The sequence below is a fragment of the Salvelinus fontinalis genome, unplaced genomic scaffold (genome assembly GCF_029448725.1).
Source record: "Salvelinus fontinalis isolate EN_2023a unplaced genomic scaffold, ASM2944872v1 scaffold_0454, whole genome shotgun sequence".
NCBI classification, from domain to species: Eukaryota; Metazoa; Chordata; class Actinopteri; order Salmoniformes; family Salmonidae; genus Salvelinus; species Salvelinus fontinalis.
The window spans coordinates 22,674-154,150 of NW_026600663.1; the positions used below are offsets into that span (position 1 = coordinate 22,674).

Sequence of the window (131,477 nt, forward strand, 5' to 3'; positions counted from 1 at the left end):
TCTTGGGTAGTGGAATTACTTTGGCTTCCCTCCAGGCCTGAGCACAAAGACTTTCCTTCAGGCTCAGATTAAAAATATGACAAATAGGAGAGGCTATAGAGACAGCTACTGTCCTCAGTAGCTTTCATCTGTTGTCAATGCCAGGAGGTTTGTCATTATTGATCGATAACAATTTATCCACCTCTCCCACACTAACTTGACAAAATTCAATACTTGCAGTGCTTTTCTTTCATTTTTTTTCCCAAGTTCTTTTTCTATCATTCTTTCTATCATTGATCTTGGCTTCATAATAAAGTTTATTATTTTTGTTGAGTTTGGTCACATAATTTCTCAATTTGCAGTACAGATGTGCATCCAGACTTATTAGCCACTCCTTTTGCCCCATCTCTTTCAAACATACAGTTTTTAAACTCCTCATCAATCCATGGAGCACTAACATACCTAACGGTCAGTTTCTTAACAGGTACATGTTTATCAATAATTGGAAGAAGCAATTTCATATGGTAAAAACAGGTAAACACATTATCAGTCAACAATATCAGTTAACGGGAGCACTGTGTATGTTCTCTGATGAATTTTAAGTCAATGTGATGTGAAATATCAATATACACGCTAAGAGAAGTAATTTCTCTCTCCTGTGTGGATTCTCTAATGGCCTTTAAGTGACTGTTATGAGTAATATGTTTTCCCACAGCCTGGGCTTTTGTAAGCCTTCTCCTCTGTGTGCAGTCTCATGTGTTCTTTCAGGAGGAGTGGTAAGGCTTCTCCCCTTTGTGTATTATCTCATGTTGGTTCAGGTTGCTTTTCTGGTTAAAACTCCTTCCACAATGGGAGCTGTGTTAGGCTTCTCCCCTGTGTGTATTCTCTCGTGTTTCTTCAGATCACCTGACCGGTTGAAACACTTTCCACACTGGGAGCAGTGGTAAGGCTTCTCACCTGTGTGTATTCTCTCATGTTGTTTCACGGCCCCTAACTGGTTAAAACACTTGCCACACTGGGAGCACTGGTAAGTCTTCTCCCCTGTGTGTATTATCTCATGAACTTTCAGGTTCCTTAACTTGTTAAAACTCTTTCCACACTGGGAGCACTGGTAAGGCTTCTCCCCTGTTTGTATTCTCTCATGAGCTTTCATGTGTCCTTTCTGGTTAAAACTTTTTCCACACTGCGAGCAGTGAAAAGGCTTCTCCCCTGTGTGTATTCTCTCATGTTGTTTAAGCTCCCATAAGAGGTTACAACCCTTTCCACACTGGGAACAGTGGTATGGCTTCTCCCCTGTGTGTAATCGCTCATGTCGTTTCAGGGACCCTAACAGGTTAAAACTCTTTCCACACTGGATGCAGTGGTAAGGCTTCTCCCCTGTGTGTATTCTCTCGTGTTGGTTCAGGTTTCCTTTATGGCTAAAACTCTTTCCACACTCGGAGCAGTGGTAAGGCTTCTCCCCTGTGTGTATTCTCTCATGTTGTTTCAGCTCCCATAAGTGGTTACAAGCCTTTCCACAGTGGGAGCACTGGTGTCGTCTTGCTGGTTTGGACGTCCCTGGCTCTGGTTCCTCTGAGTCTGGTCTTTCTCCTGCCAAAGACAGTGTGTTTTTTAAAAAAGAGATCTGAATGAAACCTCCAAATGCTAAATAGGCCTTGCTACGAGATGATACTCATAGGACTTCATGTTACACAATATATGCATGTTTTGTTTGATTAAGTTCATATTTATATCAAAAAATCTGAGTTTACATTGGCGCGATAGATTCACTAGTTGCAAAAACATCAAGTGATTTTGCATAGCCACATCGTTTCAACAGAAATACTCATCATAAATGTAGATGATAATACAAGTTATACACATGGAATTACAGTTATACCTCTCCTTAATGCAACCACTGTGTCAGATTTTTTTTTTAAAGACGGAAAAATAAACCATGCAATAACCTGAGACGGAGCTCAGAACAATAGCCAAATTAGCCGCCATGTTGGACACAACAGAAACCAGAAAATACATGATAAATGTTTTCTTACCTTTGATGAATTCATCAGAATGCAGTCCTAAGAATCCCAGGTCCACAATAAATGCTTGATTTGTTCGATAATGTCCATTATTTATGTCCAATTAGCTACTTTGGGATTGTTTACCAAACGAAGTCACAAAGCGTGTCCACTACCGTCCACTATAACGTGACGAAATGTCCAAAAGTTCCGTTACAGTCAGTAGAAACATGTCAAACAATGTACTGAATCAATCTTTAGAATGTTGTTAACATATATCTTGAATAACGTTCCAACCGGAGAATTTCATCGACATCAGTTGACCGAAGGAACGGAGCTCCCTCTCACGTGAACGCACATCTTCAACGCGTGATCACCTCCTGGCAGTGGTCACTAATTCCTGTCTCCTTCGGCCCCCTTCACATTAAAGTCATCAGACAAAGTTCTATTGACTGTTGACATCTAGTGGAAGCCGTAGGAAGTGAAAACTCATCAATATCTCGCTGTGATTTCAATGGGACCTTGGTTGAAAATCTGTCAAAAAAATACAAACAGGAAGTGGAACTTCTCAGGTTTTTGCCTGCCATGTGAGTTCTGTTATACTCACAGACATAATTCAAACAGTTTTAGAAACTTCAGAGTGTTTTCTATCCAATACTAATAATAATATGCATATATTAGCAACTGGGACTGAGGAGCAGGCAGTTTAATATGGGCACCTCTGTGCACCTTTCATCCAAGCTCCTCAATACTGCCCCTTCAGCCATCAGAAGTTAAATAGTTTTTCCCCCTCGTCAATCTAAACTCAGCAACAAAAAAAAGAAACGTCCTCTCACTGTCAACTGCGTTTATTTTTAGCAAACTTAACATGTGTAAATATTTGTTGGAACATAACAAGATTCAACAGCAGACATAAACTGAACAAGTTCCACAGACATGTGACTAACTGAAATGGACTAATGTGTCCCTGACAAAGGGAGGGGGGGGGGGGGGGGGTGAGATCAAAATCAAAAGTAACAGTCAGCATCTGGTGTGGCCACCAGCTGCATTAAGTACTGCAGTGCATCTCCTCCTCATGGACTGCACCAGATTTGACAGTACTTGCTGTGAGATGTTACCCCACTCTTCCACCAAGGCACCTGTAAGTTCCCGGACATTTCTGGGGGGAATGGCACTAGCCCTCACCCTCCGATCCAACAGGTCCCAGACGTGCTCAATGGGATTGAGATCCGGGCTCTTCGCTGGCCATGGCAGAACACTGACATTTTGGTTTTGCAGGAAATCACCCACAGAACGAGCAGTATGGCTGGTGGCATTGTCATGCTGGAGGGTCATGTCAGGATGAGCCTGCAGGAAGGGTACCACATGAGGGAGGAGGATGTCTTCCCTGTAACACACAGCGTTGAGATTGCCTGCAATGACAACAAGCTCAGTCTGATGATGCTGTGACACACCGCCCCAGACCATGACTGCCCCTTCACCTCCAAATCGATCCGGCTCCAGAGTACAGGCCTCGATGTAATGCTCATTCCTTCCACGATAAACGCGAATCCGACGATCACCCCTGGAGACAAAACCGCGACATGTCAGTGAAGACCACTTTTTGCCAGTCCTGTCTGGTCCAGTGACGGTGGGTTTGTGCCCAGAGGCGACGTTGTTGCCGGTGATGTCTGGTGAGGACCTGCCTTTCAACAGGCCTACAAGCCCTCAGTCCAGCCTCTCTCAGCCTATTGCGGACAGTCTGAGCACCGATTGAGGGATTGTGTGTTCCTGGTGTAACTTGGGCAGTTGTTGCCATCCTGCACCTGTCCCGCAGGTGTGATGTTTGGATGTACCGATCCTGTAGGTGTTGTTACACGTGGTCTGCCACTGCGAGGATGATAAGCTGTCCGTCCTGTCTCCCTGTAGCGCCGTCTTAGGCGTCTCACAGTACGGACATTGCAATTTATTGCCCTGGCCACATCTGCAGTCCTCATGCCTCCTTGCAGCATGCCTAAGGCACGTTCACGCATATGAGCAGGGACCCTGGGCATCTTTCTTTTGGTGTTTTTCAGAGTCAGTAGAAAGGCCTCTTTCGAGTCCAAAGATATCATAACTGTGACCTTAATTACTTACCGTCTGTAAGCTGTTTGTGTCTTAACGACCGTTCCACAGGTGCATGTTCATTAATTGTTCATGGTTCATTGAACAAGCATGGGAAACAGTGTTTCAACCCTTTACAATGAAGATCTGTGACGTTATTTGGATTTTTTCAAATAATCTTTGATAAACAGGGTCCTGAAAAAGACCCGTAATTTTTTTTGCTGAGTTTATTTTGTATATGTTTTATGTTGAAAAGTGTTTTTTTCTCAGACATAAATGAACAACTCCAGGTGAAAGACAAAGGCCATAGCTGTAATAAAATAACAAATTAACTGGCAAAGCAGCAGAGCGAGCAATGTCATGAGTCACGTTTTGCAGCTGTTTCAGTACAGCACTACAGGGAGAGAGAGGGGGAGAGGGAAAAATCCACTGTACTAGTTTCAATGTATGGAATCACTAAGGAGTTTCTGGATTTTGGGTAAACTTCTCCTTTGAAGCATCAGACTCCATAGTAATTCATCATTAGATGCTACAGTCCTCCTTTAAGACTCCATCATGTTTCATCATTAGATGCTACAGTCCTCCTTTAATAACCTGTTTGGGATAGGGGGCAGCATTTTCACGTTCGGATGAAAAGCGTGCCCAGAGTAAACTTCCTGCTACTCAGGCCCAGAAGCTAATATATGCATATTATTAGATTTGGATAGAACACACTCTGAAGTTTCTAAAACTGTTTGAATGATGTCTGTGAGTATAACAAAACTCATATGACAGGCAAAAACCTGAGAAAAATCCAACCAGGAAGTGGGAAATCTGAGGTTTATAGTTTTTCAACTCATTGCCTATCAAATATACATTGTCTATGAGGTCATATTGCACTTCCTAAGGCTTCCACTATATGTCAATAGTCTTTAGAACTTTGGTTGAGGCTTCTGCTGTGAAGGAGGGGGGAATGAGAGCTGTTTCAACCAGAGGTCTGCCAGAGTGGCATGAGCTGATCAAGCACTTACAAGTGAGAGCGACCTGATTCCATTGCAACTCTAAAGACAAAGGAATTCTCCGGTTGGAACATTATTGAAGATTAATGTTAACAACATCCTAAAGATTGATTCTATACATCGTTTGACATGTTTCTACGAACTGTAATATAACTTTTTTGAATTTTTCGTCTGAACTGTCCCGCGCCTCGTGATTTTGGATTTGTTTACCAAACGCGCTAACAAAAGGAGGTATTTGGACATAAATGTTGGACTTTATCAAACAAAACAAACATTTATTGTGGAACTGGGATTCCTGGGAGTGCATTCTGATGAAGATCCTCAAAGGTAAGTGAATATTTTTAACGCTTTTAACGGGTATCTGCATGGCTTGTGTCTGAGCGCCGTACTCGGATTATTGCATGGTTTGCTTTTCCCGTAAAGCTTTTTTGAAATCTGACACAGCGGTTGCATTAACCTGCCTAGGACTGGGGTGCCGCTAGCGGCACTCCTCCCACATCCCACTGAAAAGGCAGAGCGCGAAATTCAAATTATTATTATTATTTTTTAAATATTAAACTTTCACACATTAACAAGTCCAATACAGCTAATGAAAGACACAGATCGTGTGAATCCAGCCAACATGTCCGATTTTTAAAATGTTTTACAGGGAAGACACAATATGTAAATATGTAAATCTATTAGCTAAACACCTTAGCATAAGACACCATCTTTTCTTTGTCCACCAACACCAGTAGCTATCACCAATTCGACTAAACTAAGATATTTATAGCCCCTAACCAAGAAAAAACCTCATCAGATGACAGTCTGATAACATATTTATGGTATAGGATAGGTTTTGTTAGAAAAATGTGCATATTTCAGGTAGATGTCATAGTTTACAATTGCACCCACCATCACAACGCGACTAGAATAAATACATAGAGCAACGTGTATTACCTAATTACTAATCATAAAACATTAAGTAAAAATACACAGCATACACTAATCGAAAGACACAGATCCTGTGAATACAGACAATATTTCAGATTTTCTAAGTGTCTTACAGCGAAAACACAATAAATCGTTATATTAGCATACCACATGTGCAAACATTACCAGAGCATTGATTCTAGCCAAAGAGAGCGATAACGTAAACATCGCCAAAATATATTAATTTTTTCACTAACCTTCTCAGAATTCTTCAGATGACACTCCTGTAACATCATATTACAACATACATATACAGTTTGTTCGAAAATGTGCATATTTAGCCACCAAAATCATGGTTAGACAATGACAAAAGTTGCCCAGCTGGTCAGACAATGTCGTGCGCCATATTAGACAGTGATCTAGTCGTATACATAAATACTCATAAACGTGACTAAGAAATATAGGGTGGACAGCGATTGATAGACAATTTAATTCTTAATACAATCGCCGATTTACATTTTTTAAATTATCCTTACTTTTCAATACAGTTTGCGCCAAGCGAAGCTACGTCTAACAAAATGGCGTCATAAGCGATTAACATTTTTCGACAGAAACACGATTTATCATAATAAATTGTTCCTACTTTGAGCTGTTCTTCCATCAGAATCTTGGGCAAAGAATCCTTTCTTGGGTCTAATCGTCTTTTGGTCGAAAGCTGTCCTCTTGCCATGTGGAAATGCCCATTGCGTTCGGCATGAACTGGAAACGTGCCCAGAGATTCACAGTGTCTCAGAAATAAATGTCCCAAAATCACACTAAACGGATATAAATTGCTATAAAACGGTTTAAATTAACTACCTTATGATGTTTTTAACTCCTATAACGAGTAAAAACATGACCGGAGAAATATTACTGGCTACACTAATGCTTGGAAAAAGAGCAGGTCGGTATCCACCGCGCGTCCGGCGCAGCTGGAAAAGAGTTCCTACCTACATGTTTTTTTGTTTTATAGTGGCTGTGATTGCGCAATCGACACCATTCAAAGCGTCATCACGTAAAGGCATCCAGGGGAAGACGTAAGCAGTGTCTGTATCCTCATAGCATTCACAGTGGCCTTTAAACTGACTCCAGATCAGGGGCCAAAATGTGTGAAATCTGACTCCATGTCAGGGAAATTGCTGTAGAATGAGTTCTGTTCCACTCAGAGACAAACTTTCAACGGCTATAGAAACTAGAGACTGTTTTCTATCCAATAATAATAATAATATGCATATTGTCCGAGCAAGAATTTAGTAGGAAGACGTTTAAAAATTACACGATTTCCAGAAATAGTGACAACAGCACCCCCTAGCCTAAAGAGGTTAAGGAGAAGTATATCTATAATTCTGTGCATAATACTTGTATCTTTTATCAACTTTTACATGTTTATTTTGAGTATTTCTGTAAATTGATGTGGCTCCTGGAAAATTCGCCGGATGTTTTCGAACATTACTGACCATAAAGCGCCAATGTAAACTGAGATTTTTGGATATAAATATGAACTTTATCGAACAAAACATACATGTATGTGTAACACGAAGTCCTATGAGTGTCATCTGATGAAGATCATCAAAGGTTAGTGATTAATTTTATCTCTATTTCTGCTTCTTGTGACTCCTCTCTTTGGCTGCAAAATAGCTGTGTGTGTTTTTGTGACTAGGCTCTGACCTAACATGGTGTGCTTTCACTGTAAAGCTTTTTTGAAATAGGACATAATGGGTAGATTAACAAGAAGTTAAGCTTTAATTTGGTGTATTGCACTTGTGAATCTATGAAAGTTACATATTTCAAAAATATATTTTTGAATTTTGCGCTCTGCCTTTTCAGCGGAATGTTATCTATAGAAGTTAAGACTCCATAATGTTTAGAATGTGTCTAAACAACATTATGTCCTCCATAATGTTTAGAGCGCTACTCTATCTATTCTACTCTTATCTTTTTGGTTTTAATAATATTTAATAATAATAATGTTATAATAGGTAATAACTAACTTTAATAACTAGGGTTAATACCTGCCTGACGCCCCAACAAAATCTTTATCTTTACCCCCCTCTAAAAATACCGCTACAGAATTAGCATAGTAGGCCATGTAACTTAAGGTCATCTGAAATATTTAGGACTAACTTATTCCTTGCCACCCATTCTGAAACTAACTGCAGCTCTTTGTTAAATGAGGACAGAGGGCGCAGTTGTCACTTTGGGGGAAAAACGTGCCCAATTTAAACGGCCGTGTACTCAATTCTTGCACGTACAATATGCATATTATTATTACTATTAGATATAAAACACTCTCTAGTTTCTAAAACCGTTTGAATTATATCTGTGAGTAAAAGAGAACTCATTTGGCACAAACTTCCTGACCAGGAAGTGGAAAGTCTGAAATCGATGCCCTCTTCTGGGTCCTGCCTATAAATGGGCATGATACCTATTAGTATACATGTACGTCTTACACCTTCCCCTGGATGTCAAGATGCAGTGAGAGAAGAAATGGAGTGTTTATCTTGGTCTGAGATGGAATACGTCCTCTTGGAATGACGTGTCACCCATTTTCTGTTTACAGGAAGGCGCGAAGTTGGACCTGGATTTGCCTTCTGAATAGCTGTCGTTATAGGCGACTACTATCTCCGGCTTTGATTTTATTTGATACATGTGACAATATCATCGTAAAGTATGTTTTTTCAATATAGTTTTATTCGATTTTTGAAATTTATTCGGGACGTTAGGCGTGTTGCGTCGTGTGCCTTTGTTCAGAAAGGAGAGCTTCGCGCCACTTGGCTCGTGCGCTTGCTAATTCAAGAGGGAAAATGGACGTTCTAAATCCAAACAACGATTGTTCTTGACAAAGGACACCTTGTACAACATTCTGATGGAAGATCAGCAAAAGTAGGACCCATTTTATGATGTTATTTCATATACCTGTCGAACTGTGTACTATTAGTTTTGCACCCAGGTTTTGGGCACTCGGTCGACATAACGTAAGCCTTATGTGGTAATGAAGTTATTTTTAGAATTCTAACACGGCGATTGCATTTAGAACTAGTGTACCTATCATTTCCTATACAACATGTATTTTTTAGTTATGTTTATGAATAGCTATTTGGTCAGAATATGTGTGTCAGAAAAAGTGTCATAAAAAAATCCGGACGTTGTGGGACAAAATAGCTACGTTAGCAGAATGTATAACCACTGATTTCAGCTCTAAATATGCAAATTTTCGAACAAAACATAAGTGTATGTATAACCTGATGTTTTAGGACTGTCATCTGATGAACCTTATCAAGGTTAGTCAAAAATTATATATCTTTTGCTGGTGTGTCACGATCGCTAACTTTTACTGCTGGGAAATGGCTTGTGTTTCTGGCTATTGTGGTAAGCTAATATAACGCTATATTGTGTTTTCGCTGTAAAACACTTAAGAAATCGGAAATATTGGCTGGAATCACAAGATGCCTGTCTTTCATTTGCTGTACACTATGTATTTTTCAGAAATGTTTTATGATGAGTATTTAGGTATTTGACGTTGGTGTCTGTAATTATTCTGGCTGCTTTCGGTGCAATTTCTGATTGTAGCTGCAATGTAAACTATGATTTATACCTGAAATATGCAACTTTTTCGAACAAAACATAGATTTATTGAATAACATGTTATAAGACTGTCCTCTGATGAAGTTGTTTGTTGGTTAGTTTGGTTGGTTCTTGGTTAGTTAGGTTGGTTTTGTGCATGCTACCTGTGCTGTGAAAAATGTCTGTCCTTTTTTGTATTTGGTGGTGAGCTAACATAAATATACGTGCTGTTTTCGCTGTAAAACATTTTAAAAATCGGACATGTTGGCTGGATTCACAAGATGTGTACCTTTCATTTGCTGTATTGGACTTGTTAATGTGTGAAAGTTAAATATTTCTAAAAAATATATTTTGAATTTCGCGCTCTGCCTTTTCAGTGGAATGTGGGAGGAGTTCCGCTGGATGAACGCCTGAGCAGTAAAGGTTAAGTGTTGCTGTCATTTCAGTTTCCGTGGTAGATGACATGTACAGTGTTGAGTCATCCGCATAGAGACACACTGGCTTTACTCAAATGTCATTAGCATGTTGTTGGTAAAGATTGAAAAAAGTAGGTGCCAAACAGCTGCCCTGTGGAATTCCTGATTCTACCTTGATTTTGTTGTACAGGCTTCCATTAAAGAACACTCTCTGTGTTCTGGTAGACAGGTAGCTCTGGGGCGGCAGGTAGCCTAGTGGTTAGAGCGTTAGGCCAGTAACCAAAACGTTTCTGGATCTTATCCCCGAGCTGACAAGGTAAAACTCTGTAGTTCTGCCCCTGAACAAGGCAGTCCTAGGCCGTCATTGAAAATAAGAATTTATTCTTAACCGACTTGCCTAGATAAATAAAGGTTCGTTTTTTTTTTTTTTTACTTTTTATCCACAATATAGCAGGGGGTGTAAAGCCATAAGTTTTTTTCAGCAGCAGACTATGATCGATAATGTCAAAAGCCGCACTGAAGTCTAACAAAACAGCCCCAACAATATTTTTATCATCATCAATTTCTCTCAACCAATCAGTCATTTGTAAGTGCTGTGCTTGTTGAATGTCCTTCCCTATAAGCTGAAAGTCTCAATTTGTTTACTGTAAAATAGCATTGTATCTGGCCAAACTATTTTTTCCCAAAAATGTAAGGGTTGGTAATAGGCTGATTGGTCGGCTATTTAAGCCAGTAAAGGGAGCTTTACTATTCTTGGTTAGTGGAATGACTTTAGCTTCCCTCCAGGCCTGAGGGCACACACTTTCTAGTAGGCTTACATTAAAGACAAGGCAAATAGGAGTGGCAATATCGGCCGCTATTATCCTCAATCATTTTCCATCCACGTTGTCAGACACCGGTGACATGTCATTGTTGATTTTTTTGCCCAAAATTTAATTGAAGATGCTCCAAAGATTTTTACTATCATTCTTCATGTCATTTATCTTTGTTTCATAGTGTAGTTTCTTCTTCTTTTTATTTAGTCACATGATTTATCAATTTGCAATATGTTTGCCAATCAGTTATACAGCCAGACCTATTTGCCATCTCTTTAGCCTCTTCATCATACCATTTTTTAATTCCTTATCAATCCACGTGGATTTAACAGTGTTTACAGTAATATTCTTAATGGGTGCATGCTTATTAGTAACTGGAATAAGCATTTTCAAATGTGTCAAGGGCAGCGTCTGGTTGCTCATCGTCACACCAAGGACCAACAAATATTATTTACATCAACAACATAGGAATCACTACAAAACATTGTATGACCTCTTATACACAACATTAGGCCCAGCCTTTGGAACTGTGGTTTTCCTAGACATGGCTACTATATTGTGAACACTACATCTGAAAGATCTGGAAACTGCTTTAAAATACATTTCTGCAGATTAGTAAAGATATGATCAAAACATGTTGATGATTTCATTCCTCTACTGTTTGTAACTACCCTGGTAGGTTGACTGATAACCTGAACCAGGTTGACAGCACTGGTTACAGTTTGAAGCTTTCTCTTGAGTGGGCAGCCTGATCACAGCTTTCCTCCAGTATTAGTTAATTAATTAACAGTGTCTGGAGTTTAGTTTGCCTGTTCTACAGTCTTGTAAAGATAGGGTGGTTGACTGGGACAGGCAAAGTAACATCCATAATGTTTTAAGGAAAAGTTTTTGTAAAACAAGCACCTTACATCAGATTATCTTGAAACGTTCTCTCTAAAGCTAACTTTCATCAAGGTTTTATATGGTCTATTGGTTTCTCTCTTTTCATTGGCAGAATCCTTTTTCAGTGTTATGATATTCATGACATCCATATCCACCAGTCTATCTTCCTGTCAACTAACAGAACTCTGCTGGTTGTCCTGGTAACAGATACCAGTGGGCAGATCTATTGTATTTGTTCAAGCTAAACTACAGCACTTACTTTGATGAGTCAAATCTGATCCTTTCTTCTCTTCTCCTCCTCTCATAGCTCCACTCAGCCCCGTTGTTTTCCTGCAGTCCACCAGCAGCACAGACAACCTCTTCATACCCAGCAGTAAGGTGCTACCGGGAGAGGCACGAAACGGGGACTCCGGGAGGGAGGAAGGGCTAGCGTTGTCCTGGTAACCATAAAGAGGGGACACAGACACATATCATTATGGATGCTGATGTCACTGTTGTCATGAAGTGCTTTACAGAAACCCAGCCCAGACCCCGATAGAGCAAGCTGTATGCTAGACCAGACCAAAATGTACCATCTGGTGTTCTGATCTGGAGAGATTCTTCTCTGCCTCGTCAGCATCAGGATGTTGTTGAGGCTCCCCAGAGGATCCACGATAGTCATGTCTCTCTCCTGTGTAAACGACAACATCAGACAGACAGTCAACTTATGATCTTCTACTACAATCACAGGGTCTTACAAGAGGCATGAATGTCTAAAAAGGGCCTAAAATGGGCACTTTCATCATGATTTTGTAAAATATTGTTTGTGTTGTAAATGTAAAAGGGTCGTTCCACTAAATGGAGGCTTTTTGCACCCCTTTGATATTTTAAGTAGAAATTATGCACCAATATTGAATTTTAAAAGCCTGTTATGCAAAGTGAAGATTACCACTTAAACATTTCCTACCTTACTGAACAACATGTTCAAGTGTAGAACTTCAGTAGAATGGCCCTTTAAAACCCCCACATTAGTTCAGGTTATAATTTGTGTAACTTTCCAACAGGAATATGTTCCAAAAACTTCGTAAATAACAAGGTTGCCAACAAACAGCGCATACAAAGTTGTATAGAGGCGGAATAAGACACCGGGAAGGGAGTGGGCTATTTCATTACGTGTTTCACTCACCACGTTAATCCACTCTGGTAGCCTACGGACAAACATTAAGAATAAGCTTCGTGGTGAGTTGATGCCTATTCGGCAGCGTGTTAGCTCGGTGAATTGAACATGCTACTTTGTTTGCGGCGTTTGTTGGCATCCTTGTACTTTACGAAGATTTTGGAACAGATTCCTGTTGGGACGTTCCACAAATTAGACCCCATTAGTTCAACAACTGCATCGTTTGTGACCCTGGTTTTAAGACAGTACTCACTGGTGGTAATCGGAAATTCCCTCTCCTCCTCTTTTATTGAGATAGCCTCCTCTTCCTCTTTTACTACAAAATGTTCTTCCTCTTCTTTCAATGTTATGGCATCTTCCTCCTTTTTTATTCTTAAAGTTACTACCTCCTCCTCTTCCACTCTGACAACCTCTTTCCCATCTTCCTCTTTCACTGTAATATCATCCTCTTCTGTCAATGTGATAGCCTCCTCTTCCTCCTTTATCATCCTGAAAGCTTCTCCCTCTCCTTTCATCAGAGCTTCTTTCTCCGTCGAGTTTAGTGAGCTCATGGTCCGGGCGATTATCCTAGTGCAGTATCAATTTAACACATTTGCTAATCTAAGACTCAAATTACGTTTAAATGAACGAGTAGATACGTAAACATAATTATGAGCCAGCTAGCAAACCACCACGTTGATTGAATCAGAAGCCTTTTGTCGCAGTTGAAGAAGCATCCTGTCCCGTCCACTAGAATACACGTCACGCAAGAAGCATCACCTGAAAGACTCATATCGCCATCAGCTGGCTGGAGTGGGTAACGCAGATTGGAGAAAAAACAACCAGATGTTATGTTTTCTCTTCCTTCTTACAGCCAATACTTTCCTCCAGGGCTGACCTGCCCATTAGGTAGGATTAGGTGACAGATTGACGAGGGTGGCATTTTACGAGCTAAATTGACCAAAGCTCATCGCTAACAACACATAATAACACCTCACATAATGTTGCCCTAAAACTATGACAATTTCTATCACCCAGTGGCATATGGGCTATTAAGGTGAGTGTAGGTGAGGCCACATGAAGCAGTGCCTGCTTTGTTTAAGGTAACATGGACAGATAGGACTCTACCTGTGTAGAGCACATGCCCCTTTTCCCTTCCAATCTCTAAAGTGTTCTTTTGGGTGGTGGTATAATTTGTATTCATTTTTTTGTCATTTTTATTCTGAACCCACTGCCTGCAAGTCATTGTTAAATTTGCCTAAATATCTTACAGGTAGACCCTCTTTCACTCTCTCTCATCATGTCACAAGCTGACAGGCTCCCAGAGGCAGGGTAATAAAAGGCCCCCAGCTCACTCAACTGCCCCTCCCCTCTCCAACAGCCATCAACCCAGAACATCCTGAAGACAGAACATCTAAAAGATCATCTGGGAATCCTTTCTTCCTCATGGAGCTTTTTGAAAGTGAGGTGAATATTCAATGTGATGTTTGTACGGTGGATTCAGAAAGTATTCAGACCCCTTTACTTTTTCCACATTTTGTTAAATTACAGCCTTATTTTAGAATGGATTTAAAAAATACATATTCAGCAATCTACACACAATACCCCATAATGAGAAAACAAAAACAGGTTTTATAAACATTTTGCGAATTTATTAAAGATAAAAAACAGAAATACCTTATTTACATAACAGTAAGTATACAGACCCTTTGCTATGAGACTGTCAGAGCAAAAATCAAGCCATGAGGTAGAAGGAATTGTCCGTATAGCTCCGAGACAGGATTGCGTCGAGGCACAGATCTTGGGAAGGGTACCAAAACACTTCTGCAGCATTGAAGGACCCCAAGAACACAGTGTGGTGAAGAAGGCGCAACAGAGCCTCTTCAACCTCAGGAGGCTAAAGAAAGTTGGCTTGTCACCTAAAACACTCACAAGTATTTACAGATGCACAATGAAAGCAATCCTGTGTCGGCGCTCTACGCACCATTCCTTCGACCTCGTGGCTTGGTTTTTGCTCTGACATGCACTGTGAACTATGGGACCTCATATAGACAGTTGTGTGCCTTTCCAAATCATGTCCAATCAATTGAATGTACCACAAGTTGTAGAAACATCTCAAGGATGATCAATAGAAACAGCATGCACCTGAGCGAGTCTCATATCAAAGGGTCTGAAAACTTATGTAAATAAAGTATTTCTTTTGATTTTCTACAATTTGCAAACATTTCTAAAAACCTGAATACTTTCCGAAGGCACTGTATGTATATAAAAACATGTTTTCCACTAACCCTACCATCCATCCCCTAATTAGAGTAAACTAATGCACAACAACTATTAGGCTTCTACGTCCAGCTTCTACATACTATGCACATTTTACACAATATATTTTACAATAGTTATATTTAGTTTGTTTTTAATCCTATTCTTCAGTTACCCTAAACCTCTCCCATCTATCTCTGAAGAACATCCAGTCCTGTCCTTCAGTTACCCTAAACCTCTCCCATCTATCTCTGAAGACCATCCAGTCCTATCCTTCAGTTACCCTAAACCTCTCCCATCTATCTCTGAAGACCATCCAGTCCTATCCTTCAGTTACCCTAAACCTCTCCCATCTATCTCTGAAGACCACCCTCTTTGATTTCTATTTGCCATATATTTTTAACTGTGCTGTTTCACAAAAGTTATTGACTTTTATAATCTCATCGTTGCTACAGATTGTAAATTAAAAATAAACATGTTTGCTAAAAGTATTATTATTTTATTAATCAATTGACTATGACTTTTCAAATCACTCAGTAGTGCTGTATGCAGAGTTAGCTCCAGGTAAATGTTGCCATTCCTTGACCTGCGACCAAAAACAAGCAACATATGGACAGTACCAAAACAAATGATCTAATGATTCTGTCTCTTCGCAGCTAAATCTGCAGGGGTTCGTTGTATCCCCATATATATTTTGTATAATAATTTCAATTGAAAAATTCTAGGTTTTGAATCTGGTGTCATTCACAATTTTCATGAACCAAGTTTGGTCTTTAAAGCAGGGCTGACAGACAAGATTCTGACTTTTCCCCCCTTCCACTTGTCTCTTCCATTTTTGTGGTAATGCTGCAATTAGTTGGTTGTAATTTTGGGTAGAGCAGAGATTTCCATATATTTTTATGAGCTGCATGTGTGACAACTCCACCAGTCCTATTGATGGTATAATTTACAAAGATTATACCTTTTTCATGTAATCAATTTTATTTATTTATTTTGATCAGTTACTATATTTGAGTTTAACCATTTTTTAAAATTATTTGTTTGGTCTTTTCTGGTGGATTAAACTGAAATTCCAACCAACTTTCTAAGGCTTGTTTTAAAAAATAATGATCTTTTGGAGATGATTTCATTTTCAAATAACTGAAAGTGAGAGGTTGTAATCTGAATAAAGAGAAAAAGGCCATTCTTGAACATCGGGTGAGACATTCTTACTAATCTGATAGAGAACCAGGTCGGAATAAAAGTATAACCTTTGTATGATTGAAGCTTTTAGTTAGAGATCTAATGCTTTAATGATTAATCATTTCTGCCCTCCGAATTCATATTCATTATATAAATAGTCCTATTTAATTTAGTCTTGCTTGCTGATATAAATACAATTGAATATTCTTTTCTCGTATAATTTAAAAGGGGACTGGGAGACAAGTCAGGATCAAGGCAAAGATGAACGGAGCAAAGTACAGAGAGATCCTTGATAAAATCCTGCTCAGGACCTCAGACTGGGACAAAGGTTCACCTTCCAACAGGACAATGACCCTAAGCACACAGCCAAGACATCGCAAAAGTGGCTTCGAGACAAGTCTCGGAACGTCCTTGAGTGGGCCAGACAGAGCTCGGATTTGAACCGGATCGAACATCACTGGAAAGAGCTCTGGTGCAGGTTTTCATCAAGGATCTCTCTGTACTTTTCTCCATTTATCTTTCCCTCGATCCCTGCCACTGAAAAACATCCCCACAGCATGATGCTGCCACCACCATGCTTCACCGTAGGGATGATGCCAGGTTTCTTCCAGATGTGACGCTTGGCATTCAGGCCAAAGAGTTCAATGTTGGTTTCATCAGACCAGAGAATCTTGTTTCTCATGGTATGAAAGTCCTTTAGGTGCCTTTTGGCAAACTCCAAGATGGCTTTCTTTTCTCTTTTACGGAGAAGTGGCTCCCGTCTGGCCACTCTACCACAAAGGCCTAATTGGTGGAGTGCTGCAGAGATGGTTGGTCTTCTGGAAGGTTCTCCCATTTCCACAGAGGAACTCTTGAGCTCTGTCAGAGTGACCATCGGGTTCTTGGTCACCTCTCTGACCAAGGCCCTTCTCCCCCTATTGCTCAGTTTGGCTGAGCCGCCAGCACTAGGAAGGGTGGTTCCAATCTTCTTCCATTTAAGAATGATGGAGGCCACTGTCTTCTTTGGGACTTTCAATGTGGCAGAAATGTTTTGGTCCATTTCCCCAGATCTGTGCCGTGACACAATCCTGTCTCGAAAGGAATATATCACATCAAATATAGGCTACTTAAAGTTCAAGTTAGATCACACATTCCGCCGATTGTTGTTGAAAAACGGTTCTTAAACGGAACAAAACGGGGATAAACATACCTGAATTTGTCCAATAGAAACTCTCGTTTGCAAGTGTTGGACTAATGACTACACCCTAGATCAGCTAGATAAATTCAAGAGTGTGCAAGGTGGTATTGAATATGTCACTGTCTATCACCTCAAATTTTTCTCTCGACCAGTGTGCACCTACGTTGTAAACTTTAATTCATAGGCTAGGTTGTAGAAACCTCATGATAGGTATAGGGGAATTGTTAGTATCAGTAGTAGCCTAAACCTATCGCTGTTACATTGAACAATGTTAATGGAATATGATTGGCAGTCATCTAATATGCTGTAATAGAAATAAGGCCATGCTCATGAAAAAACAAATCGTTCTGCCTCATCTTAAACGGCACTGTTAGGATGGTGGACCATCTTGCTACACATGGGAAACTGTTGAGCTGGAAAAACCCATCAACTTTGCAGTTCTTGACACAAACCGGTGCACCTGGCACCTACTACCATCCCCCGTTCAAAGACACTTAAATATGTTGTCTTCCCCATTCACCCTCTGAATGATACACATACACAATCCATGTCTCATTTGTCTCAAGGCTTAAAAATCCTTATTTAACCTGACTCCTCCCCTTCATCTACACTGATTGAAGTGGATTTAACTTGTGACATCAATAAGGGATCATATCATTCACCTGGATTCACCTAGTCAGTTTATGTCATGGAAGGAGCAGGTGTTCTTAATGTTTTGTAGACTCAGTGTAAAGCACTACAGATAATCAAGTGCTATTTAAATGTGACGCATTTGCTCTATTGTTTACAGCGGGGTTGGGAAATTCCAGTCCTCGAGGGCCTGATTAGTGTCACAGTTTTGCCCCAGCTAACACACCTGACTCCAATAATCAACAATTCATGATCTTCAGTTTAGAATGCAATTTGATTAATCAGCTGTGTTTGCTAGGGAGGGAGAAAAAGTGTGACAATAATCAGGCCCCGAGGACTGGAGTTGCCCACCCCTGGTTTACAGGATGATTTGTATCTTAAAGAGCGTAGCTTTAAGGGAATAGTACCGTCACATCTAAATAAAAATGAATGTAAAAAATGAACAGAGCAAATGTGTATTAAAACACTACCTAATCATATAAGTATTTATTCAACATTTACATATTCATATTGTAATGAAACAGTAGGGAGCAGGTCTCGAACCCTCGACCTTCTAACCCGAGGTCCGGCGCGCTATCGACTGTGCCGCAAAAGCATGCTCGTGCGGCAGGGTTAATTTCCGCGACTATAAACCCAGGGTCGCTATTATTATTACACTATTAAGCTTCTACGTCTGTATACAGGACGGTATTATTTGTAAGACGTAAGAGAAAATATATCATCTTATTGTTAAATTATTATGACGTTCTTTCCAATACAAAAGTGTAGTAACTATTGTTTCCAAACTGCGTTACCCACTCCAGTCAGCAGAAGGCGAGTTTTTCAGGTGATGCTTCTTGCGTGACGTATAATCTAGTGGACGGGACAGGAGGCTTCTTCAACAGCGACAAAAGGCTTCTGGTTTAACCACGCGGTGCTTTGCTAGCAAACCTAAAACTCTTTATACCATTCTTGTGTATATTACTCTTAGTGTTTCGAACATAATTCTGTTTACCTATCTACTGGTTCATTTATAAACGTAATTTGCTTGTTAAATTAGCAAATGTGTTACATTGATACCGCACTAGGCTAATTTCCCGGAGCATAAACGCACAAATCTAGACGGAGAAAGAAACTCTGGTGAAAGGAGGCAAGGAAGTTTGAAGAATGAAAAAGGAGAAACAAGAGGATGATATTACAGTGAAAGAGGAAGATGGGAAAGAGGTTGTCAAAGTGGAAAAAAAGGTAGAAGCTTTCAGAATCAAAAAGGAGGAAGATGCCGTAAAATTGAAAGAAGAGGATGAACCTTTTCGAGTAAAAGAGGAGGATATCGCAATAAAAGAGGAGACTGAAGTTCCGATTACCACCAGTGAGTACTGTCTTAAACAGGGACACAAACTATGCAGTAGTTGAACTCTGTTTTTTAAGGGGCATTCTACTGAATACCTGCACTTGAATATGTTGTTCAGTACTGTAGGAATTGTTTAAGGGGCAATCTGCCATTGGTACATATATTTTGTGCACTTCAAAATTGTATTTATTGAATTCTCTATGGTCTATATTAAAGTGCACTAATTCTAATATAACAGGCTTTTAAATATAATATACAGTGCATAATTTCTACATAAAATATCAAAGGGACGCAAAATGCATCCATTTTGTGGAACGGCCCTTTAACATTTGCATCACAATGGTGGGAAAAGTACGCAATTGTCATACTTGAGTAAAAGTACAGATACCTGAATAGAAAATTACTCAAGTAAAAATGAGTCACCTAGTAAAATACTTCCTGAGTAAAAGTCAAAAATATACTTTAGTATCAAAAGTAAAAGTATATAACTAATTTCAAATTCCTTATTAAGCAAACCAGATGGTGCCATTTAACATTTTTTTTTTTTTACATTTATGGATAGCCAGGGACACACTCCAACTCTCAGACAATCTACAATTGAAACGTGTGTTTAGTGAGTCCGCCAGATCAGAGGCAGTGATGATTACCAGGGATGTTCTCTTGATTAGTGAGTGAATTGGACCATTTTCCTGTCCAGCTAAGCCTTCAAAATGTAATGAGTACTTTTGGGTGTCTGGGAAAATGTATGGAGTAAAAAGTACATAATTTTCTTTAGGAATATAGTGAAGTAAAAGTCAAATTAGTCAAAAATAGTAAAGTACAGATTCCCTGAAAAACTTAAATCGTACTTTAAAGTATTTTTTACTTAGGTACTTTATACCACTGATCACAAAAAAAAGAAAAAGCATAATTTAAGTGGCTAATTTAGGCCCTTTTTAGACATATATTCAAGCCTCTTGTAACACTGTAATTGCAATAGATGGTCATAAGTTTACCGTCTGTTTGATGTTCTCATTCACACAGGAGAGAGACATGACTATCCTGGATCCTCTGGGGAGCATCAACAACATCCTGATATTGACGAGGAAGAGAAGAGTCTCTCCAGATCAGAACACCAGATGGTACAGCTTGGTTTGGTCTATTATACAGCTTGCTCTATCGGGGTCTGGGCTGGGTTTCTGTAAAGCACTTTATGACAACAGTGACATCAGCATCCATAATTATATGTGTCTGTCCCCTCTTTATGGTTACCAGGACAATGCTAGCCCTTCCACCCTTCCGGAGTCCCCATGTCGTGCCTCTCCCGGTTGTGCCTCACTGCTGGATATGAAGAGGTTGTCTGTGCAGCTGGTGGACTGCAGGAAAACAACGGGGCTGAGTGGAACTGTGAGAGGAGGAGAAGAGAAGAAAGGATCAGATTTGACACATCAAAGTAAGTGCTGTAGTTCAGTTTGAACAAATACAATAGATCTTCCCACTGGTATCTGTTACCAGGACAACCAGCAGAGTTCTGTTAGTTGACATGAAGATGGACTGGTATCTGTTACCAGGACAACCAGCAGAGTTCTGTTAGTTGACATGAAGATGGACTGGTATCTTTTACTAGTAGGGCCGTCACAGACTAATAAAAATCTTGTTTGACTTAGTCACCTGTTCTTTCCACCAATCAATTGGTGCACATTTTAAATGTGTATTTCTATATATACACTACCGTTGAAAAGTTTGGGGTCAATTAGAAATGTCCTTGTTTTTTAAAGAAAGGCACATTTTATGTCCAATAAAATAACATCAAATTGATCAGAAATACAGTGTAAACATTGTTAATGTTGTAAATGACTGTTGTAGCCGGAAATCGCAGATTGTTTTATGGAATATCTATATAGGCGTACAGAGGCCCATTATCAGCAACCATCACTCCTGTGTTCCAATGGCACTTTGTATTACCTAATACAAGTTTATAATTTTAAAAGGCTAATTGATCATTAGAAAACCCCTTTGCAATTATGTTAGCACAGCTGAAAACTGTTATGCTGATTTAAAGAAGCAATAAAACTGGCCTTCTTTAGACTAGTTGAGTGTCTGGAGCATCAGCATTTGTGGGTTTGATTACAGGCTCAAAATGGATCAATTAGCCTTTTAAAATGATAAACTTGGATTAGGTAACACAACGTGCCATTGGAACACAGGAGTGATGGTTGCTGATAATGGGCCTCTGTACGACTATGTAGATATTCCATAAAACAATCTGCGATTTCCAGCTACAACAGTCATTTACAACATTAACAATGTTTACACTGTATTTCTGATCAATTTGATGTTATTTTAAATGGACAGAAAAAGGCTATTCTTTCAAAAACAAGGACATTTCTAAGTGACCCCGAACTCTTGAATGGTATTGTATATCCTAACACCATCCATGTTGTAAACAGCATTCTGCATGAATTCTTACTCAACTTGCAACAAAACAATTTTATGAAATCTAATTTTGTTAGAAATCTAAAATTGTTTAACATGGTCAAGTTCGGTTTCTGTGCAATCTTCATACACTCTAGAAGGCAACCAAACTTGTTTCATCATTCTACATGATGTATTGGCTATACAACACCTGAATTAGCCCATGAAGGGTCTTGGTCCAATGACCACCTATCGTTTTGAAACCTAGCTAGATAGCCAATGAGCTGGGCTTTCCAGCAGTATGTGAATGCCGTTTGTAGGACAAACAGCCATCATGCTAGAGCTGTGCACAACAGAGTTCATTCTCTGGTGAAAGGAAACAGGACGCACTGTAGTTTACGTTTCACAGCAGTTCCTTCTCTTCTACAAACTTCTCAAATCTGAAAAAGTTAAACATGGCTACTAAGAGTGGAAAAGCTAAATCTCAGTCCAAGTATAAACATTTTGATGATATTATTGCAGAATTTGACCAGGAGAGTGACACAGAAGGAATGGATGAGGACTCTGTGAGTGACCACAGTTATGATTCCAGCGCGGAAGAAATGTTTTTGGAAGGAAAAGATCCACTTTTAGACCAGTAAGTAAAATAGGTTTTTGCTTCCCATGCTAATGCAGTTGTTTAAATGGTCGCATATTCATTTTGATCTTTTTTATTTATTTATATTTATTTATACACACAGTCGAAGTTTACATAAACTTAGGTTGGAGTCATTATAACTCGTTTTTCAACCACTCCACAAATTTCTTGTTAACCTCACTAGGGTATGTGGGACGGTAGCGTCCCACCTCGTCAACAGCCTGTGAAACTGCCAGGTGCCAAATTCAAAACAGAAATCCCATAATTTAAATTCCTCAAACATACAAGTATTTCACACTATTTTAAAGATACACCTGTTGTAAATCCAGCCAAAGTGTCCGATTTCAAAAAGCTTTTACGACGAAAGCACACAAAACGATTATGTTAGGTTAGAGCCAAGTCACAGAAAAATACAGCCATTTTTCCAGCCAAAGAGAGGAGTAACAAAAAGCAGAAATAGAGGTAAAATGAATCACTAACCTTTGATGATCTTCATCAGATGACACTCCTAGGACTTCATGTTACACAATACATGTATGTTTTGTTCGGTAAAGTTCATATTTATATAGAAAAATCTGAGTTTAGGCGGGACGCTACTGTCTCACTTGGCCAAAAGCAAGAGAAAATGCAGGGCGCCAAATTCAAATGAATTACTATAAAAATCAAACTTTTATTAAATCACATATGAAAGAGACCAAATTAAAGCTACACTGGTTGTGAATCCAGCCAACATGTCAGAATTCAAATAGGCTTTTCGGTGAAAGCAAACAATGCTATTATCTGAGGATAGCACCATAGTAAACAAAGAGAGAGAAGCATATTTCAACCCTGCAGGCACGACACAAAATGCAGAAATAAAAATGTAATTCATGCTTTAACTTTGACGAGCTTCTGTTGTTGGCACTCCAATATGTCCCATAAACATCACAAATTGTCATTTTTTTCGAATAATTCCGTCGATGTATATCCAAAATGTCCATTTATTTGGCGCATTTGATCCAGAAAAACACCGGTTCCAATTTGTGAAACGTGACTACAAAATATCTAAGGTTACCTGTAAACTTTGGCAAAAAATGTCAAACTACCTTTGTAATACTTATTTTGGTATTTTTTTACGTAAATAATCGATAAAATTGAAGATGGGATGATCTGTGTTAAATACAGGATTAAAACCAACTGTAGCTAGCTTTCTGGTCACGCGCTTCTAACAAACAGGACACTTCGAGTGACCCTCCTTCAAGATGGCCGTACTTCATTACACAAAGGAATAACCTCAACCAATTTCTAAAGACTTCCAGTGGAAGCGGTAGGAACTGCAAGAATGTCCCTTAGAAATCTGGTTTCCCAATGAAAATTCATTGAAAAGAGAGTGACCTCAAAAAGAAAATCTGAATGCTTTGTCCTCAGGGTTTCGCCTGCTAAATAAGTTCTGTTATACTCAGACATGTTTCAAACAGTTTTAGAAAATTCAGTGTTTTCTATCCAAATATATCATAATCATATATTATCTTCTGGGGATGAGTAGCTGGCAGTTTAATTTGGGCATGCTTTTCATCCAAAATTCCGAATGCTGCCCCCTACCCAAGAGAAGTTAACTGCCTTGTTCAGGGGCAGAATGACATATTTTTACCTTGTCAGCTCTGGGACTCGATCCACCAACCTTTGGGTTAGTGGCCCAACGCTCTAACCACTAGGTTACCTTACCTTATCGCCCCGAGGTTCCACATCATCAAGCAACATGATCTGTTTGGTGCTGTTCCATTCACTCCATTCCATTGTTATATAAATAGCCATTGGAGGCTGTTGAGGGGAGGGCTGCCCACAACAATGGCCGGAATGGAGTAGAATGGAACAGCACCAAACAGACCATGTTGCTTGATACCATTCCACTCACCTCACCCCGGCCACCACTATGAGCCGTTCTCCCCTGACCAGCCTTATTCACCATTGATAAACACACACTTCACCGGCATGATTATGTTCCCTCTACTCTATATAATAGACATCTGTTTATTTTACGTGTCGATACAGGGCTCATCTGTAGAAGTATTCTTACTGATTGTTTTTTCTTACACAGTGCCAGGGACTCGGATGAACAATGGGAACCCACAATGTCAAGGTGTCCATCCCCCACTAATTCAGACACTGAAGCTGGTTCATCCAGCCGGACCCCTGCTGTCTCCTGCTCCACACCTTCCCCCGCCCGGCCATCTAGAGGTGTGAAGAGGTCAGCCCAGAAGCGGAGGAGGGCCAGTGAACCAGCGACAACTACCACTGAGGCAGAGGACCGTTGGCACACTGTGCTAGAAGATGATGTGGAGCCACTTCCACCAACATTTAGACCGAAAAGGCAGCCAGGACCTCAGCTGGACAAGACTGTAAAGTACAGCCCCCTTCATCTTTTCCAGATGTTTTTCTCCTTGTCAGTTCTTGATTCGCTGGTTTCTAACACCAACAAGTATGGGGCTAAGACACAAGCAGATAAGAAAGAGGCATGGAAGCCCATTTCCATCCAAGACCTGTACTGTTACATCTCACTGGTTATTTACATGGGGTTTGTGAAGTGTAAAAACCTCAAGGACTACTGGAGAACGTCAACACTCTACCAACTGCCTTTCCCCTCCACTGTCATGCCTTCTAAAAAGTTTCTGACTATCTCGCAGGCGCTTCATATCAGTGACCCACAAGTTGACGACGACAATGACAAGAAGAGGCACAGCAAGCTTTGATAGGCTCTGCAAAATCAAACCTCTCTACCCCAGCATGGTTGAGGCTTGCAAGACCCATTTTCAGCCCAACCAGAACCTGTCCATAGATGAGAGGATGGTATCCTCAAAGGCTAGAATTGGCTACAAACAATATATGAGTAACAAGCCGACAAAATGGGGGTACAAACTGTTTGTTTTGGACGATTCTGTGTGTGCCTACACTTGGAATTTTTTTGTTTACGAGGGGAAATCCATCTCAGCCACCGGTAAGGGACTTAGTTATGATTCCGTTATGGAATTATTAGATTTTCAACTGCTGGGGACGGGCTACAAACTGTTTGTGGACAACTTCTACACAAGCCCTACCCTGTTCACAGACCTGAGGAAGCTGAATGTGTGGGCTTGTGGCACCATTCGTCCCAACAGAGTGGGTTTTCCCAAAACAAAAGTCAACGACATGCCTAAGCGGGCTGATAGGGGTACCGTGCGATGGATTCGTAAAGATGACCTGCTCTTTGTGAAGTGGATGGATACCAGAGAGGTGGTCATGTGCTCCAGTATCCACAAATCGTACAGTGGCGATCACGTAGTCAGGCGTGTGAAGGACGCTAATGGGGAACAGACCACTAAAAATGTTCCCATTCCTGCTGCTGTGAAGGATTACAACAAGAGCATGGGAGGTGTGGACCTGTCAGACGCTCTGATAGGCGACTACAATGTTCTCCACAAGACAACGAAATGGTACAGAACATTGTTCTATCATTTCATAGACATTGCTGTGGTGAATGCATTCGTCCTCCAGAAGGAAATGGCTAAGAGCTCTGGACAGACCTCCATGACACAGCTAGCCTTCAGAAAGCTGCTCATCCAGGAGCTTGCTGGCTATGGCACAAAGTCCACTGCAGCACTTTCTGCCCCCTCTACCTCTGTCCCTTCTGCTCCTGCCACCAGTGGTGTTCACATGCCCGAATTCATAACTGCAGGCATGAATGTGCCTCGGGGCAAAAAGGCCACAGCATGGAGGCGTCGTTGTGTTCTTTGTCGCATGAAGTCCCCCATCACCTGCACGACTTGTTCGGTTTGCCTCTGCTTTACAGCAGAAAGAGACTGCTTTGGGACTTGGCATCAGCAGCACGATATTGTGTAGAGGACTGAGGGTCTTCCAAATACTGTCATTCTAAAGTGTTCAAATTGTTTTATTTTTTATTTTTTAACTTTGTGTGGTTTGTGGTTGTTCAACAGTGACATTGGATCACTGTGGGCTGCTAACTTGGCCCTTAAATGTTTCACTTCTGTGTTTGGAGATATTGGATCAGCATTCTTGTCACATTTCCCGTTAGTACCTTTTATGTAGGGAAGCTAATGATCCATCATTTATGACATTCCTGGGAGTGTGTAGACTTGTATTTTTTATTAGCTTAGCATTTTTGTATCTTCTATGTAGTTATTTTCTTGAAAAAATCAATTTGGCCATTTGGGCAACTGGTGTGGGACACCTGGGTGACTTCATACTAAATGTCATTTAACTCGCTCATTCTTGACGTTATCAGTCTGACTTTGCACATGTACTGTTGCCCTGTTGTGGACAACAAATAACTGACCCCCAGCGTCCTATATCAATGTATGTCCTTTTGCATTTCAAAGATTATCAAATAAAAATTGTAAACATGTTTTTTTTTGTTTTTATCTTTTACCAGCTGTGTTATATTCTCCTACATTAATTTCACATCTCCACAAACTTCAGTGTTCCTTTCAAATAGTATAGAATATGCATAACCTTGCTTAAGGTCCTGAGCTACAGGCAGTTAGATTTGGGTAATTTTAGGTGGAAATTGAGATGAGGGGTCCAATCCGGAAGAGGTTTTAACCTGACCCAACCATTCTCCTCCCTCTCCTGCTGGCTTTCACTGATTGTGCCGTTACTCTCCTGAAGTTGCCGCATTGACCAATCATGTCAATGAGAAGCTATACAGAGCTGTCCGCATTGGTACAACATTTGGGAGGTGCTTGGCGGTGCAGTACGGAGCTCCATTTGGCCTCTGGAGGCTGAGACCAAATTTTTGGATAAAGCATAAATTGGATTTTAGTCTTTTTTTGTAGGGTTAGTTCAGAGGGTGCAAATACAATGCCTTCGGAAGTATTCAGGCCCCTTGACTTTTTCCACATTTTGTTACGTGACAGCCTTATTCTAAAATATATATTTTTAAAATAATCAATCTACAAAATACCCAATAATGACGAAGTAAAAACAGGTTAACATTAAAAATTAAAATATCACATTTACATAAGTATTCAGACCTTTTACTCAGTACTTTGTTGAAGCACCCTAGGCAGCGATTACAGCTTCGAGTCTTGGGTATGACCCTACAACCGCCTTTCTTAAAGTATGGGTCGCGACCCTGTTAATGGTGGGTCGCGATGTGTCAGTGTACATTTATAAATGTTCACAACACCACAAAAATTGCAAAAAAATTCAAACCTATTTTTGCTCTGTCATTATGGGGTATTGTGTGTGTAGGGGAAAAAACGATTTAATCAATTTTAGAATAAGGCTGTACGGTGAAAGGTCAAGGGGTCTGAATACTGTATGTGCCAAGTTAAAATATTCCCAAGAGACATGTTCTAAACTCTGCTTCTGGCTCCTCAGCAACTTTGCAGTGTTCTGTTATTTCTATTAGCCCAGAACGTTTGTTGTGTTATTACATACAGTGGAAATAACATTTGGATATCAGAGCGGCGGTAACTCACCAGCATTACGACCAGGAATACGACTTTCCAGAATGTGATCCTTTGTTCGTACCCCCCAGGGCTCGCCGCCGACGGCAGAGAAGAGGTATTCCGAGTGGACTTCTAGTCAGACTCAGGAGGCGGGCACACCATGTACAAAGAATAATAATGCAATTTAACCAGTGATGGATGGTGACGAAAATAATGACATCACCAGTAGTCATGTTAAAGTTGTCAATGTTTTATTGGTGAAGTTGATGTATTTGCATGTGGCTGTGCATTATATGATGCCTGAATAGGAAGCATAGTCTGATCGTAGTGTTTTTTTTAATAAATTCTTGATCAAAACCTTCTTTGGGGTTAATTCCAAATATCTACTTGCATTGCTTGGTAGTGTATTCGCATAGTATGATACATAAATAATAACATTTAAGTCAAATAAAACAAACAGTATTATCCTGAATTCAGACGTGAATCACATTTTTGTTATCACATCAAAACCTTTCAGAATGTACCTGTTTTCATTATAGAACGTTGGCTAGAAAGCTGCCGTTCTGTCTGAATCAGTAGCCTTGTGTCGAACGGTCCCGTCGACTAGATTATACGTCACGCAAGAAACAACTTGAAAGAATCATCTGCTGACTAGTTTGGGTGACGCAGTTTGGGAAAATGTTAATTACATTGTTTATTCTTGCTAACAACTTAATACAAAGTATTTTCTAAATAACCAGAGCTGTTTTTACTGCCCCACAGGAGGCATTTTGCCATCCTGTCATTGTAAATAAGAATTTGTTCCGAGGCTGCTGTTCATGCTGGGAATGTTGATTGAAGTATGGTCAACTAAGAAAACTATCATTTCTATAGTAGATTTTGATCACACAATATACATTGGACATACTCAGAAGTAAATACCACACCTTTTCATTCCATGTCATTTATTTCACTACTTTCACATGAAGTTATGCTACACTGCCTACAGGAAGTTATGCTACACTGCCTACAGGAAGTTATGCTACACTGCCTACAGGAAGTTATGCTACACTGCCTAAAAGGAAGTTATGCTACACTGCCTACAGGAAGTTATGCTACACTGCCTACAGGAAGTTATGCTACACTGCCTAAAAGGAAGTTCTGCTACACTGCCCACAGGAAGTTATGCTACACTTCCTTCAGGAAGTTATGCTACACTGCCTACAGGAAGTTATGCTACACCGCCTACAGGAAGTTCTGCTACACCGCCTACAGGAAGTTCTGCTACACCGCCCACAGGAAGTTATGCTACACTGCCTACAGCAAGTTATGCTACACTGCCCACAGGAAGTTATGCTACACTGCCTACAGGAAGTTCTGCTACACTGCCTACAGGAAGTTCTGCTACACTGCCCACAGGAAGTTCTGCTACACTGCCTACAGGAAGTTCTGCTACACTGCCTACAGGAAGTTATGCTACATTGCCTACAGGAAGTTATGCTACACTGCCTACAGAAAGTTCAGCTACACTGCCTACAGGAAGTTCAGCTACACTGCCTACAGGAAGTTCTGCTACACTGCCTACAGGAAGTTATGCTACACTGCCTACAGGACGTTATTCTACACTGCCTACAGGAAGTTCAGCTACACTGCCTACAGGAAGTTATGCTACACTGCCTACAGGAAGTTATGCTACACTGCCTACAGGAAGTTCTGTTACACTGCCTACAGGAAGTTCTGCTACACTGCCCACAGGAAGTTCTGCTACACTGCTTACAGGAAGTTCTGCTACACTGCCTACAGAAAGTTCAGCTACACTGCCTACAGGAAGTTCTGCTACACTGCCCACAGGAAGTTCTGCTACACTGCTTACAGGAAGTTCTGCTACACTGCCTACAGAAAGTTCAGCTACACTGCCTACAGGAAGTTCTGCTACACTGCCTACAGGAAGTTATGCTATCTTATATCTTCATTCCTACAGCCTTCAGTCAGATAGGAAGTAGCAGTGAAGTCCTATTACCAGTCAGGTAGGAAGTAGCAGTGAAGTCCTATTACCAGTCAGATAGGAAGTAGCAGTGAAGTCCTATTACCAGTCAGGTAGTAAGTAGCAGTGAAGTCCTATTACCAGTCAGATAGGAAGTAGCAGTGTCAACACTGCCAAGTGGCTGGGATGTCCTCCACTGAGTCCACAGTCCTCTGCACCATAAACACCATCTGTTGTCTGCACACCTCTGACCAGATCAAATCAAATGTTATTGGTCTCATACACATATTTCTCTGATGTCATCCCTGTTGTATCAAAACAGTGCTGTAATATCTAACAATACAAAACAATACATGCAAATCCCCACAATTTATTTCAAAGATGAAGAAATATAGAAATAGTAGAACGAGCAATGTCAGAGTCCGGAATATAATTATATATACAGTTAGTTTACAATGTATATGATGGTGTGTATAGATATTATGGACTGTATATGAATAGAAAAGGTGTGTACAGCAGTAATTATATAGGATGAGACTTGACTAGAATACAGGGTGGAGTACTGGGTGGTAGACGGCAGTGTAACAGTGACTAAAGTTCAGGGCAGGGTACTGGGCGGAGGCTGGCTAGAGGTGACTATTTATCAGTCTGATGACCTGGAGATAGACCACACATTAACCACACAATAAGCATGGTGGTGGCAGGATCATGTTATGGGTATGCTTGTCACCGGCAGGGACTGGGGAGTTTGTCAGGATCAAAATAAATATGAAAGGAGCAAAGCCCAGGTAAAAAGTTAAAACCCACCTCAGTCTTCTGAAACCCTGCCAGATTGTTTAATTTTTCTGAAGGACAATTACACATATGTTTACACTGCTGCCACCACCAGGCCTGGAGGGGTTTTATGTTTCTGCAATTACACAATTTTTTATGCAAAAAACACACCAGAATGGCGAGACTTGTTGAGTGTTCCTAAGTGGTCTGATCTCAGTCCTGACTTAAATGTACTGAAAAAACCCATCTGGTTTAAATATCGCTGTCCACCAATGAGCAGTTTTGACAAAAACTATGGATGTATTTTGGACAAAGTTGGTGGAATCTTAATGAAACTGTAATGGCTTCCACCAAGTATTAACTTGGACGGGGGACAGACTTATCCAATTATGATGTAAACTAAAAAATTGTTCAACATTTTCTACTAAATCTAATTTAATCCCTTTATAGATTTAATTTTAAGGAGCAAAACGTGTCAAAAAGTTAAAAGGCGTGTAGATGTTCTATAGTCACTGTTCAGCTTTAACTATGGAGTGACCCCATGAAATGGGACATCAGCCAACTCAGTGACAACCACAGAACACAACTATGTATAGTTTACACAAATATTAGCGTCTTAGCTTTTATTGCAGGACTTTGACTGTGGTACATCACCTCCATAGTCAACCTATTGTGAGAATTGAACATTCATTGGACTGTACAGACTTACTAGCTGTGTTAAGATGGAGCAGCTAGCTAACTGGCTACTGATCAACCTATTGTGTGTATTGAACATTCATATTGGACAGCCTTACCTATAGAGTAGCACCACCACCCATCAGACCATTCTCTTCTTGACGTCAAAGCTGCAGGGTATTGTATCTGTAGGTGTTTATGATTAATAATCCTATTTATTTAAAGCCACCCTAAGATGTCACCATAGTATTCCTTTAAAGCCCCTCTGTCAGATATAAATCTTCAGAGTGGGAAACCAACTGACATGGAAACAATGGAGCAAATGTATCACTATCAGAGTGTATTATGACATCAGATAGAACTACTCAGACATTCCAAATATCACTTGATTATCAGAGGGGTATTATGACATCAGATAGAACTACTCAGACATTCCAAATATCACTTGATTATCAGAGGTATATTATGACATCATATAGAACTACTCAGACATTCCAAATATCACTTGATTATCAGAGGGGTGTATTATGACATCAGATAGAACTACTCAGACATTCCAAATCAGGCTTCATCCATATCATGAAGGTGGACATTGATCCAACCATTTCAAAAGTAATGACTGGGCTGATGGAAACAGGATATGCCTGTACAATTTTATTAATGCAGATAGACAATTTGTTAGTTTGTTTGACATGGTGGGGTCTTTTTGTGTCAGTAAAAATGTATGAGCAAGAAATGGCGGTGGAAACTCATTTATCCACAAATATTTATATACTAAGCATCACATCTGTTTTAACTTGGAGTCACGTGATGATATGTTGTGTGGTCCTCCCTCTACGACTTGGGAAACCATGTAGTTTTTTAGGCTACAGATGAAATAAGTTATGAACTTCACAGGGTGGTGAAACTGCATGTGATGAGCTTGATGCTCGTTTCCAATACATTTTGATGGTCTTATTCTGGTGACATGATGATTGATGCTTGGTTGCCATTTGACAAATACAATAATATCGCTCTCATTCATAATAATTTCATCATATAGGTAGCCTACCAGCACTGTATATGTGAGCTGCAGGCTACAGAACACGGGACAAAAGCACGTTTCCTATTTCACACAAGTTTTTAAAACCATCAGTGGAGTTGAAAATGTGATGGAAACCAATTTAACTTGTATTTTTCATTCGGTACATCGGAATTTAACAGCAAACGTTATTCTTCTTGTGCACTACGTCATAACGCAAAGCCTTTTATCCACAATAAGTCTGTTTGATGCAAACATTTCTGATGGGAAAATGTGTATATTGTTTTATGCAGATTTGAGAATATTGACATGGAAATCTGGCACAAATTGCATGGAAACTTAGCTACTAAGGTGGATATTGATCCAACACCTGCTACTTATTCAAACCAGCCCACTGGGCAGACGTCAGTTCAACATCTAGTTTCTATTTACATTTCTTTGAGTCGTGAATTCAACATGAAATCAACACAAAATGTCACCTGTCATTGGATTTAGGTTGCCAGTTCGTGAAAAAAAAAAATACCTGATGTTCATGGCTTTTTACAAATCCAATCAGTTTCCCACATTGATCAAACATCATCACATGGATTTGTTTTGTTGAAATGACGTGGAAACAACGTTTATTCAACCAGTGGGAGAATTGTAAATGCCCCCAGGAAAGTAAAACGAAGAACTCTTCACTGAGACAATGATAAACAGCAATCTGTGGGAGAGTTGTGGTGGATATTATAAAATAAGGATCTGCTGGAGTCCAAGTCAAACCAATATTCTTTATTTCTGAGCTCAGAGAGAATAACAGAGTTACACAGCGCAGTGTAGACAGTTTGAATTCCTGAAGCATTGGGTGATGAGCACATATCTTTTTAGTTTCCTGTTCCTGGGAGGGACTTTATTCATACAAGGATGCAGGTGCAGCTGGTTTGAAATGCAGAATGATACTCCCAAGAACAGGAGATTATAATAGGTCAGTTTCACAAGGTTAGTCTGTGGTGGTTAATTTCTGTATTACCAAATGAGAGACAAACTTCACACACTAATCAGAGTTATACTTAACCTACATCTTTAATAATAAGATCTTTGCAATGACTTTCAACAATTCACTATGTCTAATGAACCGTTGAGAGTGGCAACACAATGGCTACTGAGATCTTTTATAGCAAAGATCCACCCCCTAGTCGACATAACAAACCACAGATACTAGGAACAGTTCACAAAGTGAGATTTTATAATGAGAAAGGAGTATCCCGTAGCCAGATAGCATTCGCTATAATTTATCATTCAGTTTGGTCCCTAAGACGAGGTTCTAATCTCGTTCCTGGTACTTCATAGCACAAAAACACAAACTCATCCAATGGCATAACTCAATTGTCAACTCTATATTCTCCCATCTCAAGTAAAACCCCTTATTGACCCCACTCCTGGACAAGCTCACTGAGGGGAGTGAGCCTCTAGGTCATACACTATCCCAGGATAAGTGCAACATCAGAGAGGACATACAATGCTTCCAGACACTGCCATACACCTCCCCCCAATGCCAAAGGAAAGACAAGCCTAACCTCTCCCCTCTCTGGGCCCCAGGTGACTGAGCCCCAGGTGAGGGAAGAAGTGCAACTGCCAACACCAGAGTCCGAAGGGATACATTCTAATAACAAGTATATCACATCAGCATATTATGCAGATAAGACATCTTAATTATCTATGTTACCCAACTAATTCTGATTCATCCACCACAAGTCACATACTCAGATATGTGGACACATACAATTAACATTTTGCATTACAGAGTCTGTGAACATTTTCATTTCATTAAATCATCAGTGGGCCAACATTGCAAATGTAAACAACGGAACAAATGCATCACATCCAAATATCACTTGATTATCTGCAGTGCTGGAGGAATGACACACAGATAAACACACACACAGTTTCAGAGTTTAAAAAAGGACCATTTAAAACAGAAGGAATCTGACCTACTCTATATTCAAACTCCATATTCAATTCATGTTTTCTAATAAAAACATACAAATATATGTTTTAGTATACTTTGTACAATTCAAGTTCATATGGTAAAAACAGGTAATCATTATCAGTCAACAATATAAGACAGCAAGTCCCCTGTGTGTATTCTCTCATGCCATTTCAGCTCCCCCGGCTGGTTGAAACTCATTCCACATTGGGAGCAACGGTAAGGCTTCTCCCTGTGTGTATTCTCTCATGTTTTTTCAGATCCCCTGACCGGCCGAAAAACTTTCCACACTGAGAGCAGTGGTAAGGCTTCTGCCCTGTGTGTATTCTCTCATGTTTTTTCAGGTTCCCTAAATCGTTAAAACTCGTTCCACACAAGGAGCAGTGGTAAGGCTTCTCCCCTGTGTGTATTCTCTCATGCCGTTTCAGATTCACCAGCTGGCTGAAACCTTTGAAACACTGGGAGCAGTGGTAAGGCTTCTCACCTGTGTGTATTCTCTCGTGTAATTTCAAATTCCCTAACTGTTTAAAACACTTGCCACACTGGGAGCAGTGGTAAGGCTTCTCCCCTGTGTGTATTCTCTCATGTTTTTTTAGATTCCCTGACCGGTTAAAACTCTTTCCACACTGCGAGCAGTGGTAAGAATTCTCCCCTGTGTGTATTCTCTCGTGTTCATTCAAATTCCCTAACTGTTTAAAACACTTGCCACACTGGGAGCAGTGGTAAGAATTCTCCCCTGTGTGTATTCTCTCGTGTTCTTTCAGATTCCCTAACTGTTTAAAACACTTGCCACACTGGGAGCAGTGGTACGGCTTCTCCCCTGTGTGTATTCTCTGGTGTTTTTTCAGGTTCCCTAAATCGCTAAAACTCTTTCCGCACTGGTAGCAGTGGTAAGGCTTCTCCCCTGTGTGTATTCTCTCATGTTTTTTCAGGTTCCCTAAATCGTTACAACTCTTTCCGCACTGGGAGCAGTGGTAAGGCTTCTCCCCTGTGTGTATTCTCTCATGCCGTTTCAGATGGGCCGGCTGGCCGAAACCCTTTCCACACTGGGAGCAGTGGTAAGGCTTCTCACCTGTGTGTATTCTCTCGTGTTCTTTCAGATTCCCTAACTGTTTAAACCACTTGCCACACTGGGAGCAGTGGTAAGGCTTCTCCCCTGTGTGTATTCTCTCGTGTTTTTTCAGCTCCCAAAGCTGGTTGAAACACTTTCCACACTGGGAGCAGTGGTAAGGCTTCTCACCTGTGTGTATTCTCTCGTGTTCTTTCAGGTTCCCTAACTGTTTAAAACACTTGCCACAGTGGGAACACTGGTGTCTTCTTGTTGGTTTGGACGTCCCTGGCTCTGGATCCTCTGAGTCTGGACTTTCTCCTGCTAAAGACAGTGTGTTTTTAAAAAAAGAGACCTGAATGAAACCTCCACATGATAAATAGGCCTTGCTACGAGGGTAAATCCTAATCAGATCGCTCAATAACCTAAGGCCAGTTTTAGCAATCTTGGTGTGATTTTAAAACAAATGTTGTGGAGTTTCCTGGTAATTACTGATAATGTTTACATTACTTTTTTATTCATTCTGTTTTACAAGTCAGAACACAAAAAACTAAACCGTTCTTGGACACTCAAGACACAGACGTCGCTTAATTCCAATCGAGCAGGTGGTTCTAAATATATAACTTTCATAGCTGTATGATACAGAATGCGAGCTACAGTTGTGGCCAAAAGTTTTGAGAATGACACAAATATTAATTTCCACAAAGTTTGCTGATTCAGTGTCTTCAGATATTTTTGTCAGATGTTACTATGAAATACTGAAGTATAATTACAAGCATTTCATAAGTGTCAAAGGCTTTTATTGGCAATGACATGAAGTTGATGCAAAGAGTCATTATTTGCAGTGTTGACCCTTCTTTTGCAATACCTCTGCAATCCACCCTGGTGTCAATTAACTTCTGGGCCACATCCTGTGATGGCAGCCCATTCTTGCATAATCAATGCTTGGAGTTTGTCAGAATTTGTGGGGTTTTGTTTGTCGAACTGCCTCTTGAGGATTGACCACAAGTTCTCAATGGGATTAAGGTCTGGGGAGATTCCTGGCCCTGGACCCAAAATATTGATGTTTTGTTCCCCAAGCCACTTATCACGTTTGCCTTATGGCAAGGTGCTCCTTCATGCTGGAAAAGGAATTGTTTGTCACCGAACTGTTTCTGGATGGTTGGGAGAAGTTGCTCTCGGAGGATGTGTTGGTACCATTCCTTATTCATGGCTGTGTTCTTAGGCAACATTGTGAGTGAGCCCACACCCTTGGCTGAAAAGCAACCCCACACATGGTCTCAGGATGCTTTACCGTTGGCAAGATACAGGACTGATGGAAGCGCTCACCTTGTCTTCTCCAGACAAGCTTTTTTCCAGATGCCCCAAACATTCGAAAATGGGATTCATCAGAGAAAATGACTTTACCCCAGTCCTCAGCAGTCCAATCCCTGTACCCTTTGCAGAATATCAGTTTGTGTGCAGATGCACTCACACCTGCCTGCTGCTATTCCTGAGCAAGCTCTGTACTGGTGGTGCCCCGATCCCGCAGCTGAATCAACTTTAGGAGACGGTCCTGGCGCTTGTTGGACTTTCTTGGGTGCCCTGAAGCCTTCTTCACAACAATTAAACCGCTCTGAAGCCTTCTTCACAACAATTAAACCGCTCTGAAGCCTTCTTCACAACAATTGAACCGCTCTCCTTGAAGTTATCGATGTTCCGATAAAAGGTTGATTTAGGTGCAATCTTACTGGCAGCAATATCCTTGCCTGTGAAGTCTTTTTTGTGCAAAGCAATGATGACGGCACGTGTTTCCTTGCAGGTAACCATGGGTGACAGAGGAAGAACAATGATTCCAAGCACCACCATCCTTTTGAAGCTTCCAGTTTTGGGGGGGATTCAGTTCATTTGCATGACAAAGAGGGACTTTGCAATTAATTACAATTCATCTGATCACTCTTCATAACATTCTGGAGTATATGCAAATTGCCATCATACAAACTGAGGCAGCAGACTGAAAATTCATATTTGTGTCATTCTCAAAACTTTTGGCCACAATTGTACACACTTCCTTAAAAACTTCTTATGGCTGCAGGGGGCGTATTGAGTAGCCAGATAATATGTGCCCATTTCAAACGGCGTCGTACTCAATTCTTGCTCGTACAATATGCATATTATTATTACAATTGGATAGAAAACACTCTCTAGTTTCTAAAAACGTTTGAATTATTTCTCTGAGTGAAACAGAAATCCTTCTGCAGCATTTTTCCTGACCAGGAAGTGAAATGTCAGAAATCTATGCTCTGTTCAACTGCATGCCTATACATGGGCGTGTGACGTAGGAGTCACAAACACTTCCTACGCCTTCCCCTGGTTGTCAAGATGCGGTGAGAGAAGAATTTTCGTGTCTATCTTGGTCAGAGGTGGAATAAAAGGTCTTTGTTTGACGTGACCGTCCATTTCCTGTTTCTGGAGCGCGCGAAAGAGGACATTGATATGGCTTCTGTTTAGCTGTCGTTATGAAAGACGAACATCTCCGTCTTAGATTTGATTTGATACATGTCACCATATCCTCGTAACGTATGTTTTTTCAATATAGTTTAATCAGATTATTGAAACTTTTTCGGGAGTTTTGCCGTGTTCCGTTTTCTAACTTTGTTGACGTTGGAGTAATCCGTGTCACTTGGCAAGTGCCCATGCTAAATGAAGAGGGATATTTGCCGTTCCAGATCAAAACAACAACTATTCTGGACAAAGGACACGGCGGAGGTAGCGGTCCTGCTGCTGGGTTGTTGCCCTCCTACGGCCTCCTCCACGTCTCCTGATGTACTGGCCTGTCTCCTGGTAGCGCCTCCATGCTCTGGACACTACGCTGACAGACACAACAAACCTTTTTGCCACAGTTCGCATTGATGTGCCATCCTGGATGAACTGCAATACCTGAGCCACTTGTGTGGGTTGTAGACTCTGTCTCATGCTACCACTAGAGTGAAAGCACCGCCAGCATTCAAAAGTGACCAAAACATCAGCCAGGAAGCATAGGAACTGAGAAGTGGTGTGTGGTCACCACCTGCAGAACCATTCCTTTTTTGGGGGTGTCTTACTAATTGCCTATAATTTCCACCTTTTGTCTATTTCATTTGCACAACAGCATGTGAAATTTATTGTCAATCAGTGTTGCTTCCTAAGTGGACAGTTTGATTTCACAGAAGTGTGATTGACTTGAAGTTACATTGTGTTGTTTAAGTGTTCCCTTTATTTTTTTGAGCAGTGTATTTGGGAAGATGTTCCTAAAACTGAGAGTAACTACAATAAACAAAAATATAAACGCAACATGTAAAGTGTTGGATGTTTCATGAGCTGAAAAAAAAGATTGCAGAATTTTTTACATCCCTGTTAGTTAACATTTATTCTTTGCCAAGATAATCCATCCACCTGACAGGTGTGGCATATCAAGCTGATTAAACAGCATGATCATTACACAAGTGCACCTTGTGCTGGGGAGAATAAAAGGCCACTAAAATGTGCAGTTCTGTCACACAACACAATGCCACAGATGTCTCAAGTTTTGAGGGAGCGTGCAATTGGCATGCTGACTGCAGGAATATCCACTGGAGCTGTTACCAGATAATTGAATGTTAAAATCTCTACCAGAAGCCGCCTCCAACGTCATTTTAGAGAATTTGGCAGTACATCCAACTGGCCTCACAACCACAGACCACATATAACGACGCCAGCCCAGGACCTCCACATTGTCTGAGACCAGCCACCAGAGTTGTATTTCTCTTTGAAATGAAGCCCTTTTGTGTTGAAAAACTAATTCTGATTGGCTGGGCCTGGCTCCGCAATGGGTGGGTGTATGCACTCCAGGGCTTACCAATGGCTGTGCCCCTGCCCAGTTATGTAAAGTCCATAGATCAGGGCCTCGTTTATTTATTTACAATCACTGACTCATATAAACTGTAAATTGTTGTTTATATTTTGGTTCAGTATACACACACACGTGCATTCGTTAAAAACTTCTCTAGGATAGGGGGCAGCAATTTCACGTTTGGATGAAAAGCATATCCAAATTAAACTGCCAGCTACTCATCTTCAGAAGATAAGATATGCATATTATTAGTATTATTGGATGGAAAACACTCTGAAGTTTCTAAAACTGTTTGAATGATGTCTGTGAGTATAACAGAACTCATATGGCAGGCGAAAACCTGAGAAAAATCCAACCAGGAAGTGGGAAATCTGAGGTTTGTAGTTTTCAACTCATTGCCTTTCGAATGTACAGTGTCTATGGGGTCATATTGCACTTCCTAAGGCTTCCACGAGATGTCAACAGTCTTAGAACATTGTTTGAGGCTTCTACTGTGAAGGAGGGGGGAATGAGAGCTGTTTCAACCAGAGGTCTGCCAGAGTGGCATGAGCTGGTCATGCGCCTACACGTGAGAGCGACCTGCGTTCCATTGCAATTCTTAAGACAAAGGAATTCGCTGGTTGGAACATTATTGAAGATTTATGTTAAAAACAGCCTAAAGATTGATTCTATACATCGTTTGACATGTTTCTACGAACTGTAACATACATTTTTGAACTTTTCATCGGAACTTTCGCCTGGACTTGCCCGCGCCTCGTGAGCTTGAAATTGTTTACCAAACGCGCTAACAAAAGGAGGTATTTGGACATAAATGTTGGACTTTATCGAACAAAACAAACATCTATTGTTGAACTGGGATTCCTGGGAGTGCATTCTGAAGATCATCAAAGGTAGGTGAATATTTAAAACGCTATTTCTGACTCAACAACATGGCGGGTATCTGCATGGCTTGTGTCTGAGCGCCGTACTCGGATTATTGCATGGTTTGCTTTTTCCGTAAAGCTTTTTTGAAATCTGACACAGCGGTTGCATTAAGGAAAAGTATATCTATAATTCTGTGCATAATACTTGTATCTTTTATCAACTTTTACATGTTTATTATGAGGATTTCTGTAAATTGATGTGCCTCAAAATTTGCCGGATGTTTTCGATGCTCAACATCACTGACCATAAAGCGCCAATGTAAACTGAGATTTTTGGATATAAATATGAACTTTATCGAACAAAACATACATGTATTGTGTAACATGAAGTCCTATAAGTGCCATTTTATGAAGATCATCAAAGGTTAGTGATAAATTTAATTTAATCTATATTTCTGCTTTTTGTGACTCCTCTCTTTGGCTGGAAAATGGCTGTGTGTGTTTTTGTGACTAGGCTCTGACCTAACATAATTATATGGTGTGCTTTCGCTGTAAAGCTTTTTTTGAAATCGGACACGATGGGTAGATTAACAAGAAGTTAAGCTTTAATTTGGTGTATTGCACTTGTGAATGCATCAAAGTTACATATTTCTAAAAAATATTTTTGAATTTAGCGCTCTGCCTTTTCAGCGGAATGTTGTCGAGGAGTTCCACTAGCCATAAGAAGTTTTAAGACTCCATAATGTTTCATCATTAGATGCTACAGTCCTCCTCCAAGACTCCATAATGTTTCATCATTAGATGCTACAGTCCTCCTTCAAGACTCCATAATGTTTCATCATTAGATGCTACAGTCCTCCTTCAAGACCCCATAATGTATAATCATTAGATGCTACAGTCCTCCTTCAAGACTCCATAATGTTTCATCATTAGATGCTACAGTCCTCCTTCAAGACTCCATAATGTTTCATCATTAGATGCTACAGTCCTCCTTTAAGACTCCATAATGTTTCATCATTAGATGCTACAGTCCTCCTTCAAGACTCCATAATGTTTCATCATTAGATGCTACAGGCTACAAATCAACAATGGGTGTCATGAATCTTTACCACTTGCTCTGTAATATGAGTAGTATTCGGATTTCATTCAAACATTTCTTACATTAATATTGAAAATATAAATGTTGATTTTTGTATATATTGTTGAATATAATATACTGTAAGGGTATATCAGTTCCAGGATCTCTGCTAGTGTTAAAGTTATGGGCCATTATATACAGAGAAATTGTGGCGAAATCCTGCACGACTACGCTAAACTTGCCACGGTTTTGAAAATAGAATTCAGTGGTTCTGCGACTCGCAAACACGACAGCTCGTTGGCTAACAATATCAGACAAGCTCAAAATGAACACCCACAGACCTACTATCACCTGCTTTTTTCAGCTTACTTTGGCATGCTCACTGAAACGGGAATGGAAGACCTATTACCATTCAAACAACTGTTTCTGTCAAACATCTACTTCATCAACTACTTGGGCCCTACTGCCCACATTGGGTTGCCAATCTCGACGCTCTGAGAGCTTGTAAGCACCGCTTTTGAAGCATTAAAAGCAAGCCGGGCTAAGAGCCCGGACACCTCGACTTTCGAGCTTAGGCGGGAACCATCACTCCAATTAGAAGGTGCAGCATTAGGGACAGGTGCGGTAAAAGATGACGATCAAAGGGGGTGGCAACCAAGTAACCACCACACTGACAACCACTGCAGTAGCAATAGCTATGATGAACGTCCCCAATCGAACAGGTCCCGTAGAGATCAACTTGGCCGATATGTCCCTGCGCCTAACCCTCACAAAGGGTCAGGACACAAGAGTAACAAGCGCAACAAAGTGTTCAACAATGATCTAAACCCTAAGCGAAATGATATAGAAACTCTGATAAGAGATGTACTGCATCGTAAGAAATTTGAGAAAGAGGACAACATAACTAGGCGTAAAATTGTTGGGAACCAAGTCAGCCGAAACTAACGCAATTCGAGAGGACGTCAACATTTCCAATACCCCCGCCCCCACTCCAATCCCTGTCCAGGGACCACTCGTTCTAGATAAGCAGCTTTGCAACAGATGATTCCTCTCACATTCCGATAGAGGACCCACTGGGTCACATAGGTGAGTTATCCGTCTTGGAAATCGACACAGATTACAAACCGCTCGGTACTCCCAACCCACTCCATTATGTTGGGGATATGATGAGAAAACCCAACTCGAACAGGCCATACCTTAGAACAGTCCTGGAGGACTGTTTGACCTGTCACGCTCTCATAGATTCGGGTTTGACAATTTCACTCATATCCGAAACCTTGCTGGATGAACTAAAAGGGGCAGTGGACCCAACAGACCGTTGGTTGAAAACGGAACGTTGCGACACGAAGCTTAGGGGTTTCACCGAAGTTACCTCGCCACTAACCAAGTGTCTCCTACTTAAACTCAACTTCGAAAGCGATTACCATCGACATCGAACGGATGCTTATTGGGATAGATTTAATTGACCGTTTGGTACCACTAATGGATTGGAAAACCAACCAAATCTGGTGACAAATATGTATGCCAACTCCGTTGACTTCCCCGCATTCTTCCAAGGCTACCTGTCATACATTGCGCAACGGCGTGGGTTCGACGTCAGCATCTGCCACAAACCCGGTGAACTTGGTCATGAGTTCGCCATTGGTGACAAATGACAAGGTGAGTTCAACTCGGAACTTAACCGAACATGAGGTTTTCCTGTGTGGCTTGGGTGATTCACCAGCAGACACATACCGACCTCCTCTGATAGGGGGCGTGTGCCTAAACGGCACTATGGTTGAGGATGCCAGACTGGCAACCTTGTCAGGAAAATCTGCAATCAGTTTGGAAATGATCAACGATGCTTGTGTAAATGTGATTTTCAGAGTATTTCTGTTATATGACCATATCCCCCGTGCATCCCGCGAATCCCCCGTGCATCCCGCAAAGGCGGAGGTGTTGCTAACATTTACGATATCAAATTTCAATTTACAAAAAAGAAAATGACGTTTTCGTCTTTTGAGCTTCTAGTCATGAAATCTATGCAGCCTACTCAATCACTTTTTATAGCTACTGTTTACAGGCCTCCTGGGCCATATACAGCATTCCTCTCTGAGTTCCCTGAATTCCTATCAGACCTTGTAGTCATAGCAGATCATATTCTAATTTTTGGTGATTTTAATATTCATGTGGAGAAGTCCACAGACCCACTCCAAAAGTCTTTCGGCGCCATCATCGACTCAGTGGGTTTTGTCCAACATGTCTCTGGACCTACTCACTGCCACAGTCATACTCTGGACCTAGTTTTGTCCCATGGAATAAATGTTGTAGATCTTAATGTTTTTCCACATAATCCTGGACTATCGGACCACCATTTTATTACGTTTGCAATCGCAACAAATAATCTGCTCAGACCCCAACCAAGGAGCATCAAAAGTCGTGCTATAAATTCTCAGACAACACAAAAATTCCTTGATGCCCTTCCAGACTCCTTCTGCCTACCCAAGAACGTCAGAGGACAAAAATCAGTTAACCACCTAACTGAGGAACTCAATTTAACCTTGCGCAATACCCTAGATGCAGTTGCACCCCTAAAAACGAAAAACATTTGTCATAAGAAACTAGCTCCCTGGTATACAGAAAATACCCGAGCTTTGAAGCAAGCTTCCAGAAAATTGGAACGGAAATGGCGCCACACCAAACTTTAAGTCTTCCGACTAGCTTGGAAAGACAGTACCGTGCAGTACCGAAGAGCCCTCACTGCTGCTCGATCATCCTACTTTTCCAACTTAATTGAGGAAAATAAGAACAATCCAAAATTTATTTTTGATACTGTTGCAAAGCTATCTAAAAAGCAGCATTCCCCAAGAGAGGATGGCTTTCACTTCAGCAGTAATAAATTCATGAACTTCTTTGAGGAAAAGATAATGACCATTAGAAAGCAAATTACGGACTCCTCTTTGAATCTGCGTATTCCTCCAGGGCTTAGCTGTCCTGGATCTGCACAGCTCTGCCAGGGCCTGGGATCGGGAGAGACACTTAAGTGTTTTAGTACTATATCTCTTGACACAATGATGAAAATAATCATGGCCTCTAAACCTTCAAGCTGCATACTGGATCCTATTTCTACTAAACTACTGAAAGAGCTGCTTCCTGTGCTTGGCCCTCCTATGTTGAACATAATAAACAGCTCTCTATCCACCGCATGTGTACCAAACTCACTAAAAGTGGCAGTAATAAAGCCTCTCTTGAAAAAGCCAAACCTTGACCCGGAAAATATAAAAAAACTATCGGCCTATATCGAATCTTCCATTCCTCTCAAAAGTTTTAGAAAAAGCTGTTGCGCAGCAACTCACTGCCTTCCTGAAGACAAACAATGTGTACGAAATGCTTCAGTCTGGTTTAGCACTGAGACTGCACTTGTGAAGGTGGTAAATTACCTTTTAATGGCGTTAGACCGAGGCTCTGCATCTGTCCTCGTGCTACTAGACCTTAGTGCTGCCTTTGACAACATCGATCACCACATTCTTTTGGAGAGACTGGAAACCCAAATTGGTCTACACGGACAAGTTCTGGCCTGGTTTAGATCTTACCTGTCGGAAAGATATCAGTTTGTCTCTGTGAATGGTTTGTCCTCTGACAAATCAACTGTACATTTCGGTGTTCCTCAAGGTTCCGTTTTAGGACCACTATTGTTTTCACTATATATTTTACCCCTTGGGGATGTTATTCGAAAACATAATGTTAACTTTCACTGCTATGCGGATGACACACAGCTGTACATTTCAATGAAACATGGTGAAGCCCCAAAATTGCCCTCGCTAGAAGCCTGTGTTTCAGACATAAGGAAGTGGATGGCTGAAAACTTTCTACTTTTAAACTCGGACAAAACAGAGATGCTTGTTCTAGGTCCCAAGAAACAAAGAGATCTTCTGTTAAATCTGACAATTAATCTTGATGGTTGTAAAGTCGTCTCAAATAAAACTGTGAAGGACCTCGGCGTTACTCTTGACCCTGATCTCTCTTTTCACGAACATATCAAGACTGTTTCAAGGACAGCTTTTTTCCATCTACGTAACATTGCAAAAATCAGACATTTTCTGTCCAAAAATGATGCAGAAAAATTAATCCATGCATTTGTTACTTCTAGGCTAGACTACTGCAATGCTCTACTTTCCGGCTACCCGGATAAAGCACCAAATAAACTCCAGATAGTGCTAAATACGGCTGCTAGAATCCTGACTAGAACCAAGAAATTTGATCATATTACTCCAGTGCTAGCTTCCCTACACTGGCTTCCTGTTAAGGCAAAGGCTGATTTCAAGGTTTTACTGTTAACCTATAAAGCGTTACATGGGCTTGCTCCTACCTATCTTTCCGAGTTGGTCCTGCCGTACATATCTATACGTACGCTATGGTCACAAGACGCAGGCCTCCTAATTGTCCCTAGAATTTCTAAGCAAACAGCAGGAGGCAGGGCTTTCTCCTATAGATCTCCATTTTTATGGAACGGTCTGCCTACCCATGTGAGAGACGCAGACTCGGTCTCAACCTTTAAGTCTTTACTGAAGACTTATCTCTTCAGTAGGTCATATGATTGAGTGTAATCTGGCCCAGGAGTGTGAAGGTGAACGGAAAGGCTCTGGAGCAACGAACCGCCCTTGCTGTCTCTGCCTGGCCGGTTCCCCTCTCTCCACTGGGATTCTCTGCCTCTAACCCTATTACAGGGGCTGAGTCACTGGCTTACTGGTGCTCTTTCATGCCGTCCCTAGGAGGGGTGCGTCACTTGAGTGGGTTGAGTTACTGACGTGATCTTCCTGTCTGGGTTGGCGCCCCCCCTTGGTTTGTGCTGTGGTGGAGATCTTTGTGGGCTATACTCGGCCTTGTCCCTGGGTTGTAAGTTGGTGGTTGAAGATATCCCTCTAGTGGTGCGGGGGCTGTGCTTTGGCAAAGTGGGTGGGGTTATATCCTTCCTGTTTGGCCCTGTCCGGGGGTATCATCGGATGGGGCCACAGTATCTCCTGACCCCTCCTGTCTCAGCCTCCAGTATTTATGCTGCAGTAGTTTATGTGTCCGGGGCTAGGGTCAGTTGGTTATACCTGGAGTACTTCTCCTGTCTTATCCAGTGTCCTGTGTGAATTTAAGTATGCTCTCTCTAATTCTCTCGTTCTCTCTTTCTTTCTCTCTCTCGGAGGACCTGAGCCCTAGGACCATACGTCAGGACTACTGGGCATGATGACTCCTTGCTGTCCCCAGTCCACCTGGCCTTGCTGTTATTCCAGTTTCAACTGTTCTGCCTTCGGTTATGGAACCGCCACCTGTCCCAGACCTGCTGTTTTCAAGTCTTAATGATCGGCTATGAAAAGCCAACTGACATTTATTCCTGATTATTATTTGACCATGCTTGTCACTTATGAACATTTTGAACATCTTGGCATAGTTCTGTTATAATCTCCACCCGGCACAGCCAGAAGAGGACTGGCCACCCCTCATAGCCTGGTTCCTCTCTAGGTTTCTTCCTAGGTTTTGGCCTTTCTAGGGAGTTTTTCCTAGCCACCGTGCTTCTTCACCTGCATTGCCTGCTGTTTGGGGTTTTAGGCTGGGTTTCTGTACAGCACTTTGAGATATTAGCTGATGTACTAAGGGCTATATAAAATAAACTTGATTTGATTTATATGATGTGGCTCTCTGCAATTTCTCTGGATATTTTGGAGGCATTTCTGAACATGGTGCCAATGTAAACTGAGATTTTTGGATATAAATATGCACATTATCGAACAAAACATACATGTATTGCGTAACATTATGTCCTATGAGTGTCATCTGATGAAGATCATCAGAGGTTAGTGATTAATTTTATCTCTATTTCTGCTTTTTGTGACTCCTATCTTTGGCTGGAAAAATGTCTGTGTTTTTTTGACTTGGTGGTGATCTAACATAATCATATGCTGTGCTTTCGCTGTAAAGCATTTTTGAAATCGGACACGATGGGTAGATTAATAAGATGTTTATCTTTCATTTGCTGTATTGGACTTGTTAATGTGTGAAAGTGACATATTTCAAAAAAAAAAATTGAATTACCCGCGCTGCCTTTTCAGCGGAATGTTGTCGAGGGGTTCTGCCAGCGGAACGCATGTCCTAGACAGGTTTAAGGGGTATTTGTGTGTAGATTGAATCAGGCTGTAACGTAACAAAATATGGAAAAGTCAAGGTGTCTGAATACTTTCCGGAGGCACTGTATGTAGCCATGTTATGAAGTACGAAAAGGCTTGTTCAGTCACATGTCATGAATTCACTATGACATCATATTTATATACATTTATATCAATACAAAGTGTTTTTTTCTCAAACATAAATAAACAATTCCAGGTGAAAACCAAAGGCCATAGCTGTAATACAATAACAAACTGGCAAAGCAGCAGAGTGAGGCCCGCATCCAGCAACGTCACAAGTCACGTTTTGCAGCTGTTTCAGTACAGCACTACAGGGAGAGAGAAAACTCCACTGGACTAGTTTCAATGTATGGAATCACTTCAGAGTTTCTGGATTTTGGGTAAACTTCTCCTTTAACCTCACTAGGGTAGGGGGCAGCATTCGGGATTTTGGATGAAAAGCGTGCCCAAAGTAATCTGCCTGCTACTCAGGCCCAGAAGCTAGGGTATGCAAATTAGTAGATTTGGATAGAAACCACTCCAAAGTTTCTAAAACTGTTAAAAAAATGTCTGTGAGTATAACAGAACTGAAATGGCAGGTGAGAACCTGAGGAAAATCCATCCAGGAAATGCTTTTATTTTGAAATGCCTGTTTTTCCATTGAAAGCCTATCCACCATACAAAGACTTATGACGCAGGTCACTATCTCTATTGCTTCCTCAACATGTGGCCAGTCTTTAGGCATCGTTTCAGGCTTTTACTCTGAAAAATGAGGGAGAAACAGCACGTTCAATGAGTGTACAGTGGAAATTTCCAGCCATGAGCCCAGCGCATGATCGGAAGGGCGCATTTCTTGTTTCTCCTCTTCTATTGACGAAGCTTTTGTCCGGTTGAAATATGATCGATTATTTATGACAAAAACAACAATGAGGCTGGATTATAAACACTGTTTGACATGTTTCTACGAAATTTTATGGTACTTTTCAGATTTTTTGACTGCTGTGACCGCGCTTTGTTCCAATGTATTACTGAACAAAACGCACCAAGAAAACTGAGGTTTTTGGACATAAAGAGTGACTTTATCGAACAAAACAAACATTTATTGTGTAACATGGAGTCTTCGGAGTGCAACCATATGAAGATCAAAGGTAAGTGATACATTTTAACGCTATTTCTGGCTTTTGTTACTCTTCTTCTTGGCTGCTAACTGTTTGTAATGATTTGTCTGCTGGGCGCTGTTCTCAGATAATCGCATGGTTTGCTTTCGACGGAAAGCCTTTTTGAAATCTGACACAGTGGTTGGATTAACAAGAAGTTTATCTTTAAGCTGGTGTATAACATTTGTGTCTTTCATGTATGTAGATTATGAGAATTTCTGTTTTGTTGAGTTTCAAGCTCTGAAATTTCACCGGATGTTGTTTGAGACAGTGTTTTACTGAACAAAACGCGCTAACAAACAGAGGTTTTTGGATATGAAGAGGGACTTGATCGAACAAAACAAACATTTATTGGGTAACTGGGAGTTTTGTGACTGTAATCATATGAAGATCATCAAAGGTAAGTGATTAATTTTAATCGCTATTTCTGACTTATGTTACTCGTCTACATGGCCGGTTACTGTTTGTTATGATTTGTCTGCTGGGCGCTGTTCTCAGATAATCGCATGGTTTGCTTTCGCCGTAAAGTCTTTTTTGAAATCTGACACCGTGGCTGGATGAACAAGAACTTAATCTTTAAACCGATGTATAACACTTGTATGTTTCATGAATTTTTATAATGAGTATTTCTGTTTTGGAATTTGGCGCTCTGTAATTTCACTGGATGTTGGCCAGGTGGGACGATAGCGTCCCACACCCCCTAGAGAGGTTTTAAAGCATCATTGAGAAATAATATATTGAAGTTGGAACATTTGTGACTAGACTAGAGATTAAGAATGTTGGGCCATTAACCAAGAAGTCGCTGGTTCGAATCCGAACGCCCGCAAGGTAGAAAAAAGCTGCCGTTCTACCCTTGAGCAAGGCAGTTAACCCCCAACAACTGCTTCCCGGGCGCCGATAACGTGGACGTCGATTAAGGCAGCCCCCGCACCACTCTGATTCAGAGGGGTTGGGTTCAATGCGGAAGACACATTTAGGGTGAATGGATTCAGTTGTGACTGACTAGATATCCCCTTTCCTTTCCCATCCCAGTCCTCCTTTAAGACTCCATAATGTTTCATCATTAGATGCTACAGTCCTCCTTTAACCTGTCTAGCCCCGGGGTTCCGCTAGCGGAACGTTTCACAAAAAAAATAAAAAATTGGTGAAATGACATATTTATACATATTTAGCTTCAATTAAATCAGAAGTGTTATACACCAAATCAAAGCTATACCTCTTGTTAATCTAGCCAATATGTCTGATTTCGAAAAGCTTCACTGCAAAAGCGATTATCGATCAGTAAACAACAGTAAACAACACAGGTGCAGTTACAGCAAAGTACATTAGTCACGAAAGTCAGAAATAGCAATAAAAATCATCAATTACCTTAGGTAATTTTCTTCTTTTGGCAATCCTAAAGGTCACGACGAAACAATCAAGTGGCGTTTTGTTCGATATAATCCATTTTTATAGCCTAACACGAAACATTTTGTGAACGGCTTGTGTGGAAAATTCAGCGTCCTTCAACTTTGGACGTAACATTCATTGTAATTCCTCACTCTAAAGGGACGTTTATCAAGTCAAGTTCGGTTTCATTACAATCCTCTGTTTGTTAGTAAAACAACCAAACTTCATGGTTCTTTTCCCGGGACATATTGACCGAAAAAAATTGATTTGAACACACCAAACAACGACCTCATTACGCGCAAATCAGGTGGCCTGTCCTTCGTTGATTGACTGTATTTCGGACCAATGACCACTGATCTTCTTGAAATCTAGTTGGATAGATAGCCAATGAACTGAGGTAAATGGGAACATGTAATGGTTCGACCCGGGAAGAATATCCTTTGTCCTAAACTCGTGCGTACACACAGCCATTCGCCATTGAAAATTCTACAAGAAACAGACACGCCGTTTACGCACCGCAACAGTTTATTTTAGAGCATGTTCAAGACATAATAATGGCAAATAAATCAGTCAAAGCAAAGACGAAGACAAAGTACACGGACTTAAACGATATAATTGAGGAAATTGATAGAGATAGTGAACACCATAATGAATCTAGTGAGTCTAATCAATCTTTTGATTCTGAATTTGAGGAGATGTTCCTCTACGGGGAAGACGCAGTTTTGGATCGGTGAGTAACGTTGTTTGAAATTAATAATATCAAATATAATTCATTTGAGTTGTTTGAGATATTTGTATTTTATTTGCCTTATATAAAAATATGACTAGGACATGAAATATAAAGTACACAAGTATATTGAAATGTAGAAAGTACATATTGCTCTACATTGTGGGTGTATGTCTGTGTGTCTGGACAACCTCACCATGGTCACAAATTGTGCTTCTATAATGTGTCTGTATAATTATTACCTAATTTTTTCCATGTATTTTATTTCTAAAATGAAATGGACAAAACCTCACCATGGTCACAAATTGTGCTTCTATAATATGTGTCTGTATAGTTATTACCTAATTGTTTCCATGTATTTTATATCTAAAATGAAATGGACAACCTCACCATAGGCACTATTTGTATATATAATATGTGTCTGTGTCTTTATTTCACAGTCCCAGCGATTCTGATTGGGAGCCAAGGTGCAAATCCCCCACTGAAGCTGGTCCATCCAGGAGGGGTCTGTTCTAGAGGAAGATGTGGCCCCACCATCTCCACTTTTCCGCCCAAAACGCCCAGTAGGCCCTCAATTGGACCTGACTTCCAAATACACCCCCATGCAACTTTTCCAGTTGTTTTTCACCTCGGCAGTTGTTGATACCCTGGTGATGAACACTAATAAATATGGGGCTAAGAAGCAGGAAGGCAAGACAGAGACATGGAAGGACATTTCCATTTCAGATCTGTTTTGCTACCTGCCTATGGTCATATACATGGGGCTGGTGAAGTTGAAGAACCTCAAACACTACTGGAAAACTGCACCACTCTATCAACTGCCTTTCCCCTCAACGGTCATGTCTAGGAAAAGGTTTCTGACAATTTCATGGGCGCTTCACATCAGTGACCCAGAAGTTGATAAGGACAACGAGACGAAACGAGGCACGGCAGGGTTTGATAAGCTCTGCAAGATCAAACCTCTCTACCACGATATCGTTGAGGCCTGCAAGAATCATTTTCAGCCCGCCCAGAACCTTTCCATAGATGAGAGAATGGTAGCCTCAAAGGCCAGAATTGGCCTAAAACAGTACATGCGCAACAAACCGACAAAATGGGGTTACAAGCTGTTTGTTTTGGCCGATTCTGCGTGTGCATACACGTGCAATTTTTTTGTTTATGAGGGGAAGAACACTTGTGCGAGCGGTAAGGGACTCAGTTATGACTCTGTGATGCAGTTATTAGATTTCCAGCTGCTGGGGAAGGGCTACAAACTATTTGTAGACAACTTCTACACAAGCCCTACCCTGTTCACAGACCTGAGGAAGCTGGAGATGTGGGCCTGTGGCACCATTCGGACCAACCGAGTGGGTTTTCCAAAAACCAGGGTGAACGACATGCCTAAGCGGGCTGAGCGGGGTACCATGAGATGGATCCGTGAAGATGGCCTGCTGTTTGTGAAGTGGATGGACACTCGAGAGGTAGTCATGTGTTCCACTATTCACAAGTCGTTCGGTGGGGATCACGTTGTTCGACGTTTGAAAGGTCCTACAGGCGCATGGACTGCCAGAAATGTCCCCATTCCAGATGCTGTGAGGGATTACAATAAGAGCATGGGGGGTGTAGACCTATCGGATGCGCTGATAGGCTACTATAATGTTCTTCACAAGACCATGAAATGGTACAAAACTTTGTTTTATCATTTTATTGACATTGCTGTGGTGAATTCCTTCATCCTCCAGAAGGAAATGGCCAAGAACTGTGGACAGCCCCCAATCTCACAGCTAGCCTTTAGGGAGCTGCTCATCCAGGAGCTTGCTAACTACAGCAAGAACACTGTAGCACCTTCTGTCCCCTCTACCTCTGTCCCTTCTGCTCCAACCAGCGGTACGCACATGCTGAAATTCATCATTGCAGGCAGGGATGTGCCTCAGGGAAAAAAAGGCTCAGTAGGGCGGCTTCGTTGTGCCCTGTGCCATAAGAAGTCCCCTGTCACCTGCAACACCTGTGCTGTGACCCTCTGTTTCACACCAGAGAGAGACTGCTATGGGATATGGCATCAGGAGCGCAACATTGTGTAGAGGACTGAGAGTCTTCACATGATTGAACATTTGAAGTGTAAATAGTTACCGTTGTTAATTTTTATTTATTTTTAATATTCTTTTTTTTTCTTGAATTTTTCAAATATATATATTTTGGGGTATGTTACAATAATTGTTTTGTATTTTGTATATAGTTATTTGTATCATTGTACCAATTCGGCCACTTGGGTACAATTGGGAAACTTGTGAGGGACACCTGGTTGACTTCATGCTCAATCGCATGTACCTTACTCATTCCTGAAGGTATCCATCTGAAACTTTGGTCAAATACTGTTGCCTACTTATGTTCGGATTTGAAATGATCCCCAGTATCATAACTGAATGTTTGGCCTTTCTTGTTGATTTTTAAAGATGCAACAACAGTAAAAGAACAAAAAACGTCTGTTGATTTCCTTGTATTTTCTTCTACCAGATCTATTGTGTTATATTCTCCTACATTCAATTCACATTTACACAAACTCCAGAATGTTTCCTTTCAAATGATACCAAGAATATGCATATCCTTCCTTCTAGGCCTGAGCTACAAGCAGTTAGATTAGGGTATGTTTTCAGGTGGAAATTGAGGAAAGGGGGGGCAGTCACAAACAGGTTAAGAGAGATCTTTGATGAAAACCTGCTCCAGAGCAGAACCTGCTGCTTGAACAGAGTTCTGAGTATAGGGTCTGAATACTTAAGTAAATGTAATATTTCAGTTTTGTATTTTTTGATAAATTAGCAAAATTATCAAACAAAAATGTTTTTGCTTTGTCAGTATGGGGTATTGTGTTTTTAGAAAAGGCTGTAATGTAACAAAATGTGGAAAAAGTCAAGGGGTCTGAATACTTTCAGGAGGCACTGTACTCTCCGATAGCAACGGCCAATAGCAGACCACTTCCTATTACAGGGACATAGTCGCTCCCGTCTTCCATGTGTGAAAGGTAACCTGGTGAATATCATAGAATCAGGGTTCTGTTAGGTAACCTGGTGAATATCATAGAATCAGGGTTCTGTTAGGTAACCTGGTGAATATCATAGAATCAGGGTTCTGTTAGGTAACCTGGTGAATATCATAGAATCAGGGTTCTGTTAGGTAACCTGGTGAATATCATAGAATCAGGGTTCTGTTAGGTAACCTGGTGAATATCATAGAATCAGGGTTCTGTTAGGTAACCTGGTGAATATCATAGAATCAGGGTTCTGTTAGGTAACCTGGTGAATATCATAGAATCAGGGTTCTGTTAGGTAACCTGGTGAATATCATAGAATCAGGGTTCTGTTAGGTAACCTGGTGAATATCATAGAATCAGGGTTCTGTTAGGTAACCTGGTGAATATCATAGAATCAGGGTTCTGTTAGGGAACCTTCAGTTCTATTTCAGTGACTCGTTAGTCTCTCACTTTGGGGATATAGTCAACTACCACAGAGCTCATATACTCTCTGATGCCAAGTCTAGACAGGATCATCCCTCAGAGGTCCCCACTCTACTCACCGTATGTGTAGTGATGTCCAGTCAGTAGAACCTCATGAAGGTACATCACCACAACATGCTGCATTACAGATCTCTTCAACAGAGATGCCTTTGAACAATGCCTATGTTGTAGCCATACCTCTGGTGGATTGAGCCATCAAGCCCTCCGGAGGTGTCAGACCCTTGCTACCATAGAACCTCATGAAGGTACGGGGGTGTAACTCATTATACGGATATAATGGCTAAAGTAAAGCGGTTTTAAACAATATAAATCTAATTTTTATTCTTTCCAGCGGCTCCAACAGCAGAAATGGCCTCAAGCAAAACATAAAAATCCCAGGATGGGACTAGCTGTTTGGGTTCTGGGCGTAGGTGACCCTTCATAAAACAACAGATCAGGGGGTGTTCCATTGTATAGTTGTTGCAGCCTAAATGGCAGCCAAATATACATTTATAGTTGAAAAGGTTTTCCTTCGTCAGAAGGCAGAGTAGCTCTGAAACAGAGCAACAAAGGGGCTGATTTGTTTCTGATCTCACCATCTGTTAAATACACTGCTATAGTAATTATTGTGCTATAGTGAGTGTGTGGCTCTAGAACTCTGAATATAGTTTATTCTCAAGGAGAGCGGTCACGTGTGTTGAGAAGCAGAGGATCACTGGTTTGAGCAGGGACAGTGGAGGAAACTAAACTGTTAGCAGCACACTGGTGTCAGTTACACATTTTATGAATAAAGTTAGTCATTTTCAAATGAACCATGTTCTTTAAGGTCAATATGTCGGAGTTCAGGCTTTACTTGACCTGTTAAAGTAGGAAATGAAATGAACTTTGTCCATTACAGAGACGGAGGTAAAGACAAAAAAGGAGCTTGTTTTAAAATATATATTGGCCATGTTTAACAAGTTGTGTAGATCAAATGTTAATGAAGCAATACAGACCACATTTAAGTGTCTGGAGTTTAGTTTGTGTGTTCTAGAGTCTTGAAAAGAAAGGGGGGGGGGGGGGGTTGACTGGGACAGGCAATGTAACATCCATCATGTTTTTAGGAAAAGGTTTAGTAAAACATGCACCTTACATCAGATCATCTTGAAACTTTCTCTCTAAATCTAAGTTTCATCAAGGTCATATATGGTCTATTGGTTTCTCTCTTTTCATTGGCAGAATCCTTTATCAGTGTTATGATATTCATAACATCCATATCCACCAGTCTATCTTCCTGTCAACTAACATAACTCTGCTGGTTGTCCTGGTAACAGATACCAGTCTATCTTCCTGTCAACTAACAGAACTCTGCTGGTTGTCCAGGTAACAGATACCAGTCTATCTTCCTGTCAACTAACAGAACTCTGCTGGTTGTCCTGGTAACAGATACCAGTGGGCAGATCTATTGTATTTGTTCAAACTAAACTACAGCACTTACTTTGATGAGTTAAACCTGATCCTTTCTTCTCTTCTCTTCCTCTCACAGTTCCACTCAGCCCCGTTGTTTTCCTGCAGTCCACCAGCAGCACAGACAACCTCTTCATACCCAACAGTGAGGCGCTACCGGGAGAGGCACGACATGGGGACCCTGGGAGGGTGGAAGGGCTAGCGTTGTCCTGGTAACCATAAAGAGGGGACACAGACACATATCATTATGGATGCTGATGCCACTGTTGTCATGAAGTGGTTTACAGAAACCCAGCCCAGACTCTGATAGAGCAAGCTGTATGTTAGACCAGACCAAGCTGTACCATCTGGTGGTCTGATCTGGAGAGACTCTTCTCTTCCTCGTCAGCATCAGGATGTTGTTGAGGCTCCCCAGAGGATCCACAATAGTCATGTCTCTCTCCTGTGTGAATGAGAACATCAAACAGATAGTGAACTTACGACCGTCTATTATAATCATAGGGTCTTACAAGAGGCATTAATATATCTAAACAGGGTCTAAAATGCAAATGTTAAAGGGTCGTTCCACCGAATGGGTCCCTTTTGCATACCTTTGATATTTTAAGTATAAATTATGCTCCAACATTGCATTTTAAAAGCCTGTTATACTAGATGAGATGCACTTTAATGTAGACCACATGGAGAATTTAATAAATCTAATTTAAAAGTCCCCAAAATATATGTACCAATGGCAGATTAAAACTAACAAAGGCAGATGGCCCCTTTAACAATTCCTACAGTACTGAACAACATATTCACGTGTAGAACTTCAGTAGAATGCCCCTTAAAATCCCCACATTAGATAAACTAACGGCATAGTGTGTGGCTCTGTTTTTAAGACAGTACTCACTGGTGTTAATCTGATATTCTGTCTCCTCCACTTTCACTCCCAAGACGTCTTCCTCCTCCACCTTTATTGAGATAGCATCGTCTTCCTCTCTGAAAGGTTCTTCCTCTGTTTCCTCTATAACATCATATTCTTCTTTCACGATAATGTTCAGCCTCCGAGCTTCTTTCTGCATACAGCAGACCTCTTCTTTAACGGGGGAGGAGTAGTTTAGTGAGCTCATGGTCTGGGATGTTAGAATTAGCGACTAGCCTAAAGCTAGGCTCAGTATCAATGTTTTAACAACTTTGAAAATTTAACAAGCAAATTAGGTTAAAGTTAACCAGTTGATACGTCAACTGAAATGTGTTTAAAACACTGAGATTAGCTAATGTACATTAACATGGTCTAAAGCGTCAATCTTTCAGTTTTATGTTGGCTAGCAAGCTACCGAGGTGGTTGAAAGAGTAGCCGCGTTGTTGTTCCTGAAGAAGCGTCCGGTCCAGTCCATTATACGTCACGCAAGAATCAACACCTGAAAGACGCATATCGCCATCTGCTGGCTGGAGTGGGTAACGCAGTTTGGTTACTACACTTTTGTATTGGAAAAAACGTCAGAATAATTTAACAATAAGCTGATATATAGTAAATGATGAATACATACTTCTATGAATAGGTAATGTTTTAATAAACATTTGCTCTGTTAATTTTTCACATTCGTTTTTATCTAGATGTGACGGTACTATTCCATTAAAGCTAAGGTACAAATTAAGGTACAAATCATCCTGTAAACCAGGGGTGGGCAACTCCAGTCCTCGGGGGCCTGATTGGTGTCACACTTTTTCTCCATCGCTAGCAAACACAGCTGATTAATCAAACTGCATCCTAAACTGAAGATTATGATTAGGTGATTATTGGAGTCTGGTGTTTTAGCTGGGGCTGGAAGCTATGATCCCTTATTGATCCCCAAGCGGCACACCCCCCCCCCCCACCCCCACTGAAAAGGCAGAGCCGCGAAATTCAAAAAAAATATTTTTTTTAAATATTTAACTTTCACACATTAAAGTCCAATACAGCTAATGAAAGACACAGATCTTGTGAATCCAGTCAACATGTCCTATTTTTAAAATGTTTTACAGGGAAGACACAATATGTAAAGATGTACATCTATTACCTAAAAACACATTAGCATAATCCACCATCTTTTATTTGTCCACCAACACCAGTAGCTATCACCAATTCGGCTAAACTAAGATATTTATAGCCCCTAACCAACAAAAAAACTCATCAGATGACAGTCTGATAACATATTTATGGTATGGGATAGGTTTTGTTAGAAAAAAGTGCATATTTCAGGTAGATGGCATAGGTTACAATTGCACCCACCGTCACAAATGGACTAGAATAATTACAATGAGCAACGTGTTTACCTAACTACTAATCATCAAACATTTCGTAAAAATACACAGCATACACTAATCGAAAGACACAGATCCTGTGAATACAGACAATATTTCAGATTTTCTAAGTGTCTTACAGCGAAAACACAATAAATCGTTATATTAGCATAGCACATAGCACATAGCAGCCCAGCATTGATTCTAGCCAAAGTGAGCGATAAAAGTCAACATCGCCAAAATATATTAATTTTTTCACTAACCTTCTCAGAATTCTTCCGATGACACTCCTGTAACATCATATTACACAATCCATATAGAGTTTGATCGAAAATGTTTATATTTAGCCACCAAAATCATGGTTAGACAATGTGAAATGTAGCTCAGCTGGTCAGAAAATGTCCTTGCGCCACTTAGACAGTGATCTACTCTTATACATAAATACTCATAAACGTGACTAAAAAATATAGGGTGGACAGGGATTGATAGACAATTTAATTCTTAATACAATTGCGGAATTACATTTTTTAAATTATCCTTACTTTTCAATACAGTTTGCGCCAAGCGAAGCTACGTCAAAAAACATGGCGTCCTAAGCCACTAACATTTTTCGACAGAAACACGATTTATCATAATAAAAATGTCCTACTTTGAGCTGTTCTTCCATCACTATCTTGGGCAAAGGATCCTTTCTTGGGAGTAATCGTCTTTTGGTGGAAAGCTGTCCTCTTGCCATGTGGAAATGCCAACTGCGTTCGGGATGAACTGAAAAGCGTGCCCAGCTATTCACATCGTTTCAAAAATAAATGTCCCAAAATCGCACTAAACGGATATAAATTGCTATAAAACGCTTTAAATTAACTACCTTATGATGTTTTTAACTCCTATAACGAGTAAAAGATGACCGGAGAAATATAACAGGCTAAACTAACGCTTGGAACAGGAGCGGGTCGGTGTCCTCCACGCGCGTTACGCACCAAGAAAAGACCTGCTAGCTACAGGGTTTTTTAATTTATAGTGCCTGTGAACGCGCAATCGACCCCATTGAAATCGTCATCACGTAAAGGCATCCAGGGGAAGACGTAAGCAGTGTCCGTATAGTCATAGCAATAACAGTGCCCTTTTAACTGACTCCAGAACAGTGGCCAACATTTCTGAAATCTGACTCCATGTCAGGGAAATTGCTGTAGAATGGGCTCTGTTCCACTTAGAGACAACATTTCAACTCCTATAGAAACTATAGACTGTTTTCTATCCAATAATAATAATAATATGCATATTGTACGATCAAGGATTTTGTGGGAAGCCGTTTAAAAAATTACACGATTAGCATAAATAGTCACAACAGCGCCCCCATCCTCAACAGGTTAAATCCCCTTCAATCAGTGTAGATGAAGGGGAGGAGACAGGTTAAATAAGGCATTTTAGGCCTTAAGACAAATGAGACATGGCTTGTGTATGTGTGCCATTCAGACGGTGAATGGGGGAAACAAAATATTTAAGTGTCTTTGAACGGGGGATGGTAGTAGGTCCCAGGCGCCGGTTTGTGTCAAGAACTGCAACGCTGCTGGGGTTTTCCAGCTCAACGGTTTCCCATGTGTACCAAGAATCATCCACCACCCAAACAGTGGTGTTTAAGATAAGGCAGAACGATTTGTTTTTTCATGAGCATGGCCTTAATTCTATTACAGCATATTAGATGACTGTCATTCATATTCCATTCACCCTGTTCAATGTAACAGCAATAGGTTTAGGCTACTACATGATACTAGAATTTTCCCTATACCCATCATGAGATTGCTACAACCTAGCCTATGAATGAAAGTTTAGAACGTAGGTGCACACAGGTCGAGATAGGTTTTTTAGGTGACAGACAGTCTTGAAGACATCACCAACTAATTATCATGGTCCAAACACACCGAGACAGTCGTGAAGAGGGCACGACAACAACTTTTCCACCTCAGGAGACTGAAAAGATTTGGCATGGGTCTCCAGATCCTCAGAAAGACCTACAGCTGCACCATCGAGAGCATCCTGACCGGTTGCATCACCGCCTGGTAAGGCAACTGCTCGGCATCTGACCGTAATGCACTACAGAGGGTAGTGAACATCACTGGGGCCAAGCTTCCTGCCATCTAGGACAATTATAAAGAAAGCCCAAAAAATTGTCAGATGCTCCAGTCACCCAAGTCATAGACTGTTTTCTCTGCTCCCGCACGTCAAGCGGTACCGGAGCACCAAGTCTAGAACCTAAAGGCTCCTTAACAGCTTCTACCCCCATAAGCCATAAGGCTGCTGAACAATTAATCAAATGGCCACCTGGACTATTTACATTGACCCTCCATTTGTTTTGTACACTGCTGCTACTTGCTGTTTATTATCTATGAAATGTCACTTCACCCCGACCTACATGTATAAATGACCTCGACTAACCTGTACCCCTGCACATTGACTCAGTACCAGTGCCCCCTGTATATAGGCTTGTTATTGTTATTTTATTGCGTTACTTTTTATAATTTTTTACTTTGGTCATTTGCTCATTTTCTTAACTCTTCCTGAACTGTACTGTTAGTTAAGGGCTTGTAAGCAATTCACTGTAAGGTCTACACTTGTTGTATTCGGCGCATTTGACAAATAAAGTTTGATTTTATTTGACAAATTCAGGTATGTTTATCCCGTTTTTTTCTGCTTAAGAAACGTTTGTCTCTAGAGAGTTGAAAACAGCAGGTTTGGGACAGGTAGCACGTCCTGTGAACAGGTCAGGGTTCCATAGCCGCAGGCAGAACAGTTGAAACTGGAACAGCAGCACGGCCAGGTGGACTGGGGACAGCAAGGAGTCATCATGCCAGGTAGTCCTGACGCATGGTCCTAGGGCTCAGGTCCTCAAGAGAGTGTCACGCCCTGGCCTTAGTTATCTTTGTTTTCTTTATTATTTTAGTTAGATCAGGGTGTGACATGGGGGATGTTTGTGTGTTTTTGTCTAGTCTAGGGTGTTTGTATTGTCTAGGGGGTTTTGTAGAGTTCATGGGGTTGTGTTCAGTGTAGGTGTTTATGTAAGTCTATGGTTGCCTGGATTGGTTCTAAATCAGAGACAGCTGTCTATCGTTGTCTCTGATTGGGAGCCATATTTAAGGCAGCCATAGGCATGGTCCTCTGGCAGTCTCTGTGGGGGTACCACAGGGTTCAATTCTCGGGCCGACTCTTTTCTCTGTGTACATCAATGATGTCGCTCTTGCTGCGGGCGATTCCCCGATCCACCTCTACGCAGACGACACCATTCTGTATACTTCTGGCTCTTCCTTGGACACTGTGCTATCTAACCTCCAAACGAGCTTCAATGCCATACAACACTCCTTCCGTGGCCTCCAACTGCTCCTAAACGCTAGTAAAACCAAATGCATGCTTTTCAACCGTTCGCTGCCTGCACCCGCACGCCCGACTAGCATCACCACCCTGGACGGTTCCGACCTAGAATATGTGGACATCTATAAGTACCTAGGTGTCTGGCTAGACTGCAAACTCTCCTTCCAGACTCATGTCAAACATCTCCAATCCAAAATCAAATCTAGAGTCGGCTTTTTATTCCGGAACAAAGCCTCCTTCACTCACGCCGCCAAACTTACCCTAGTAAAACTGACTATCCTACCGATCCTCGACTTCGGCGATGTCATCTACAAAATAGCTTCCAATACTCTACTCAGCAAACTGGATGCATTTTATCACAGTGCCATCCGTTTTGTTACTAAAGCACCTTATACGACCCACCACTGCGACCTGTATGTCCTAGTCGGCTGGCCCTCGCTACATGTTCGTCGTCAGACCCACTGGCTGAGGCTGAGACAGGAGGGGTCAGGAGACACTGTGGCCCCGTCCGATGATACCCCCGGACAGGGCCAAACAGGCAGGATATAACCCTACCCACTTTGCCAAAGCACAGCCCCCACACAACTAGAGTGATACCTTCAACCACCAACTTACCATCCTGAGACAAGGCCGAGTATAGCCCACAAAGATCTTCGCCATGGCACAACCCAATGGGGGGTGCCAACCCATGAATACGGCTGCACAGTATTGTCTCTTCTCGATGGCGGTTATGATATCGATTAGTACCTTGAGCGGGGTTGAGGTGCACCCATGACCAGCTCGGAAACCGCATTGCACAGCGGAGAAGGTTCATGCTGAAAGAGCTCTGATAGGTTGGAGGATGTCCTCCGGAAGTTGTCATAATTACTGTTTAAGTCTATGGAAGGGCTTGAGAACCATGAGCCTCCTAGGTTTTGTATTGAAGTCAATGTACCCAGAGGAGGATGCAAAATAGTATGTTTAATTCAATTATTTTTTTATTCAATTATTTGGTGATGTGATTATATTTAGTATGGTTTTATCCCAAAATTATTTTATTTTAATGTTTTACCAATTTATTTTTTTCTGAAACTCACTGAAAATCCCTTCCCACAATTATGTCATGTTGGCTCGATGTCCTTTGGGTGCAGTGGAGGCTCCTCAGAGGAGGAAGGAGAAGACCATCCTTCTTGAGGAGCCTTCACTGCACCCAAAGGACATCCAGCCAACATGACACAATTGTGGGAAGCATTGGAGTTAACATGTGCCAGCATCCCTGTGGAAGGCTTTGGACACTTTGAAGAGTTCATGCCCCGACAAATTGAGGCTCTTCTGAGGGAAAAGGAGGAGGTTCCTAGTCCATATTAGGACGTTTATTTCTCTCCAAATATTTGGTATGATCAGTGTATATATATATATATACACTATATATATATATATATATATATACTGCTCAAAAAAATAAAGGGAACACTTAAACAACACAATGTAACTCCAAGTCAATCACACTTCTGTGAATTCAAACTGTCCACTTAGGAAGCAACACTGATTGACAATAAATTTCACATGCTGTTGTGAAAAATGGAATAGACAAAAGGTGAAAATTATAGGCAATTAGCAAGACACCCCCAATAAAGGAGTGGTTCTGCAGGTGGTGACCACAGACCACTTCTCAGTTCCTATGCTTCCTGGCTGATGTTTTGGTCACTTTTGAATGCTGGTGGTGCTTTCACTCTAGTGGTAGCATGAGACGGAGTCGACAACCCACACAAGTGGCTCAGGTAGTGCAGCTCATCCAGGATGGCACATCAATGCGAGCTGTGGCAAGAAGGTTTGCTGTGTCTGTCAGCGTAGTGTCCAGAGCATGGAGGCGCTACCAGGAGACAGGCCAGTACATCAGGAGACGTGGAGGAGGCCGTAGGAGGGCAACAACCCAGCAGCAGGACCGCTACCTCCGCCTTTGTGCAAGGAGGAGCACTGCCAGAGCCCTGCAAAATGACCTCCAGCAGGCCACAAATGTGCATGTGTCTGCTCAAACGGTCAGAAACAGACTCCATGAGGGTGGTATGAGGGCAGACGTCCACAGGTGGAGGTTGTGCTTACAGCCCAACACCGTGCAGGACGTTTGGCATTTGCCAGAGAACACCAAGATTGGCAAATTCGCCGCTGGCTCCCTGTGCTCTTCACAGATGAAAGCAGGTTCACACGCACATGTGACAGACGTGACAGAGTCTGGAGACGCCGTGGAGAATGTTCTGCTGCCTGCAACATCCTCCAGTATGACCGGTTTGGCGGTGGGTCAGTCATGGTGTGGGGTGGCATTTCTTTGGGGGTCGCACAGCCCTCCATGTGCTCGCCAGAGGTAGCCTGACTGCCATTAGGTACCGAGATGAGATCCTCAGACCCCTTGTGAGACCATATGCTGGTGCGGTTGGCTCGGGGTTCCTCCTAATGCAAGACAATGCTAGACCTCATGTGGCTGGAGTGTGTCAGCAGTTCCTGCAAGAGGAAGGCATTGATGCTATGGACTGGCCCGCCCGTTCCCCAGACCTGAATCCAAATGAGCACATCTGGGACATCATGTCTCGCTCCATCCTCCAACGTCACGTTGTACCACAGACTGTCCAGGAGTTGGCGGATGCTTTAGTCCAGGTCTGGGAGGAGATCCCTCAGGAGACCATCCGCCACCTCATCAGGAGCATGCCCAGGCGTTGTAGGGAGGTCATACAGGCACATGGAGGCCACACACACTACTGAGCCTCATTTTGACTTGTTTTAAGGACATTACATCAAAGTTAGATCAGCCTGTAGTGTGGTTTTCCACTTTAATTTTGAGTGTGACTCCAAATCCAGACCTCCTTGGGTTGATAAATTTGATTTCCATTGATAACTTTTGTGTGATTTTGTTGTCAGCACATTCAACTATGTAAAGAAAAAAGTATTTAATAAGAATATTTCATTCATTCAGATCTAGGATGTGTTATTTTAGTGTTCCCTTTATTTTTTTGAGCAGTGTATATAAAGAAAATATTGCATGACCAAAAGCACAATTCTAGTTTTGTAAAAATGAGACGTACGAGCATATGTGTGTTCTATCTCATGAACTTTAAGTAGCCTGTATTTGATGTGATATGATTGTGTCACGGCATAGATCTGGGGAAGTGTACCAAACCATTTCTGCAGCATTGAAGGTCCCCATCATCTTAAAAGGAAGAAGTTTGAAATCCCCCAAAACCCTTCCTACTGCTGGCTGCCCAGCCAAACTGAACAATCAGGGGAGAATGGCCTTGGTCAGGGAGGTGACCAAGAACCCAATGGTCACTCTGACAGAGCTCCTCTGTGGAGATGGGAGAACCTTCCAGAAGGACAACCATCTCTGCATCACTCCACCAAGCAGGACTTTATGGTAGAGTTGCCAGACGGAAGCCACTCCTCAGTAAAAGGCACATGAAAGCCAGCTTGGAGTTTGCCAAAAGGCACCTAAAGGACTATCAGACCATGAGTAACAAAATTCTCTGGTCTGATGAATGCCAAGGGTCACGTCTGGAGGAAACCTGGCACCATTCCTACGGTGAAGCATTGGGTTGGCAGCATCATGCTGTGCTGATGTTTTTCAGCGGCATGGACTGGGAGACTCGTCAGGATCGAGGGAAAGATGAACGGAGCAAAATACAGAGAGATAAGTTTTGAAAACTTGCTCCAGAGCACTCAGGACCTCAGACTGGGGCAAAGGTTAACCTTCCAATAGGACAACGACCCTACGCACAAAGCCAAGACAATGCAGGAGTGGCTTTGGGAGATGTCTCTGAATGTCCTTGAGGGGCCCAGCCAGAGCCAAAACAGAACTCATTTTGCAGCAAACTTCCTGGCAGGAAGTGAGAAATCTGAAATCGGGCACTCTGTTCCAGGGTCAGTTTATTAATTTGCATGTAATCTATGGGTCGACATGCACTGCATACGCCTTCCCCTAGATGTCAGTAAGAAGTGAGAATTGGAATGGGGTGTCTAGGTAGATCTGAGGCCGTACAAAAGCTCTTGGAACCGGGTGTGCAATCTTTTCAACGTTCGTCATGACGCAAGACAGACCTCAGGATTGCATTCTGAAAAGCTCTCGTTATAGGCGTTAGATATATCCGGCTCTGTTTTTATTCGATATAGGTGTTAAAAACATCATAATGTAGTTAATTTAAACCGAGTTATATCAGTTTATATCAGTATATTGCGATTTTCTGTATTTTATTTGTGCTGCGTTATGGTGAGTTGGACACGTCTTCGCCACATGGCTAATGTTTGCTGCTAATTCCAAAGTTGAAGACGACAATCTACAACCGAGCAACGATTATTCTGGACAAAGGACAACTTGCAGAAGATTCTGATGGAAGCTCATCAAATAGTAAGAAACTATTTATGATGTTAATTCGTTGTTCTGTTGAAAAATGTTAAACAATTATTCCGCCATTAATTTCGGTGCGGTCTCGCTTTAACGCACGCTGTATGTCGTAGTAACGTTAATTTTAAAAATCTAACACAGCGGTTGCATTAAGAACTAATGTATCTTTCATTTGCTGTCCAACCTGTATTTTTTTGTCAAGTTTATGATTAGTTATTGATTAGATTAGGTGCCTCTCCCAAGATTTCTCCCGACATTTTGTTTGCATTTTGGCTACTATTCATTTTGAACAAACCATATATGTATTGTGTAATTTGATGTTATAGGACTGTCATCTGAAGAAGTTTGAGAAGGTTAGTGAAAAAATGTATGTCTTTTGCTGGTTTATTCGTTATCGCTACTGTTGGCTTGAATCAATGCTGTTGTGTGGTTGGCTATTGTAGTAAGCTAATATAATGCTGTATTGTGTTTTCGCTGTAAAACACTTAAAAAATCTGAAATATTGGCTGGATTCACAAGATCTTTGTCTTTCATTTGCTGTACACTGTGTATTTTTCATAAATGTTTTATGATGAGTATTTAGGTAATTCACGTTGCTCTCTGTAGTTATTTTAGTTGCTTTGGTGAGAGTTGTGATGGTGGCTGCAATGTAAAACTATGATTTATACCTGAAATATGCACATTTTTTGAACAAAACATATGCTATACAATAAATATGTTATCAGACTGTCATCTGATGAAGTTGTTTCTTGGTTAGTGACTATTTATATCTTTATTTGGTCGAATTTGTGATAGCTACCTATGCAGTAAAAAAATGGTGGGAAAAAAAAGTTGTGTCTTTTGCTATCGTGGTTAGCTAATAGAAATACATATTGTGTCTTCCCTGTAAAACATTTTAAAAATCAGAAATGATGGCTGGATTCACAAGATGTGTATCTTTCATCTGATGTCTTGGACTTGTGATTTCATGATATTTAGATGCTAGTATTTACTTGTGGCGCTATGCTAGGCTATGCTAGTCAGCTTTTTTACTGATGAGGGTGCTCCCGGATCCGGGATGAGTACCAAGTAAAATTAAGATACTGTTTGCCTCTATGCAGACGTAGAAGCTGAATAGGAATATACATTATCAATAAATAGTTGATTGTTCTTTTTTCACATCATACTAAGAATACTGAGCCACAACCTGTAAATGTGACCATACTATTTATTTCAAGCCACACTAAGATGTCACCATACTATTCCTTTAAAGCCCCTCTGTCAGATATAAATCATCAGAGTGGGAAACCAACTGACATGGAAACAATGGAGCAAATGTATCACTATCAGAGGGGTGTATTATGACATCAGATAGAACTACTCAGATATTCCAAATATCACTTGATTATCAGAGGAGTGTATTGTGACATCATATAGAACTCCTCAGACATTCCAAATATCACTTGATTATCAGAGGAGTGTATTGTGACATCATATAGAACTCCTCAGACATTCCAAATATCACTTGATTATCAGAGGGATGTATTATGACATCAAATAGAACTACTCAGACATTCCAAATATGCCCCACTAAGATGTCACCATACTATTCATTTACAGCCCCTCTGACAGATATAAATCATCAGAGTGGGAAACCAACTGACATGGTGTAACGGCAGCCTTGCCTCTCTTTACTAGATTAGGGGGTGTAACAGGGATCAGACCAACACGCAGCGTAGCCAGTGCTCAACATGTTTAATTAAACGAATAAACAGTGAACACTACAAATACAAAATAACAAAATGTGGCAAACCGATACAGTCCTAGCTGGTGCATAGAAAACACAAAGACAGGAAACAACCACCCACAAAATCCCAACACAAAACAAGCCACCTATATATGATTCTCAATCAGGGACAACGATTGACAGCTGCCTCTGATTGAGAACCATATTAGGCCGAACACAGAAACAGACAAACTAGACACACAACATAGAATGCCCAGCCAGCTCACATCCTGACCAACACTAGAACAAGCAAAACACATAAGCACTATGGTCAGGATGTGACACATGGAAACAATGGAGCAAATGTATCACTATCAGAGGGGTGTATTATGACATCATATAGAACTACTCAGACATTCTAAATATCACTTGATTATCAGAGGGGTGTATTATGACATCATATAGAACTACTCAGACATTCTAAATATCACTTGATTATCAGAGGAGTGTATTATGCCATCATATAGAACTACTCAGACATTCCAAATATCACTTGATTATCAGAGGGGTGTATTATGACATCATATAGAACTACTCAGACATTCCAAATCAGGCTTCATCCATATCATGAAGGTGGACATTGATCCAACCATTTCAAAAGTAATGACCGGGCTGACGGAAACAGGATATGCCTGTACAATTTTATTAATGCAGACAGACAATTTGTTAGTTCGTTTTACATGGTGGGGTCTTTTTGTGTCAGTAAAAATGTATGAATGAGAAATGGCGATGGAAACTCCTTTATGTGCAAATATTTATATAATAACCATCACATCTCAGTTAACTTGGAGTCACGCGATGATATGTTGTGTGGTCCTCCCTCTACGATTTGGGAACCCATGCAGTTTATTAGGCTACAGATTAAATAAGTTATGAACTTCACAGGGTGGTAAAACTGCATGTGATGAGCTTGATGCTCCTTTCCAATACATTTTGATGGTCTTCTTCTGGTGACATGATGATTGATGCTTGGTTTCCATTTGACAAATAAAATAATATCTCTCTCATCCATAATAATCTCATCATGTAGGTAGCCTACCAGCACTGTATCTGTGAGCTGCTGACTACCGTGCACGGGACAAGAGCACGTTTGCTATATAATACAACAGCTTTTTAAACCCTCAGTAGAGTTAAAAATGTGATGGAAACCCATTTAACTTGTATTTTTCATACGGTATATGCGATTTTAACAGCAAAAGTTTTTTTATTTGTCACGCAAAGCCTTATGTCTGCAATAAGTCTGTTTGAAAGAAACATTTCTGGTGGGAAAATGCATATATTGTTTTGTACATATTTGAGAATATTCACATGAAAATCTGTTGCAAATTGCACAGAAACTTAGCTACTAAGGTGGATATTGATCCAACACCTGCCACTTATTTAAACCAGCCCTTTGGGCACAGACGTCAGCTCAACATCTAGTTTCTATTTACATTTCTTTGAGTCGTGAATTCAACATGAAATCAACACAAAACGTCACCTGTCATTGGATTTAGCTTACAAGTTGGGTGAAAAATAAATAAAGATTCCTGATATTGACGGCTTTTTACAAATCTAATCAGTTTTCTGCATTGATCAAACATCACATGGATTTGTTTTGTTGAAATGACGTGGAAACAACATTTATTCAACCAGTGGGAGACTTGTAAATGACCCCAGGAAAGTAGAACGAGGAACTCTTCATTGAGACAATGATAAACAGCAATCCGTGGGAGAGTTGTGGTGGATATTATAAAATAAGGATCTGCTGGAGTCCAAGTCAAACCAAGATTCTTTATTTCTGAGCTCAGAGAGAATAACAGAGTTACACAGCGCAGTGTAGACAGTCTGAATTCCTGAAGCATTGGGTGATGAGCACATATCTTTATAGTTTCCTGTTCCTGGGAGGGACTTTATTCATTCAAGGACATAGGTGCAGCTGGTTTGCAACACAGGATGATACTCCCAGGAACAGTTTCACAAGGTTAGTCACATACGCAGATATGTGGACACATACAATTAAAATTTTGCATTACAGACTCTGTGAACATTTTCATTTCATTAAATCATCAGTGGACCAACAATGCAAATGTAAAAAACGGAACAAATGCATCACATCCAAATATCACTGTATTATCTGTAGTGCTGGAGGAATGACACCCAGATAAACACACACACAGTTTCAGAGTTTAAGAAATGACCATTTAAACACATGGAATCTGATCTACTCTATATTCAAACTGACATACTCCATATTCAATTCATGTTTTATTACAAAAACATATATTTGAGTATACTTTGAACCATTTCATTTAATATGGTACAAACAGGTAAACACATTATCAGTCAACAATATAAGACAATTGGAGCACTGTGTATGTTCTCTGATGAATTTTAAGTCAATGAGATGTGAAATATCAATATACACACTAGTAGAAGTAATTATTCTCTCCTGTGTGGATTCGCACATGATGTTTAAGTGACTGTGATGAGTAATATGTCTTCCCACAGTCTGAGCATTTGTAAGGCTTCTCCCCTGTGTGCAGTCTCATGTGTTCCTTCAGCTTCCCTGAATAGTTAAAACGCTTTCCACAGTGGGAACAATGGTAAGGCTTCTCCCCTGTGTGTATTCGCTCATGAGCTTTCAGGTTTCCTAAATGGGTAAAATGCTTTGAACACCGGGAGCAGTGGTAAGGCTTCTCCCCTGTGTGCAGTCTCTTGTGTTCTTTCAGGTTTCCTAAATGGGTAAAACGCTTTGCACACTGGGAGCAGTGGTAAGGCTTCTCCCCTGTGTGCACTCTCATGTGTTCTTTCAGGCTTCCTAATTGGATAAAACGCTTTGCACAATGTGAGCAGTGGTAAGGCTTCTCCCCTGTGTGTATTCGCTCATGAGCTTTCAGGCTTCCTGACTGGTTAAAACTCTTTCCACACTGGGAGCAGTGGTAAGGCCTCTCCCCTGTGTGCAGTCTCATGTGTTCTTTCAGGCTTCCTAATTGGGTAAAACTCTTTCCACACTGGGCGCAATGGCATGGCTTCTCCCCTGTGTGTATTCGCTCATGAGCTTTGAGGGTGTCTAACCGCTTAAAACTCTTTCCACACTGAGAGCAATGGTGTGGCTTCGTTCTTATGTGTACCCTCTCATGTCTTTTCAAGCTAACTAACTGGTTAAAACTCTTTCCACAATGGGAGCAGAGGTGTCGTCTTGCTGGTTCGGACGTCTTTGGTTCCTCCAAGGTTGGTTTTCCTCCTGCAAAAGACAGTGTTAATTTTAAGAGATGCCAGAATGAAATCTCCACATGATAAAACTGCCTTGCTGAGGTTTAATCCAAATCCCATCCCTCAATATCCTGATGCCAGTTTTCAAACATTTCATAATTTAAAACAAATGATGTAGAGATTCCTGGTAATAACTGATAATATGTTTACATTACTTATTATTCTTTCTGTTATATAAGTCAGACCACAAAACACTAAACAGTTCTAGAACACTGAAGACACAGACTGGATTCCAATCAGCAGGTGGTTCTAAATACACTGCTCAAAAAAATAAAGGGAACACTTAAACAACACAATGTAACTCCAAGTCAATCACACTTCTGTGAAATCAAACTGTCCACTTAGGAAGCAACACTGATTGACAATAAATTTCACATGCTGTTGTGCAAATGGAATAGACAAAAGGTGGAAATTATAGGCAATTAGCAAGACACCCCCGAAAACAGGAGTGATTCTGTAGGTGGTGACCACAGACCACTTCTCAGTTCCTATGCTTCCTGGCTGATGTTTTGGTTACTTTTGAATGCTGGTGGTGCTCTCACTCTAGTGGTAGCATGAGACGGAGTCTACAACCCACACAAGTGGCTCAGGTAGTGCAGTTCATCCAGGATGGCACATCAATGCGAACTGTGGCAAAAAGGTTTGCTGTGTCTGTCAGCGTAGTGTCCAGAGCATGCAGGCGCTACCAGGAGACAGGCCAGTACATCAGGAGACGTGGAGGAGGCCGTAGGAGGGCAACAACCCAGCAGCAGGACCGCTACCTCCGCCTTTGTGCAAGGAGGTGCACTGCCAGAGCCCTGCAAAATGACCTCCAGTAGGCCACAAATGTGCATGTGTCTGCTCAAACGGTCAGAAACAGACTCCATGAGAGTGGTATGAGGGCCTGACATCCACAGGTGGGGGTTGTGCTTACAGCCCAACACCGTGTAGGACGTTTGGCATTTGCCAGAGAACACCAAGAGTGGCAAATTCGCCACTGGCACCCTGTGCTCTTCACAGATGAAAGCAGGTTCACACTGAGCACATGAGCACATGTGACAGACGTGACAGAGTCTGGAGACACCGTGGAGAACGTTCTGCTGCCTGCAACATCCTCCAGCATGACCGGTTTGGCGGTGGGTCAGTCATGGTGTGGGGTGGCATTTCTTTGTGGGGCCGCACAGCCCTCCATGTGCTCGCCAGAGGTAGCCTGACTGCCATTAGGTACCGAGATGAGATCCTCAGACCCCTTGTGAGACCATATGCTGACACATGCACATTTGTGGCCTGCTGGAGGTCATTTTGCAGGGCTATGGCAGTGCACCTCCTTGCACAAAGGCGGAGGTAGCGGTCCTGCTGCTGGGTTGTTGCCCTCCTACGGCCTCCTCCACGTCTCCTGATGTACTGGCCTGTCTCCTGGTAGCGCCTCCATGCTCTGGACACTACGCTGACAGACACAGCAAACCTTTTTGCCACAGCTCGCATTGATGTGCCATCCTGGATGAACTGCACTACCTGAGCCACTTGTGTGGGTTGTAGACTCCGTCTCATGCTATCACTAGAGTGAAAGCACCGCCAGCATTCAAAAGTGACCAAATCATCAGCCAGGAAGCATAGGAACTGAGAAGTGGTCTGTGGTCACCACCTGCAGAACCATTCCTTTTTTGGGGGTGTCTTACTAATTGCCTATAATTTCCACCTTTTGTCTATTCCATTTGCACAACAGCATGTGAAATTTATTGTCAATCAGTGTTGCTTCCTAAGTGGACAGTTTGATTTCACAGAAGTGTGATTGACTTGGAGTTACATTGTGTTGTTTAAGTGTTCCCTTTGTTTTTTTGAGCAGTGTATATAACCTTCATAGCTGTATGATACAGAATGTGACCTATACACTTCCTTGAACCTAAATTAAGTAAATAAGTCATTTTGTGTGGAAGTTTCATTTTTACATTTGGAGCACATCAGGAACATCTCCCCGTTGTCGATAGGGTCGACACATTCCAAGATGGCGTAGCAGTCGGACGTGTGTTTTGTCTTGTCCCGTCCTGTCCCATGTAAATATTTTTATATATTGTTTTCATTTGGTATATATTGTAATCTCACTTTCCATTTACGGACTAAATTAACTTTCCTGCAACCCGCCTCACCCAATGTGGTACAGATCTGCTATTTTTATACTTTAGAACCGGAACCCCCATCAGAAGCTAGCCAGCTAACTAGCTACTAGCTAGTAGTCAGTTAGCCACTACTAGCGGTCTTCACCGTTAACTCGGACACCAGCCAGCTTCAGCTCGGTCAATACCTGCCAGTCTGCACAGCGCGATATCAACCCAGAGCTTATCGGACTGCTTTTTCTCTACCACATCTCCGGATTCCTACCGCAAGCTCTGAACCTTTACACATCGCAGCTAGCTAGCTGCAATCCGAGTAGCTACTCCTGGCAAACGTCTCTGTCCCGAAGCAAGCACCACTTAGACTTGAACTAGCCTCGAACTAGGCCCATCTCCCAGCTTGCAAAAGTGGTCCACCAGCTAATTCTTGGGCTACAATACCTCTTTTGCCAATTGGCCTGGACCCATTACTGCCGACACGGAGCCCCGCCGATCCATCACGACTGGTCTGCCGACGTAATCGCCCGACATCGCCGAAGACCCATCTGCTAGCCCCTGCCCGCTAGCTTTCTGAATCACCATGTCTCCAGCTCGCCTAGCGTAGTAGCGACTACCGAACGGCTCCCTGACACACCTATTGCTGCTCATTGGACCCTATGATCAGTCGGCTACACATGCCTCTCCCTAATGTCAATATGCCTTGTCTATTGCTGTTTAGGTTAGTTATTATTGTTTTATTTCACTGTAGAGCCCCCAGCCCCGCCCAACATGCCTTAGATAGCCCTTTTGTCCCACCCCCCACACATGCAGTGACCTCACCTGGGTTAACTGGTGCCTCTAGAGACAAAAGCTCTCTCATTATCACTCAATGCCTAGGTTTACCTCCACTGTACTCACATCCTACCATACCCTTGTCTGTACATTATGCCTTGAATCTATTCTACCGTGCCCAGAAATCTGCTCCTTTTACTCTCTGTTCTGAACGCACTAGATGACCAGTTCGTATAGCCTTTAGTCATACACTTATCCTACTCCTCCTCTGGTGATGTAGAGGCTAATCCAGGACCTGCAGCCCCACTCCCATTCCCCAGGCGCTCTCATTTGTTGACTTCTGTAACTGTAAAAGCCTTGGTTTCATGCATGTTAACATCAGAAGCCCCCCCCCTAAATTTGTTTTGTTCACTGCTTTAGCACACTCCGCCAACTGAGATGTCCTAGCCGTGTCTGAATCCTGGTTTAGGAAGGCCACCAAAAATCATGACATTTCCATCCCTAACTACAACATTTTCTGACAAGATAGAACTTCCAAAGGGGGCAGAGTTACAATCTACTGCCGAGTTCTGTCATACTATCCAGGTCTGTGCCAAAAACAATTAGAGCTTCTACTTTTAAAAATCCACAATTCAAATCAAAGTTTATTTGTCACGTGCGTCGAATACAACAGGTGTAGACCTTAGAGTGAAATGCTTACTTACAGGCTCTAACCAATAGTGCGAAAAAAAAGGTATGTGTGTGTAGGTAAGTAAAGAAAGAAAATAACAGTAAAAAGACATTTGAAAATAACAGTAGCAAGGCTATATACAGACACCGGTTAGTCAAGCTTATTGAGGTAGTATGTACATGTAGGTATGGTTAAAGTGACAGAAACAAGTCTATCACCGTTGCCGCTTGTTATAGATTCCCCTCAGCCCCCAGCTGTGCCCTGGACACCATATGTGAATTGATTTCCCCCCAATCTATCTTCAGAGTTCGTACAGTTAGGTGACCTAAACTATGATATGTTTAACACCCCGGCCGTCCTACAATCTAAGCTAGATGCCCTCAATCTCACATAAATTATCAAGGAACCTACCAGGTACAACCCTAAATCTGTAACCATGGGCACCCTCTTAGATATCATCCTGACTAACTTGCCCTCTAAATACACCTCTGCCGTCTTCAACCAGGATCTTAGCGATCACTGCCTCATTGCCTGCGTCCGTAATGGGTCCGCTGTCAAACGACCATCCCTCATCACTGTCAAACGCTCCCTAAAACAATTCAGCGAGCAGGCCTTTCTAATCGACCTGGCCCGGGTATCCTGGTAGGATATTGACCTCATCCCGTCAGTAGAGGATGTCTGGTTTCTCTTTAAAAGTAATTTCCTCACCATCCTAAATAAGCATGCCCCATTCCAAAAACGTAGAACTAAGAACAGATATAGCCCTTGGTTCACCCCAGACTTGACTGCCCTTGACCAGCACAAAAACATCCTGTGGCGTTCTGCATTAGCATCGAATAGCCAGCAATATGCAACTTTTCAGGGAAGTCAGGAACCAATATACACAGTGTCGTGGAAAATTGCAAGATTATGTTATAATGCTTGTATTGCGTTATAATGGTTGTTTTATTCGACAGAATAGAGTGTTCTGTTAACTATTGTGTGTTCCACTGAGGATGGGCCTCTATGAGATATAGCACTGACAGAGGAGATTTACGATGTCTTTGGGTGATAAAACCTAAAGAGCATTCCAGATAACATGAGGTAATGTTTTTGTGCTACCAGGAACGAGATTAGAACCTAATTTTAGAGACCAAACTGAACGATAATTTATAGCGAATGCTATCTGGCTATGTGCTACTCCTCTCTCTCTCAAGTAAAAGTCTTTCTTTGTGAACTTTTCATAAGATATGTGGTTCGTCATGGAAGTTGAGAGGGGTGTATCTTGGCTATAAAAGATCTTTGTACTTTTCTGTTGACACTTTCAATGGTTCATTAGAGATAGCGCATCATTGAAAGTAAAATGCTATTGCAAAGCTCTTAATATTAAAGATGTAGTTTAAGTATAACTCTAACTGATGTGTGAAGTTTGTAACACTCCTCATTATGGTAAACCAGAAAAATACCACCACAACACTCAGTTAGGAAAGCAAAGGCTAGCTTTTTCAAACAGAAATTTGCGCCCTGTAGCACTAATTCCAAAACGTTTTGGGACACTAAAGTCCATGGAGAATAAGAGCACCTCCTCCCAGCTGCCCCCTGCACTGAAGCTAGGAAACACTGTCACCACCGATAAATCTACAATAATCGATAATTTCAATAAGCATTTTTCTACGGCTGGCCATGCTTTCCACCTGGCTACCCCGGCCAAAAGCTCTGCACCACCTGCAGCAACTTGCCCAAGCACCCCCCCCCCCCACCCAAATCAAGACAGCTGATGTTCTGAAAGAGCGGCAAAATCTGGATCCCTACAAAACAGCTGGGCTAGACAATCTGGAACCTCTTTCCCAAAATTGTTGCAAACCCTAACTATTACTAACCTGTTCAACTTCTCTTTCGTATTGTCTGAGATCCCCAAAGATTGGAAAGCTGCCGCGGTCATCCCCCTCTTCAAAGGGGGAGACACTCTAGACCCAAACTGTTATAGACCTATTCCCATCCTGCCCTGCCTTTCTAAAATCTTTGAAAGCCAAGTTAACAAACAGATCACCGACGATTACGAATACCACTGTACCTTCTCCATTATGCAATCTGGTTTCCGAGCTGGTCATGGGTGCACCTCAGCCATGCTCAAGGTCCTAAACAATATCATAACCGCCATCGATAAAAAACAGTACTGTGCAGCCGTCTTCATAAACCTGGCCAAGGCTTTCGACTCTGTTAATCAACGCATTCTTATCGGCAGACTCAATAGATTTGGTTTCTCAAATGACTGCCTCGCCTGGTTCACCAACTTCTTCTCAGATAGAGTTCAGTGTGTCAAATCGGAGGGCCTGTTGTCCGGACCTCTGTCAGTCTCTATGGGGGTGACACAGGGTTCAATTTCTCTGTATATACAGTTGAAGTCGGAAGTTTACATACACCTTAGCCAAATACATTTAAACTCAGCTTTTCACAATTCCTGACATTTAATCCCAGTAAAAATTCCCTGTCTTAGGTCAGTTAGGATCACCACTTTATTTTAGGTGTGAAATGTCAGAATAATAGTAGAGAGAATGATTTATTTCAGCTTTTATTTCTTTCAACACATTCCCAGTGGATCAGAAGTTTACATACACTCAATTAGTATTTGGTAGGATTGGCTTTAAATTGTTTAACTTGGGTCAAAGTTTCGGGTAGCCTTCCACAAGCTTCCCACAATAAGTTAGGTGAATTTTGGCCCATTCCTTCCTGACAGGGCAAAAATTGTAATTGAGACAGGTTTGTAGGCCTCCTTGCTCGCACATGCTTATTCAGTTCTGCCAACAAATATTCTATGGGATTGAGGTCAGGGCTTTGTGATGGCCACTCCAATACCTTGACTTTGTTGTCCTTAAGCCATTTTACCACAAATTTGGAAGTATGCTAGGGGTCATTGTCCATTTGGAAGACCCACTTGCGACCAAGCATTAACTTCCTGACTGATGTCTTGAGATGTTGCTTCAATATATCCACATCATTTTCCTTCCTCATGAAGCCATCTATTTTGTGAAGTGCACCAGTCCCTCCTGCAGCAAAGCACCCCCACAACATGATGCTCCCACCCCCGTGTTTCATGGTTGGGATGGTGTTCTTCGACTTGCAAGCCTCTCCCTTTTTCCTCCAAACATAACGATGGCCATACAGTTCTATTTTTGTTTCATCAGACCAAAAGTACGATCTTTGTCCCCATGTGCAGTTGCAAACCGGAGTCTGGCTTTTTTATGGCAGTTTTGGAGCAGTGACTTCTTCCTTGCTGAGCGACCTTTCAGGTTATGTCGATATAGGACTCGTTTTACTGTGGATATAGATACTTTTGTACCTGTTTCCTACAGCATCTTCACAAGGTCCTTTGCTGTTGTTCTTGGATTGAATAGCACGTTTCGCACCAAAGTACCTTCATCTCTAGGAGACAGAACGCGTCTCCTTCCTGAGCGGTATGACGGCTGAGTCGTCTAATGGTGTTTATACTTGCGTACTATTGTTTATACAGATGAACGTAGTACCTTCAGGCATTTGGAAATTACTCCCAACGATGAACCAGACTTGTGGAGGTCTACAATTTGTTTTCTGAGGTCTTGGCTGATATCTTTTGATTTTCCCATGATGTCAAGCAAAGAGACACTGAGTTTGAAGGTAGGCCTTGAAATACATCCACAGGTACACCTCCAATTGACTCAGATGATGTCAATTAGCCTATCAGAAGCTTCTAAAGCCATAACATCATTTTCTGGAATTTTCCAAGCTGTTTAAAGGCACAGTCAACTTAGTGTATGTAAACTTCTGACCCACTGGAATTGTGATACCGTGAATTAAACGTGAAATAATCTGTCTGTAAACAATTGTTGGAACAACTACTTGTGTTATGCACAAAGTAGATATCCTAACCGACTTGCCAAAACTATAGTTTGTGAACAAGAAATTTGTGGAGCGGTTGAAAAATGAGTTTTAATGACTCCAACATAAGTGCAAGTAAACTTCCGACTTCAACTGTATCAATGATGTCGCTCTTGCTGCTGGGGATTCTCTGATTCACCTCTACGCAGACGACACCATTCTGTATACATCTGGCCCTTCTTTGGACACTGTTTTAACAAACCTCCAAACGAGCTTCAATGCCATACAACACTCCTTCCGTGGCCAGCTTTTAAATGCTAGTAAAACTAAATGCATGCTCTTCAACAGAATTTTGAATATTTTAGAATATGTGGACAATTATAAATACCTAGGTGTCTGGTTAGACTGTAAACTCTCCTTCCAGACTCACATTAAGCATATCCTATCCAAAATTAAATCTAAAATCAGCTTCCTATTTCGCAACAAAGCCTCCTTCACTCATGCTGCCAAACATACGCTCGTAAAACTGACTATCCTACCGATCCTTGACATCGGCGATGTAATTTACAAAATATCCTCCAACACTCTACTCAGAAAATTGGATGTAGTCTATCACAGTGCCATCCATTTTGTCACCAAAGCCCCATATACTACCCACCACTGCGACCTGTATGCTCGTTGGCTGGCCCTCTCTACATATTCGTCGCCAAACTCACTGGCTCCAGGTCATCTATAAGTCTTTGCTAGGTAAAGCCCCGCCTTATCTCAGCTCACTGGTCACCATAGCAACACCCACCAGTAGCACGCATTCCAGCAGGTATATTTCACTGGTAACCCCCAAAGCCAACACCTACTTTGGCCGCCTTTCCTTCCAGTTCTCTGCTGCCAATGACTGGAACAAATTGCAAAAATCACTGAAGCTGGAGACTTATATCTCCCTCTCTAACTTTAAGCATCAGTTGTCAGAGCAGCTTACCTGTACACAGCCCATCTGTAAATAGCACAACCAACTACCTCCTCCCCATATTGTTATTTAGATTTTTTTGCACCCCAGTATCTCGACTTGCACATCATCATCTGCACATCTATCACTCCAGTGTTAATGCTAAATTGCCTCTATGGCCTATTTATTTCCTTACCTCCCTAATCTCACTACATTTGCACACGCTGTACATAGACCTTTTCTTTTGTGTTGTTGACTGTACGTTTGTTTATGTGTAACTCTGTGTTGTTTTTGTAGCACTGCTTTGCTGTATCTTGGCAGGTCGCAGTTGGAAATGAGAACTTGGATAAATAAAGGTAGGAAAAAAAGGCATTTTTTATTTATTTAGACATTTTTTTTAACATTTTGACTATCATTAATGTCATGATATTTTGAGTAAAGTAAAAAAAGAATGAAATATTTTGGGTAGATGTTCCAAAGATATCAATATGTAAAGTGTTGGTCCCATGTTTCATGAGCTGAAATAAAACATCCCAAAATTTTTCCACACGCATGAAAGATTATTTACCTCAAATTTGTTTATATCCCTGTTAGTGAACATTTCTCCTTTGCCAAGATAATCCATTCACCTGACAGGTGTGGCATATCAAGAAGCTGATCAAACAGCATGATCATTACACAGGTGCACCTTGTGCTGGGGACAATAAAACGCCACTAAAATGTTCAGTTTTGTCACACAACACAATGCCACAGATGTCTCAAGTTTTGAGGGAGCGTGCAATTGGCATGCTAACTGCAGGAATATCCACCGGAGCTGTTACCAGAGAATGTAATGTTAATTTCTCTACCATAAGCCGCCTCCAACGTTGTTTTAGAGAATTTGGCAGTACATCCGACCGGTCTCACAACCGCAGACCATGTATAACAACGCCAGGCCAGGACTTCCACATCGTCTGAGCACCCGCCACCCAGAGCTATTTGACCAATTAGGAGAATGATGTGGTGCTGCAGCAGTTGACTTGGCATCCACAATCAACCGACCTCAACCCAATTGAGAAGGTTTGGGATGAGTTGGACCGCAGAGTGAAGCAAAAGTATCCAACATGTGCTTAGCATATGTGGGAACTCCTTCATAACTGGTTGTCCTGGTAACAGATACCAGAGGGCAGATCTATTTTATTTGTTCAAACTAAACTACAGCACTTACTTTGATGAGTCAAATCTGATCCTTTCTTCTCTCCTCCTCCTCTCACAGTTCCACTCAGCCCCGTTGTTTTCCTGCAGTCCACCAGCAGCACAGACAACCTCTTCATACCCAGCAGTAAGGCGCTACCAGAAGAGGCACAACACGGGAACTCCGGGAGGACGGAAGGGCTAGCGTTGTCCTGGTAACCCTAAAGAGGGGACACAGACCATTATGGATGCTGATGTCACTGTTGTCATAAAGTGCTTAACAGAAAACCAGCCCCGGATAGAGCAAGATGTATGCTAGACCAGACCAAGCTGTACCATCTGGTGTTCTGATCTGGAGAGACTCTTCTCTGCCTCGTCAGCATCAGGATGTTGTTGAGGCTCCCCAGAGGATCCACAATAGTCATGTCTCTCTCCTGTGTAAACGAGAACATCAAACAGATTGTAAACTTATGATCTTCTATTACAATCACAGAGTCTTACAAGAGGCATTAATATGTCTAAAAAGGGCCTAAAATGGCCACTTCCATCATGATTTTATTAAATATCTTTTTGTGATGCAAATGTAAAAGGGTCGTTCCACGAATTGGGTGAGTTTTGCATTCCTTTTAAGTATAAATTATGCACCAATATTGAATTTTAAAACCCCACATTAGTTCAACAATGGCAGAGTTTGTGCCCCTGTTTAAGACAGTACTCACTGGTGTTAATTTGATATTCTGTCTCCTCCTCTTTCACTCCCAAAATGACTTCCTCCTTCACCTTTATTGAGATAGCATCCTCTTCCTCTCTAAAAGGTTCTTCCTCTTTTTCCCCTATAACATCCTCCTCTTTCATTCTGAAAGTGTCTAGCTCCTCCTCTACCATTGTGACAGCCTCTATCCCCTCTTCCTCTTTCACTACAATATGTTCTTTCTCATATTTCACTGTAATACCCTCATCCTCTTCTTTCAGTGTGATATTCTCCTTTTTCTCCTTTTTCATTCTGAAAGCTTCTTCCTCCTCCTCTTCCACTGTGACAGCCTCCATCCCCTCTTCCTCTCCAAACGGAGACTTCTCTCCCTTCACTGTAACACCCTCTTCTTCTTCTTCTTTGACGACAATGTTCATTCCCAGAGCTTCTTTCTCAGTCCAGTAGACCTCCTCTTCTTTAGCAAGGGGCGAGTAGTTTAGTGAGCTCATGGTCCGGGATGTTAGCTAGCTAGTTAACATTAGCGACTAGCCTAGTGCTAGGCTCAGTATCAATCTTTAACAAGTTTGCAAATTGAACAACCAAATTAGCTTAAAGTTAACCAGTAGAAGCGTCAACAGAATTGTGTTTAAAACACTGAGATTAGCTAATGTACATAAACATGGTCTAAAGCGTCAATGTTTCGCATTTAAATTAGCTAGCAAGCTACCGAGGTGGTTGAAAAAGTAGCCGTGTTGTTGTTCCTGAAGAAGCGTCCCGTCCAGTCCATTATACGTCACGCATGAAGAGTCAGCTGAAAGACGCAAATCGCCATCTGCTGGCTGGAGTAGGTAACGCAGATTGGAAACAACAGTTACTACACTTTTTGTATTGGAAATAACGTCATAATAATTTAACAAAAAGCTGATATATTTTCTCTTCCATCTTACAAATAATACTTTCCTGTACACAGAAGTATAAGCTTAATATGAACATGTATATTGATTGAATTTATTTGACAGTTTGTAAAATACATACAATAAGGGAGCTCGTCCAGCTGGTGACGCCTCCACATACAATTTAAGAAAATCATGAAGGATAACACAATAATGCTTAACAGATATTTACATGGTGGTCCTTTTCAAAAGGTTAAGGGGAATACAACAAGGTTAGGCGGCGATTGTAATGACAACAGACAATGACAAACACAATTGTTGTTTGTTTCACAACATCCGATAATTAATACAATATCCTTTCCTAATAAACAACTATGGTACGTCTTCCTTGTCTCACATACCCTTAATATATAAACAATCAATCCCTAATATATATATATATATACACAAGACAATCACAATATAATAAACAACATACCCTTAATATTTAAACAATCAATCCCTAATATATATATATACAAGACAATCACAATATAATAAACAACTATGGTACATTTTCATTGTCTCACATACCCCCAATACATTTTGATTGGGCAAAATTACACAACTCAAATTTTTACACTATTAACTACTATCTTACACTACTTCTAACAAATTTGGCAAATACGGCTATTGGATCTTCCCAGACTCTTATCATCGGATGGACCCCAGGCACCAATCTGCAAGGCTTTGATTTTCCCAGACTCTTATCATCGGATGGACCCCAGCCATCAATCTGCAAGGCTTTGATCTTCCCAGACTCTTATCATTGGATGGACCCCAGCCATCAATCTGCAAGGCTTTGCTCTTTTGATCTGTGGAACCTTGCAAGTTGATTTGGAAACAATAAATTCATAAAGTATTTGCTTGTTAGTTTGGATGAAAATGTAATTGAAACCAGAGTGAAAATTATCTTGAAGTTATACATTAGAATGTATTTCCTGTTGGAGTTCACATTATAGGACCACTACTTATTCAGCAGTTATTCAGCACACTACTATGATACACAGCACTATGATTCCCTATGATATCCTTATGATACCCATCCTTATGATACCCTATGATACTATGATACACATCCCTATGATATCCTATGATACTATGATACCCATCCCTATGATACCCTATGATACTATGACACACATCCCTATGATTCCCTATGATACCCTATGATACTATGATACACATCCCTATGATATCCTGTGATACTATGATACACAGCCCTATGATTCCCTATGATACTATGACACACATCCCTATTGGCCAGTGGAGGCGGCGCCAGACATTATAGCACCAGTACTTAATTATCCCCAACATCATTCTGAGATAACGGTTTATTTACATAAACATACACGCAGTAGTGAAAACACTGGAAAGTCAATACCTAACACGAATTTCCCGAGTCTCTGCAGCCTCCCACCACGTATAGGGGTTGCACCTCTCCTATGTCCTACTGTTCAGCAGCCTAAAATCTGTCCTGTTTCCTACTGTTCAGTAGCCTACATCCTTATCTGTGTGTTTATCCTCATGTGTTCTCATGTTACCTAACTGATTAAAACGATTTTCACACTGGGAGGAGTGGTAAGGCTTCTCCCCTGTGTGTGTATTCTCTCATGTGTTTTCAAGTTCAAAAACTGGGTAAAACTCTTTCCACACTGGGAGCAGTGGTACAGCTTTTCTCCTGTGTGTATTCTCTCATGCCGATTCAGGTCCCCTAACTGGGTAAAACCCTTTCCACACTGGGAGCAGTGGTAAGGCTTCTCTCCTGTGTGTATTCTCTCATGCCGTTTCAGGACCCCTAACTGGGTAAAATCCTTTCCACACTGGGAGCAGTGGTACAGCTTTTCTCCTGTGTGTACTCTCTCATGTTGTTTCAGGTCCCCTAACTGGTTACAACCCTTACCACACTGGGAGCAGTGGTAAGGCTTGTCTCCTGTGTGTGATCTCTCATGTTTTTTAAGGTAGCTTTTCTGATTAAAACTCTTTCCACACTGGGAGCAGTGGTAAGGCTTCTCCCCTGTGTGTAATTGCTTGTGTGTTTTCAGATTACATAAGTGGATAAAACTCTTTCCACACTGGGAGCAGTGGTAAGGCTTCTCCCCTGTATGTATTATCTCATGTGTTTTCAGGTTACGTAAGTGGGTAAAACTCTTTCCACACTGGGAGCAGTGGTACAGCTTTTCTCCTGTGTGTATTCTCTCATGTCGTTTCAGGTCACCTAAGTGGTTACAACCCTTTCCACACTGGGAGCAATAGTACAGATTTTCTCCTGTGTGTATTCTCTCATGTCGTTTCAGGTCACCTAAGTGGTTACAGCCCTTTCCACACTGGGATCAATAGTACAGCTTTTCTCCTGTGTGTATTTTCTCATGTCGTTTCAGGTCACCTAACTGGTTACAACCCTTCCCACACTGGGAGCAGTGGTAAGGCTTTTCTCCTGTGTGTATTCTCTTGTGTTTTTTCAGGTAGCTTTTCTGGTTAAAACGTTTTCCACACTGGGAGCAGCAGTAAGGCTTCTCCCCTGTGTGTAATTGTTCATGTGTTTTCAGGTTATTTAAGTCAGTAAAATTCTTTCCACACTTGGAGCAATGGTAAGGCTTCTGCCCTGTGTGTATTCTCTCATGTGTTTTCAGGTTACGTAAGTGGGTAAAACTCCTTCCACACTGGGAGCAGCAGTACAGCTTTTCTCCCGTGTGTATTCTCTCATGTGTTTTCAGATTACACAAGTGGGTAAAACTCTTTCCACACTGGGAGCAGTGGTAAGGCTTCTCCTCTATGTGTATTCTCTCGTGTTTTTTCAGGTAGCTTTTCTGGTTAAAACCCTTTCCACACTGGGAGCAGTGGTAAGGCTTCTCCCCTGTGTGTATTCTCTCATGTTGGTTCAGGTGTCCTTTCTGGTTAAAACTCTTTCCACAGTGGGAACACTGGTGTCTTCTTGCTGGTTTGGACGTCCCTGGCTCTGGTTCTTCTGAGTCTGGTCTTTCTCCTGCTAAAGACAGAGTGTTCATTTAAATAGAGACCTGAATGAAACCTCCACATGATAAAACGGCCTTGCTACGAGGGTAAATCCTAATCAGATCCCTCAATAACCTGATGCCAGTTTTAACAGTCCTGGTGTGATTTTAAAACAAATGTTGTAGAGCTTCCTGGTAATTACTATTAATATGTTTACATTACTTATTTTATTCATTCTGTTTTACAAGTCAGAACACAAAAAACTAAACCGTTCTTGGACACTGAAGACACAGACGTCGCTGGATTCCAATTGAGCAGGTGGTTCTAAATATATAACTTTCATAGCTGTATGATACAGAATGCGACCTACACACTCCCTTAAAACGAAAAATAAGTAAATAAGAAATTGTGTGTGGAAGTCCAAAACTAGTTTTTACGTCGAAGGCACAAAGCACATCAGTAACATCTCCCCGTTGTTGAAAGGGTTCGACACATGATGTTTAAATGGACCAATTTCTTATTTATACTTTCACAGATTTTCAACATGTTGACTATCGTTGATGTCATATTTTGGGTAAAGTAAAAAATAAAGTGAAATATTTGGGGTAGATGTTCCTAAAACTGATAGTTACTATATATAGTAAGTCTATATACAGCCATATCATAGAGTTTGAAAAGGCTTGTTCATTCTCATGTGATGAATAACCTATGACATCATATGTTTCTAAAACTGATAGCAACTACACTGAACAAAAATATAAACGCAACATGTAAAGTGTTGGTCCCATGTTTCATGAGCTGAAAAAAAAGATAGCAGAATTTCCCCCCATACGTACAAAATGCTTATTTCTCTTGAATTGGGCACAAATTTTGCATCCCTGTTAGTGAACATTTCTCCTTTGCCAAAATAATCCATCCACCTGACAGGTGTGGCATATCAAGAAGCTGATTAAACAGCATTATCATTACACAGGTGCACCTTGTGCCGGGGACAATAAAAGGCCACTCTAAAATGTGCAGTTTTGTCACACAACAGGATGCCACAGATGTCTCAGAGGGAGCGGGCAATTGGCTGACTGCAGGAATGTCCACTGGAGCTGTTGCCAGGGAATTTAATGTACAGTACCAGTCAAAAGTTAGGAATCACCTACTCATTCAAGGGTTTTTCTTCATTTTTACTATTTTCTACATTGTGGAATAATAGTGAAGACATCAATACTATGAAAAACACATATGGAATCATGTTGTAACCAAAAAAAGTATTAAACAAATCTAAATATATATTAGATTCTTCAAAGTAGCCACCCTTTGCCTTGATGACAGCTTGGCATTCTCTCAACCAGCTTCACCTGGAATGCTTTTCCAACAGTCTTGTAGGAGTTCCCACATATGCTGAGCATCGGGTGATTGTGGAGGCCAGGTCATCTTATGCAGCACTCCATCACTCTCCTTCTTGGTCAAATAGCCCTTACACAGCCTGGAGGTGTGTTGGGTCATTGTCTTGTTGAAAAACAAATGATAGGCCCACTAAGCCCAAACCAGATGGGATGGTGTATCACTGCAGAATGCTGTGGTAGCCATGCTGGTTAAGTGTGCCTTGAATTCTAAATAAATCACAGACGGTGTCACCAACAAAGTACCCCCACTCCACCTTCTCCATGCTTCACGGTGGGAACCACACATGTGGAGATCATCCGTTCACCTACTCTGTGTCTCACAAAGACACGCCGGTTGGACCCGAAAATCTTAAATTTGGACTCATCAGACCAAAAGACAGATCTAATGTCCATTGCTTGTGTTTCTTGGCCCAAGCAAGTCTCTTCTTCTTATTGGTGTCCTTTAGTAGTTGTTTCTTTGCAGCAATTTGACAATGAAGGCCTGATTCACACAGTCTTCTCTGAACAGTTGATGTTGAGATGTGTCTCTTACTTGAACTCTGTGAAGCAGTTATTTGGGCTGCAATTTCTGAGGCTGGTAACTAATGAACTTATCCTCTGCAGCAGAGGTAACTAATGAACTTATCCTCTGCAGCAGAGGTAACTAATGAACTTATCCTCTGCAGCAGAGGTAACTAATGAACTTATCCTCTGCAGCAGAGGTAACTAATGAACTTATCCTCTGCAGCAGAGGTAACTAATGAACTTATCCTCTGCAGCAGAGGTAACTAATGAACTTATCCTCTGCAGCAGAGGTAACTAATGAACTTATCCTCTGCAGCAGAGGTAACTATTGAACTTATCCTCTGCAGCAGAGGTAACTAATGAACTTTTCCTCTGCAGCAGAGGTAACTAATGAACTTTTCCTCTGCAGCAGAGGTAACTAATGAACTTTTCCTCTGCAGCAGAGGTAACTAATGAACTTTTCCTCTGCAGCAGAGGTAACTAATCAACTTTTCCTCTGCAGCAGAGGTAACTAATGAACTTATCCTCTGCAGCAGAGGTAACTAATGAACTTATCCTCTGCAGCAGAGGTAACTAATTAACTTTTCCTTTGCAGCAGAGGTAACTCTGGGTCTTCCTTTCCTGTGGTGGTCCTCATGAGAGCCAGTTTCATCATAGCTCTTTTGCGACTGTACTTGAAGAAACATTTAAAAAAGTTCTTGAACTTTTCCGGATTGACTGACCCTCAAGTAATGATGGACTGTCTTTTCTCTTTGCTTAATTGAGCTGTTCTTGTCATAATATGGACTTGGTCTTTTACCAAATAGGGCTATCTTCTGTATACCACCCCTACCTTGTCACAACACAAATGATTGGCACAAATGCATTTAGAATCAAATAAATTCCACAAATGAACTTTTAAGAAGGCACACCTGTTAATTAAAATGCATTCTACGAGCCTACCTCATCAAGCTGGTTGAGAGAATTCCAAGAGTGTGCAAAGCTGTCATCGAAGCAAAGGGTGGCTAATTTGAAGAATCTCAAATATAAAACATATTGTTTTGTCGAACACTTTTTTGTTTACTACATGATTCCATATGTGTTATTTCATAGTTGATGTCTTCACTTTTATTCTACAATGTAGAACATAGTAAAAATAAAGAAAAACCCTGGAATGAGTAGGCGTGTCCAAACTTTTGACTGGTACTGTAAATTCCTTTACCATAAGCCGCCTCCAACGTCATTTTAGAGAATTTGGCAGTACGTCCAACCGGCTTCACAAATGCAGATCACGTGTAACCACGCCCGCCCAGGACCTCCACATCCGGCTTCTTCACCTGCGGGAGACTGAGACCAGCCACCTGGACCATGCGTAACCACACCCACCCAGGACCTTCACATCCGGCTTCTTCACCTGCGAGAGACTGAGACCAGCCACCTGGACCATGCGTAACCACACCCACCCAGGACCTCCACATCCGGCTTCTTCACCTGCGGGAGACTGAGACCAGCCACCTGGACAGCTGATGGAACCGAGTAGAACGTCTATCTGTAATAAAGCCATTTTGAGGGGGGAAACTAATTCTGATTGGCAGGCCTGGCTCCACAGTGGGTGGGCCTATGCCCAGTCATGTGAAGTCCGCAGATCAGGGCCTAATGAATGTATTGACATTCACTGACGTATATGAACTGTAGATCGTTGAAATTGTTGCGTTTATGTTTTGTTCAGTCTATATATAGCCATATTATACAGTATGAAGAGGCTTGTTCATTCACGTCATGAATTCACTATGACATCATATTTGTATATGTTTTATTAGACTTTTATTCTGTAATAGATCATGTGGGTTGAAAAGTGTTTTATGATGTAATAGATCATATGGGTTGAAAAGTGTTTTATGATGTAATAGATCATACGGGTTGAGTAGTGTTTTATGATGTAATAGATCATACGGGTTGAGTAGTGTTTTATGATGTAATAGATCATACGGGTTGAGTAGTGTTTTATGATGTAATAGATCATATGGGTTGAGTAGTGTTTTATGATGTAATAGATCATGTGGGTTGAGTAGTGTTTTATGATGTAATAGATCACGTGGGTTGAGTAGTGTTTTATGATGTAATAGATCATGCGGTTTGAGTAGTGTTTTATGATGTAATAGATCATGTGGGTTGAGTAGTGTTTTATGATGTAATAGATCATGTGGGTTGAGAAGTGTTTTATGATGTAATAGATCATGTGGGTTGAGTAGTGTTTTATGATGTAATAGATCATACGGGTTGAGTAATGTTTTATGATGTAATAGATCATGTGGGTTGAGTAATGTTTTATGATGTAATAGATCATGTGGGTTGAGAAGTGTTTTATGATGTAATAGATCATATGGGTTGAGTAGTGTTTTATGATGTAATAGATCATATGGGTTGAGTGGTGTTTTATGATGTAATAGATCGTATGGGTTGAAAAGTGTTTTATGATGTAATAGATCATATGGGTTTAGTGTTTTATGATGTAATAGATCATATGTGTTGAAAAGTGTTTTATGATGTAATAGATCATATGGGTTTAGTGTTTTATGATGTAATAGATCATATGTGTTGAAAAGTGTTTTATGATGTAATAGATCATATGGGTTGAGTAGTGTTTAATGATGTAATAGATCATATGGGTTGAGTAGTGTTTTATGATGAAATAGATCATATGGGTTGAAAAGTGTTTTATGATGTAATAGATCATATGGGTTTAGTGTTTTATGATGTAATAGATCATATGTGTTGAAAAGTGTTTTATGATGTAATAGATCATATAGGTTGAGTAGTGTTTTATGATGTAATAGATCATATAGGTTGAGGAGTGTTTTATGATGTAATAGATCATATGGGTTGAGTAGTGTTTTATGATGTAATAGACCATACGGGTTGAGTAGTGTTTTATGATGTAATAGATCATATGGGTTGAGTAGTGTTTTATGATGTAATAGATCATATGGGTTGAGTAGTGTTTTATGATGTAATAGACCATACGGGTTGAGTAGTGTTTTATGATGTAATAGATCATATGGGTTGAGTAGTGTTTTATGATGTAATAGATCACATGGGTTGAGTAGTGTTTTATGATGTAATAGATCATATGGGTTGAGGAGTGTTTTATGATGTAATAGATCATATGGGTTGAGTAGTGTTTTATGATGTAATAGACCATACGGGTTGAGTAGTGTTTTATGATGTAATAGATCATATGGGTTGAGTAGTGTTTTATGATGTAATAGATCATATGGGTTGAGTAGTGTTTTATGATGTAATAGATCACATGGGTTGAGTAGTGTTTTATGATGTAATAGATCATACGTGTTGAGTAGTGTTTTATGATGTAATAGATCATACGTGTTGAGTAGTGTTTTATGATGTAATAGATCATACGGGTTGAGTAGTGTTTTATGATGTAATAGATCATACGTGTTGAGTAGTGTTTTATGATGTAATAGATCATACGGGTTGAGTAGTGTTTTATGATGTAATAGATCATACGGGTTGAGTAATGTTTTATGATGTAATAGATCATACGGGTTGAGTAGTGTTTTATGATGTAATAGATCATATGGGTTGAGTAGTGTTTTATGATGTAATAGATCATACGGGTTGAGTAGTGTTTTATGAGGTAATAGATCATATGGGTTGAGTAGTGCTTTATGATGTAATAGATCATGTGGGTTCAGTAGTGTTTTATGATGTAATAGATCATATGGGTTGAGTAGTGTTTTATGATATAATAGATCATATGGGTTGAAAAGTGTTTTATGATGTAATAGATCATATGTGTTGAAAAGTGTTTTATGATGTAATAGATCATATGGGTTGAGTAGTGTTTAATGATGTAATAGATCATATGTGTTGAAAAGTGTTTTATGATATAATAGATCATATGGGTTGAGTAGTGTTTTATGATGTAATAGATCATATAGGTTGAGTAGTGTTTTATGATGTAATAGATCATATGGGTTGAGTAGTGTTGTATGATGTAATAGATCATATGGGTTGAAAAGTGTTTTATGATGTAATAGATCATATGGGTTGAGTAGTGTTTTATGATGTAATATATCATATGGGTTAAAGTGTTTTATGATGTAATAGATCATATGGGTTGAGTAGTGTTTTATAATGTAATAGATCATATTGGTTGAGTAGTGTTTTATAATGTAATAGATCATGTGGGTTCAGTAGTGTTTTATGATGTAATCGATTATAGGGGTTGAATAGTGTTTTATGATGTAATAGATCATGTGGGTTCAGTAGTGTTTTATGATGTAATAGATCATATGGGTTGAGTAGTGTTTTATGATGTAATAGATCATATGAAGAATGGCGCTGAAGGAGATGGCTGCCATTTTACGATCCCGTAACCAATTGTGCGATTGTGTATGCTTCTTCTCGTTATTTGTAACTTATTTTGTACATAATGTTTCTGCCACTGTGTCTTATGACTGAAAATAGCTTCTAGATATCAGGACAGCGATTACTCACCCCGTACTGGAGAAATACTTCATCTTCAATGAAGGATTTACTTCAGAAGCCGGACAAGGCCCTCATCCTCGTCATTCGCATGAGAAAGAAACGGAGGTATCAGGGACGAAGGTCCGGGTACCTTGTAAGGATCCGTCGCCAAGAGGGTAATCTACCTTTACCATCGGTCCTATTAGCCAACGTACAATCAATCGATAAAAGACGAAGTACGATTACGTATATATCCTACCAACGGGACATTAAAAACTGTTTCACCGAGTCATCATATCACAACCAGCTATTGTTGGGAGTCCCATAGGGCGACGCAGAATTGGCCCAGCGTCGTCTGATGCAGGCCGTCATTGTAAAATAGAACTTGTTCTTAACTGACTTTTTTATTTATTTTATTTTACCGTTATTTTACCAGGTAAGTTGACTGAGAACACGTTCTCATTTGCAGCAACGACCTGGGGAATAGTTACAGGGGAGAGGAGGGGGATGAATGAGCCAATTGTAAACTGGAGATTATTAGGTGACCATGATGGTTTGACTGACTTTTTTATTTATTTTATTTTATTTTACCGTTATTTTACCAGGTAAGTTGACTGAGAACACGTTCTCATTTGCAGCAACGACCTGGGGAATAGTTACAGGGGAGAGGAGGGGGATGAATGAGCCAATTGTAAACTGGAGATTATTAGGTGACCATGATGGTTTGAGGGCCAGATTGGGAATTTAGCCAGGACACCGGGGTTAACACCCCTACTCTTACGATAAGTGCCATGGGATCTTTAATGACCTCAGAGAGTCAGGACACCCGTTTAACGTCCCATCCGAAAGACGGCACCCTACACAGGGCAGTGTCCCCAATCACTGCCCTGGGGCATTGGGATATTTTTTAGACCAGAGGAAAGAGTGCCTCCTACTGGCCCTCCAACACCACTTCCAGCAGCATCTGGTCTCCCATCCAGGGACTGACCAGGACCAACCCTGCTTAGCTTCAGAAGCAAGCCAGCAGTGGTATGCAGGGTGGTATGCTGCTGGCATTGCCCAGTTATATAAAGGTTCAATATAACTATGGCCATAAGCAAACAGGAACACACTCAGAGGTGGGCTCCTAGTGGCTGGAGACTTTAATGCAGGGAAACTCAAATCTGTTTTACCTCATTTCTACCAGCATGTTAAATGCACAACCAGAGGAAAACTCTAGACCCCCTTTACTCCACACATAGACGCAAGTTTGCGGACGACACTACAGTGGTAGGCTTGATTACCAACAACGACGAAACGGCCTACAGGGAGGAGGTGAGGGCCCTCGGAGTGTGGTGTCAGGAAAATAACCTCACACTCAACGTCAACAAAACAAAGGAGATGATTGTGGACTTCAGGAAACAGCAGAGGGAGCACCCCCCTATCCACATCGACGGGACAGTAGTGGAGAGGGTAGTAAGTTTTAAGTTCCTCGGCGTACACTTCACGGACAAACTGAATTGGTCCACCTACACAGACAGCGTTGTGAAGAAGGCACAGCAGCGCCTCTTCAACCTCAGGAGGCTGAAGAAATTTGGCTTGTCACCAAAAGTACTCACAAACTTCTACAGATGCACAATCGAGAGCATTCTGTCGGGCTGTATCACCGCCTGGTACGGCAACTGCTTCGCCCACAACCGTAAGGCTCTCCAGAGGGTAGTGAGGTCTGCACAACGCATCCCCGGGACACCTACACCACCCGATGTCACAGGAAGGCCATAAAGATCATCAAGGACAACAACCACCCGAGCCACTGCCTGTTCACCCCGCTATCATCCAGAAGGCGAGGTCAGTACAGGTGCATCAAAGCAGGGACCGAGAGACTGAAAAACAGCTTCTATCTCAAGGCCATCAGACTGTTAAACAGCCACCACTAACATTTAGTGGCTGCTGCCAACATACTGACTCAACTCCAGCCACTTTAATAATGGGAATTGATGGAAATGTATGTAAAAATGTATCATTAGCCACGTTAAACAATGCCACTTAATATAATGTTTACATACCCTACATTACTCATCTCATATGTATATACTGTACTCTATACCATCTACTGCATCTTGCCTATGCCGTTATGTACCATCACTCATTCATATATCTTTATGCACATATTCTTTATCCCTTTACACTTGTGTGTATAAGGTAGTAGTTGTGGAATTGTTAGATTACTCGTTGGTTATTACTGCATTGTCGGAACTAGAAGCACAAGCATTTCGCTACACTCGCATTAACATCTGCTAACCATGTGTATGAGACAAATAACATTTGTTTTGATTTGATACAAAGCTTTCCCTCCATGTGGCAAATTTGACCATAATTCTATCCTGATTCCTGCTTAAAAGCAAAAACTAAAACAGGAAGCACCAGCGACTCGGTCACTAAGAAAGTGGTCAGATGAAGCAGAAGCTACAGGACTATTTTGCACAGACTGGAATATGTTCCGGGATTCTTCCGATGGCTTTGAGAAGTACACCACATCAGTCACTGGCTTCATCAATAAATGCATTGATGACGTCGTCCCCACAGTGACCGAACGTACATACTAGAGGTTGACCGATTAATCAGCATGGCCGATTAATTAGGGCAAACTTCAAGTTTTCATAACAATCAGTAATCGGCCTTTTTGGACGCTGACTATGGCCGATTACATTGCAATCCACGAGGAAACTGCGTGGCAGGCTGACTTCGTTACACAAGTGCAGCGTCAAAAGGACCTTGTGTTGCACAGAGCCAAGGTAAGTTGCTAGCTATCATTAAACTTATCTTATAAAAACAATCAATCTTCACATAATCACTAGTTAACTACACATGGTTAATGATATTACTAGGTTAACTAGCTTGTCCTGCGTTGCATATAATCAATGTTGTGCCTGTTAATTTATCATCAAATCACAGCCTACTTCAACTTCGCCAAATAGGTGATGATTAAAAAAAGTGCATTGCTGAAAAAAAGCACAATCTTTGCATAAATGTATCCAACTATAAACATCAACGCCTTTCTTAAAATCAATGCACAGAAGTAGATTTTTTTAAACCTGCATATTTAGTTAAGAAATTGATGTTAGCAGGCAATATTAACTAGGGAAATAGTGTCCCTTCTCTTGTGTTCAGTGCAAGCAGAGTCAGGGTATATGGAACAGTTAGGGCCACTGGGCTCGTTGTGAACTGGAAACTCATTTGACAGAATTTGACAGAGTTGAAGTCGGAAGTTTACATTAACTTAGGTTGGAGTCATTAAAACTTGTTTTCAACCACTCCACAAATTTCTTGTTCACAAACTATAGTTTTGGCAAGTCGGTTAGGATATCTACTTTGTGCATGACACAAGTCATTTTTCCAACAATTGCTTATAGACAGATTATTTCACTGTATCACAATTCCAGTGAGTCAGAAATGTACATACACTAAGTTGACTGTGCCTTTAAACAGCTTGGAAAATTCCAGAAAATTATGTCATGGCTTTAGAAGCTTATGATAGGCTAATTGACATAATTTTAGTCAATTGGAGGTGTTCCTGTGGATGTATTTCAAGGCTTACCTTCAAACGCAGTGCCCTCTTTGCTTGACATCATGAGAAAATCAAAAGAAATCAGCCAAGATCTCTGAAAAATAATTGTAGACCTCCACAAGTCTGGTTCATCCTTGGGAGCAATTTCCAAACGCCTGAAGGTACCACGTTCATCTGTACAAACAATAGTACGCAAGTATAAACACCATGGGTGTCACGAATCCCGCCGAAGATGGTGCCTCTTCCTGTTCGGGCGGCGCTCGGCGGTCGTCGTCACCGGCCTACTAGCTGCCATCGATTCCCTTCTTTTTGTTTCTGTTAGTTTGGGCTGATTGGGTGCACCTGTTTTGAGTTTAGTTTTGTGGGTAGGCTATTTAAGGGCAGTAGGCCCGTCGGCTTTTGTGCGGGCTTGTTTTCTGTTATTTGGTGTTGGTATTTAAGTGGAAGCTATTTTCCGGACAGTTTAGTCCTGTGTGTTTGGACTGGGATTTTCATGCGCCCGTTGTGTTGGGCATGACCGTTGTTACTGTCGACAGGAATAAAAAACCACGTCCTGAACTAACCTGCTCTCTGCGCTTGACTCCTCCACCCAGTACTCCTAGAAGCTCTGACAATGGGACCACGCAGCCGTCATATTGGCTCATTCATCCCCCTCTTCTCCCCTGTAACTATTCCCCAGGTTGTTGCAGTAAATGAGAATGTGTTCTCAATCAACATACCTGGTAAAATAAAAAATAAATAAATACAGCTACGGAAGGAGACGCGTTCTGACTCCTAGAGATGAACGTACTTTGGTGCGAAAAGTTCAAATCAATCCCAGAACAACAAAGGACCTTGTGAAGATGCTGGAGGAAACAGGTACAAAATTACCTATATCCACAGTCTTCCAAATGGACAATGACTCCAAGCATACTTCCAAAGTTGTGTCAAAATGGCTTAAGGACAACAAAGTCAAGGTATTGGATTGGCCATCACAAAGCCCTGACCTCAATCCTATAGAAAATGTGTGGCCAGAACTGAAAAAGCGTGTGTGAGCAAGGAGGCCTACAAATCTGACTCAGTTACACCAGCTCTGTCAGGAGGAATGGGCCATAATTCACCCAACTTATTGTGGGAAGCTTGTGGAAGGCTACCCGAAACGTAAACTTCTGACACACTGGGAATGTGATGAAAGAAATAAAAGCTGAAATATATCATTCTCTCTACTATTATTCTGACATTTCACATTCTTAAAATAAAGTGGTGATCCTAACTGACCTAAGACAGGGCATTTTAACAAGGATTAAATGTCAGAAATTGTGAAAAACTGAGTTTAAATGTATTTGGCTGAGGTGTATGTAAACTTCTGACTTCAACTGTAATCATGACATAACATTGAAGGTTGTGCAATGTAACAGCAATATTTAGACTTATGGATGCCACCCGTTTTATAAAATATGGAGCGGTTCCGTATTTCACTGAAAGAATAAACGTTTTGTTTTCCAAATTAAACTTTCTGGATTTTACCATAATAATGACCTAAGGCTTGTATTTCTGTGTGTTTATTATAATTAAGTCTATGATTTGATATTTGACAGAGCAGTCTGACTGAGCGGTGGTAGGCAGCAGCATGCTCGTAAGCATTCATTCAAACAGCACTTTCCTGCGATTGCCAGCAGCTCTTAGCAATGCTTGAAGCACAGCGCTGTTTATGACTTCAAGCCTATCAACTCCCGAGATTAGGCTGACAATACTAAAGTGCCTATAAGAACATCCAATAGTCAAAGGTATATGAAATACAAATGGTATAGAGAGAAATAGTCGACGCGTCATAATTCCTATAATAACTACAAACTCAAACTTCTTACCTGGGAATATTGAAGACTCACGTTAAAAGGAACCACCAGCTTTCATATGTTCTCATGTTCTGAGCAAGGAACTTAGACGTTAGCTTTTTTACTTGGCACGTACTGTACTTTTACTTTCTTAATCCAACGCTGTGCATTTGCAATATTTCTACCAAATTGAACATGTTTCATTATTTATTTGAGACTAAATAGATTTTATGTATGTATTATATTAAGTTCAAATAAAATTGTTCATTCAGTATTGTTGTAAATGTCATTATTACAAATATATATATAAAAATGTGCCGATTAATCGGTATTGGCTATTTTTGTTCCTCCAATAAATCCATTTCGGCGTTGAAAAATCATAATCGGTCGACCTCTAGTACATACCCCAACCAGAAGTTATGGATTACAGGCAATATCTCCACTGAGGTAAAGGGTAGAGTTGCCGCTTTCAAAGAGCGGGACTCTAATCCGGAAGCTTATAAGAAATCCCGCTACGCCCTCCGACGAACCATCAAACAGGCAAAGAGTCAAAACAGGACTATGATCGTATCGTACTACACCGGCTCCGAGGTTCGTCGGATATTTGCAGGGCAAACTATCACACACTATAAAGAGAAGCACAGCCGCGAGCTGCCCCGTGACACCTACCAGATGAGCTAAATTACTTGTATGCTCGCTTCGAGGCAAGTAACACTGAAGCATGCATGAGAGCATCAGCTGTTCCGGGTCAACATTCCCAAGGCCGCAGGGCCAGACGGATTACCCAGATGTGTACTCCGAGCATGCCCTGACCGAGTCTGTAATACCAACATAATTCAAGCAGACCACCATAGTCCCTGTGTCCAAGAACACTAAGGTAACCTACCTAAATTACTACCGACCCGTAGCACTCACGTCTGTAGCCATGAAGTGCTTTGAAAGGCTGGTCACGGCTCACATGAAAACACCATTATCCCAGTAACACTTAGACCCACTCCAATTTGCATACTAAATCCAAGATGGCGTAGCAGTCAGATGTCCATTGTCCTCGTCTTGTCCCGTGTATATATATTTTATATATTTTTCTTCGCATATCTTTTTATATATATATTATTTTCGTCTTAAAAACTCAACTTCAAAACACTCTCCTGCAACCCACCTCACCAAATGTGGTGCGGATCTGTTTTTTTTTTCTTCCTCAAAATTATTATTCACCTCGTATCCGAAATCTACAACAGAAGCTAACAAGCTAACCAGAAGTTAGCCAGCTCACAAGCTAACGTTAGTAGTTCAGCTAACCACAGCTAGCGCTCATCAGCTATCCTTTAGCTCGGAAAACTATTGCCAGTTTTGTACAACGCGACTCAGACCAGAGCATACCAGACCTATTTTCTCTCCATATCCCCGGATTTTTACCTCAAGCTCTGGACATTTACACCTGGATCTTGCAGCTAACTAGCTGCTATCCGAGTGACTATCGGCTAACATCAATTCCGGAGCAAACACCAATTATCCCGGACCTAGCCAGCTGAAGAGTTCCATCAGCCACTCCTGGGCTACAATCACCTATCCGGACCCGTTTTACTGCCGATGCGGAGCCCCACCGGGCCTTCACGACTGGGATACCGACGTTATCTGCCCGAGGGAGTATTTCAACCGGCCCCTCCATCGCGACGTAACCTGAACGTCCATATACTAACTGCGGCCCGCTAATCGTTAGCTGTCTTGAGCATATCGGCTGCTATCTGAACAGGTCTATCAAACAATCGTCTTAGGCCACTATAACTATTTTGACAATTGGATTGGTCCCCTCTACCACACGGAACCCCACTAATCTACCGACGGAATTGCACGGCGTGGCTAAAAACAGACCTCCATCTTCTCCTAGCTTGCTACCCATGACTAGCTGTCTGAATCACGAAGCTAGCACCAGTTAGCAAACACAATTCTACAACTCACAACCTCTCTTTCGCCACCGCCATCCAGCTTGGATTCTCTGTCGACACGACCACGTCTGGTCTGCAGACAAATACCCCATCCGCTGTGCCCTCAACCGGCCTCCGTCTGAGCAGACCCCCTCCGTCTGAGCAGACCACCCCCCCGGGCTACTAACTTTAAACGCCGCGGGCTAGCTTAGTGGAGGCCTCACTACTCCATCTACGGCTGCCCCCTGGACACTATGATCACTTGGCTACATAGCTTATGCCTGCTTGACTGTCCATTAATTCACGGTACTCCATTCTGTTTATTTGTGTTTTATCTGTCGGCTCTGTGCCTTAACTCAGGATCTGTGTGTAGTTAATCTGACCCTCTCTGCCCAGTCGTCGCCATTTTTACCTTCTGTTGCTGTGTTAGCTGACTAGCTGCTGTTATCTGACCTGCTGTTTTAGCTAGCTCTCCCAATCATGACCTGCAATCACTTTATGCCTTATTGTATGTCTCTCTCAAATATCAATATGCCTTGCATACTGTTGTTCAGGCTAGTTATCATTGTTTTGGTTTGCAATGGACCCCGTAGTTCCACTCTCCGTACCTCTGATACCTCCTTTGTCCCACCCCCCACACATGCGGTGACCTCACCCATTGAGACCAGCATGTCCAGAGATACAACCTCTTTTATCATCACCCAGTGCCTGGGCTTGCCTCCGCTGTACCCGTGCCCCACCATACCCTGGTCTGCACATTATGCCCAGAATCTATTCTACCACGCCCATAAATCTGCTCCTTTTATTCCTTGTCCCCAACGCTCTAGGCGACCAGTTTTGATAGCCTTTAGCCGCACCCTCATCCTACTGCTCCTCTGTTCCTCGGGTGATGTGGAGGTAAACCCAGGCCCTGTATGTCCCCAGTCACCCTCATTTGTTGACTTCTGTGATCGAAAAAGCCTTGGCCTCATGCATGTCAACATCAGAAGCCTCCTCCCTAAGTTTTGTCCTTGCCGTGTCTGAATCCTGGCTTAGGAAGGCCACCAAAAACTCTGAGATTTCCATACCCAACTATAACACTTTCCGTCAAGATAGAACTGCCAAAGGGGGAGGAGTTGCAATCTACTGCAGAGATAGCCTGCAAAGTTCTGTCATACTTTCCAAGTCTATGCCCAAACAGTTCGAACTTCTAATTTTAAAAATTAATCTCTCCAGAAATAAGTCTCTCATTGTTGCCGCCTGCTACCGACCCCCCTCAGCTCCCAGCTGTGCCCTGGACACCATCTGTGAATTGATCGCTCCCCATCTAGTTTCAGAGTTTGTTCTGTTAGGTGACCTAAACTGGGATATGCTTAACACCCCGGCAGTCCTACAATCTAAGCTTGATGCCCTCAATCTCACACAAATCATCAAGGAACCCACCAGGTACAACCCTAAATCCGTAAACATGGGCACCCTAATAGACATTATCCTGACCAACTTGCCCTCCAAATACACCTCTGCTGTCTTCAATCAAGATCTCAGCGATCACTGCCTCATTGCCTGTATCCGCCACGGGTCCACGGTCAAACGACCACCCCTCATCACTGTCAAACGCTCCCTGAAACACTTCTGCGAGCAGGCCTTTCTAATCGACCTGGCCCGGGTACCCTGGAAGGATATTGACCTCATCCCGTCAGTTGAGGATGCCTGGTCATTCTTTAAAAGTTACTTCCTCACCATATTAGACAAGCATGCTCCGTTCAAAAAATGCAGAACCAAGAACAGATATAGCCCTTGGTTCACTCCAGACCTGACTGCCCTCGACCAGCACAAAAACATCCTGTGGCGAACTGCAATAGCATCGAAGAGCCCCCGTGATATGCAACTGTTCAGGGAAGTCAGGAACCAATACACGCAGTCCAGTCAGGAAAGCAAAGGCTAGCTTTTTCAAGCAGAAATTTGCATCCTGTAGCTCTAACTCCAAAAAGTTCTGGGATACTGTAAAGTCCATGGAAAACAAGAGCACCTCCTCCCAGCTGCCCACTGCACTGAGGCTAGATAACACGGTCACCACTGATAAGTCCGTGATAATCGAAAACTTCAACAAACATTTCTCAATGGCTGGCCATGCCTTCCACCTGGCGACTCCAACTTTGGCCAGCAGCCCCGCCCGGCCCGCTGCTACTCGCCCAAGCCTCCCCAGCTTCTCCTTTACCCATATCCAGATAGCAGATGTTCTGAAAGAGCTGGAAAACCTGGACCCATACAAATCAGCTGGGCTTGACAATCTGGACCCCCTATTTCTGAAACTGTCCGCCGCCATTGTCGCACCCCCTATTACCAGCCTGTTCAACCTCTCCTTCGTATCATCTGAGATCCCCAAGGATTGGAAAGCTGCCGCTGTCATTCCCCTCTTCAAAGGGGGAGACACTCTGGACCCAAACTGTTACAGACCTATATCCATCCTGCCCTGCCTAGCTAAGGTCTTCGAAAGCCAAGTCAACAAACAGATCACTGACCATCTCGAATCCCACCGTACCTTCTCCGCTGTGCAATCCGGTTTCCGAGCCGGTCACGGGTGCACCTCAGCCACGCTCAAGGTACTAAACGATATCATAACCGCCATCGATAAAAGACATTACTGTGCAGCCGTCTTCATCGACCTGGCCAAGGCTTTCGACTCTGTCAATCACCATATTCTTATCGGCAGACTCAATAGCCTCGGTTTTTCTAATGACTGCCTTGCCTGGTTCACCAACTACTTTGCAGACAGAGTTCAGTATGTCAAATCGGAGGGCATGTTGTCCGGTCCTCTGGCAGTCTCTGTGGGGGTACCACAGGGTTCAATTCTCGGGCCGACTCTTTTCTCTGTATACATCAATGATGTTGCTCTTGCTGCGGGCGATTCCCTGATCCACCTCTACGCAGACGACACCATTCTGTATACTTCCGGCCCTTCCCTGGACACTGTGCTATCTAACCTCCAAATGAGCTTCAATGCCATACAACACTCCTTCCGTGGCCTCCAACTCCTCTTAAATGCTAGTAAAACCAAATGCATGCTTTTCAACCGTTCGCTGCCTGCACCCGCACGCCCGACTAGCATCACCACCCTGGACGGTTCCGACCTAGAATATGTGGACATCTATAAGTACCTAGGTGTCTGGCTAGACTGCAAACTCTCCTTCCAGACTCATATCAAACATCTCCAATCCAAAATCAAATCTAGTCGGCTTTCTATTCCGGAACAAAGCCTCCTTCACTCACGCCGCCAAACTTACCCTAGTAAAACTGACTATCCTACCGATCCTCGACTTCGGCGATGTCATCTACAAAATAGCTTCCAATACTCTACTCAGCAAACTGGATGCAGTTTATCACAGTGCCATCCGTTTTGTTACTAAAGCACCTTATACGACCCACCACTGCGACCTGTATGCCCTAGTCGGCTGGCCCTCGCTACATGTTCGTCGTCAGACCCACTGGCTCCAGGTCATCTACAAGGCTATGCTAGGTAAAGTGCCGCCTTATCTCAGTTCACTGGTCACGATGGCTACACCCACCCGTAGCACGCGCTCCAGCAGGTGTATCTCACTGATCATCCCTAAAGCCAAAACCTCATTTGGACGCCTTTCCTTCCAGTTCTCTGCTGCCTGCGACTGGAACGAATTGCAAAAATCTCTGAAGTTGGAGACTTTTATCTCCCTCAACAACTTTAAAAATCTGCTATATGAGCAGCTAACCGATCGCTGCAGCTGTACATAGTCCATCTGTAAACTACCCACCCAATTTACCTACCTCACCTCCATACTGCTTTTATTTATTTACTTTTCTGCTCTTTTGCACACCAGTATCTCTTCTTGCACATGATCATCTGATGATTTATCACTCCAGTGTTAATCTGCTAAATTGTAATTATTCGATTTATTGCCTACCTCATGCCTTTTGCACACATTGTATATAGATTCTCTTTTTCCTACCATGTTATTGACTTGTTTATTGTTTACTCCATGTGTAACTCTGTGTTGTTGTCTGTTCACACTGCTATGCTTTATCTTGGCCAGGTCGCAGTTGCAAATGAGAACTTGTTCTCAACTAGCCTACCTGGTTAAATAAAGGTGAAAAAAAAAAAAAAAAGATACCACCCCAACAGATCCACGGATGATGCAAAAATTGTCAAAAGACTCCAGCCACCCTAGTCATAGACTGTTCTCTCTTTTACCACATGGCAAGCGGTACCACATGGCAAGCGGTATCAACAGTTTAAGCCCGGTATGAGGACAGGGACAGTGGAGGAAACTAAACTGTTAGCAGCACATTGATGTCAAAAAAGTTAGTAATTTCAAATGAAACAATGTTCTTTAAAGGCTATGTTGGAGTTCAGCCGTCATTTGACCTGATAAAGTAGGAAATTAAATTAATTTTGGCCATTACAGAGACGGAGGCCAAGTCTTGCAAAAAATGCTTTTCATTTATACATATTTCATGGCTTTTAGAAAAGGCTTTACAGAGTTTGTTTTAAACAATATATTTGTTGTGTAGATCAGATGTTAATGAAGCAATACAGACCACATTGGAGTGTCTGGAGTTTAGTTTGTGTGTTCTAGAGTCTTGTAAAGATAGGGGGGGTTGACTGGGACAGACAATGTAACATCTATAATGTTTTGAGAAAAAGTGTTTGTAAAACATGCAGCTTACATCGGATCATCTTGAAACTTTCTCTCCAAAGCTAACTTTCATCAAGGTTTAATATGGTCTATTGGTTTCTCTCTTTTCATTGACAGAATCCTTTTCAGTGTTATGATATTCATAACATCCATATGCACCAGTCTATCTTCCTGTCAACTAACAGAACTCTGCTGGTTGTCCTGGTAACAGATACCAGTGGGCAGATCTATTGTATTTGTTCAAACTAAACTACAGCACTTACTTTGATGTGTCAAATCTGATCCTTTCTTCTCTTCTCCTCCTCTCACAGTTCCACTCAGACAAGTTGATTTCCTGCAGTCCACCAGCAGCACAGACAACCTCTTCATACCCAGCAGTAAGGTGCTACCGGGAGAGGCACTACACACGGACTCCGGGAGGGAGGAAGGGCTAGTGTTGTCCTGGTAACCATAAAGAGGGGACACAGACATATATCATTATGGATACTGATGTCACTGTTGTCATAAAGTGCTTTACAGAAACCCAGCCCAGGCCCCGATAGAGCAAGCTGTATACTAGACCAAACCAAGCTGTACCATCTGGTGTTCTGTTCTGGAGAGACTCTTCTCTGCCTCGTCAGCAGGATGTTGTTGAGGCTCCCCAGAGGATCCACGATAGTCATGTCTCTCTCCTGTGTGAACGACAACATCAGACAGACAGTCAACTTATGATCTTCTACTACAATCATAGGGTCTTACAAGAGGCATGAATGTCTAAAAAGAGCCTAAAATGACCACTTTCATCATCATTTTGTTGAATATTGTTTGTGTTGTAAATGTAAAAGGGTCGTTCCACTAAATGGGTGCCTTTCACGTCCCTTTGAAATTTTATGTAGGAAATTATGCATCATTATTACATTTTAGAAACCTGTTATTTTAGATGAAGTGAACTTTAATACAGACAACAAGGATAATTAAATACATCTCATTTAAAAGTCCCAAAAATATATATGTATCAAAGGCCGATTACACAATAGCAACAATTCCTACAGTACTGAACAATATATTCAAGTGTAGAACTTCAGTAGAATGTCCCTTAAAACCCCACATTAGTTCAAGAACTGCATAGCTTGTGCCCCTGTTTTTAAGTCAGTACTCACTGGTGTTAATCGGATCTTCAGCCTCCTCCTTTTTCACTCCCAAAACGTCTTCCTCCTCTTTTATTGAGATAGCCTCCTCTTCCTCTTTTACTCTAAAAGGTTCTTCCTCTTCTTTCACTACATTCTCTTCTTGTAATGTTACGGCATCTTCCTCCTTTTTGATTCTGAAAGCTTCTACCTCCTCCTCTTTGACAACCTCTCTCCCATCTTCCTCTTTCACTGTAATATCATTCTCTCCTTTCAATGTGATCGCCTCCTCTTCCTCGTCTTTCATTCTGAAAGCTTCTTCCTCTCCTTTCATCAGCGCTTCTTTCTCCGTCTAGTTTAGTGAGCTCATGCCAGGTCGCAGTTGTAAATGAGAACTTGTTCTCAACTACTCTACTTGGTTAAATAAAGGTGAAATAAATAAAAAATAAAAAATGCTCAGGGAGATTAGCCTAGCGCAGTACCAATGTAACAAATTTGCTAATGTAATAAGCAAATTGAGTTTAAATGAACAAGTAGATACGTAAACAGAATGATGTTCTAAAACACTAAGATTAATATACACAAGATTAGTCTAAAGATCTTAAATGTTTCGGTTTTATGTTCGCTAGCAAACCACCGCGGTTGGTGAATCAGAAGCCTTTTGTCGCTGTTGAAGAATCCTCCCGTCCCGTCCACTAGATTATACGTCACACAAGAACCATCAACTGAAAGACTCATATCGCCGTCTGCTGCCTGGAGTGGGTAACGCAGACTGGGAAAAATCCCCATTACAATGTTTATTCTGGCAAACAATGTCATAAGAAGTAATTTAAAAACAACCAGATGTTATGTTTTCTCCTCCTTCTTACAGCCAATACTTTCCTCCAGGGCTGACCTGCCCATTAGGTAGGATTAGGTGACAGATTGAAGAGGGTGGCATATTCCTAGCTAAATTGACCAAGGCTCATCTGGTGGTATAATTTGTATTCATTTTTGCCATAGTTACTCTGAACCTACTGCCTGCAAGTTGTCATTATCTACACCCAAAAAATGAAAATATCTTCTCAGATATCTCAAATATTTTTCTCAGACTTCAAAAGTGGTCTCCTGATGTGGTTTAAGTGTTGCTGTGGACTTAGAACATCCAATGTTGTTGTTTTTCTATTAACAGTGTGATTTTGGAAGCGAAAAACAGAAAAACAGCGACAATCAGAAACCTTGAAAAACTAAACGTAGAATATAAATGAAAGATTAGGTCCTTGAATGGTCAAAAACCTCTTCAAATAGAAGTACGTTTATAGCACAAAATATCTTACAGGTAGACCCTCTCTCATCATGTCACAAGCTGACAGGCTCCCAGAGGCAGGGCCATAAAAGGCCCCAGCTCACTCAACTGCCCCTCCCCTTTCCAACAGCCATCAACCCAGAACATCCTGAAGACAGAACATCTAAAAGATCATCTGGGAATCCTTTCTTCCTCAAGGAGCTTTTCAAAAGTGAGGTGAATATTCAATGTGATGTTTGTTCAGTGCATTCGGAAAGTATTCAGACCCCTTTACTTTTTCCACATTTTGTTACGTTACAGCCTTATTTGAAAATGGATTTTAAAAATATATATATATTCAGCAATCTACACACAATAGCCCATCATTTGGGGTGGCAGGTAGCCTATTGGTTAGAGCATTGGGCTAGTAACCATAAGGTTGATGGATCGAATCCCTGAGCTGACAAGGTAAAACTCTGTTGTTCTGACCCTGAACAAGGAACTGTTCAGTGGTAGGTCGTCATTGTAAATAAGAAATTGTTCTTAACTGACTTGCCTAGTTAAATATAAAACATCTAATTACAAAGCAAAAACAGGTTTTTAGAAACATTTATTAAAGATAAACAATATACCTTCTTTACATAACAGTAAGTATTCAGACCCTTCAGTAAGTATTCAGACCCTTTATATGAGACTGTCAGAGTAAAAACCAAGCCATGAGGTAGAAGGAATTGTCTGTAGAGCTCCGAGACAGGATTAGGTCGAGGCACAGATCTTGGGAAGGGTCCCAACACATTTCTGCAGCATTGAAGGTCCCCAAGAACACAGTGGCCTCCATCATTCTAAAATGGAAGAAGTTTGGAACCACCAAGACTCTTCCTAGAGCTGGCGGCACAGCCAAACTGAGCAGTCGGGGGAGATGGGCCTTGGTCAGGGGGGTGACCAAGAACCCGATGGTCACTCTGACAGAGCTCTAGAGTTCTTCTGTGGAGATGGGAGAACCTTCCAGAAGGACAACCATCTCTCCACCTCTCCACCAATCAAGCCTTTATGGTAGAGTGGCCTGACGGAAGCCCCCCCTCAGTCAAATGAACATGACAGCCCACTAGGAGTTTGCCAAAAGGCACCAAAAGGACTTTCAGACAATGAGAACCCAGATTCTCTGGTCTGATGAAACCAAGATTGAACTCTTTGGCCTGAATGCCAAGCGTCACGTCTGGAGGAAACCTGGCACCATCCAAGGGGGGAGCATGGTGGTGGCAGCATCATGCTGTGGGGATGTTTTTCAGCAGCAGGGACTAGGAGATTAGTCAGGATCAAGGGAAAGATGAACCGAGCAAAGTACAGAGAGATCCTTGATGAAAACCTGCTCCAGAGCACTCAGGACCTCAGACTGGGGGCGAAGGTTCACCTTCCAACAGGACAACAACCCTAAGCACACAGCCAAGACAATGCAGTAGTGGCTTCGGGTCAAGTCTCTGGTCTCTGAATGTCCTTGAGTGGCCGAGCCAGAGCCCGGACTTGAACCCGGTCTAACATCTCTGGAGAGACCTGAAAATAGCTGTGCAGCGACGCTCCCCATCCAACCTGACAGAGCTTGAGAGAGTCTGCAGAGAAGAATGGGAGAAACTCCCCAAATACAGGTGTGCCAAGCTTGTAGCGTCATACCCAAGAAGACTCAATGCTGTAATCGCTGCCAAAGGTGCTTCAACAAAGTACTGAGTAAAGGGTCTGAATACTTATGAACATTTTGTTTTTCAGTTGTTAAAAAATAAAATAAAATTTGCAAGACCTGTTTTTGTTTTGTCATTATGGGATATTGTGTAGATTGATGAGGGGAAAAAATGATTTAATACATTTTAGAATAAGGCTGTAACGTAACAAAATGTGGAAAAAAGTCAAGGGTCTGAATACTTTCTGAAGGCATTGTATATAGCCATGTTATAAAGTATGAAAAGGCTTGTTCATTCACATGTCATGAAATCACTATGACATCATCATATTTGTATATATCCTAATGAATAAACTTTGGCTGGAAACATGGTTATTATTTATTTAACAAGGTAAGTCAACTGAGAACACATTGTCATTTACAGCAACAACCTGGGGAATCATTACAGGGGAGAGAAGGGAGGATGCATGAACCAAATTGTAAACAGTTTATATAGTTTACACAAATATTAGTCTCTTAGCTCTTATTGCAGGACTTTGACTGTGGTACATCACCTCCCCAGTCAACCTATTGTCAGAGGGGTGTATTATGACATCATATAGAACTACTCACACATTCTAAATATCACTTGATTATCAGAGGGGTGTATTATGACATCAGATAGAACTACTCAGACACTTCAAATCAGGCTTCATCCATATCATGAAGGTGGATATTGATCCAACCATTTCCAAAGTAATGAACGGGCTGACGGAAACAGGATATGCCTTTACAATTTTATAAAAGCCGACAGACGATATGTTAGTTCGTTTTACATGGTGGGGTCTTTTTGTGTCAGTAAAAGTGTTTAAGCGAGAAATGGCGGTGGAAACTCCTTTATGCTCAAATATTTATATTTAAGTTTTGTCACGCAAAGCCTTTTATCTGCAATAAGTCTGTTTGATAGAAACATTTCTGGTGGGAAAATGCGTATATTGTTTTATGCAGATTTTAGAATATTCACATGAAAATCTGTCGCAAATTGCATGGAAACTTAGCTACTAAGGTGGATATTGATCCAACACCTGCCACGTATTCAAACCAGCCCACTGGGCACAGACGTCAGTTCAACATCTAGTTTCTATTTACATTTCTTTGATTTGTCAACTAAAGTGAATTCAACATGAAATCAACACAAAATGTCACCTGTCATTGGATTTAGGTTGCCAGTTGGATGAAAAAAAACTAAAAATACCTGATGTTGATGGCTTTTTACAAATCCAATCAGTTTTCTACACCTATCATCATCACATGGATTTGTTTTGTTGAAAGTACGTGGAAACAACGTTTATTCAACCAGTGGGAGGCTTGTAAATGCCCCCAGAAAAGTTGAACGAGGAACTCTTCATTGAGACAATGATAAACAGCAATCTGTGAGTGAGTTGTGGTGGATATTATAAAATAAGGATCTGCTGGTGTCCAAGTCAAACCAAGATTCTTTATTTCTGAGCTCAGAGATAATAACAGAGTTACACAGCACAGTGTAGACAGTCTGAATTCCTGAAGCATTGGGTGATGAGCACATATCTTTATAGTTTCCTGTTCCTGGGCGGGACTTTATTCATACAAGGACGCAGGTGCAGCTGGTTTGCAACACATAATGATGGTCCCAAGAACAGGAGATTATAATAGGACAGTTTCACAAGGTTAGTCACATAACCAGTTATGTGGACACACATACAATTAACATTTTCTGTTACAGTCTGAATATTTGAATTTCATTAAATCATCAGTGGGCCAACAATGCAAATGTAAACAATGGAACAAATGCATCACATCCAAATATCACTGTATTATCTGTAGTGCTGGAGGAATGACACACCCAGATAAACACACACAAAGAGTTTTAAAAAGGACCATTTAAACACATGGAATCTGATCTACTTTATATTCAAACTGACATACTCCATATTAAATTCAAGTTTTCTAATAAAAACAAACAAATATGTTGGAGTATACCTTGTACCATTTAATTTCATATGGTAAAAACAAGTAAACACATTATCAGTCAACAATATAAGACAATGGGAGCACTGTGTATGTTCTCTGATGAATTTTAAGTCAATGAGATGTGAAATATCAATATACAAGTAATTCTTCTCTTCTGTGTGGATTCTCTCATGACGTTCAAGTGACTGTGATGAGTAATATGTTTTCCCAGTCTGAGCAATTTCTAAGCCTTCTCCTCTGTGTGTAGTCTCATTTGTTCTTTCAGGCTTCCTAAATGGGCAAAAACTTTGCACCCTGGGAGGAGTGGTAAGGCTTCTGCCCTGTGTGTATTCTCTCATGAGCTTTAAGGGTTCCTAACACCTTAAAACTATTTCCACACTGGGAGCAGTGGTAAGGCTTCTCCCCTGTGTGTATTCTCTCGTGTTGGGTCAGGCTTCCTTTCTGGCTGAAACACTTTCCACACAGGGAGCAGTGGTAAGGCTTCTCCCCTGTGTGTATTCTCTCGTGTTGGGTCAGGCTTCCTTTCTGGTTGAAACACTTTCCACACTGGGAGCAGTGGTAAGGCTTCTCCCCTGTGTGTATTCTCTCGTGCCGTTTCAGACATTCTGGCTGTTTGAAACACTCTCCACACTGGGAGCAGTGGTAAAGCTTCTCCCCTGTGTGTATTCTCTCGTGTTGGGTCAGGCCTCGTTTCTGGCTAAAACACTTTCCACACTGGGAGCAGTGGTAAGGCTTCTCCCCTGTGTGTATTCTCTCGTGTTGGGTCAGGCTTCCTTTCTGGTTGAAACACTTTCCACACTGGGAGCAGTGATAAGGCTTCTCCCCTGTGTGTATTCTCTCGTGCCGTTTCAGCTCCCCTGACCGTTTGAAACACTCTCCACACTGGGAGCAGTGGTAAGGCTTCTCCCCTGTGTGTATTCTCTCGTGCCGTTTCAGCTCCCCTGAACATTTGAAACACTCTCCACACTGGGAGCAGTGGTAAGGCTTCTCCCCTGTGTGTATTCTCTCGTGTTGGGTCAGGCCTCCTTTCTGGCTGAAACACTTTCCACACTGGGAGCAGTGGTAAGGCTTCTCCCCTGTGTGTATTCTCTCATGTCGTTTCAGCTCCCCTGACCGATTGAAACACTGTCCACACTGGGAGCAGTGGTAAGGCTTCTCCCCTGTGTGTATTCTCTCATGTTGTTTCAGGTCCCCTGACCGATTGAAACACTTTCCACACTGGGAGCAGTGGTAAGGCTTCTCCCCTGTGTGTATTATCTCATGTCGTTTCAGCTCCCCTAAACTGCTGAAACACTTTCCACACTGGGAGCAGTGGTAAGGCTTCTCCCCTGTGTGTATTATCTCATGTCGTTTCAGCTCCCCTAAACTGCTGAAACACTTTCCACACTGGGAGCAGTGGTAAGGCTTCTCCCCTGTGTGTATTATCTCATGTCGTTTCAGCTCCCCTAAACTGCTGAAACACTTTCCACACTGGGAGCAGTGGTAAGGCTTCTCCCCTGTGTGTATTCTCTCATGAGCTTTAAGGGTTCCTAAAAGCTTAAAACTCTTTCCACACTGGGAGCAGTGGTAAGGCTTCTCCCCTGTGTGTATTTTCTCGTGGGCTTTAAGGGTTCCTAAAAGCTTAAAACTCTTTCCACACTGGGAGCAGTGGTAAGGCTTCTCCCCTGTATGTATTATCTCATGTCGTATCAGCTCCCCTAAACTGCTGAAACACTTTCCACACTGGGAGCAGTGGTAAGGCTTCTCCCCTGTGTGCATTCTCTCGTGTTGTTTCAGATGACAAGGCCGTTTGAAACTCTTTCCACACTGGGAGCAGTGGTAAGGCTTCTCCCCTGTGTGTATTATCTCATGTCGTTTCAGCTCCCCTAAACTGCTGGAACACTTTCCACACTGGGAGCAGTGGTAAGGCTTCTCCCTTGTGTGTATTTTCTCGTGTTGTTTCAGGTTCCATAACCGGTTACAACCCTTTCTAAAGTAGGAGCACTGGTGTCGTCTTGCTGGTTCGGACGTCCCTGGCTCTGGTTCCTCTGAGTCTGGTCTTTCTCCTGCCAAAGACACTGTGTTATTTTTAAATAGAGACCCGAATGAAACCTCCACATGATAAAACAACCTTGCTACGAGGGTAAATCCTAAATCAGATCTCTCAATAACCCGAGGCCAGTTTTAACAATTATAGTGTGATTTTAAAACAAATGTAGAGCTTCCTGGCAATTACTGCTATGTTTACATTACTTATTTTATTCATCCTGTTTTACAAGTCAGAACACAAAAAAATAGACGATTCTAGGACACTGAAGACACAGACATCGCTAGATTCCAAAGAAGCAGGTGGTTCTAAATATATAACTTTCATAGCTGTATGATACAGAATGTGACCTACACACTTCCTTAAACATAAAAAAACTAAAGAAGTAATTTTGTGTGGAAGTCCAAAACTTGTTTTTACGTCGAAAATACAAAGCACAAGATACAAAGCACTTGAACTTTGTGAAGCGTTTATTTGGGGTGCAATTTCTAAGGCTGGTAACTCTAATGAACTTATGCATCAGAAGTAACTCTGGGCTTTCCATTCCTGTGATGGTCCTTAAAGTAATGATGGACTGTTGTTTCTCTTTGCGTATTTGAGCTGTTCTTGACATAATATGGACTTTGTCTTTTACCCAATAGGGCTATCTTCTGTATACCACCCCTACCTTGTCACAACACAACTGATTGGCTCAAACACATTAAAACCTGTTACAAGACCATGGTGCTTGCCTACGGAGCTGTGAGGGGAACGGCACCTCTGTACCTTCAGGCTCTGATCAGGCCCTACACCCAAACAAGGGCACTGCGTTCATCCACCTCTGGCCTGCTCGCCTCCCTACCTCTGAGGAAGTACAGTTCCCGCTCAGCCCAGTCAAAACTGTTCGCTGCTCTGGCACCCCAATGGTGGAACAAACTCCCCCACGACGCCAGTTCAGCGGAGTCAATCACCAACTTCCGGAGACACCTGAAACCTCACCTCTTTAAGGAATACCTAGGTTAGGATAAAGTAATCCTTCAAACCCGGATCCGGGAGCACCCCCCACAGTAAAAAAGCTGACTAGCATAGCCTAGCATAGCGTCACAAGTAAATACTAGCATCTAAATATCATTAAATCACAAGTCCAAGACACCAGATGAAAGACACACATCTTGTGATTCCAGCCATCATTTCTGATTTTTAAAATGTTTTACAGGGAAGACACAATATGTAAATCTATTAGCTAACCACGTTAGCAAAAGACACCATTTTTTTACTCCACCAGTTTTTTACTCCATCAGTAGCTATCACAAATTCGACCAAAAAAGATATAAATAGCCACTAACCAAGAAAAAACTTCATCAGATGACAGTCTGATAACATATTTATTGTATAGCATATGTTTTGTTAGAAAAATGTGCATATTTCAGGTATAAATCATAGTTTACCATTGCAGCCACTATCACAAAACTCACCAAAGCGACTAGAATAACTACAGAGAGCAACGTGTATTACCTAATTACTCATCATAAAACATTTCTTAAAAATACACAGCGTACAACAATTGAAAGACACAGATCTTGTGAATCCAGACAATATTTCAGATTTTCTAAGTGTTTTACAGCGAAAACACAATATAACGTTATATTAGCTTACCACAATAGCAAACATCACAACAGCATTGATTCAAGCAAAAACATAGCGATTAGTATAAGTCACCAAAAGATATACATTTTTTCACTAACCTTCTCAGAATTCTTCAGATGACAGTCCTATAACATCATATTACACAATGCATATAGAGTTTGTTCGAAAATGTGCATATTTAGCGGCACAAATCGTGGTTATACAATGAGAATTATTGGCCAAAACTTAGAGGAATCTGTCCAGCGCCATCTTGGTGAAGCACCTATTCTAATCGAAAACTATTCATAAACTTGGCTAAAAAATACAAGTTGGACAGCTAATGAAAGATAAATTAGTTCTTAATGCAATCGCTGTGTTAGATTTTTTTAAATTAACGTTACTAGACATACAGTGTGCGTTACAGCCAGACCAGTGCCTGCAAAAATGGCGACCATACACTTTTACATTTTTCCACATAAATACGGAATAACATCACAAATATCTCTTACTTTTGGACGAGCTTCCATCAGAATCTTGGGCAAGATGTCCTTTGTCCAAAAGAATCGTTGCACGGTCCTAAAACGTCCTCTTCACCTTTGGAATTAGCAGCTAACAATAGCTATGTCGCACAGACATGCCCAAACGTCAAAGCGCAATACTAAGGAAATACCGAAAATAGCAATATACTCGCATAAACTGATATAACTCGGTTTAAAATAACTTCGTTATGATGTTTCTAACACTTATATTGAATTAAATCACAGACGGATATACATAAGGCCTAAAACGAGAGCGTTTGAGCATGCCATTCTGATGTCCTCTGCGTCTTGAAGAAAGTCGAAAAGAGCGGACACTGCATGCCATGGGGTTTTATAAGCTCTGAGATCTACGTAGAAGCTCCATTCCACTTCTCATTGGTTACTGACATCCAGGGGAAGGCGGGTGCAGTTCATGACGACCCATAGGATGCATACAGAGTTTTAAACTGATCCTAGAACAGAGTCAACATTTTCAGATTTTGCAGTACCTTTCAGGAATTTCGCTGCCAAACTAGTCCTGTTTCACTCAGAGAAATAATTCAAACGGTTTTAGAAACTAGAGAGTGTTTTCTATCCAATAGTAATAATAATATGCATATTGTACGAGCAAGAATTGAGTACGAGGCAGTTTAATTTGGGAACGCTAAATGTCGAAGTTAAAACAGCACCCCCTGTAGTGTCAAGAGGTTTTAAAAGAGTTAGATGCATTATTGTAAAGTGGTTGGTCCACTGGATATCATAAGGTGAATGCACCAATTTGTAAGTCGCTCTGGATAAGAGCGTCTGCTAAATGACTTAAATGTGAATGTAAATGTTATGGCTAGGGGTTCCGCTAGCGGAACGTTTTGACAACATCCGGTGAAATTGCAGAGCACAAATTATTTTTTATTCACAAGTGCAATACACCAAATTAAAGCTTAACTTCTTGTTAATCTAGCCACCGTGTCAGATTTCAAAAAGGCTTTACGGCAAAAGCAAACCATGCGATTATCTGAGGACAGCACCCCATCAAACAAACACATGACAATCATATTTCAACCCGCCAGGTGCGATACAAAACTCAGAAATAACTATATAATTTGTGCCTTAAGTTTGGAGAGCTTCTTCTGTTGGCACTCCAATATGTCCCATAAACATCACAAATGGTCCTTTTGTTCAATTAATTCCGTCGTTATATCTCCAAAATGTCCATTTATTTGGCGCGTTTGATAAAAAAAACACCGGTTCCAACTCACCCAGCATGACTACAAATATCTAATAAGTTAAGTTACCTGTAAACGCTGTCCAAACATTTCAAACAACTTTCCTAATCGAACTTTAGGTATTTTAAAATGTAAATAATCGAGAAAATTTAAGTCGGGATAAACTGTGTTCAATACAGGATAAAAACAACGTGAAGCGTGTGACCTGGAGCGCGGATCAAAACATTAGAGAGCACTAGGCTGGACCCTCGTTCTGAATAGCCGTACTTCTTCATTTCTCTAAAGAAAAACATCAACCAATTTCTAAAGACTGTTGACATCTAGTGGAAGCAATAGGAACTGCAACCAAGTGCCACAGAAAAGTGCCACACAAAGCCATTTGAAAACAGAGTCACCTCAACAACAAAAGATTCCTCCTGGATGGTTTGTCCTCGGGGTTTCACCTGCCAAATAAGTTCTGTTATACTCACAGACATTATTTTAACAGTTTTAGAAACTTTTGAGTGTTTTCTATCCAAATCTACCAATTATATGCATATCCTAGCTTCTGGGCCTAAGTAGCAGGCGGTTTACTTTGGGCACGCTTTTCATCCGGACGTGAAAATACTGCCCCCTATCCCAAACAGGTTTTAAGGAAAGAAATTCCACAACTTAACTTCTAAAAAGGCACACATGTTAATTGAAATGCATTTCAGGTGACTACCTCATGATGCTACAGTCCTCCTTTAAGACTCCATGCTACAGCCCTCCTTTAATACTCCATGTGTCATCATTAGATGCTACAGTCCTCCTTTAAGACTCCATAATGTTTCATCATTAGATGCTCCAGTCCTCCTTTAAGACTCCATAATGTTTCATCATTAGATGCTACAGTCCTCCTTTAAGACTCCATCATGTTTAGAATGTGTCTGGAAGCGCTACTCTATCTATTCTACTCTCATCCTTTCAGTTTTAATCATATTTATGATAATAATGTTACACTAGGTAATAACTAACTTTAATAACTAGGGTTAATACCTGCTTGGCGCCCCAACAAAATCTTTATCTTTACCCCCCTCTAACAATACCGCTACAGAATTAGCATATTAGAACATGTAACTTAAGGTCATCTGAAATATTTAGGACTAACTAATTCTTTGCCACCCATTCTGAAACTAACTGCAGCTCTATGTTAAGTGTTGCAGTCATTTCAGTTGCTGTGGTAGCTGACGTGTACAGTGTTGAGTCATCCGCATACATAGACACACTGGCTTAACTCAAATGTCATTGGCATGTTCTTGGTAAAGATTGGAAAAAAGAAGGTGCCAAACAGCTGCCCTGGGGAATTCCTGATTATACCTTGATTTTGTTGTACAGGCTTCCATTAAAGAACACTGTGTTCTGTTAGACAGGTAGCGCTGGGGCGGCAGGTAGCCTAGTGGTTAGAGCGGTAGGCCAGTAACCGAAACATTGCTGGATCGAATCCCCAAGCTGACAAGGTAAAACTCTGTCGTTCTGTCCCTGAACAAGGCAGTCCTAGGCCGTCATTGAAAAAATGTATTTGTTCTTAACTGACTTGCCTAGTTAAATAAAGTTTACATTTATTTAAATGTATTTATCCACAATATAGCAGGGGGTGTAAAGCCATTCGTTTTTTTCAGCAGCAGACTATGATCGATACTGTCAAAAGCCGCACTGAGGTCTAACAAAACAGCCCCAACAATACTTTTGTCATCAATTTCTCTCAGCCAATCAGTCATTTGTAAGTGCTGTGCTTGTTGAACGAACTTCCTTATAAGCTGAAAGTCTCAATTTGTTTACTGTAAAATAGCATTGTATCTGGCCAAACACCATTTATTTTTTTAAATGTAAGGGTTGGTAACAGGTTGATTGGTCGGCTATTTAAGCCAGTAAAGGGAGCTTTACTATTCTTGGGTAGTGGAATGACTTTAGCTTCCCTCCAAGCCTGAGGGAACACACTTTCTAGTAGGCTTAAATTGAAGATAATGCGAATAGAAGTGGCAATATCGGCCGCTATTATCCTCAATCATTTTCCATCCACTTTCTCAGACACCAGTGACATGTCATTGTTGATTTTTTTGCCCAAAATTTCATTTAAGGTGCTCCAAAGCTTTTTAAAATCATTCTTCATGTCATTTATCTTTGTTTCATAGTGTAGTTTCTTCTTTTTATTCAGTTTAGTCACATGATTTCTCAATTTGCAATACGTTTGCCAATCAGTTATACAGCCAGACCTATTTGCCATCTCTTTTGCCTCCCTCTTCATCATACCGACAACTCCATTGTGTCCTCCTCCCAGAGCGCTAAGAACCTTGGCGTGATCCGGGACAACACCCTGTCGTTCTCCACCAACATCAAGGCGGTGGCCCGTTCCTGTAGGTTCATGCTCTACAACATTCGCAGAGTACGACCCTGCCTCACACAGGAAGCGGCGCAGGTCCTAATCCAGGCACTTGTCATCTCCCGTCTGGATTACTGCAACTCGCTTTTGGCTGGGCTCCCTGCCTGTGCCATTAAACCCCTACAACTCATCCAGAACGCCGCAGCCCGTCTGGTGTTCAACCTTCCCAAGTTCTCTCACGTCACCCCGCTCCTCCGCTCTCTCCACTGGCTTCCAGTTGAAGCTCGCATCCGCTACAAGACCATGGTGCTTGCCTACGGAGCTGTGAGGGGAACGGCACCTCCGTACCTTCAGGCTCTGATCAGGCCCTACACCCAAACAAGGGCACTGCGTTCATCCACCTCTGGCCTGCTCGCCTCCCTACCTCTGAGGAAGTACAGTTCCCGCTCAGCCCAGTCAAAACTGTTCGCTGCTCTGGCACCCCAATGGTGGAACAAACTCCCTCACGACGCCAGGTCAGCGGAGTCAATCACCACCTTCCGGAGACACCTGAAACCCCACCTCTTTAAGGAATACCTAGGATAGGATAAAGTAATCCTTCTAACCCCCCCCCCGCCCCCCCTTAAAAGATTTAGATGCACTATTGTAAAGTGGCTGTTCCACTGGATATCATAAGGTAAATGCACCAATTTGTAAGTCGCTCTGGATAAGAGCGTCTGCTAAATGACTTAAATGTAAATGTAAATACCATTTTTAAATTCCTCATCAATCCACGTGGATTTAACAGTTTTTACAGACATCTGTGGACTAGATGAAGGAGGGGTTGAGGTCAGGACAGATTCTCATCAGGGAGATAAAGGTGTGGTATCCTGTTACCCTCTTTACTCTCTTCCTGTGGAACCATAAGATGTAAGGATTGGAGAGAAGGATGAGTGTCTTAAGTGAGATATATATCTGGATGGAACAAATGTTGGGTTGTCTGAATTACAGCTGTACAGAATTACAGCTTGAAAATTACAGACCTCTCATCTTTTTAAGTGGGAGAACTTGCACAATTGGTGGCTGACTAAATACATTTTTGCCCCACTGTATTTCTGGATGGAACAAATGTTGGGTTGTCTGAATTACAGATGGACATAACCTTTGGGAATAATTAAACTTGGTTAAAGCTTCTCTAGTGTCCGTGAGTTATTTACTGTGAAAAAAAATAACCTAACAACATCAACAACATAGGAATCACTACAAACAATTGTATGACCTCTTTTATAGAACAGTAGGCCCAGCCTTTTGGAACTGTGGTTTTCCTAGACATGGCTACTATATTGTGATCACTACATCTGATGGATCTGGATACTGCTTTAAAACACATTTCTGCAGCATTAGTAAAGATATGACCAAAACATGTTGATGATTTCATTCCTCTACTGTTTGTAACTACCCTGGTAGGTTGACTGATAACCTGAACAAGGTTGCCGGCACTGGTTACAGTTTGAAGCTTTCTCTTGAGTGGGCAGCCTGATCACAGCTTTCCTCCAATATTAGTTAATTAACTAACAGTGTCTGGAGTTAAGTTTGCCTGTTCTACAGTCTTGTAAAGATAGGGGGGTTGACTGGGACAGGCAATGTAACATCCATAATGTTTTAAGATAAAGTTTTTGTAAAACAAGCACCTTACAACGGATCATTGAAACTTTCTCTCCAAAACTAACTTTCATCAAGGTTTTATATGGTCTATTGGTTTCTCTCTTTTCATTGGCAGAATCCTTTTTCAGTGTTATGATATTCATAACATCCATATCCACCAGCCTATCTTCCTGTCAACTAACAGGCCTCTGCTGGTTGTCCTGGTAACAGATACCAGTCTATCTTCCTGTCAACTAACAGAACTCTGCTGGTTGTCCTGGTAACAGATACCAGTCTATCTTCCTGTCAACTAACATACCTCTGCTGGTTGTCCTGGTAACAGATACCAGTCTATCTTCCTGTCAACTAACAGAACTCTGCTGGTTGTCCTGGTAACAGATACCAGTCCATCTTCATGTCAACTAACAGAACTCTGCTGGTTGTCCTGGTAACAGATACCAGTCTACCTTCCTGTCAACTAACAGAACTCTGCTGGTTGTCCTGGTAACAGATACCAGTCTATCATCCTGTCGACTAACAGACCTCTGCTGGTTGTCCTGGTAACAGATACCAGTGGGCAGATCTATTTATTTGTTCGAACTGAACTACAGAACTTACTTTGATGAGTCAAATCTGATCCTTTCTTCTCTCCTCCTCCTCTCACAGTTCCACTCAGCCCCATTGTTTTCCTGCAGTCCACCAGCAGCACAGACAACCTCTTCATACCCAGCATTAAGGTGCTACCGGGAGAGGCACGACACGGGGACTCCGGGAGGGAGGAAGGGCTAGCGTTGTCCTGGTAATCATAAAGAGGGGACACAGACACATATCATTATGGATGCTTATGTCACTGTTTTCACAAAGTGTTTTACAGAAGCCCAGCCCAGACCCCGATAGAGCAAGCTGTATGCTAGACCAGACCAAAATGTACCATCTGGTGTTCTGATCTGGAGAGACTCTTCTCTGCCTCGTCAGCATCAGGATGTTGTTGAGGCTCCCCAGAGGATCCACGATAGTCATGTCTCTCTCCTGTGTGAACGAGGACATCAAACAGATGGTAAACTTATGACCATCTATTGCAATCTTAGAGTCTTACAAGAGGCATGAATATGTCTAAAATGGCCACTTTCATCATGATTTCCTAAAATGTTGTTTGTGATGCAAATGTAAAAGTGTCGTTCCACAAAATGGGTGACTTTTGCGTCCCTTTGATATTTTAAGTAGAAAATATGCACCAATATTGAATTTTAAAAGCCTGTTATATTAGATGAGGGGAACTTTAATATAGACCACATGGAGAATTCAATACATCTAATTGAAAAGTCCCAACAAAAAATGTACCAATGGCAGATCGAACCTTTAACAATTTATACAGTACTGAACAACATATTAAAATATAGAACTTCAGTAGAACGCCCCCACAGTTCAACAACTGCATAGTTTGTGTCCCTGTTTTTAAGACAGTACTCACTGGTGTTAATCGGATATTCTGTCTCCTCCTCTTTCACTCCCAAAACGTCTTCCTCCTTCACCTTTATTGAGATAGCATCCTCTTCCTCTCGAAAAGGTTCTTTCTCTTCTTTCACTATAACAGCCTCCTCTTCCTCCTTTTTCATTCTGAAAGGTTCTTTCTCCATACAGCAGACCCCCTCTTCATTAGCAAGGGAGGAGTAGTTTGGTGAGCTCATGGTCAGGGATGTTAGCTAGCTAGCTAGGTAGCATTAGCGACTAGCCTAGTGCTAGGCTCAGAATCAATCTTTAACAAGTTTGCAAATTGAACAAGCAAATTAGGTTAAAGTTAAGCAGTTGATACGTCAACCGAAATTTGTTTACAACACTGAGATTAGCTAATGTACACAAACATGGTCTAAAGCGTCAACCTTTCAGTTTTATGTTGGCTAGCAAGCTACCGAGGTGGTTGAAAGAGTATCCGCGTTGTTGTTCCTGAAGAAGCGTCCGGTCCAGAAAATGACACGTCACGCAAGAAGCAACACCTGAAAGATGCAAATCGCCATGTGCTGGTTGGAGTGGGTAACGCAGTTTGGAAACAAGTTACTACACTTTTTGTATTGGAAAGAACGTCATAATAATTTAACAATAAGCTGATATATTTTCTCTTCCAAATAATACGTTCCTGCACACAGACGGAGAAGCTCAATATGAATATGTAGATGATGAATAAATACTTATATGAATAGGTAGTGTGTTAATACACATTTTCTCTGTTTATTTTTCACATTCGTTTTTATCTAGATGTGACCATACTATTCCCTTAAAGCCACGCTCTATACGATACAAATCATCCTGTAAACAACAGAGCAAATGCATCACATGCAAATAGCACTTGATTTTCTGTCGTTCTATACACTGAGTCTACAAAACATTAAGAACACCTGCTCCTTCCATGACTTAGACTGACCAGGTGAATCCAGGCTAAAGCTATGATCCCTTACTGATGTCACTAGTTAAATCCACTTCAATCCGTGTAGATGAAGGGGGGAAACAGGTTAAATAAGGATTTTTAAGCCTTGAGACATGATACATGGATTGTGCATGTGTGCCATTTAGAGAGTGAATGTGGAAGACAAAATATTTAAGTGTCTTTGAACGGGGTATTGTAGTAGGTGCCAGGCGCATCAGTTTGTGTCAAGAACTGCAACGCTGCTGGGTTTTTCAGCTCAACAGTTTCCCATGTTTACCAAGAATGGTCCACCACCCAAACAGTGGTGGTCAGTGCCGTTTAAGATGAGGCAGGACGATTGGTTTTTTTCATGAGCATGGCCTTAATTCTATTACAGCATATTGGATGACTGTCATTCATATTTCACTCACCCTGTTCAATGTAACAGCAATAGGTTTAGGCTACTACATGATACTCTAATTGTCCCTATACCCATCATGAGGTAGCAACCTAGCCTAAATCTTTGCAGTGACACATGGACAGACACATTCAATATCGGCTTGCTCACTCTCGCCTGCATCTAGCTAAGATAGAGAAGGTGAACAGTATAACTTTAGACCGTCCCATCGCCCATACCCGGGCGCGAACCAGGGACCCTCTGCACACATCAACAACAGTCACCCTCGAAGCATGGTTACCCATCGCTCCACAAAAGCCGCGGCCCATGAGGTAGCAACCTAGCCTATGAATGAAAGTTTAGAATGTAGGACACACAGGTCGAGAGCGAATTTTGCGGTGACAGACAGTGACACATTCAATATCGCCTTGCACACTCTCGCCTGCATCTAGCTGAAATAGAGATATTACTGGACAAATTCAGGTATGTTTATCCTGGTTTTGTTCCGTTTAAGAAACATTTGTCAACAGAATCGGCGGAATGAATACACCCCTAATCATGCATAAACACAGTTCACTTTCATAACAGCCACGTTGTATTCCTTCTCTCCTCCTCTCACCTTTTCCCTTTGCTTCTGGACTTCAATACACAACACATCAGCTGTGTGTGACCAGGCGAAAAAACCTTTCCAAGTCAAACCATACCATAACTGCTACACACAGCCTACATCCTTGTCACCATATTAGCTAAAGTAATGTCATAGTCAACATAGCTAATAGAACTAACGCGTTAGTAAACCTGCTACAATCATGCAGTAACATTACAGTGTACAGTCAGTAAGCAGTTTAGCACTTACATTGGCGGGTCCCAGTGGCAATAAATTAGTAAAACCAAAAGCTTACCTTGACTTGGAAGAGTTCCAGTGTTGTGTTGGATAGTCATAGCCAGCTAGCTAACATAGCATCCCTTTGTTTGAGCCAAGTGTTTGAGTAGGCTAAACTAGATAGCTGCATTTGCTAGCTAAGTAAGTGAAACTGAAAGTGTAAAATAAGTGACGAAATATCTCTCTCTCGCTTCTCCTTCATTTTGGAATAAAATAATTTGTTCAAAAATGTTCAACTTTTGTCTTTTTCTCTCTCTTTGAGTCAACTACTCACCACATGTTATGCACTGCAGTGCTAGCTAGCTGTAGCTTATGCTTTCAGTCCTAGATTCATTCTCTGATCCTTTCATTGGTTGGACATCATGTCAGTTCATGCTGTAAGAGCTCTGATAGGTTGGAGGACGTCCTCCGGAAGTTGTCATAATAATATAAGTCTATGGAAGCCTTGAGGATCCTCCTAGGTTTTGTATTGAAGTCAATGTAACCAGAGGAGGATGCAAAGTAGTATGTTTTAATCAATTATTATTTGGTGATAAAAGTATACTAAATATAATTACATCTAAACTGAAACTGACATACTCCATATTTAGTTCAAATAAATTGTTATTTGCCACATGCGCTGATTACAACAGGTGTAGTAGACCTTACCGTGAAATGCTGAATACAACCTTACTGTGAATTGCTTACTTACAAGCCCTTAACCAACAATGCAGATTTAAGAAAAATAAGAGTTAAGAAAATATTTAGTAAATAAACGAAATAAAAAAAAGTAACACAATAAAGAATACAGGAGGTACCTGTACAGAGTCAATGTGGAGGCTATATACAGAGGGTACCAGTACAGAGTTAATGTGGAGGCTATATACAGAGAGTACCAGTACAGAGTTAATGTGGAGGCTATATACAGGGGGTACCAGTACAGAGTTAATGTGGAGGCTATATACATGGGGTACCAGTACATAGTTAATGTGGAGGCTATATACAGGGGGTACCAGTACAGAGTCAATGTGGAGACTATATACAGGGGGTACCAGTACAGAGTCAATGTGGAGGCTATATAGAGGGGGTACCGGTACAGAGTCAATGTGGAGGCTATATACAGGGGGTACCGGTACAGAGTCAATGTGGAGCTATATACAGGGGGTACCGGTACAGAGTCAATGTGGAGGCTATATACAGGGGGTACCAGTACAGAGTCAATGTGGAGGCTATATACAGGGGGTACCAGTACAGAGTCAATGTGGAGGCTATATACAGGGGGTACCAGTACAGAGTCAATGTTGAGGCTATATACAGGGGGTACCAGTACAGAGTTAATGTGGAGGCTATATACATGGGGTACCAGTACAGAGTCAATGTGGAGGCTATATACAGGGGGTACCGGTACAGAGTCAATGTGGAGGCTATATACAGGAGGTACCAGTACAGAGTCAATGTGGAGGCTATATATAGGGGATAACGGTACAGAGTCAATGTGGAGGCTATATACAGGGGGTACCGGTACAGAGTCAATGTGGAGGCTATATACAGGGGGTACCAGTACAGAGTCAATGTGGAGGCTATATACAGGGGGTACCAGTACAGAGTTAATGTGGAGGCTATATACAGGGGGTACCAGTACAGAGTTAATGTGGAGGCTATATACAGGAGGTACCAGTACAGAGTTAATGTGGAGGCTATATACAGGAGGTACCAGTACAGAGTCAATGTGGAGGCTATATACAGGGGGTACCAGTACAGAGTCAATGTGGAGGCTATATACAGGGGGTACCAGTACAGAGTCAATGTGGAGGCTATATACAGGGGTACCAGTAATATACTGAGGTACAGCTTAGGAGCAGGTGTTGAAATAAAAAACATACAGCTTTATACAGTTTGATTTAATGAGGCTTAATGACCAAAAGCACAATTATATTTTTGTAGAAAAACATGAGACAAGTGTACAAGCAGTATGCCTGTTCTCTAATGAACTTTAACTAGCCTACATTTGATGTGATATATTCTTTTCGAGACAGGATTGTTTCACGGCACAGATCTGGGGAAGTGGACCAAGGCATTTCTGCAGCATTGAAGGTCCCAAAGAACACAGTGGCCGCCATCATTCTTAAATGGAAAGTTTGGGAGTTTGGAACTACCAAGACTCTTCCTATTGCTGGCCGCCCGGCCAAACTGAACAATTGGGGGAGAAGGGCCTTGGCCAGGGAGGTTACCAAGAATCCAATGGTCCCTCTGACAGGGCTCAAGAGTTCCTCTGTGGAGATTGGAGAACCTTCCAGAAGGACAACCATCTCTGCACCACTCCACCAATTTGGCCTTTTTGGTAGAGTGGCCAGACGGAAGCCACTTCTCAGTAGCAGGGACTGGGAGACTAGTCAGGATCGAGGGAAAGATGAACGGAGCAAAGTACAGAGAGATAATTGATGAAAACCTGCTCAAGAGCACTCAGGACCCCAGACTGGGGCAAAGGTTCACCTTCCAACAGGAAAACAACACTAAGCACACAGTAGAAAAACATAGAAGTGGCTTTGGGAAAAGTCTCTGAATGTCCTTGAATGGCCCAGCCAGAGCCCGGATTTAAACCCGATCGAACAACTCTGAAGAAATCCTGAAAATAGCTGCGCAGCGACGCTCCCCATCCAACCTGACAGATCTGAGAGGATCTGCAGAGAAGAATGGGAGAAACTCCACAAATACAGGTGTGCCAAGATTGTAGTGTCATACCCAAGGCGGCTTGAGGCTGTAATCGCTGCCAAAGGTGCTTCAACAAAGTACTGAGTAAAGGTTCTGAATACTTATTTAAATGTGATATTTCAGTTTTATTTTTAAAATGCATTTGCAAACATTTCTAAAATGCTGTTTTTGCTTCGTCATTATAGGGTGTTGTTGTGCAGATTCATGAGGAAAACCTCCCAATTTAATCAATTTTTGAATATTCCAGTAAATTCAGGAAGTAAACTGAAAATTCCAATTCTCTTCTATGGTTTTCAATGAGGAAAATGTGGAATTTGGTTTACTTTCTGAATTGACTGGAATTGAATTGGAATGGTTTTACTACAAAGCTGTCAACGTCATCATTTAGTCAATCGATGTTATAATGCATAACGCTCACAGATGTGCTTGTTCTCTTTCAGAGTACATTTTCTAATTTAATAAAACAGAATTAAACAAATAAAATGTATTTTGCACCTGAATAACTTCAACATGGACAACCTGGTTGATTCTCTGGTTGATTCTCTGCTCAACAACACTGACTGTGAATCAATCTGGTTGATTCTCTGCTCAACAACACTGACTGTGAATCAATCTGGTTGATTCTCTGCTCAACAACACTGACTGTGAATCAATCTGGTTGATTCTCTGCTCAACAACACTGACGGTGTCAAACTTTGATGTGTGTCCAGGCTGTCACTTCTGTCATCAGCTACTAACACAAAGTGTAGAGTGTAGACTTTGTATAGTCACTGTACAGCCTTAACTGTGGAGTGACCCCATAAATGGGATATCAGCCACCTCAGTAACAACCACAGAACACAACTATGTATAGTTTACACAAATATTAGCATCTTAGCTCTTATTGCAGGACTTTGACTGTGGTACATCACCTCCCCAGTCAACCTATTGTGTGTATTGAACATTCATATTGGACTGTAGCAGCTAGCTAACTGGCTACTGATCAACCTATTGTGTGTATTGAACATTCATATTGGACTGTAGCAGCTAGCTAACTGGCTACTGATCAACCTATTGTGTGTATTGAACATTCATATTGGACTGTAGCAGCTAGCTATCTGGCTACCGATTAACCTATTGTGTGTATTGAACATTCATATTGGACTGTAGCAGCACAGCTAACTGGCTACCGATCAACCTATTGTGTGTATTGAACATTCATATTGGACAGCCTTACCTGTATAGTAGCACCAACACCCATCAGCCCAATCTCTTCTTGACGTCAAAGCTGCAGTGTATTGTTGCTATAGGAGTTTATGGAAACAGGATATGCTGTACACTTTTATAAATGCAGACAGACAATTTGTTAGTTTGTTTTACGTGGTGGGAGCTTTTTGTGTCAGTAAAAATGCCTAAGTGAGAAACGGAGGTTTAAACTACTTTATGAGCAAATATTTATATAATAACCATCACATCTTAGTTAACTTGGAGTCACGTGATGATATGTTGTGTGGTCCTCCCTCTACGACTTGGGAACCCATGTAGTTTATTAGGCTACAGATTAAATAAGTTATGAACTTCACAGGGTGGTGAAACTGCATGTGATGAGCTTGATGCTCCTTTCCAATACATTTTGATGGTCTTATTCTGGTGACATGATGATTGATGCTTGGTTGCCATTTAACAAATAAAATAATATCTCTCTTATCCATAATAATCTCATCATGTATGTAGCCTACCAGCACGGGACAAGAGGACATTTTCTATTTTACGTAACAGTTTTTAAAACCATCAGTGAAGTTGAAAATGCGATGAAAACCCATTTAACTTGTATTTTTCATTTGGAAAATGGGAATTTAACAGCAAAAGTTATTTATTTGTCAGGCAAAGCCTTTTATCCGCAATAAATCTGTTTGATAGAAACATTTCTGGTGGGAAAATGTGTATATTGTTTTATGCAGATTTTAGAATATTCACATGTAAATCTGTCGCAAATTACATGGAAAATTAGCTACTAAGGTGGATATTGATCCAACACCTGCCGTTTATTCAAACCAGCCCACTGGGCACAGACGTCAGTTCAACATCTAGTTTCTATTTAGTGATTTGTCAACTGAGTTGAAATCAACACAAAATGTAACCTGTCATTGGATTTAGGTTGCAAGTTGGGTTGAAAAATAAATCCAATCCGTTTTCTACATCTATCATCATCACATGGATATATTTTGTTGAAATGACGTGGAAACAACGTTTATTCAACCAGTGGTTTGTAAATGCCCCCAGGAAAGTGGAACTAGGAACTCTTCATTTAGACAATGATGAAACAGCAATCCGTGGGCGAGTAAGTGAACATTTTAATGTCATTAAATCATCAGTGGGCCAACAGTGCAAATGTAAACAATGGAACAAATGCATCACATCCAAATATCACTTTATATCTGTAGTACTGGAGGAAAGACACCCAGATAAACACAAACACAGTCAAAGTTTTAAAAAGAACCATTTAAACACATGGAATCTGATCTACTCTATGTTCAAACTGACATACTCCATATTCAATTCATGTTTTCTAATAAAAACACACACATATATGTTTGAGTATACTTAGTACATTGGTAAAAACAGGTAAACACATTCTCAGTCAACAATATAAGACAACGGGAGCACTGTGTATGTTCTCTGAGGAATTTTAACCTTTCTAGGACACACGTTCCGCTAGCGGAACCCCTCGACAACATTCCGCTGAAAAGGCAGCGCGGGAAATTCAAAAATATCTTTGGGAAATATGTAACTTTCACACATTAACAAGTCCAATACAGCAAATGAAGGATAAACATCTTGTTAATCTACCCATCATGTTCGATTTAAAAAATGCTTTACAGCGAAAACACAACATATGATTATGTTAGATCACCGCCAAGTCCAAAAAACACAAAGCCATTTTCCCAGTCACAAAAAGCAGAAATAGAGATAAAATGAATCACTAACCTTTGATGATCTTCATCAGATGACACTCATAGGACATCATGTTACACAATACATGTATGTTTTGTTCAATAATGTACATATTTATATCCAAAAATCTCAGTTTATATTGGCGCCATGTTCAGAAATGCCTCCAAAATATCCGGAGAAATTGCAGAGAGCCACATCAAATAACAGAAATACTCATCATAAACTTTGATGAAAGATACATGTTTTACATAGAATTAAAGATACACTTGTTCTTAATGCAACCGCTGTGTCAGATTTAAAAAAAACTTTACGGAAAAAGCACACCATGCAATAATCTGAGACGGTGCTCAGATATAAACAACATTTCTCCACCATGTTGGAGTCAACAGAAATACGGAATTACATGATAAATATTCCCTTACCTTTGATGATCTTCATCAGGATGCACTCCCAGGAATCCTAGTTCCACAATAAATTGTTGTTTTGTTCGATAATGTCCATTATTTATGTCCAAGTAGCTACTTTTAGTACACACATCCAAACACTCATGCAGGTCCAGGCGAACGTCGGACGAAAACTTCAAAAAGTTACATTACAGGTCGAATAAACTTGTCAAACTAACTATAGAATCAATCTTTAGGATGTTGTTATCCTAAATATTCAATAACATTCCAACCGGAGAATTCCTTTGTGTCTGTAGAAGTAATTGAACGTAGTAGATATCATTTGGAATGCGTGTGACCAGGACCTGGCACTCTGCCAGACCACTGACTCAAACAGCCCCCATCCGGCTCAACATCACAGTAGAAGCTTCATTCAACGTTCTACAGACTGTTGACATCTAGTGGAAGGCGTAGGAAGTGCAAACAAATCCATATCTTACTGGGATTTCATTAGGCGATGAGTTGAAAATCGACCCGCCTCAGAATTCCCACTTCCCGTTTGGGTTTTTGCCTGCCATATGAGTTCTATTATACTCACAGACATCATTCAAACAGTTTTAGAAACTTCAGAGGGTTTTCTATCCAATAGTGATAATAATATGCATATATTAGCATCTGGGACAGAGTAGGAGGCAGTTCACTTTGGGCACGCTATTCATCCAAAGTGAAAATGTTGCCCCCTATCCCTAAAAAGTTTTAAGTCAATGTGATGTGAAATATCAATATTACACACCAGGAGAAGTAATTAAGTCAATGTGATGTGAAATATCAATATTACACACTAGGAGAAGTAATGACGTCAATGTGAAGTGAAATATCAATTTACACACTAGGAGAAGTAATGAAGTCAATGTGATGTGAAATATCAATTTACACACTAGGATAAGTAATTATTCTATCCTGTGTGGATTTTCATATGACTTTTAAGTGACTGTGATGAGTAATATGTCTTCCCACAGTCTGAGCATTTGTAAGGCTTCTCCCCTGTGTGCAGTCTCATGTGTTCTTTCAGCTTTCCTAACCGGTTAAAACGCTTTCCACACTGGGAACAGTGGTAAGGTTTCTCCCCAGTGTGGATTCGCTCATGAGCTTTCAGGCTTCCTAACTGGCTAAAACTATTTCCACACTGGGAGCAATGGAAAGGCTTCTCCCCTGTGTGTATTCGCTCATGAGATCTCATGTTTCCTAACTGGTTAAAACTCTTTCCACACTGGGAGCAATGGTGTGGCTTCGACCCTGTGTGTGTCCTCTGATGTCTGTTCAGGCTTCCTAATTTGGTAAACCTAGTTCCACACTGGGAGCAGTGGTAAGGCTTCTCTCCTGAGTGTATTCGCTCATGCGATTTCATGTTTCCTAACTTGTTAAAACTCTTTCCACACTGGGCGCAATGGAAAAGCTTCTCCCCTGTGTGTATTCGCTCATGAACTTTCAGCTTTCCTAACTGGTTAAAACTCTTTCCACACTGTGCGCAATTGTATGACTTCTCTCCTGGTTGTGTCCTCTCATGTCTTTTTAGACTTCCTAACTTGGTAAAACTCTTTCCAATCTGGGAGCAGAGGTGTCGTCTTGCTGGTTTGGACGTCTCGGGTTCCTCCAAGTTTGGTTTTCCTCCTGCCAAAGACAGTGTTTATTTAAAGAGAGACCTGAATGAAATCTCCACATGATAAAACTGCCTTATGAGGTTTAATCTAAATCAGATCCATCAAACATTTCATAGTTTTAAATTATCTTGGTGTGATTTTAAAACAAATGTTGTAGAGCTTCCTGGTAATAACTGAACTGTTGCCAGTTTACATTACTTATTTATTCATTCTGTTTTATAAGTCAGAACACAAAACACTAAACAGTTCTATGACACTCAAGACACATCGCTGGATTCCTATCAAGCAGGTGGTTGTAAATGTATAACCTTCATAGTTGTATGATACAGAATGTGACCTACACACTTCTTTAAAACCTAAAATAAGGGGAAGTTCACACATTTTAAACATTTTTACTATCATTAATGTCACGATATTTTGGGTAAAGTAAAAAAGAATGTGAAATATTTTGGGAAGATTAAAAATATTAAATATGTAAAGTGTTGGTCCCATGTTTCATGAGCTGAAATAAAATATCCCTGAATTTTTCCACACGCATGAAAGCTTATTTACCTCAAACTTGGTGTACAAATTTGTTTATATCCCTGTTAGTGAACATTTCTCCTTTGCCAAGATAATCCATTCACCTGACAGGTGTGGCATTTCAAGAACCTGATTAAACAGCATGATTATTACACAGGTACACCTTGAGCTGGGGCCACTCTAAAATGTGCAGTTTTATCACACAACACAATGCCACAGATGTCTCAGAGGGAGCGTGCAATTGGCATGCTGACTGCAGGAATGTCCACTGGAGCTGTTGCCAGGGAATTTAATGTACAGTACCAGTCAAAAGTTTGGACACCTACACATTCAAGGGTTTTTCATTATTTTTACTATTTTGTACATTGAGGAATAATAGTGAAGACATCAAAACTATGAAAAAACACATATGGAATCATGTAGTAACCAAAAAATGTGTTAAACAAATCTAAATATATATTAGATTCTTCAAAGTAGCCACCCTTTGCCTTGATGACAGCTTGGCATTCTCTCAACCAGCTTCACCTGGAAAGCTTTTCCAACACTTGTAGGTGTTCCCACATATGCTGAGCATTTGTTGGCTGCTTTTCCTTCACTCTGCGGTCCAACTCAACCCAAACCATCTCAATTGGGTTGAGGTCGGGTGATTGTGGAGGCCAGGTCATCTTATGCAGCACTCCATCACTCTCCTTCTTGGTCAAATATCCCTTACACAGCCTTGAGGTATGTTGGGTTATTGTCTTGTTGAAAAACAAATGATAGGCCCACTAAGCCCAAACCAGATGGGATGGTGTATCACTGCAGAATGCTGTGGTAGCCATGCTGGTTAAGTGTGCCTTGAATTCTAAATAAATCACAGACAGTGTGACCAGCAAAGTACCCCCACTCCACCTCCTCCATGCTTCATGGTGGGAACCACACATGCAGAGATCATCCGTTCACCTACTCTGTGTCTCACAAAGACACGCCGGTTGGACCCGAAAATCTCACATTTTTACTCATCAGACCAAAGGACAGATCTAATGTCCATTGCTCATGTTTCTTGGCCCAAGCAAGTCTCTTCTTATTATTGGTGTCCTTGAGTAGTGGTTTCTTCGCAGCAATTCGACATTGAAGGCCTGATTCACGCAGTCTCCTCTGAACATGTTGATGTCTTCTACTCTGTGAAGCAGTTATTTGTGCTGCAATTTGAATAATGAACTTATCCTCTGCAGCAGATGTCTCAAAGGGAGCGTGCAATTGGCATGCTGACTGCAGGAATTTCCACTGGAGCAGTTTCCAGAGAATTGAATGTTTATTTCTCTACCATAAGTGTAGGCAGCTTATGGTAGAGAAATTAACATTCAATTCATTATAGAGAATTTGGCATCCAACCGGCTTCACAACCGCAGAACTCGTATAACCACGCCAGTCCAGGACCTCCACATTGTCTTAGACCTGCCACC

At 41.3% G+C, this 131,477-nt stretch overlaps 3 protein-coding genes and 2 pseudogenes across 3 annotated transcripts; 1 reads left to right on the forward strand and 4 right to left on the reverse strand.

Annotated features, from left to right (window-relative positions):
• Positions 1-170: 170 nt before the first annotated feature.
• Positions 171-13,649, reverse strand: LOC129846093 (zinc finger protein 852-like). The gene is made up of 4 exons (XM_055914085.1): positions 13,097-13,649; positions 12,260-12,357; positions 11,947-12,124; positions 171-1,569 (listed from the first exon to the last, which is right to left on the reverse strand). Exons 1-4 carry the CDS (start codon positions 13,392-13,394, stop codon positions 794-796), a joined length of 1,350 nt encoding a protein of 449 aa, XP_055770060.1. The 5' UTR covers positions 13,395-13,649; the 3' UTR covers positions 171-793.
• Positions 13,650-18,719: 5,070 nt separating this feature from the next.
• Positions 18,720-26,809, forward strand: LOC129846094 (uncharacterized). Its single transcript, XM_055914086.1, has 5 exons — positions 18,720-19,418; positions 20,424-20,521; positions 20,655-20,832; positions 22,317-22,431; positions 24,509-26,809. The coding sequence occupies exons 1-5, from the start codon at positions 19,217-19,219 to the stop codon at positions 25,158-25,160; spliced, it is 1,245 nt and encodes a 414-aa protein (XP_055770061.1). The 5' UTR covers positions 18,720-19,216; the 3' UTR covers positions 25,161-26,809.
• Positions 26,810-33,046: 6,237 nt separating this feature from the next.
• On the reverse strand, positions 33,047-56,837 carry LOC129846091 (zinc finger protein ZFP2-like; annotated as a pseudogene).
• Positions 56,838-68,932: 12,095 nt separating this feature from the next.
• On the reverse strand, positions 68,933-81,467 carry LOC129846092 (gastrula zinc finger protein XlCGF57.1-like). Its single transcript, XM_055914083.1, has 4 exons — positions 80,629-81,467; positions 80,246-80,343; positions 79,944-80,130; positions 68,933-70,399 (listed from the first exon to the last, which is right to left on the reverse strand). Exons 1-4 carry the CDS (start codon positions 81,107-81,109, stop codon positions 69,582-69,584), a joined length of 1,584 nt encoding a protein of 527 aa, XP_055770058.1. The 5' UTR covers positions 81,110-81,467; the 3' UTR covers positions 68,933-69,581.
• A 105-nt stretch (positions 81,468-81,572) lies between these two features.
• LOC129846090 (zinc finger protein 850-like) lies at positions 81,573-120,146 on the reverse strand (annotated as a pseudogene).
• Between the last annotated feature and the right edge of the window lie 11,331 nt (positions 120,147-131,477).

Coding starts and splice junctions, on each gene's coding strand:
- LOC129846092 (XM_055914083.1), bottom strand. CDS start 81,109: ATGAGCTCACTAAACTACTCGCCCCTTGCTAAAGAAGAGGAGGTCTAC. Junction 80,131..80,245: donor CCAGATCAGAACACCAGATG/GTACAGCTTGGT, acceptor TCCCCTCTTTAG/GGTTACCAGGACAACGCTAG. Junction 70,400..79,943: donor ATCAGATTTGACTCATCAAA/GTAAGTGCTGTA, acceptor TGTCTTTTGCAG/GAGGAAAACCAACCTTGGAG.
- LOC129846094 (XM_055914086.1), top strand. CDS start 19,217: ATGAAAAAGGAGAAACAAGAGGATGATATTACAGTGAAAGAGGAAGAT. Junction 19,419..20,423: donor TGAAGTTCCGATTACCACCA/GTGAGTACTGTC, acceptor TCATTCACACAG/GAGAGAGACATGACTATCCT. Junction 22,432..24,508: donor AAAGATCCACTTTTAGACCA/GTAAGTAAAATA, acceptor TTTCTTACACAG/TGCCAGGGACTCGGATGAAC.
- LOC129846093 (XM_055914085.1), bottom strand. CDS start 13,394: ATGAGCTCACTAAACTCGACGGAGAAAGAAGCTCTGATGAAAGGAGAG. Junction 12,358..13,096: donor GGAATTTCCGATTACCACCA/GTGAGTACTGTC, acceptor TCGTTTACACAG/GAGAGAGACATGACTATCGT. Junction 1,570..11,946: donor ATCAGATTTGACTCATCAAA/GTAAGTGCTGTA, acceptor TGTCTTTGGCAG/GAGAAAGACCAGACTCAGAG.